This window comes from Spea bombifrons, chromosome 1 (assembly GCF_027358695.1).
Source record: "Spea bombifrons isolate aSpeBom1 chromosome 1, aSpeBom1.2.pri, whole genome shotgun sequence".
Lineage (NCBI taxonomy): Eukaryota > Metazoa > Chordata > Amphibia > Anura > Pelobatidae > Spea > Spea bombifrons.
This window is the reverse complement of record NC_071087.1, coordinates 88,785,457-88,907,352: the sequence shown is the minus strand read 5'-3', so window position 1 is coordinate 88,907,352 and position 121,896 is coordinate 88,785,457. Positions and strand designations below refer to the sequence as shown.

The following is a 121,896-nucleotide window of genomic DNA, read 5'->3' as shown; positions in this document are numbered from 1 at the left end:
CAAAAACTGACATACTAGTGTTTGCATTGTAAACCCACTTTGCGTGTTAGGAAATTGTAGGATCAGGTTGCACAGAAGAACAATCCAGCATCAGAGTTAAACCGCCCATTTACTGAAAGAGTTTCTCATCCATCCCTAAAACTTTTCAGAGATTTCACAATTGTTAAGTGCTTTTAGAATAAGTACAGTTCATGTACAAATGACCTCCATATCTAAGATTTAGAAGGTCATCCTTTCAAACTGTAGATATTACACATTCTTCACTCCATTTTACGGGGGACGTTCTAGCAGACAATTCTTTCTATAATCCATCTGCCTACTTTACATCACTTCCACTTCCCTCTGACTTCCTAACATAACCATCTGTATCCTCTCCAAAGCGGCACCATCATTTCTGCATTCTCTGTTGATCAAATGTATTATTTACAATTAATATATATATATATATATATATATATATATATATATAATTGTTTACAGGCAACCGCACTGTTCAATTTGTGTATAAAATACGTACTATTATAGCAAACAACAACCCAATTGCACACTTATATGGATGCTGGGTGAGCATATGAAATAAAATACAGATTTCATAGCATGTGGAACATTTACATGTATGTGTTTAGAACACTCCCTCTGATTTTGGTCATGTAAGGAATACAAGATGTGCAGTCAAAATTTGGAAAATTGAAAGAAAAAAAAATAAAATTAGAATCGTGTGTTTTTGTGCATAAATGTCTTATATAGGAATGTTTTGCAGTAGTTCTTTATTGAATTTTCATGAAAACCAGAAATTATAATTCTTAGTCTTGTTTGTAACCTGCATGCCTACTAGGTCAATGGTACCCTCCAACCTAGACATTTTTTGCCGCATTTTTCTTTTCCCGCAGGATTAAGTAAGTCACATGTGACGCAAGACAAAAAAAAATGTATGGGTCAGGATATCAAACTGTGGGCAAGGTAACACCGGGAGTTTGTCTTAACATTTAGCACAATGTTTGGTGACATACAATGTAAACGTGCCATGAATAACAAATATGATGGCCATTGGACTGCATGCACAATTATTAACATTGCGTTCTGTGACAACACTGTGAGCACACCAACACTCTAAGCCACACAAGAAGAAAACTTAGGTAAGTAGACCCTATATCTGTACCTTTACTAAACGTCTTTCTGGCATAGGATACAAATAAAAAAATTATACGTTGCCTAAAGTGGACCTTGTCATTGACATGTAGGTGGTGTGCATGATTTTATTCAGGATCTACCTATTTAAAAAGCGTGTCACAATGGGAATTGTTGGTTATGCTAGCTAGGGCACAAGGACCAGTCATAAGGAGCTTTATGCACTCTGATTGGACCTTGTCCTGCTCAGTATTACGGTTCCTAAATAATCAAAAACCCAGAGTCAGCAAAAGTGTGTAGAATGCCAGGGTACGGTATGATGGGAGCTGGGTCTTGCCGGCAACCGATAGGATGGGATGACAATCCAGGGATGGTTAGAGGTTTCTGCCGACATAGCGTGGTCATTTGTAATGACAGCAATTAACTGGGATTGGTCCATGATGATGGGAATATACACCGGTATAGACATATTTTAGTTTAGAGAACACAGGAAAGACAAGATCCTTACAAAAAGCCAAACCAAACAAGTAGTCCAAGAGTTGCTACACTACAACATCATAAAAGGTTATCCAGATGAAGCAAACGTTTATCTAGAAGGACAAAAAAATAACAAAAAAAGGACTGGGTTTGAAAATAGTTTTCTTTTCATCCATTTTCAAGAATGCCAATTTGAAAAGGTTTATCAAGGAACCTGTATTTCATTTGGCCATTAAATGTTATGATATTACTATATATTTTAACAAAACCTATGGTTACCTATTCTATTTTTTTTTTACACGAATAATAAAAAGTCACAAATTTATACAGACAATAAAATGATATTCCAATCTTTTAGTGCAAAATTGTTAAGAGAAGATGTATCGCACTACAATCTCATTTACAAGTGTTTTGCATTTTTGTGCTTCATAAAAACTACAGTAATTTTTTTTTTTTTTTTTATAAACTTCCCAAGAAGCTTAAAAATAACACTAAAAAGGCACCCTGATACACATCTAGCCATTCCTTCCATTCTTAACTTTAGAAAATCCCTTTCTTCCCGTATACCTCCGGAAACCAAAGCACTTCCATCTTTCCTCTGCATCAATAACATAAGTTAATCATTTGATTCCATTTGCTCCTTGGGAACATAAAACACCAGTTTAAAGACCGGCTGTAGAACAGAGTTACACCCTAAAACAAAAGCTCACTTGAGTGGTTATGAGTTGTAACAGACACTTCTAATTGGTGTTCTAGAGCGCCACAGGTGAAATGGTGCTTCAATGGTTCTAGAACACTGCATGTATTTTGTCCAATGAATGGCTTTGCAGAGGAAAACCACTAAGTAGAAAAACAGAATTTGATAGCAGAAGATCACTTGGCCCATCTAATGTACCCATTTTTAATGGGCATGACTTTTTTCTAGAAAAAGAAAAAAACCCTTAAATATTGCCCTAGAACAAAAAGACAAGTTCTAGTCGGTTAAAGTCTTATTTCATTGACCTATTGTATTCTAAAGTTTGAAATTCATAAAGAGTAACAGTTAAGGACCAAAGATGCATACTCTAGAATGCACCCATTACCAAATATTAATTAGGGTGGAATAACAGCTATCTCTAGTTAACGATCACAGATTAGGTGTAGGGTTTAAAGACGCTTCTGTCTTGGCACAAAGCGGTTATTTTAACCCCTTAAGGACAATGGGCGGTCCCAAAACCCATTGAAAACAATGCATTTTGAGCCCGTACATGTACGGGCTTTGTCATTAAGGGGTTAAGAGATAAAGCCCCTAATTAACATCGCACCAACACATAACACAAAGTTTAATCTTTGTTTTTTCTGAGACTGTTATCCTGTTTATTTAATTATTTGGAGGTTATTGTAAGCTTTATGTATGTCCTTCAAATCAAACACAATGCCTCTCACCTAAGTAAAAAAAAAATAATAAAAAAAATATATATATATATATACACATATATATATTTAAAACTTCATATAACGGAGAAAGACTACACACAAAACTAACACAATGCTTTTTGTTTATATTAGAAAAATATCTATTTCTTTCCTTTTTTTTTTTAAAGCAGTGCAGCTATACAAATTGTTTTACCAAGTCACTTCAAAACAATGTCCATCACAGGCATGCTGATGGGACTAAAATGCATTTTTTATTTTACTATTAAATGGGATATATCATTACAAATAAAAAAAAGACCTAGGTTTCTATATGAAATGGCAGTTTAAACTGTGAAAGGTCCACATAGTGTTCGTTTGCAGATGAACCCTTATTTTTAGCATAATACGTTAATGTGTGTTATTCTTCTTGCATTCTTCTGGTTTTGGCAGTGTCGTAGTAGCCCATTAGTGTTCAGAAAAACAAAACTGTTTTGTTAGCACGACTCCTATCCATATGCTAATGTGCTGCTCTTGGTTGCAATGCAGTGGCTCCAGCCTGGCTGAAAGATCTATGACTCTCGTCTTGCCGTGTCTTGTTTCAAACGACAGAATGGTCATTACTGTGAACACCAGCCAAGATGGTGTGATTGAGGGAGGACGCCGATCGATCTGAACCTTCGGTGGGCCCGTTAACATTCTCTGCTCGCTGGCAGCACAGAATCTGTTTGAATGTGGCACTCATTTCCTTGTCTCTGTAGGAATAAATAATGGGGTTCATGGCCGAGTTGAATTCTGCAAGGAGCAAGAAGAACTTCTCGTAGGCAAGGATGTTGCATTGTGGGCAACACACATCGAGTAACAAAAGCACAAGGCCGGGAGTCCAACACACAATGAAAGCTCCTGAGAAGAGAGAGAGAAAGAGAAAGACCATGAAATCAACAGATATTAGTGGTAATTATTTCCATCCATGACACTATTAGGTCTCCATATTGTAAATCAGAACGATTAAACAAAACACTCTTCATTCTACTGAAGTTTTAATTACACACAGTTGGACATCAATAAAACTATGATCTTAGGGCTTATAGATAATGTATAAAAAAAAGCAGAATGCAGAGACTTCATTATCCAAATAACCATATTGGAGAATTCTAGCGGGTCTACATTGTTCCTACTTCTTCATTTAACACCATATGGTGGTGTATCTTTCAGGAGTGTTGGGACAAGTCGTCTACAATACATATTTCAAGACCAGGATGGTGTGCCAACCAATTCCTGCACATCTGGCCTACAGCCAGTTCTGGTACTTGGTATCATAGTAATAAGAATCTTGTACTGTAGATTAAATTTTTATGAAATAGTTGTGTAATGAGCCACCATGCAATTAAATTATATGATATAGTTCTCTTTTTGGGAATTACACATTTTCTTTCCAAGAAATGAATGTTTTGTCCACTTCCCTAATAGTATTTTGTATATTGTTTTGCCAAAAAAACTAGTACATTATTATTTTTTTTATTTTTTTACAGCTTGCCCAGACATCCAGGAACCAAATAAGATGTTTGGTCACAAAAACTGAACACACAGCCAGCTATAAGTCAGAGAAAACCATGTCATTGTCGGGCTAATGAACTAGAAAAAAATAATCACTAGAAAACCGACCTTGTATGTTTTTCTTATATTTTAGTTAGACCTGTTTTATGTCACTTGCTCCATGGACAGTTTGATGAAAAAGATTTTTTTCTTTTTCTTTTTTTTTCTTCAATACAAGAAAGACCTGGCCCATACGATTACAGACCATTCATATTGGATTTATTCATATCTGGATTCAAAGCTACATAACATATTATTTGTGCGGACGTTAAGCAAAGCAGGTGTATAAATCTCTATTGTGTGTGTTTAAAGGCAATAATAGAAACAGAACACAGATGCAGAATATGGCATACGTCCGGAACCGGATCAGATTAACTATGAAAAACTGTGGGTTTGCCAGACATATGTTGGGAAGCTGAATACCTGCCCAAATGATGACAACTAACCCAAGTTCACACTCTTCGTCAATTTACAAATACTTTACAATGAAACTTTGGGCGCTTTTTTAGAACTTCTGGGAATCTGATTAACTTTAAGCTTCCTGTCCCAGTCTGTACTCTCTTTTCTGGATCAGTACCATTATGATTTGTAACAGGTCTACAGGAAAGGATGCTGAAGGATAACAAGTATATATCCTCTTTCTGTTGCCCTTACTAGCTTCAAAGACCAGAGGAAATGTTTGTGTCTTTATAGATCTTTTGGTTACAGGAAAGCATAACTAAACTGCATGCACAAAAAGAAACCGCCTGAAATATTTTGGTAACCAAAAATGTGTACAGTATCTTGTGATTTATTGGCCTATTAAAAACCTGCTGTAACAGTCATAAAGCAGAATTAAAAGTCAGGCCTGATCAAACTCTAGCCGCCAGGGGACTAGGATTTGCTTGCTGGGGCCTAAGGTCCCCCACCTGCTGAACACTAACTGGCTCTATATAGTCATTTCGCATTTCCTGTTGCTGGCCCGGCTTTCCCTTTTTATGCATCACACAAAGCCTGTAAGCTGGGTCATGTAATAAAAAGTCACACGGCTCACAGTAGTATCATGGCAACCCCATGGCAGTTTTTATTTTTAAGGAACTATTTTAAAAAAAAATGGATTTTCATACATTGCATCAGTTTTTTTCACCCAGGGGCCTGATCGTGACTGTCTCTTTAAAAAGTAAGTAGCTGGATATCTTGAAATGAAATTAGAGAAGAAGTGAAATGTCACTAAGAAACTTTAGATTTATAAGGTGACAGCATCTGGCAGAAGGATAAGCTGTCTGTTTTTATAGCCTAGGATCATATTTGCATGATGTAATAATCCACGCCTGATGGAATCTGGAAATATCGGAAACAGGAAGGGTTGCTTTCCTGTGCTGAACCAACACTTCCATAGCAGTAACGAAGTTATCATCGCCAGCATGTGCGTCTGAAAAGCTTTAGCAGGTGATCAACGCAGTGCAAGAGGTTAGTAACGTGAGGAACATGCGTTAACCCCCGAGATATGAAGTCCATGTAACTGCTTGAGTGAAGTTATATGGTAGAACACAGAAGTTGACACAGGTGGAGACCTGTCAGTAAACCAATTAGAATGTGGCTTGTTGAGATAGAAAATATTCGCCACCAAACAATGCTTGGCCATCCCTTGAGTTATAGCCCAAGACTAAAATAATGTCCCTGTGTAACAACATGACTGGGAAGAAGAGATACAGAAGCCACAGCGACAAAGTTGTCCAACTTTTAGAACTGTGTGCAGTCAAGGGTAGACGGAACCTTAGTTCAGCTTCCCTCTACACACAAGATCATGTTACATTTGGATTTCAGAGAGCAGATCAAAGAGGACGTGGCACAGAACTAATGTTGTGTAAAATTACAGTGTCGCTGGAAAAGGTAATTACACGAGGTGACAAGAAAATAGCAGTAAAGTCTAAGCATGCACTCTTTATTAATGGTTAATCACGACGGTGCATATGATGCTAAAGAAATGAAGTAAATTCTAAACCAGCGGAATACTTGACTTTTTTGTGTTCCAAGATGCCTTTTAAGGAAGGAGAGCTGAGTAGCATATAGACTCGACCTGGTGTCTAGAGCGAGATAACAGATGAATATCAAACCGTGTCAGTAACCAGAGGTAAGCATAGCCCCGGCCCAACAAGCTGCTTTGGCAAGTGTTTAACCCCTAAAAATACTAAGTAACCCTCTCACTGAAACCAATTATAGGAAGGTATAAGAGAGAAGAAAGGCAAAGTTTGTAAACCGTAACTGCGTTTAATCTTTTTCTGTTGGAACAACAAGATAGTCCTTCAAAACACAGACGCTGATGACAGAGAGGAGCCACATGGCCCACCTACTATGTCATCCGTGCACGGCTAATAGTTTTGGATGCAATTTGACTCCTGGCATGGTTAATACCTAAAACAGCATTGTTTTACTGCATATCTGCTAGTAGCTAACCTATACTGAAACTTGTACCTCCACACAGCTTTAGAAAATGATTTCTTGTTCCAACTATGATATAAAAGGAACACTTTAGCCCTACTCCCATGTTATATGCACAGAGCCTATTTTGCATTTGTGCCAATGCATTTTATGGCATGCAAATCAATGCATGCATCGTGGCAGGGAAAACCACTAGTGTAAAAAAAAAAACTCCTTAACCCCTTAACGACAATCCCCGTACATGTACGGGGTTGCCGTGCAACGGGTTAACGACAATGCCCGTACATGTACGGGCTTCCGTTAAACAGCTGCATCGCCGCGATCGCGGCGTTTTCGCCGCGATCGGCGGCTTTGCAGCATCCACGGAAGCCTCCCAAGTGAGGCTGACCGTGGATCCGGGGAGGGCAGCCCTCGGCAGCCCTCCCCGGAAGAAAAATGGCCGCCGCCGCACCGATCATGAAAGATCGCGGCGGCGCCCGGCTAAAACAGCGTAGGAAGCGATCTGAATCGCTTCCTAAGCATAAATGGTGTTACTGACATGCCTCGATATCGAGGCATGTCAGTAACACTACCCCCCTACCCCGATCACCTTGTGATTGCTCCGAAGAGCAACCACAAGTGCCATCCTGTGAATGACGTTGCCGTCATTCACAGGATGGCATCAACAATAGAAATGAGTTCATAGAGGGTCTATCCAGACCCTCTTGTGAACTCTCGAGCTCCTCCTGCAGGTTGAATGCAGGTACTGCATCCAACCATGCAAGGTCAATGGAGCCCAGCTCACTAATGAGTGATTAATAAAAAAAAAAATAAAAAATTTAAAAATAAAATTTAAAAAAATGTTTAAAAAAAATAAAAATAATATGGTAACATATAAAAATCCCCACTGTCACCAAAAAAAAAAAAAAAAAAATTAATAAGCAAGTCCTAAAATTCTTTATCTTTACAAAAATTCCAGCATGGAAAGAGTTAAAATATTGGCATTACAAATGCCCATAGGGTGTCTCGTATTAAAAAATGCATGAGTGGATGGGATAAATTGAATTGGCCGGGTTCAAAGGTGTCCCAAATATGGGACATGGGGGCAGTAGGATCAGATGTCTAAATGGCCAAAAAATACACACCTCACAAAGGCGGCCTTTTACCTCCCAAATAACCCAACAAATCCATGCATGTGGGGTATCACTGCGCTCAGGAGATGTTACTGAACACATATTGGGGTGTTGTGTGACACGGACATATACCAGGAGCGATAAATTTATACCTGAAGTACAACGTGTGTGAAAAAAATACAAAAAAATTTACTACCATAAAGTTTCACAAAGGCTGGTGGTAAAATTAGTGCATGGAAAGGGTTAAATTACCAGCATGTGAAATACCTTGGGGTGTCTAGTTTTTAAAAATATATGACTTGATGGGGTAAATTGCATTGGCCGGCTTCAAAGATACCCGAAATGGTACATGGGGGGAAGAATTACCAGATTTGGAAAAAAAGGTTTTGAAATAGCAAAACGCTACCTGTACTTATTGCCCCATAACGTGCAGAAAAAAGCAAAAAAACATAAAAACATTGGGTATTTCTAAACTCAGGACAAATAGTAGAATCTATTTAGCAGGTTTTTTCATTCGTTTTTGCAGATGAGTAAAAGTTTTTTGTTTAAAAAGTGAGAAAAAGTAATTTTTTAACAAAAAATCCCCATATTTTATCATTTTTTTTATAGTAAATTAGATGATATGATAAAATGAATGGTATCTAAAGAAAGCCCTGTTTGTCCTGAAAAAAACAATATATAATATGTGTGGGAGCACGAAATGAGAAAGAAGAAAATCACAGCTAAACAGGAACACCGAAAAATGTTAAAATAGCCATTGTCCCACAATATACTACGAGTAATAACCCCTATTGTCCTTAAGGGGTTAAGGATAAAAAGAAATGTTGTATACAGGGATAGACACCAACATTGCTCATGGTGGACATCACTGGGGTCTGTGGTGGACAATTTAATGATGCTCTATGGACCTTCACAAACCTCGCCATAGACATTGGTGTCCTTGTGTGTACCTCTTCGTCTATCCCTGACTGTATAAAGTAATATAAGTTTAGCAATGACAAAACAAAAACCTTTCCTCTTCCAACAAATTTCCTGTATCTGTTTCTGTAGGTTGCCATTGTTATCGGTCGGGTGATATTTTTCCTCACACAGCACACTGCGCTGATTCTTTATGGCAGTAATAATGCGGTCTTTCATTAGTAAGGGTCCAGCTGAGTGACTAACAATGATCCATTTCTATTGTTCACCACATTTCCAATGTATTTAGTAACCTATTCCATAAATGTCATGTTGTTTTCTAGATGTGTATAATAAGTCACATCTCGAAGTGAGATTTTACATGTATGAAAGGTCTCTCAAACCCAATATATTCTGGTTCTATTATATATTAGACAAACATATGTAATGACGTGTCCATATAAAACTAAGCAATAAATATGTATTTAAAAAAATATGTATTTACACCTAATCTTATAAATAGGGAAAAAGGTGTAACTTTCCTTTTGCCAGGATCTGCCCGAATCGTAAGGCGGCTGTAAACCTACAAAAGTTTAACTTTAAACTAAGATCTCTATACAATTACACTGATTGACAAACAAACAAAAAAAAATAGTACAAGGTAGTTATGCAGAAGGATGCAAAGTTAATAACGATGAGAAACAGTAGATTTAATACTTTGCTAACTCATCTGACCAAAGAACCACTTATTCCTGGCTTTAAAATACCCCTGGTAGTGGTGTGATACTGTTGTTTTAAATCAAATATTTAAAAAAACGACAAGAATATTAATCTCTGCCTCATTTTCAGGGAACTATAAGCTACCCACTTAACCTTCACCCACTGAGGATAAATGTGAGATTCAGTGGATTCCACGTGAACATTATTATAAACCATACATTAGAAGAGCCATAAAATACCTACTTTGTACTTAATCCTTTGTAAATGATTAAGAACATACCAAGGTCACAAGTTCTACTGGGATATTTCTTTCATTCGCATACTCGAGTCTTTACCCCAGACATATTTACATAAGCATTGCATTTACCCTGTAACTTTATACACTGCGATCTTTCCAAACGGATAGGGGGATCCCTAGAGTTTCCAACATCGTATAGACTCATGAAAGACTCTTTAGAGAAACAAGGCCACACAATTCAGAAAGAAAAACCTTCTCTTCAAATATATTGGCTCCCTGGATATTAAAGGTTGCCAGGCTGAAAACACTTTCCTTATGTTCTGGGAATTTTCCCTGCACTATTTTCCCCCCGTTTTCTGTACTTTCTTTTCCAATTGCATAAAGCATAGTTTTTGAAGTCACTGGTATTGTTGGATTAAATCATCAAAACACTTTTTAAAATCAAAACTACTTCTCCTTCTAAAATTATGGTAGAATAATAATAATAAATATAGAAAATGCCAAATTGTATACACACACACAAATGTAAAAATCACAGTATACTTCATAGGGCTAGACAACTATGTAGTTGTTACTCAGCTGGCTATGGATAATGCATATCAACAGTCTTGGTTCTCGTAAGACAGTTCTGATTTTTGAGCACTGCCCCAATCTTCTGGGTAGTTGCCCCATTGTCCTGCTTTGGCGGGGAGTGGGGGCATGGGCCAGTTGTGGAGAGCCTTTATTTTTCACTAACCGGCCCAGGGGGGTGAAAAAGCAATGATGCACTTCTTGCCGTGTCCAGTTTGCCCATTGTACATACCGTGTTTCCCCGAAAGTAAGACAGTGTCTTACTTTCTTTTTATCCCTAAAAGCCCCACTATGTCTTACTTTCGGGGTATGTCTTATATTGGGAAAAAATTGAGAGTGATGGGAGTTATGATGTACTTTTAGAGCATAATTAGATCATGAAAAAGACATTGGAAATGGTACAGCATAACACCCATCACTCTCACACACTTACCAATCAACACACCTACCAATCCACACGTATACCAATCCACACACATATACACCAATCCACACGTATACACAAATCCACACACATATACACTAATCCACACACATATACCAATCCACACACATATACCAATCCACACACATATACACCAATCCACACACACATACACCAATCCACACACACATACACCAATCCACACACACATACACCAATCCACACACACATATACACCAATCCACTCTCACTTAATGCTTTCCTACCTTTCCTTTCTTCTTTCAGCTTCTTTTCCTCCTCTTCGCTCCTCTTCTTCAGTTCTGTCTTCTTCCTGGTTCAGAGGGCACGGACAGCGGTGGGCGCGGCTTCAGTGCTGTGCGCCGGGATCTGACAAGAAACCCCGGCGCACAACAGCTGTTGCCGCGCAGATCACAAGGGAGCGGTATCGGAGGTCATTAACAGACCTCCGGCTCCCTTGAGTGATTTTAAGCCGGGTTGAACCCGGCTTAAAATCACTCAAGGGAGCCGGAGGTCTGTTAAAGACCTCCGATACCTGCTCCGTCTCTGGAGGGGTGCCGGGTGCCGCAGGTTGGCACCCCCTGGAGTGTGGCGCCCTGTGCGGTCGCACACCCCAAAGGTCGGCCCTGCTCTAAGGGGCCGGCCTTAGGGGTCTGCGGCCGCACAGGGTTTAAATAAAAACATCGGGGTTTTTTTTCAACTTTATTTAACATCCTCCATGTTAAATAAAGTTAAAAAAACTTTATTTAACATGGAGGATGTTAAATAAAGTTAAAAAAAAACCCTGATGTTTTAATTTAAATCCTGTGCGGCCGCAGACACGTAAGGCCGGCCTTGGTGGGGACTTCCCGGCCCCTTAGAGTGGCGGACCCGGCAAATCCCCCTTATATTAGCCGACCCCTCTGAAACCCCCGATACGTCTTACAATCGGGGGTGTCTTACTATCGGGGAAACACGGTATAATGGCGCTATATAAATAATTACAATAAAAGCGAGCCAAGAGGGATCAAAAATGTATTCAAGAGGGTCAGCATTTAGCCGATACACTCAGAGCAGATATTACTCCATACTATGCAATATACTCTAAGGCATTATGGGTTGTTTTTCTTTTTACTGTTTGAAATGGCAGCCTGGTAATGCTTTAATTTGTGATCTGCCTCCAGATGCCATGTGTAACATTTCCAAAATCCTATGACTACAGTGAGAAAAAAAATACCTAAAAACCCCCAAAAAACACAGGACTGTTCCTGGATGAGCAGGACACTTTGCTATAAAATGTTAATAGTATGCTACATGTCAAAGTGAATGCATGCTTTAGAACAGAAGGTCATTGATCAGTAATACCGTGTGTACAGGCTGTGCTCTGGATTTACAGACACGCTTTTCAACTATATAAATCTACAGACGTTTTTACTACACCACAGGAAAGATGCAGGCTTGGCCCAGCGTGAGAGGGAAGCCACTAATTTGGAGAGAGAGAGGAAAAAAACCAGCATAACGTGATCACACAACTGAACACTGCGTGTTTTCTCAGATACTTAAAATAGTTTCGTTTTAATATAACACCTAATACGTTCAGAGGCCTGACAATGGCAAAAAAAAAGTGAATAGGAACGGCCTGAAGGGAGAGTATTAGGTCAACCATATTGGTCTAGAAACACAAATGAAAGAGGTCTTTCGCACGTATACAAAGGATGTGCAAAAAAAAAGATCCAGCCGGAGCTGAAACCTCATGAACTTATTGCAGATGTGTAATTATACCTTGCCATTATACTTGCCTACCCTTTCTGGATGCCAAATATTGAAAAGGAAAGGAACCAAGTATATGGAAATGTTGATTATAAGAAACTGCCATTTGGAATTCTGACATCAAGACAGCTAAAGTCTCAAACTTTTACAGTTATCCACCACATAATGCACATAATGTGACCCTGTGGTAGAAGAGACACTGGTATAAAGGTGGCCCCTGCAGGACCCTATAGCACTTGTTCCCCAAACCCCTTACCAAAAGACACACTGCTAGGCCGGCACTTCCTAAGGTCCTAAATGCAGAGTCTGAGCGGCGGAACATGACGCCACTTCTAGGCACTCAGACATCGTGTATAAGGAGAGAGCAGGGCACCGGCCTTCCTCCTCCTGAGCCAAAAAAGGGGCTTGATTGTGTTTGTAAATATATTAGTTGTGTAAGTATGTTGCTGTTTGTGTATGTATGTATGTGTTTTTGTGAACATAAGGTTGTTAGTCTGTATGTTACTGTATGTATGTGTTTGTGTAAGCATGATATTGTGGCTGTGTAAGTATAATACTGTGTGTGTGGGTATCGTATTGTTTGTATGTTAGTATGTGTGTGTGTGACTATGCCAGTATGTTAAACTGTTTGTATAATCATGTTGGGGAGTGTGAAAATAATGTTACTATGTGTGTGTGAGGGTCCCAACCTTATGTGGGCAGCAGAATGTGTGTACATATAAAATAACACTAAACATACTGTATGCACACATTTATACACACTATAGATTATATATATATATATATATATATATATATATACACACTACTATATATATTACACACATATACACACACACACAGTATATATATACCGTATTGGCCCGATTATAGGCCGCACTCCCCCCCCCCCAGTTTAAGTCTATTATGCTAACGCCAAGGGATATTCTGGGAACACAACTAATGGAAACGTCTTTATGTAGATGCCAGTTACCTACATAAATACCCCAATACAATCATTCTTGCTTTTTTATTGCCTTCTCGGTATCAATCCCATCTCCCCCCCTTTCTCACTATCTCCCCTCTCCCCACTTTGTAGAAGTCCTGCGGTGGGAGCGCAAGACCTAGGTTTCGCTGCTCTGCCGCGGTGCTCGCTACTTCACTGCTGAGCACCGGAATATGATGTCATATTCCGGCGCTCAGCATGAAACGCTGGCACTGCAACCAATACAGAGACCTTGAGGAGGAGAGCGAGGGGTGCCAAACGGGTGCTGAAAACTTATTCCTTGGCGCCCCTCTCTCTTCTCCCAGTCATCACAGCTGCGCAAAAACAAAAAAAAGATGGCATTTCAGTTGGTGAGGCACATGGGGGGGGGCACGCCATGATGTAGTGTGTGCATTTTTATAAGTGTTGTATTAGTATGTCTGTGCGTATGGTTTAGTGTGTCACTGTATTGCATTTGCATGTTGTGCGTGTATATCCACATGTAGTGTTAGGGCGTGTGTATTGGTGTATGGAGTTAGCATGCGTTTGTGTTACTGTAAGGTGTTAATGTTTGTGAGCATATGATGTTAGTGTGTGTTACGGTATGGTGTTGGAATGTAAGGGGTCAGCCTAGTGTTAGTGGTGCCTGGGGAGCGGAGGAGCAGGAGAAAGAACGTGTGTGTGTTTGTGTGTATATGTAAGTGTATGCTGAAGTGTTCAGTGTTAGAGTGAGCGGATGTTAAAGTGAGTATTGAATACAAAAAGGATACATTCACTACTAAAATGTAAAATTAAACAAATGGCATTACACATCTTGCACAGAAGACAGTTATCTCAGCCTTGGAACAGAGTACATGACACAAGGTGCCTGATCCCAACTTCTCCGACAGCCTGTTAGCTCATCTTATTCACCAGTAAAACAATTAATCATGTGAATGTTGGAGCCAGGGTAAAAATGAGACATTTTACTGTGCATTCATCGCAGCCAGCGTGAAGTGGGCAGACAGTACAAGGCATTTATCTGAACTCCTAAAAACAGATAGTTCTTTGTTTCGTTCTTGATACAAAACATTACATATCTGACTGCAAGATATGATGGCACCAAGTGGCAGTCCATACATTTCTGCTAAGGCTTTATGATTTGTAAAGCAGACCTATATAGATTATTAAGGAATAGCACATCTACATACAGTAGTTTGCACGCATACAAAAAGAGAAAACCAAAGTTTATAGAACAATATACAATACCTTTCGATTTATTACCTATGTTTCTCCATCACGGATTTTTAACCAACGCGAATCTGGCCACTTATGACTGGTTGGTTTGTTAATCTTCTGTATTTATGACACTGTATAACTTGTTTCATAGTGTATGCTGGAAGGGATTTTTTCCCCCCGAGAGAGCATATGGTTAAATGTCTCCACACAAATAGACTGTTGCAATGGAGGTAGGTTGAAATATTAAAAATATTGAGGGCAGCTGAACAGTATCAAGTATAATCAAGAAATCTAAGGAAACAATTAACAATGTAACATAAAATTGGCATTGAAAATAACCCCCCCTTCCCTATAGAAACACTCACCAAGAACAATGACCACAGTTTTCAGTAGACTCATCATTGTGTCCCGATTCCTCCTAGGACCAGAACTGTGCCTAGACATTCGCATAGTCCTTTGCCGGACATATACAAAGATATGAGCATAAAGAACGACCATCACCACAAATGTAACCAAGTTGAAAACAGCCCAGAAAACCAAGTAGGAATCGCTGTAGAGTGGAGCCATGTTTGAGCAGTGTTCTAGGTCACAGATGCAGTTCCATCCAACGCTTGGTATTGCACCCATAACAATGGCCATAGTCCAGATGACCACTATGACTACCACCACTCTTCTGTTGCTCATCCTGGTGTGTAGCTGCATTCGAAATACTGTAATGTGCCTTTCTATTGCGATAGCCAGCAAATTGGCCACTGATGCTGTCAGGCTGGTATCAATTAATCCCTGGCGGAGCAACCATGTGCTCACAGTCAATCGCCTGGTATTGGGTCCGGTGTTGAACATCAAGTAAAAATATGCTAGTCCAGCAAAAAAGTCTGCAGCAGCCAAGTTGGCCATTAAATAATAAATAGGAAAGTGGAATCGACGATTGACGTAAATAGCAACCATAACCAAAAGGTTTGCTAACATAATGAATATGCATACGGTGATTCCAAGCCCCATTACCAACTTGCTGACTGTATTCCATTCTGTGGCCAGATATTTCCCACTCCGGTTGTAGAAAAATGCAATGGTCTCATTGTAGTAACACTGCTCCTCATCCACTGCAGTTGTCTACAAGAAAAGAAACACATCCGATTAGAATGTATATAAGAATACCAGTAACAAAATGTGAGCTTTGCACAGGACAGCATGTAAGATTCTAACTGCATACAATCAACATACTATGTTTGGAAACCGGTCAGGTGGTTGTAAAATTAGGTGAGAAAGGTAATTTACCAAAAGAGCTAGAATGCATGATAAGGGCTTGTGTGCGGGGGTGTCTTCCTGAAACCCTGCCCAAGGCAACATACCGTATTTCCTCGATTATAAGACAAGGTGGTAAATACTCCTTGCCTTATATGAGAGGTCATCTTCTAACGAGACCTCAAATAGAAGTCTGACTACAAGACTAAGATCCAGATCCCCGCAGTGCTGCAGGGGACCTGGATCTTCCTCTACAGCCTCTGCTGCCGCCGGCACTTCCTCTGGGGGCTTCTATGATGGAGGTCTGTGCGATGTAGACCTCCACTGCTGGTTGCCAGTGCTTCCACCGTGGGGCTTCTATGACAGAGTGCCAGAGTCACATGACCATCCGGTGCCGACAGCAGTGGCATATCCGCTGCTGCCGGAGTGGCATATAGGGGGTTAAAAGACATATCAGGGAGGCAGAGTGGCATATAGGGGGTATAAGGCATATCTAGAGGGGGGGAAGAGTGACAAATAGGGGATTAAAATGCATGTCAGGAAGGCAGAGTGGCATATATGGGTGTATAAGGCATATCTGGGAGGCAGAGCGGCAAATAGGGGGTTAGACGGCATATCTGGAGGCAGAGTGGCATATAAGGGGGTATAAGGCATTTCTGGGGGGGCAGAGTGGCATATAAGGCATATCTGGGTGGCAGATGTGCATAACTGGGGCAGAATGGCAAATAAATTTTTTTAAAAAAATTTAAATATAGAAAAAATAGTTTACATATGAATATTTACTAGTAAAACTTTTTTTCTCCTATATGGTAGTCTTATTTTCAGGCTTTTTATTTTTTCCTAAATATTCAAATTGGGGGGGTTCGTCTTATAAGCGAGCAAATACGGTATATATGACTTGATCATTACCATTAAGGCCAAAGAATGCCATAAAGCTAGAAACCATCCAGGTGGTTGCTCACTCTCGGGCCAGTTCCTTAATAGATGTCTTGGTTATTATCCCCTTTTTTTCTCAAAACGTGAAGTAATTGGGGGCAAAGGGGCAATTCAAGAGTTATGCTGAGAGACCACAGATAACTTCAGGTGATTATGCGTGAATTATAGAATTTGACAACTCTGATATCAAGATTCAGCTCTACGATTTATATTATATGTAATGAATACTACCAATCTAATAGAAATTTAAGGAATCCTATCATATGATGTTCTACATGTATCTTTAGCAGCCATACCCAACATCCTGACAGCAGAAGGCTACATTATTACGTGTAAAACTCCATGTGTGTGAAGGAAACCAATTGCTTGTGCGGAAATTAAACTTGCATTTAAAAAGATGATCAATAGCCAAGTTGTTCCCTTGACATTCTGCAAACACATGTAGTTATTGCACAGTCAGAATTAAATTATGTCTATTTTCCTTTAGATTTCATCTAAAAGCAGCCAGGAATGCAGTAAAAACTAAATCATATCATATTGCGCACTTTAAATAAAACATTTCAAAGCAAGTTATTAAAGTGATTTAAATGGGGCTTTTTATTAAAAAAAAAATGTTTTGAACTGTGTGCCATGTAGGGGATTTCACCAAAATCAAAGACGCCCGACATAAATTCAGCTAATTGAGGAGAAATCGCCTCAAAGACGCCCGACATAAATTCAGCTAATTGAGGAGAAATCGCCTTACAACCAAATTGTATGGTCTTACAACGGTTGCACAATAGCAGATCAAAGAGGGCTTGGCTTCCATATAAAACCAATAAAAGATGGGCAGAAAGGATCCAGCCTGGGATCAAATGCTGCTAAATGTCCTTGTGATACTGACACCTGGTGGCTAAAAGTGGAACTGCTCAATAGAATTTAAAAACAATCTGGTATTTGCCCAAGAGCCTCAAAATCACCCATGTACCCCCAAAAAAGAACAAAACAAAAGGCACCTGTAGCAATACTTCTGATCTACCACAATTATTATATTGTATTCATATTGCACAAACAATTTACACAATACATACATTCATACGGTATGACAAAACTTGAATTGACAGACTTAAACAAACTAATACACCGAGTAAAGAGGGGCCCACTCAAAAGCTTAAAGTAAATACAGGTTAATTGAATGCTTTGCTACCAAAGTGAAGGGACCAAGTGAAATGTGTACGTCAGACATAGTACAAGGCCCTGCATCACACATTTCCTTTTACAAAGCTGCAAATATTTACAGATAACATTTTTGAAAATCAGTATTGTGTAAACACACAATGACTCGCCATACAGTATAATAATCAGCTGTAAGAACCTTCACTAAAGTACTAAAATATATATATATTGTACCCTAAATTGTTGCGTTGTGCATCTTCTGTTTGCTAGAAATTCCGCTTCTTCTCTACGAGAAGGCCAAATATGTTACCACCATAAAAAGACCACAGTGTACCAGTAAAAAAAGAAACAGGTATTGTTCGGATACTTAAAGTGGATCTGCACCAGATATGAAGAGTGATATTTGCCAGGTGGACTAAGGAGAAATATATCATATACATATATATAATATATATTTATAGGCCACCTAAGAGTATAATTATTGCCTTTTTACCACTATCTAAACCAAAGGTCCTTAGTCACTACTTCATAGCAGGATGTATGCCTGGAGGTACAAGTGAACCTTCCACACGGACAGCTAAGTGTTATTTGGCATCTGTGATGCTACATTCATATTCTGAGAGGAAATAATGCACAGAGCAGAAGGTCATGGCATTTATTACAAAAGGGTCACTAATATACTTCTTTGCAAAAAATTTTGTGCAAAAACTATTTTTTTCAAAAGCAAATTTTGAATTTTCTTCTAAAGTAATATATGCTTCAACTGAAAAAAGAAAGCAGATTGTAAGCCCAGTCACCGACAACTTCCTAGACTGCCAGGACCTGCCCTTACTGCTCCTGAAATAGGATTATCATAAAGGCTTGCAATTGGGGATTTTTTTTAGGCTATTTCCCCCAGATCAACCTTGATTGAAAAGAACATGTTTATACTGTCAGCTCCTTTTTTTTAAAAAAAGAAAAAAAACCAAAAATATTTCTTATCGCATTACATATTCCAGCATATTCCAGTTCGTTCTGACCACAAGAACACGGCTGGCAAAATATATGGTATTTGTGCCATGTTATTTTCATTTTACAGGCAGTGTATATATTACATTGTTTGTCAGTCAGCAGAGATAAATGATCATTCTTTGAATCGCATGGGGGAAAAAAAATGTAAACACCCGTTTACAATCTGTAGAAGATTCTGCCCAGTATGAAGAGTTCAGGAGTTAATGTGGAGTATTGTAAGATAAATATTGGCTTAAGCACAACAAATCTAAACCGCATTAACATTGCATTAGTTATCAGATTATGGGCCAAATTCTCCATTCAACAAAATCGGAATTCCTTAAAAACACAACAACAAGATAAAGTAACCTGGTGATTGCTGTAGCTTGTACACCTACCAAATCACATGTTATCTATGAAATTTTGTTAACGTAGAAAAGCAGATGTTTCCATCAAGACCATTGTCATGATTCCCTACATCCCATCCTAATACCACCCAAGATCTGACAATCAATGTGTTTTCTAATCCCTAAATGCACCCAAGAGCCAAATTAATAGGTTTTGTTTAAGGTAAAGTGAGAATAGAAGATCTGAACCATCTTTCAACAAGGTACATCTCCTGATCCTCACCCCCTGCCGTGTTATAAACAGGCGGCATCTGGTATCATTGCATGCAACTGTGAATGTATTCTGCACTAAAAGACACGTTAATCCTGGGTGCCCTTTAGAAAGAGACAATTCTAAACATCTCAATTACCGTCTGGTTTTCTAAACAAGCAAGGACAGAAAAAAAACTTCAGAAATGTGAAGCAATCGCCATGAAAGCCAGTGTGATGTTCCAGTAACATTTGTGAACAGTTTAGCTCTTGCTGGACAAGAAGCTCTGGCGGGTTGAGACTTCACAACCTACAGCGAGGTCATTCTTTCTCCTGCAATTCACCTACAGACTCCAGGTTTAGTGAATATACAGAAAGATACAGCAAAACAACACTATTTACTAGTAATACAAGACGATAACACTGCATTAGACAAGCTGGTTCCATCAATATCAAAACACCATGGGAAACTGCCAATGTTTGATGACAATATAGCAGCGTTGCTATCTGTTCTCTGCACATAAAATGAGAAAGAATGGGGTTCTCGGTAAGAAGAACCTCGAAATGTTCTTCTAGATTCCTTACAAAATAAAGAATAAATATAGCTATCAATAGGTCAACATCCCATAAAAAGTCTTTGTAAAACTCATGTTATCACTGTCTGGAAAACTGAGGTTACCAAACTTCTCAATCATTATATCATTTCATAGCACAACATAACCCATAATTATTTCTTCATTGGGTAGTATAATAAAGAGCTAGAGGTCGGACTAGGACAGGCCTCTAGAAAAGCTACATGTTGTAATATAGATACGTTCTGAGAGTAGCTGGTCACATTGGAATGTACAGTGAAACAGCACTTTCCCCACCCCCCATGGGCTTTCCTTCTTTTTGTGACTTTGGTCTGAAAATAAAAACTGACATTTAGATAAAAAGGACAACTGTTCTGCAGCATAATTACTAGGAGAGTCTAAATAAAAGACTTGCCTAAAAAGACTAGAAAGGGCAAGATAAACAAATTGGAGATTTGGGTGCTACAAATATCCTCTGAAGGAAGGTGAAAACCACATGGAACAGAAATAGTATGCAAAGCAGCTATTAAGTTCCCCGCAAGTCATGACCATAAACCCACAAATGGTGTTGACATTTTTATATGTTAACAAAACAAAAAAAAAAGCAGACAGTATAGACAATACCATCTAGGATTCGATGTCATCCTGCTGAAAAGTGGTCTCTGATATGATGCTCCAAACGTTATCTAAATGTGACCCTACTTTCATGAGCCTGTCAGTTGTCGAAGGTGGAAAACGGACTCAAAGCAACAAAGGTGAGAGTTGCGAGTCTTAAATTTGAAGAATAGAGGTGTAAGGGCATAAGATCCTAGTAAAGTGGGGTGGAGGCTGCATGCGAAAATTAAAGACTGAAGAGAAAAAATGGATACCCAACTCATGGTAAATATTAAACGTCTTTGGCCCAGCAAAGTCACGTCTATAATTTAGTGAACAGTAAAAAGACCACCTGGAAAAGTCCTGGAAGCAATACAATATCTGGAAACCAATATTTTGGTATTAAACAAACAATATAAAAACCAAAACAATTCAACAGGCTTGTGTATCTTCCTATCTAACTCCATAACAATTGACAAATACTGGGCGCAGCCATCTTGGTTTCCAAATAAACCAATTTTTATCTCCAACATAGGATGCAGAGCAAACAAACAATTCTGTTCTCTATTCTCAAGGCTTTCCCAGTCGTGAGAATTACCTTCGCAGACAGCAGAGGGTAATAGGTAAGTGAGGTATAACATACATTTTATTTATAGGATTTTATTGGAATATAAGTTTCAGTAATGATCTCGGATAAGTTACTGGGGGAAAAAAAAGGAAAAACCAAAACTACTGAAATTAAATGTTAATTTTTTTTACATTTTTTTTGGTGTAAGATTTGAAAAAGAAGAAAAAAAAACAAAAAAAAACAGATTTAGGATTAATGTAATGTATAGTAGCCATTTTGCAACTGAATTGCTTGAGCAATTCCTTTAAAACGCACAATAAGTAAACACGCATACACATGGCATTCATCAACTGTTGACTTAGTAATATACTCTTTATAAACAAGAGAGAAGGGGATCTCAGAGGCCCAGAAATCTCGGTTACAACAACATCTGCTTGTCAGCCGGGTGCTTCAAGGAAATACCCTGCAGACTGTAGTTCATGTGACCTCCGAACGTTTTTGTTTCTTCATTCTTTGTTGTGAAGTCTTAAACTTACTGTTTTCTGTAATTATATAGAAAACCTGCATCCCGTTCCATAGATACCAATGCTTAAAGTATGACAACAAATACGTTCCAATTTGCAGCCTGGTCATTAAACACGCTGATGAATGAGACATCTTCCACGAATGATTGGATTTTATTTATAGCGTGCCGGCAGATTCTGTAGCGCTATAACAGTAGGACATTCTTCTCCGCTTACAAGTAGAGGATCTCCACATGTGGTATGCATTCAAGACAGGTTTAAGTTCGCAGGATAATTGTATTTCAGAATAAAGAGAACACTTACTAAAGGAAAGTTAGCACTTGAACGCAGAAATCAGACACAAGGAGGCTTTTAGGAACCCAAAGCAGTCCTATATGCTTAGAATCATTTGGGATTTTAGCTCACGGACCTAAGTTTGGGTCATCGCGAGCCCATCTACATAAGCTTCTGCTGCAAGAAAGGGCGAGCTGTGCTTTGTTCAGTAAGGAGACTTTCAAGAAATCTCACCATTTTAATTATGGATTATACAAGGCCAGCAAAGCTTTTCCACATAGAGGCTAAAATAAAAAAGGACCTGGCCACTGGAAGCCAACTTCTCGCATGGCTTTGTTTAAGGCTGAGGTTATGGTGATGAATTACGCAGTTGTAGGGTAATAAGAACCGCATGTGTACATGGACAGAAACTCAAAAAAACCAAAACAAAGAGCCTGTATCTGATGCAGGAAGTCAGACTTCGCACAGGGGAAGTAGACCATGAGGTTTTCAGTTTACCGGTTTAGGAAGCACGCAAAAGGTACGTGCTGCGGACTGTATGTGTGAGGTCCCATAACTAAACGCATGCAGTAACTCTGAGCTGTTCTCAGGGAATCTTAATTTCTATTACTGAGAGGGATGAATTAAGAGCCTTTGGGCTTCTTAAGTTTCATTCCAGCGACCAGTGCGGCAGAACTGTCTGATTTGTGACTGCAGTCAGACACAACTTTTGGGCATTAGCACATTCATACAGGGATTCACACATTCCCATACATTCCCCTAGTGACTGGGCTCGGGGCTGAATCCAGACACAACCCCTTCTGCGCCTCCGACATGCTAGCCAGATGGACCAATGTGGCAATATATGGCTTAACTACCCTGAAGAAATTTTCACACAAATACTCTGCAACACACAGGGATGATGTAGAGAAGGAAAAAGAAAGGTCAAAAAATTAAGCTAAAAAAAAATGTGTATAAATAACATGAGCCTAGCAATGCCTAAAAATATTATTATTATTATTATTATATTATTCTTGGACTAAAAGCCAACATCTATCAATGTAATTCTGCAACCTCTCCTAAACATGCATGCATGCATATATAATAAAAAAAAGGACCAATAATTAATACAATTAAGCAGTTGTTTTTATTCTTTTTTTGTTTTGTTGCTGTAACCTCAGCCTTTCTCAAAACTAGTATCCTTCCTTTTGGTCCCTTGGGTAGCTAGAAAAATGCTATAGTTCATCAAAATGATCTAACGTCTTTTTTATGTGACTTGTAGTTTTCAGCAACAAAATAAAAAAGTGAGCCAGGAATGTGTGTGGGAGAGTGGAGCAAATGGCAACACTGAAATCAATTAAAATGTTAGTAAATAAACAATTTTCTAGTGATGTCAAATCTACGCAAGAGTGTTTCCAGACACCGGCAAGATGCTATGAGCGTTTATCACCGCTGAAATAACCAGAGCCCTAATGATTCCCCCCTATGGAGAACAGAAGAATTAAGGTTTTTCACTTACACGAGGGTCTGGAACATTTCAAAAGATTTGAGACTTCAAAAGGCAGACTAAATGAGTTCCTTGAAATGTACTGTATTTTAAATGATGAGATCTGGACATAAAAATACATCAGGTTGGTGAATAAAAAAAGTTAAAAGTAAAAAAAAACAAAAAAACCATGAGAAGTTATATATTTTTTTTAATTCCATTTACACTATTTTACACTGAATCTGAAGTTTGTGCGACTTGTGCACTACTCCTTGAGGCGACTTGTGCACTACTCCTTAAAGACATATCCCTTGTGGGATCAGATTGTTCTGTTCTTATCTGCAGCACTGGAAGAGAAAACCTAAATAGATTGCAGATATCCCTCCAGGAGACGTAAACCTAAATTAAGACTCTTATGTTTAGAAGTGTACAGTTTAAAGAAAGCAGATGTTTTATTGATATAGGCATTTATTTCAATGTGCTTACAGTTTAACAGCATATTTTTAATGATACTGTAACTTTAATGCCACGTGCCATATGGGTAAAGACTGGACAATAAGGTGTGGGCACAGATGGCTCCTAGGCTATCGGAGACCTGCGAGAACAACTGAAAAGTCTGCAGGAGGACATTACCTTTGGCAGGTAAATGAATGAGACTTAATCTCTTAAGAGAATGACTATGAAGACTTTACTTTTAATTTAAGGTGGTTTCCTTTAGAGAAAAAAAAAACCTGCCACATTAAGATATATCAAAAATGGTTTTCCTTAGACTATGAATCGGCGAGTCTTTTGTATGACCTATATCCTGGCTTAATCTGATGTGTACATTAGTCACAATTGCCTTGTTCTCTCTGTCACCTGTGCATTGTTTCGGATGTTGCCTTCAAAATACCAAACACAATGAAGTAATTCTTGCTGCTGTGTTAATATCTGTAAGTAGTACCTCGGTCTGATGCATGAAAGGTTTCGCACATTCCTGTTAGAAGTTTTTGGCACAGAAAGGATAATTAGTAAGATAAGAATAGGCCCTTAGAAGTACTAAGACAAAGTGGAGAATAGTCTCCTTGGCAGAAATTGTTTAAATGTCATGTTCTTTTGTCAGTTCTAGGATGAATAGTACTAAAAAGGCAATGTATTAAAAAAAAAAAAATCAACAACTATCATAGACATTCATTTTGGTCTCATGGTCGTTGGCCAAGCTTTTAATCTAGGATACATTTTGAATGCGTGAAAAGGCTAGTTATTTTACCAATCGGTCCTTTTGACAGTTTTCCAAGGGGACATAAAAAGAATTGGTATAGGGGAATTATACATGCATGGGGTAGGCATATATCTTGAATACAAGACAAGACCATGGACCGAATGAGGTTTGAGTCTCTACAGCAGAAATAACGGGCAGACTAGATGAGCCAACATGGTTCTTATGTGTCATCAAATTCTATATTTCTATATTCTTTGCAATAGACTCATACTTGGTCTTCAGTATTGCCTAATGCTAAGGACATTATGCCAGCTGGCTTCTATCTCATACATGTTGAAACAGCACATTACAAATAGTGCATCATATAACAATTGGGACTAGAGTGTCCCTTTAAATATTAGCAAATATGCGGCAAGTGCTTGGTTTTATCTATGTAGGGTATCGTTTTAGGATCAGTAATACCTAAAGCATCTATTAGGCTTATTAAAAATATTAGCTACTTGCTCGTGATTAGCATTTTGATTGCAAAAGTAGGTCACAAAATACAAATAAAGAAAACAAGAGGAATGATTAAATTGCACGCCAAGGGGAAAAAAAAAAAATACTGAGACTATTTAATGCAACATCCAGTCACAAGGGTTTGTGAGTCAAGGGCTTTTGTTTAGTCTACAATAGCCATGGTCATCAGCAGAGGACCTGCACTGGGATAGCTACAAGAGCCAAACAAAACTGCCTTACACCCCTCAGCACGATCCAGCTACCCACACAGCATGTACACAGCAGCCAGCACTTGCAACCAGATGGGCTGTTATGTATAAGGGGCTAAACGGGCCAGATTCTGGAATTTCTACGCCACTGATCAGAGATCTGTCACAAGTCGCTGTAAATCCAAGTGAACAGCACAGCCTTGGGAGCCACAATGCAGCTGTCTTTTGGATACAGCAGTCCTTCCTCAGTGTGTTTACTTAGTCTATAAGAAGGAGGCATCTCCTCCCATCAGACTACCTAGGTGGCCAGTGTGCTAAAATATGAGAATAGACTGCACTAAAGCCAAGGGTCACACTTAAGAGGGCTGAGCGGCTTTCTGGAAAAAAAATAAAATTCAGAAAAATGCTAACAATGTTATTTCAATATGGGCAATTAATCTTATTTAAACCTGGCCTAAAAAGCAACTGGATAAGTGCCATGCCTGGGGCAAACATCAATGTTATTTACATGCATCTATGTTTTTATAATGTACATTAATATAATACTGTATGTTATTCCAATAATGACAACTACACATACAAGGCAATACAAAGTTTGGCCCTAGAGCATGCCATTAAAGGGACAATTTACTGTCCTTGACCGCCCTTACGAAGAAGAATGCGTATAAAAGAGTACATTCTTCAAAAAGGTTAGAAGATGCAGGTCTGCAGCTACCCACTTCCTCTATGGTCCAACAATTGTTGCCACTGATTGGTTGCTTGAAGCAGCCAATCAGTGGGAATAAGGCACACCTACTGAAATCACCGTACTTTCAGTGCATGTAGGATGCTGGCTACTGTAGGTGGCACAGTGCAGCTATTGCTATTATCCATCTATTATTGCAGATTATCCATAAGTACCCCGGGCCCCCGGGTTTGGGGGGCTCTAGGTGCGTGCCTAGTGCTTCTAATAGATAATCTGCTCAATTTAATATACTTTTAATCACAGACCCATTCAGCTCACCTCATATAAAAAACTAAATCAATGTTGGTCATACAGGGAAGTACAGCATATGTTAAAAAAGGTTAATATGATGCCGGCAACAGATTATTACAACAGTTTACAGATTATTATTATTACAGTTATTGGAATCTGATTGCATTCCAGATCAGTCAACTATGTCAGGATTTCCCAACATGTGGTTTGTGTACCCTTTGCTGTCCTTCCAAGGGTTCCTGGGGCACTTTGAAGCCTTTAAGGTATTTGAATACAAAAAGATGACTTTACAGGTTAATTACTAAACGTTCAGAAAAGGTCACCTGGTTACCAAAGGTACCAAACATTCAACCTACCACATGGTTAAACTCTCTACACAAGCATAACAAGTGGAAAGGTGCTCCGGACAGGATTGGTTATTTACCATTTAATAGAGTAAGGTAAACGAGCGCTGCTGTGCCATAAAACTATACAATTCGCCAGTTTGCTCATGTAATTCCTGTCTTGGCACCTGTCCGGCTGCCTACAGAACACTGTACGCAGTAAACACACCCAATTTGCTTTTTACAGAATGGGCGATGATATAACCTGGGAATTACTTCCTTTGTTAAAAGCCCTTTAGTGCATTACCTGGGACTGCGACATCATGCCAATGGGTTCAGTGACAAATTCATGGAGGGAAGCCATCGTCGTTCAGGAGGTCGCTTCTTATTAAAATGTTCCAAAAGGTACCAGCTTAAGTTAAATCTCAAACATACTGGCAGTATACTCTGAAATACAAGAAAAAGACAAAACACAAACAAAATTAAGAATACTGTTTGCACACAATAGGCATCATCATCATCATCATACACTTTATTCTATATAATGAAGAAAGTAAGCTACATGCATGATTATTCATTTCAAGGATCTATATAGCCTGCAATTTATAGCAATCACAGGACAGATGCATACAAAATAATTGTTGACATTAAACGTTAGTCATTGATGCAAAAGGTAAGGTGTGCCCTTAGAACTTGCACTCTATACACTGCTACATAATCTGGGTTAAAGTACCAGATGCAAGTTCTGGATAGTCAGCCACTGCCCCCCCCCCCCACAATGTTACTAAAATTTAACTAAAAACAAAACAACATACCTAAAGTAAATGCGCACTGTGCTCTTACATTACACACACACACACATATATATATATATATATATATATATATATATATATATATATATATATATATATTAATAATCACTTATAATTTCTTATATTCTTTTCTGCCTCGATGTGATCGCAGGTTAATTATCCTATAATTTGGCTTTTGGAATAATACAAACCCCCACCCTAAAAGCCCGGACCAGTTGAAAACTGTTAATTTTGTTATATTATTTACAGTCAAAAATGACAAAGCTAAGCAAGTACAATCACCATGAAGTTTTGCTTTTGTTTTGATGGTAAAGTAGTTAATACACCTCCATATACACACACACACACACACACACACACACACACATACCTTGCATTGTAGACAGTAATTGAGGTGTTTCCTTGATGCCCATTATTAGAAAGCTATGTAACTTCTGCACAACACACCCTGATACACCCAATGTAGGATGTTCAGCTGTTCTGCACACTGGCTCTCAAAGAGGAAACCAAAATCATTACGGTAAGCCTTCCAGGGCTGCTTCCCCAATTATTTCACATTATCCCAGGTCTCAGCTATTTTTGTAACATTCATAATAACACTAAGTATCATCTGACACAGAAATGTAACTAAAAGACTTTTTATTGGCAAATGTAGTTTATACTGAAGGCTCATGGTCAAACCCAAACACCAAAGTAAAGATCAGACTCACACACTGTAGAATATATATATATATATATATATATATATATATATATATATATATATATATACACACACACACACACACACACGTTTTTTTCACACCACATTTATATTCCCTGCACATTGAGCATTTAGTCAAGAGTGGATAAATCATGATGCATTTTTTACACCAAACTCCCTGGTTTAACCCTTTCCATAGAGAAGGGTTGAAAATTGTACTTGCACTCCTAGGGTTAAACATGATCATGCCCCAGAATCAGGAGCCAGAATCAGGAGCCAGAAGTGGATTCTCCATTAATTAGGAGCACTGGCTCGTTTAACAGAGCACAGCCTCCACTGCTTAAATAGTATAAAGCGAGAAGAGGTTTAAGCGTGCTCACCTTGATCTAAATCGCAGGCTCAAGATCAGACTTTATACAAGTTCAGTGCAGGGGATCCCCCCCAATATCCAGAGTGATGCACACAAAGTGTGATGAGGATCTCTTAAAGATCAGGAGTAGAAAGGTCCGATATAGTGCAAGCAGTACAGGTGTAAAAGTGCCATTGAGGGGAAAGAGCTGCCAGTGGCTTGTAGAGTTCAGGGCTGGGGTTCATGCCTTCTGTGGCAGAGCCGAAGTGTGCTGGTGCATGCCTCCAGGATCACCGCCAGCAAAGGGCGATCACACACAGACAGACAGCGTGCAGCCGATGGGGGGCGGAGCCAAGAAGCGAGCCCCCTGCAAGAACAGACTGAAACGCAGAAGAAGCTCAACCCAGACGAGGGCGTGACTCAGAAGCCTGATCCAGGTACAATAAGTGTCGGGGGCGGGGTTTGGGAATACTCCGTGGAAGGGGCGTGTGCAAAGGGCAGATTGACAGGGAAGAGATCTGCGCTTTGTTAAAAGTTTTTGCGGTGATCGCACCGGGGTGTAACTGGAAGGCACTGCAATAAAAGCAGACAAGCCTGAGTCTCCGATCCAGATTACTTGAAGCAGAAAATGGATGCAGCTTCACTCATCAAAGCAAAACTTTTTCGAGGGCTGCGACTGGCAGATCTCAGGGCTTGTGTTGGGTTTGTGTTTCGCAAAAAGCATCCTTGAATAGAAACCAGCTCTAGGTAACCGGATTCATGCAGATTTAATACTCTAGACATATTATAGGAAATTTACCTTTTCTGATCATTCGATAAAGTTGATCGATCATAAAGTATGTCAACTGCACTTGTCAATAAGTGTAAAGAAATAACACAAGACTTTTATTTAGTTGGAGCAGATGTGTGATTGCAGTCACTCCACCCTCAGTAAGCACATTCACCTTCTACTTGTAGATAAGGAGTATGCAAGCACTCCAGCTGTTACTACAGAAAGGGCTAGGTGAGGATAAGAGTTCATTTAGTGCCATGGGGACTGCAATCCAGACTCCCATCATGCTTGGTCTTTAAACTGCAGTCCACATCAGGGGTATTGTCAGCTGCCTGGCTTTCTATGCATATCTGAATCAATCAAAACTACCAATAGCTTGTGCAAAGCAGTGTCTTTTAATGGTATTTGGGTTAAAAGGCAATGTTTCCTTTGTGATGTGTGGCAGAACTAGCATCCCAATTCATTGTCATGGAATTTTCTCCCTATGCTACCAGTAATGAGAGGAATAGTAATCATGACAACATGAAGTTAAGATGACTGCTCCCCTGGTATATACAGGAAGTGTTATTAGGAATATATTCAGGACTGGACTGGCGATGGCACTTTAAGGGAGGTGGCCGCCTGATGACATCAGTGCAGTCGACAGCTGGATATACTTGGCTGCAAGCTACTTTTTGCTGCTCATGTACACAGCAGTCGGGCCACGAGCTGCAACACCCAGTCTGCTGTTGGAGTGCCATCATGTTCTGATGTCAGCCAGTGGCCCAGCTGCCATTTTCCCAGTGTGCCAACTGGCCAGTCAGGACCTGAGTATAACTAAGATGTCTGACCATAAAAGCATCTCTGATGGCCATACCTGGGAACTTTTGGGCTCTGGCTACCTGGAGCGCGCCCTTGCGGGACGTGGCCAGGGCTGCCCACTAATGTAAGTGTGCGGTCCCACTGACGTTTGTGTTAAAGGGGAAATGGGTAGGGAGCGTGGCGTGTCAAGACTCTGCTCCCATGACCCAGAGGATTTGGATGTTGACCCGGAAAAGCAGAGCTTCTCCTTGAGTTCTCCTGATCAAAAACCCAAGGAATTCCCAGGTATGCTGATGACTCCTGGAAGTGTCACCAAACCAGCCTGGAAAGTGAGGGATATCCATGCAAAAAATGCTTACCCTGATAACAAGAGATAAGAGGCCACTTATAGACAGCCGCTGTTTAATCTCAAACAGAAGGACATTGTTCACAGGAAGAACCAAAAAGAATACATTACCTATGGAGGTGTGCCGATTCTAATACAATAAAGTCAAAGGGACAGTGACAGCCTCACCAAAAAAAATAATATTAAAGTACTTCATATGCATACTTTTTATTTTTAAAAGGTACTTACCTCAGGGAGAAGCTGCACCGTCCTCTTCCTCCATTGTCTGACAATTCTCACCACTGATTTGCTGCTTTAAATCAATCGGAGCAGTTTCGTTAGACCCCCCTCTCCCATTTTGATGCCTTTTTTTTCAGCCTTACTATGTAACCATGCAGTCACAGTGTTCTGCTTTTCGATGGTTTTGGTTAGTTGCAATAACGTCACTTTTCATTTCTGCATCACTAGCAACCACCAGCAAGCGGATCTGAATGTGACTCATAAACAGGACTTATGATGCTGAAAGAAAAGTCAATTTAGGTTCCGACTTACATTACTGTAAAAGACACCGCTTCACTAAATCCTAATGTTTTCAGGAATCTATAATTCTAGATTTCCTGTACTACTCATTATCTTGTTGGATTTCCTTTACCCAAAGGGAAAATGTCATTACATTTTTTATGGCCTTTATCTTTACGCACTTTTTAAGTGTTGCATTCCATTCAGTAGCACTTTTCACCAAACCCTTTGATGCATTTGACTACTGTGTACCTTTTGTGTATTTTGCACTTATATCTTATCCTATTTTGTAGCAAGATAAACATTCGGAACCTTTGTCTTGCTGCGTTGTGGTAAACAATAGAGCGTCTGGATGTTAAGTGCCCTTAGGGGACAAATAAATTAATGAATGTATCTGGGGAGATACAGGATGAATTCTGGATTTAGCTCCATATATAAAAACAACAACACTAATATGTTGTTTCCCATGTACAGTGGGGGCTGCCGTTCTAGATTTGGTCTCAACTTCCATAAGAACTTTGAATTGGCAATAAAAAGGCAATCCTTGAGACATCAATTGGGATCCGCAGAATAAAGCTTTCAGCAAAGTAGTTAAGGCCGCTGCTCCCTGTGTTGTACAGATGCTGTGGGGTATATATACCGATCAGCCATAAAATTATGACCAAACATAGAAAGTGACGACAGATAAGAACCATTCGGTCTGCCTAATGTTGCGTAGGTCCCCCTTTTGCTTCCAAAACAGACCTGACCCATCAAGGCAAAGACCCCACTAGACCTCTGAAGGTGTGCTGTGGTATCTGGCACCAAGACGTTAGCAGCAGATCCTTTAATTCCTGTAAGTTCCTCCTCGGATGCATCCTGGTGCCATGTGTTCTCCAGGTAAGCGACGCACACGCACCCGGCCTTCCACGTGATGTAAAAGAAAACGTGATTCATCAGACGAGCCACCTTCTTCCATCGCTCTGTAGTCCAGTTCTCACGTGCCCATTGTAGGCGTTTTTGGCAGTGGACAGGAGTCACCATGGGCTGACTGGTCTGCTGCTCCACTGCCCCATACGCAACAAACTGTGATAGAATGGTGTCAGAACACACAGTGTATCACAACCAGCATTAACATTTTCAGCAATTTAATGCTCTGACCAAGTCATCTAGCCTTCACAATTTGGCCCTTGTCAAAGTCGCTCAGATCCTTAGGCTTGTCCATTTTTCCTGCTTGTGACGAATAAACTTTGAGGACGACATGTTCACTTGCTGCCTAATATATCCCACCCACTGACAGGCGCCACGATAACAAGAACCTCATCAGTGTTATTCACTTTGCCTGCTAGTGGTCATAATGTTATGGCTGATCAGTGTGTATATATAACTGAATCATGTCTAATGTAAATAATAGTTTTAGGTCAGCCTGCGTGTTGATACTATTAGTTTAGGGCTGTTTAAACATTATGACACCATTTGAAGAAGCAGATGGTACAGCGCAGCAGAACATGGTGGTGTTATATAAATCAATAAATAATAATACTATTTTGGATATCCATGTACCAAACTTGTTCTTGAGCAAGAAACAACCCAACAGCTACTAGAATCACATAACACTAATGTGTCATTAAAAAAATTATTGAATGTTACCACGAACAGTGTCTGTGGCCTCCAGGGACCTGAGCTAGACAGTCACGCAGTAGAAACTACCAAAAAATGGTATCCTTTATCCTGAGGTAATAATGCCCTTAGCTGATGAGAGAATGGGGATTTCCTAAATTAGAGGAAACAAAACTTTTGAGTTCCCCGTAAGGATTTTCTGAAAATGAAAATAATTTTATTTGAATTTCTAATATAACTTTAAAATATGAATCAATTGAAACAACAAATCACTAGTCTTTTTTTCATACACCTACCATTTATTTTTACACCTACCATTTATTCATACACCTACAATTTATTCATACACCTACTATTTCATCTCACTTTGGATATCCAGAGAAGTCGCCAGAGATTTTTGAAAAGATTGTGACTTTAAAGAAGCAGCGAAGGAAAATCCGATTTCGTCAACATTGTTATTTTTCTAGTTTCTCTCCCTCTCATCTTTAATTCATTCAAGATGTTCCATTTAAAAACATCAGCATTTGTCATCCTTATTTATTAGGGCGTATTACACAAATTGTTTTCCTGTGTATGTCATCTTTCAATGTTTGAAGATTTCTAGAAGACATGGAATCCATAGATCATGAAAGGCTATATCAAGCATTACTCATGATCAATGTGTACTTAACATTTGTGCCTCTGGAAGAGGTTTGTTCGTATCGAGATCTGATAGGTTTGGAAATCCCATCTAGAGATGAAGCTGCAGCAGCATGGAGAGCACCAGTGTTTTAGCATTTAAGTTCTGAGACATAAAGAGGAGTATTTAAACTTTGGGGCATATTCACTACTCTAAGTTGATGCAAGTTGAAACATTTCAATTCACTATGTAACAAAAAGGCCCAAACCTGCTAGGAAGACCAATTTAGTCCTGCAAAATCGCAGTAAAATCTTCACCATATTAAGGGATCTTAACCGTATTAACATCATGCTTCTCAGTGGGAGGAAGGATCCTGTATTAGCACAGAGTTTAATGAATAAACTCCTTTGTATCTGATTCAACCCCAATGTCTGTAGTTGTCATTAAGTGCCGCAATGCTTACAGGTGCACTGTACCCATTGTACAACATGCTTTAGAACAGCGGGTATCCAAACTTGTTATCTAACATTTGTCCCCACCCATAGTATAGTAGAGTTTACATATAAAGATGAACATCTGAGTCCTTACATGAAAAACGGGCAAACTAGATGGGCCGAATGGTCCTTATCTGCCGTCAAATTCTATGTTTCATATATACACCATTTTATTCCCTAAAGCCAGAGGTAACTTTTCTAGTTGATGAAGAAGGTGAACAAGTGCTGCAAAGTGGTAGGGTCATCAATATTCTTCTTCTGGGACTGCACTTGTCCAGGCGTGGATATGCAGACCCTTTCTTCCTCCCTGGCAAAACTGAGGGAGGTCCTTAAGGCACAGTCCACCGACCACCAAAAAGCCATGTCTTCAGGGACCCGGGTCCACTGGGGCTTTCTCCAGCGCAAGACAATATCACCGAATCCATATCACAAAACACACATGCACACAAAGTGAAATGTGAATAGTGGACCAAACCAACAGGCTCAAAAATATATCCCAGTCTTCATAAACCTGCTTGGCCTTAAGGACCAAGCTTTCCCTCTCACACAAGTACTTACTTGATCTTAGGCAACAGGCAGAGTAGCGTACCATTACTCCACAAGCACGGTTTTGGTGTCATTACACATGATCCCTACCAAAAGGTCTGTAGTAGCATTTTACACATGCTATTATCTCACATTGGACATACAGACATCTAGGCCCCCCTGAACTACATTATTACATAATTTTAGGTACTTCTTTTCATGTTTTCATCTGAAACAGAAGACCACCCACAGTTACATGTACGGCTGGCTGCATTCATTTGATCCTTGTTAAGGGAAATGAGCAGTTTATGGTAATGTCATAGACTGGCTTTGACACATTCGGGTAACATGACCTCCTGTTTCTTGTTCAGCTGGTGTAATCATTTCTATTATTACAGTTTTCTGCTGTGTCAGTTTTAAAATAAGGGTGGGTTGTTCTGCACAGATGTTATGACCATAACATTTCCACCCTTCCTTAATTATCTTGAATACATTTAGAAAGAAATGGCAAACTCTAAGAAATTACAAAAGGGTTTCAAATAAGTTTATTGGGCTATAACTATCATGATGAGATAACCTTAAAGGAACAGTGATGCCATTTTTTTTCAAACTTCAACTTAACCCCTTAATGACAAAGTCCTTAAGGGGTTAAAGGGATGCTCCAGCCATCATATGCACAATAATGAAATAAAGTCCTGAGCAAATACAAGGGGGTTCATCATAATCATCCTATGCATTTTCTCTATTACCCAATTCCCCAGATTTCTGCACTTTTGCATGACTACACCTCCCCCCAACTGCCCCCAGTGCTGGCTCATGTAAACGGGGGGGCCTCTAAAGAGACCCCCCTGGCGCATAAACAAAAATCCCTGGAGAGGCAACATTCTCAAAAAGTTGTACATTAAAGTTGCAAAATACTTTAATATGCATTCTTTGTTGGTGCGGCAGTATGGCATACAATACCGTACCTTTCAAGAAGGGTCATACGGTATCTTCATATATAAATGATTTGTTCCGTCCACTTACTGGGATGTTATGGCAAAATGGGATTAAGCGGACATAGCTATGCTTAGTATGTTGGATGAAAATAAGTTCTGAAACAAATGGGGCCCTATGCAAATATTAACTTTGTATTCCATATCGTTCTTGGCAAAGTATTACCGTATTCTGCTGCTGACGCTACGAAATTTAGATTCCTACAATTCAGAAACAAAAATGTAAAATAGATGCCAGCAGTTCTAGAGCTTTGCTGACATAAAATACAAAGCCAGGCAAACTTCTATACCCAGAAAATATAGACACTGCCGTTCGTTTTCACAGCCGCAGCAGCAGACCCGCCGCATCTCAGCCGGTAGCCGCCCGCAAGATTTATTCACTTGCCAAAAAGAACGGGTATATCTATAACAGCTACATGGCATGCTGAGTTTACATAATGCAATTTAAAATTAGGATTATTTATTATCAGAGCCGGCCTTAGGCGTTGTGGCGCCCTGTGCGGACTACTCCTCTGGCGCCCCCCTCATTACCCCCCCTCTCTGCCCCTTCAAACTACCCCCCTTTAAACTACCCCTCCCCTCTGCCCCTTCAAACTACCCCCCCTCTGCCCCTTCAAACTACACCCCCCCTGCCCCTTCAAACTACACCCCCCCTGCCCCTTCAAACTACACCCCCCCCCCCACTTACCTTGTTGCCGGAGTCCTGCGGTGAGAGCGGGAGGCATCCATCTTCTCGCTCTGCCGCGGTGCCAGCATTTCATGTTGATCGCCGGAATACTCCGGCGCTCAACATGAGATGCCGGCGCCGCGACGGAGTCACGGAGAGTAAGGGGCGCCGAGCGGTTGCTGAGAACTTCACGAGCAACCGCTCGGCGACCACGCCCGGGACTTACATTAAAGCATCGTTTTTTTTTGTTTTGTTTTTAAACTTTATTTAACATGAGTGATGTTAAATAAAGTTTAAAAAAAAAACGATGTTTTAAGTTAAGTCCCGGGCAGGCGCCCCTGCTACGCACAGGTCGCACACCCCTAAGGCTGGCCCTGTTTATTATAATCTTAATTGTAGATTACTGTTATTTTATGAATTTACTTATGTATGTTTAGTATTGTGCAGAGCTGTTTATACTATTGGATAGTCCTGCTTTGGGTGTCCAAATACCGCTACTCTATTCTTTTCTTCCCTAATATCACAGTATTCTGGAGCCCTACAAATTACCAAAAGATGTACAGAAACATCCAGAAATGGGTCCACACATTAAACTGCCCAAATATTATGCATTTGACTTAATTGTGTGCGTGGCAGAAAGAGCCATGTGTCGTAATTAAAGGCCATACATTAGCATTTTGTATTGAATTTGACTTTAGGAAAGTTTTGTGCTGATTTTATACTCCTCGGTGGCCAGAACATAGGTTGGGCACTACATCTTGAAGTGCAATTGCAATGGTATGTTAATACAGTTACCGACCCATATAGGTCACAGTCATTTTAATTTGTCTTGGTCATTAGCATCAACACTTTTAGAGGTCACGAAAGGGCAAGCCCTGGATTATAGCCTGATGTCTCAAGGCCACTTCCCCTCCTTCTCTTGGGTGTTTTTTTTTCTTGGTCTTCACAAACGTCCAACAGCTGTTAATAATCACCCATGGAAATAGCTATGTACAACCTCTAAGGAGTGCTTAGCATTTAGCTTATGCATTAAAGACATGAAAAAAGCAGGTGGTCTTTCTTCTTTAAATATATGTGAACCTCATGAAATAGGGAGTAGTCCAGGTTGCCGTACTGTTTAACCCGTTCTTTGCCAGAGTAGTTGTTCTGCCCCTTGGCACTGAAAGACTCAAAGGAACGTTTTTGGGTTTAAAAGTAGAATGAGATAATTGCCAACCCGTCAAGAATTTGAATTACAAATTCGGACTATGACATAAAATTCATCTAAAATGAGGATCTCCGATCCAAAATGTATTGGATATTAATTGATACAGATAAATTGTTCGTGATTTTCCCACAGTATTGGACGCATTCCTTTAGCAGGACAAAAGCCCAAGTGATTTTCACTTCTTACGGGATGAACTGTGTTTGTCGGAACCCTCCCTCAAAATTTTGGTCCATTGGAAAAACACAGACTCTGGACACAATGACACTATTGTATATTAACTTTCCTGTCTAAATCTGAGATGTATTGATAAAATGCAGACAGAAATCATTCACAATAAGGTTTAGGAAGTTCATTTTAAGGAACTTAGCAAGTCAAAGAGGGCATTTTCCCATCATGCTCTGCTCCATTGTATCACAGCTGCCTTTAGTTCATGCTCTGGATGTAGACTACAAAGTTTCCATCAGTTATGCTAACGCATGTTAAGCTTGTTAGCATCTGACACACAAAAGCGAGGGCTTTCAACTGTCTTTCCTAAAACCACTTCAAAGTTTTTCTCACTTCTTCTGAAAGAGAATCGAATAATAGTAGTTTGTCGAATGAAACTCACACATTGGCATGAAAGGGCTCCAACTCATAGCATTCTTTTCGAATCATTAAACTTTTTAATAGGGACTATCAAATGAAGAGGCCGGCATAGAGCAATGATTTCACACTAATCCATCTCTGAAAGTCACGCTTAAGTTTCATTTTGTCTTTGCTTGTCCTATAGGGAACCATAATCATGTTACTAATGTGTGCCCCGGTGTCCTAAATAAACTGCAATCACATAAAATGAAAGCTCTTTCTTAATATTTTCCCCTTGAGAGTTTGAATCTGAATTAGAATTGACAAACTTTCTTCCCCCTCCTCTAAGTCTTGCAGAGGCCTTCATCTTCTAAAGAAGAGGCTCATCAATGGGTCTCTTGTTGCCACTTACAGCTGTTTGTTAGTGGCCTTGTGGTTTAAACACAGACCTCTCATAGGGAAAGTGTCCTATTCATCTCATCCACAGCTTTCCATGATGACCTTGGGCAGGTCACTTTTTTCTGTTTAGCGAGCACTGCTTTGGTACTTATGAGCTGCCTTGAAACTAATGCATGTTAAAGAGTGCCTGTATTATATTGTTCTTAGCGCATCAGTTGTCCTACTTACTTATTCACCCTTTAAAACAGATATTAACAAAGGCTAAAAAGTAATCAACATGGCCAGAACATACGTTTTTTGTTTTTTTTTGTACAGAACTATTTCCATAGTATATTTACTGTTACCACTCACCCTGGTCATTGCATCCTGTTCATCTATGGCATGTTTAATTGTGCTTTTTTATATGTAACAGTATGCGTGCTGTAAATACCTATGCGCATGCATAGCGACCTGACAGCAGTCTCTTTGCATGCAAACATAGTGGCTAACCTTAGGTTTCAACTTTCTCTTCTAGTTCCAGTTATCTACCATGCTCTCAGCAAAGTAGAATTCCTTACATTACATCTACAATATATCCTCACCTGTTAGTCCTCAATGACCCTTGTGCGGTTCTGAGTCTGTTTGGTGTTCCTGCTGCTGATGCAGACTGTTTTTTGACCTTGCTCCTGTCTTCTGCATGACCAAGCTATGGTCTATGCTGTCTTTGTGCCATTGTTATGTTTTAGACTGGGAAATCTTCTTGTTTTACCATGAAGTGGATTTGGTGAAAACCCCCACTAAAAACGCACAGGTTCTCTTTGCGTTGGTATTCATGAACATTGGGGATGTGAAAAAAACTCTCAGTGGATTAGCCAGTAAGAGGCCACAACTCAGTCAAAGACAACAATGCATGAAAAGTAGTACTACAGTTGGGTATGTTTTTTCCCTATATGCTACCCTGAAAACTCTTGTGATATAGCCTTATTATTATTGACAAGTATCACCTACTTTAGTCCTCAAAAAAAAAATAAACAAATGGTTAAACTATCAATGTAAAAGAAAAAAAAACATGGGGGGACTAGATTAAGTTGTTGTTTTCCTATGGTTGGAATAATTTTTTGAACTGTATTAACCAGAGTCAGCTACGTATTTGCAGGACTAATGCTCCAAACTGCTAGATATCTCCAATCCAATTTTTTTTCCAGGTGCCTGGGAGACATCAAAGCCAAGGAATTAGCAGAAGAACACTATAACAACTTGTTCTTGAAACAGTTTGTTATGACGCTTATGTATTGAGCTAAATTTACAGTGAATATGCATATCTACGCTGGCAGGGACATGAGGTTCATTGTAGCTGTGTGAATAAAATCTTGGTAATAAGACTATGGGATTTGCTGTGATCCTAAAGACTTTCAAGACAAGGCAACATGGGCACCAGTACAAAAAATATGTCTTCCCCAAACAAAATATCTTTAAAATGTGTATGTGTCTATGGTATTGTGATGACTTGTTACCATGGCGGTTTGAAACAATGAGTTGTACTCCCACTGGAAAAGAAGTATTAATTAAAACCTTAAAATCCACCCTAAAGATTACATCAGTTACTGGCAGTTCCCGCACATTCAGGCAACATTGTCACCACCCTCCGCCTATCAGTACGGTGTGACATCATGCCCTTATTTTAATTGAGGACAAAGATGTGACACCAGCGGTTTCCTGCTTCATGTCAATGTCACAAAGAGCCGAACCCCAAAAATGATGTCACTGGGGAGTGAGAAATGTTTTAACCCCTTAATGACAAAGCCCGTACATGTACGGGCTCAAAATGCATTGTTTTCAATGGGTTTAGGGACCGCCCATTGTCCTTAAGGGGTTAAAATATGAGAAAGTTAAAGAAGTAGCAATAATATTGTTTCCAGTTATGATAGTTTGTAACAATTCAATAAAAACTAAAGGTAGTCCCATGGGCCTACTGCACATTAATCCAGCTTCTACTGGAAAAGACCAGTGTGTTTCCTGTATGCAGCTCAGCTCTCTGCTTTGAAATAATAAAAGCAGAATAAGGGTTTGTATATTTCACTCATTGAACCCTTTCTCTTTCCCAGAAAAATGTGATCCTTTTGGAGAACTTAGAATGGGATATGCACACTTTTTTCCATGAGTGGAAATTTGGAGATTGTTCCTGCTATTTTGACATAACTCAACTTCCAGAACAAGTGTAATAATTCTGGTATTATTATGAGATATTAGTATACTGGGTATATATTATTGTCATGGCAGATTTGGTTAATTCAGGCGTCGAACATAAAAAAGACGTATCTACTGTATGTAATCAGTTCAAATATTTTTACGTTGCTGACTACACTCAATGAAACAGAATATGAAGAAAGGAGAGGAAATTAGAAAGAGTTTGTCATGGCCGCCTGCATATCCCATTTTTTTTTTAACATTTCTTCATGATGTTTGCACTAGTCAATACTTTGTTACAATCTTAACAGGTTTACCTGTTCGCCTAGCAGATGTCAGTTAATATTTAGTGAAGAATAGAGGTTATATTAAAGGGGCACTCCAGCCATCTTTTAATTCATTCGCAACACTAATGTCCCCTTGGAGTACATTTGCCTCTTTCTCTGGCCCCAGTTACTTAGCTGAAGTCATCTCCTTAGTAAGTTCTTTTAGATACGTCATCTATTGTGAGGCTACATGGGGCCCTGTCCCATTAGTGATTTTTAAATAGCTTTTAATTTAGACTGAGATCCTGTTCATAAAACTGCTTCTAGTTAAGAGCCACAAAACAGATTACATGGGCATGAACGACCTCATTAACAAGAAAATTCTGCTATTTATATTAAAGCAAATTTCTACAAAGTGATACTCAGGCCTAGTTGGCGTCCTTCTTTTTAGAACAGAGGCTTCTCCTGTGGTTCCCATTCTTTCTCCTGGTTCATGGGAACTCCTGAACATGTCCCTCTCACACCCAAAGAATCATCTTTTCCCTACAAAGATCAGATAGATCTCCCATCTTTCCTTTTTTTATCCACTAAATGCTTGTACTTCCACTCCATTGATCTTAACTCCCTGACTCAAGAAGGATAATCCCTTTTCCTGTGCAAATTACCACAAAAAAATAATGATTATTAAGAAACACAAAAAGTTGCTGTAAGAATAGTATTTGTACTCCTTATTCCTGTGCTAATCTGGTAAATAGGAATATCTGTCCTTCAAACGAGGTGGCATTAGAGGATAACATAAAAATGCGGTTATTTTTTTCCGCTCCAGTTTACTATTTGCGTGCCCCGTACAAAGGACGTCAATGAATATTTTGCACGCACATAAATGGCAACAAGCTTGTTTCGTATGGAATGCAAACGGGAATGAATAATTGCTTCAAGATATAAACTATAAGCTTTTGAATAAAATATATTGTTTTCAGTTCTTTGGGCCACTTAGTGAAAGATAAAGCTCACTTCTACAAATGGCTCGGAACATGGGCGGAAAGACCAATTTATTGTAATGACAGAAGAAAGCGTTGTCTATCTGTATAGCATGTGGTTAATAGTCATAGGGCAAAGGTGTATTGCAACACACGGCAGATAAAAGATGTTCTGGTAAATCTGAGCTGTATTTTTCTGTCTCTATTGCATTTTTTTTCCAGATTGCAAAGTGAGGAGAGTGCATGCAAACAAACGTGTGTTAAAGTTGCTGTCTTAGATGAGTAATAAGATGAGTTATATGCCCTGTTAAGAGGCCGAGCTGGCTTTAAATTTGGATCTAAGTAGAAAGATTTCTTGGTGTTGCTATGGAAACTTAATGCTATCATTCTTTCCTTGCATGACATCACTAAAACAGAACTCCTAAAAAGCCAATCCCCTGTCGGCAAACTTGGAAATAAGGCTGATTCGATAATTGGAAATGAACCCCCCCAAATATCTCTTATGCTTTAATTGCAAATGTGTAAATAATTTACTGTGGATTATGTGAAACCTTTATAATAACTGCAAGTAATTGAGATGCTTTTAAGTGATTTCAGGAAGAGAAAACATTTCAGATAATGCTGGAGTTGTGTATTACTCGGGTGGCAAGAAGCGGAAGAAGCTAGAAAATGCTTATCCCACTAAGTTAAGATCCTATCTTCTCCATTTTATCCAAATACCATTTCTCTCATACACACCATTGAACGCATTGAGGGTTATGTATAAACACTGATTCTATTACAACGTTTGAAGACTTGTTGTAACACCATAGCAGCCAAAACAATGTTCTTGTTGACTGAAGCATTCCATCGGTTACCATGGTGATTAGTGTTTTCCCCAAACTTTGCACCAGAAATATGTTTTACACATAACCCACATAGTGCCTGAAGCTGTCATTCAGCATGTCAGGTGTCTCTAAAAGATATCAAAGACAAAAATCATAATCCTCTGTGTCTATTTTAGACACAAATATTTTATTAGTAAATCTACAGTATCCACTTTTCCTATAAACTATTCTACGGATATAATGAGGTGTTATATTTCACAACGGCTGATATACGCATCAACTACCAGATCGCAGGGCTTCCCCTGCATGTGAACTGTCATCTAAATGTCATTATGTGTTTCCTGACAGCTAACCTCTGAAGTGATATACACTGAGCAGAATGGTTACAGGGAGTTTGTGTAATTAAGCAGTCATACTTGACTATGGGTATGATTCCCAACATCCTCAGACAGTTGTGTTGTGGCTGAACATCATGAGAATTCGCATCTATTAACAAACAGCGTGGCAGGTTTGGTAAGTGGTAACCAACAGATGGTTAGCAACAGTTGTTGAACGACAATGGATGTGATATTCAACTGGTACCTTCTTAGTCAAAGGGTGACTAAGAATCATGGATGTTGTAGTTCAACAACAGCTTGGTAGATATCTGCTTGCCACCCTTGTTCTAGGCTTTTTAAGAATCACCTAGAGTTTATATAACTACCGAGATGGCAATGAGAATTAATATGTTACAGTCCATCAGTGCAGTGACTGGGTTAGAATGGAGAAAAATAATTGTCTGCTACCACCTTCTCCCACTCTTCAGGATGTCCCTTGGGCTGTGCCCACCCTGGGACATTCCTTACCATGTTCTGTCAGACCAAGCCCAAAACTATCCTTTTAAATATTCACGCCACCTGGTCAGCGAGGTTAAGAACCCCTTCTCTTAATCCTTTACAATACACGTTCCTGGTTCCAAGCTCATGACCCTCTACAGCTTCTAAAATCATTATGTTTTAGGGTTTGAAGATAACTGTTTATACTGAAATCCATTTTATAGAGATTACTCTGTGGACAGAGGTCCACAAAAAGTGCTGCTTTGGTTTCCTTTACGCTTAATGATTCATCAGTGTTCACCTTTAGTAATGTTTTATTAATGCATCAGCCTGGATGGCTTCCTGTTCACATTTGTCTAATGTCTTTGCCAGATTTCTTCAGTAAGTATTTCATTCTGCACCTCTTTGCCACTTATTGAAATAAGAATCCTGCATTTCTACAAATAAACTTAGGAACGTATATTCTTCAAGTCAACAGAAATACTGCTGCCATTGACTACTCAACTGCCTGTCTTAGAGAGGCAGCTCCTTTAGCTTTCAGAAGGGTTCATGATGCGACCAACAAAATGGGGCATCTTTGCATAGTTGATCACACAATAAAAAAGCTGGGCCACCTTAAACACAATATTAATCCCAAATTAAGAAATGCGAACAATGCACTAAATAACAATTTCAAAGAAGGCCTAATAATATCAAGCTGTGTCTAAAATACCTAAAATAGCTAAAATACAAACATTAAACATTATGGTAGAAATTAAAATTTGTATGATTCTTCATGTACAGTATGCACAGAAGTATATATTTTTCAGAGTGAAAATTAGGATACAAATTTTATAAACTTCCTTTAAATGATAATTTCTATGGATTGTTGGCAAAGTAAGATACTACAGCAGACCATCAGTATGTAGATGAATAACTGCTGTTTCAGAACTAAACTGCAGTTAAATTTCTAATTGATTTAAATGCTTCTTTTTTGAATAATTCCATAGCATTATCTGACCCACTTACAGAATAGCGAAACTTTGTACGATTGAGGAAAAGCAGATTGCTCTGTTTTTGACCTTGCTTTTCGTACGCAGTGTCCCAGGGAAATGATTAGCTGAAACAACTCTCTAAGCGTGACATGCACTAAAGTTTACAGAATCCCTGCACCGAGAATCAAGGGGATTATTTATGGGCAGATACTGGCACGAAACACTGCAGAGCTTGTGTTAGTCCCTTGCAGGGATTTTTAAGACAACATTGGATGCAGAACTTAGTTAAGAGAAATTACGCCATTCCAGATGTGGAAATTGCGAACATGATGGAATCTGGAAAAAATGACAAATCTAAAGTGGTAATGGTAGAAATTTGCACTTAGTCAAATAGTAGGTTCAGCAACTTAATCCTGAAATATAACTCATCCGTTTCTGTACCAGAGAGTCTGCAGCATATTGCGTGGCAGTAGCAGACAGTGTCTTCTGTGAAAATAACCAGAAAGCCCCGGTTACACTAGAAATAGAGGAAGCTGGCAATCGCAATACTGCAGTTTCGTACTGTTCTATGCCCTAAGGTAATTGCCACTTTAGAGACGAATTACAGTAGAGTCCTTTAAAAGTGTGAATCTGTCTCTTTTAGATTGTTACCATAAGGAATTTGGTTTGTGTCTTATACGTTTATTGCTAGACCTCCTAGGAAAAAAATGTTTACTTCAACTGGATTGAGCACCTTTGCACCTCGACAATAAATTCATTGGCATATAACAAATAGTAGCATGCATGGTTATATGACAAATGAACTCTTATGTGAAAAAATAATGTGACACACTTTACTTTCCGTATCCAAACCCACATTCCTCAAGATGTTCCTCAAGATGTACTACCATTGCCAGGGATCTATAGATGAACACATGGGTCCAGCTCCTTCCCAGCTTGTAGCCAGATCTTGTTTGGATCTACAAACAGACAGACAGCCTATGCTCCTGAGATTACCTGGTGGTCCTTAGACTACCCAATTGCTCCTGAGACCTATGTTCGCTCTTCACGTTGTGTCATTTCCCTTTGGATTTCTTGTTGGGTGCTTTGGGCTGCCTCTGACCTCAATTACTGCCTTATCCTTGCTTCTCGTTACTTCACCTTGCCACTGCGTATATTACCTTCACCCCAGTACCGAACTGTGTGGCTTCAGTTGGTTCCTAATGCTCCCTAGTATACAGCATTCCACCTAAAGCAAAGTTCTCTGTGGCCAGTTCTTTACACCTACAAATCTTTAGTACATTACTATTGTATACCTGATGCTTATCAAAACACAGCCTGCATTTTTTTCCTCTGTGATCTTATCTGCATAAAGCAATGCTGGGGTATAGTAGGCAAAGTCTTTGAAGACATACTTGCCTAATTCTTATGCTGAATTTGCATACTTAAACTGATGATGTCACATCTTGTCATTTAAGTGGAATAAAAATAGAGATTTTAATGAAGGCCAGGGATAGGAAAGTTAACATTCACAAGCAACATGATGCAGAGGCACATCACCTGAAATATGATATGTCTGGGGCTACAATAAGTAAGTCTCTGGCTACTGATGAGCAGCTCAGTCAGCACACTCCATGTATAGGGGTGGATGTATGTATGTGTTGTAGCACAACTAACCATCAGAAAGAAATGCAATTAAAAATTGTACATTTTTGTTGTCGCTCTCAAATTCATTAATAAATCACATGAAGCCCTTAATAAAGTAAGGATGCATATGTGCATTTTTATTAGAAATGTACACACTATCTTCTATGTTGACTGAACAATGTCATTGTTTCCTAAACACAAATATATAAAAAAAAGTATAATAAATGCCCATAAGGTCTAGTACACCTCCAAAAATCGTTTTGGCCTTACATGTGTGCCTTAGTTATGTCACAGGCCATATCAGTTCTAAGCAGAGTGTTATCCTTATTTAACAAAGAGAATCCTGAGTGATCATTACATTACTTTTACAATGGCACGGAGACCAGGAATGACACACACAGTCTGCACTGCTTAAATAGACTTTGATGATAACATCAGAGGGATAGTCTGATACTAAATTAACCTTCTTATAAAAGAGTGACTTCATTGAGGAAAGTGGGTTAAGAACAGGATTACTTTTAATGGTGACTTCTACACCATGTGGCTTTGTTTACAGGTTCTGTGCACTTCAAAGGGTTTTAATGATCCCAATCACCGTCGCTCTTCCGATGGACAGTTGGCCCATAATTATCTTGTCTGTGCACTACACAGTTGTGGAACTCACAAGTGTTGGCACTATATAAACAAAATATATTAATAATTATTAGAAATTAACTATTTTGATAAAATAATAACAAAACACATTTATTAATTTACTTTGCTTTCCTAGGATAGCAGATTATTCACCCTTTTTTTGCTGCTGTAAAAAAAAACCGTATATAAAAATAAAAAACATAGAATTTGTCGGCAGATAAGAAGCATTTGGACTATCTAGTCTGCCCATTTTTTTTTCTGTTGTAAAGACTCAGACCTTAATCAGTCCTTGGTTTCACCTTGGATTCAGAATAGCTTTATGCCTATCACATGAATGTTTAAATTCCCTCACTGTTTTAGCTCTTCGGTTTCCACTGGGAAACTGAGTCCTTGGTCTTATCTTATTATCAGAACAGCCTTATGCCTATCCAATACATGCATGTATGCAAAATCAATAAATAATAAGTATTATATTTATTTTTGTCCTTTTACTATATGAAAGTAAAGATAAATAATAAATGTAAATATTTTTCCAAAGAAATGAATAAAAATATTTAGAAAATAATAGTATATATTCTATTATATACATACTTGAAATAAAACAGGGAACCGTGTCTTTAGAGATTCCATATTACAAAGGTATTCTTTTAATTATTGTGTTTGAGTTGGTGGCTAAAGAGTATATTGTGTCATTTTTAGTGAGTGACACAACAGCAAACGTTGCATTCACAATGGGTTGTAAAGAATATCTCTTGGCTAACACAAACAGGAAAATTTTGGGTCTCTTACTTGCTGTCTGTTTTATATAAGTATTGGCAATTCAACAGAAAGTACAACTGACATTTTCCATCATAGTGTTGAATTTCATAATCATCATCAAGTCATTAACAACAATACAAAACACAGAGTGCATGGAAGTTGTGAACAATATACACAAACCTCATGTTTGAAAAAGGTTTTTACAGCTGCTACTGTAGCAGAAGCATGCACTATATGCTATATCTTATGAAAGATGATGATGATGATGATGATGGTGAAGAGCTAGTACATGCCCCACCAATGAAAAATGACAGCAGTCCGGTACACCATGACGTTGAGTATGATGATGCTCCTGCTGACACAGAGGATGTGAGCAATGATGCAGCAAACTTAGTGGACAGTTAGTGCGACCCCCATGTCTGGAAAACCATATCAGTGTTAACAAGAAAAATAATTAGTAACAGCCCTCTGGCGATATAATTACATCTAAACAGAAGTAGTCAAGAAAGAAGGGCTCCCTGTCTTCAAAGTTGCAACAACTCCTTGTCATCACACCCCCCCACACAGACACCATCGCCACCACAATCAGTGTCTGGTTCTTTTTTATGACCAACATGTTTATAGTTCAAAATGTATTACTGTACGGAGATGCATGGACAGTGAAGGAGTTTAAGCATTCGTGGCATAGGCATAATGCTATCTTAGATATAAGATATGGCCAGTATTAAGAAATTGGGAAGACTAGATAGGACGATGGTTCTTATCTGCTGACAAATGCTATGGTTTCTATGGCCCCTTATTAGCACTTAGTAGGCATCAGGCTGACCCCCCCCAATGTCGACTATTTCCAAATTGTATAAATGGTTAAAAAACTCATTGGTACGAAAGATATATTTGACAAAGTATATGTAGACAGTGGCCATAACATAAACTATAAGACTGGCCTGTGCCTGTTGGGTACACTTGCTCTGCTGGCATGCATTCAGAGTCATCCATGGTCTTGGGCAAAAAAATATATGCGGTAGTGAATACTGCTGTGAATCTCTTAAGCTGTCCGCCAGCAAAAGTCCATTCTTTTCTTCATTTTGTTATTTTTTTTAGAAACTTTATACAGTGTCTTATCTCATGACTCAAAATTTCAGAAAGTTTCTGAAATAATCCCTCCTTGTTTTATGGTCTCTCAGAGTCTGAGTGTTTCTCCAGTGTACTCTGTGTTGCTAATATTTAAATCGATGTTATGAAATGGCAAAGCTCATAAATCCCTAATGCAATACTACAGCCTCGCAACGGTAATACATGCATTTTCTACATGTGAAATGTGCCTCAATAAATTTGACTTAAACAGTGACCTATAAAAAAGAATACTGGTAGTTGTGAGTTAATGATTTGATTGATGTATCTTTCCTTTGGCCTTAATGGTGGCCACAAGATAATAAGGGTGCTTATTGCTGAATTTCACACCTTTAACTGACAAAGTTTTGTATTTTTATGCCCAGAGTCGCCTCTGAAACATAGCCAAGTATACAATCCATTTAAGTAATCAAGCATCATCTAACTGATGTTCACGTTCTTCCAGTTCTTGGAATTTCCATTTCACCAAGTTTGATCTTTACATTTGTTCTTTTTTCTGGGACACACATGGTAATAGAGGTCGTTTCATCTTGTATCCACTTTTTTCCGCAGCAACATGCCTTCTTTGACAAGAAGATTTGACTTTCGACCCATTAAATTGAGATTTGGTAATAACAGCCAGCTATTTTATAATTCATTGACCTGCGGTACATTTCTGCATATATGTTGTATCGCACTGCATTCTAGTACTTATGATTTATTAGTATTTGCGAAGACATTCAAAATCCATGTATGTTATCCACACATGATATCTTATCTCATTAGTTATATCATAGCTGGTTATACAGTTTATATCACAACCTGTTTCTTGCAGTACAAATTCCACTGATAAAACGATTGAAAACCGTCATTTATGATATGATACAATCTTCCATTATAGTAAGAAGAACTACAGTATATCGTGTGTTGTGAAATGGCTATACATTTTAGAAAAAAATATCTGTCACAAAATTCCCTAACACAGCCACCCTGCATTCAATCTATAAAAATAATACTATTAATTAATCTATTAATCTTTCTATTTATATCATTTTCACAGATGATTTATTGTTGTGGGAACAAGTTTTTAGGATTGTTAACAGCAGTGGATTAGTTCAAATTTTAGTCACTTGGAAAGATCCACTTGTGTTTATGACAAAAGTCTGCCATGAAGACTATAGAGTACTCCTGGCTTCTTTAGTTGTTTTGCCAAGTATTGTTACATGTAATAAACGGACTAGCATTTTATAAATTTCGTATATTTCATCCTTCTGGTTAATCTGACCGTGTGATACGCATGAATGTATGTGCCAATGACCTAAATCATACTCTGCAAGCTTGTCTCAGCAGGGCCTCCTTACCTCTTGTTTCTGTAATGCCAAACTGTTATCGTTGTGTCCTGTTTATCGTCAGTGGTACATGATGGCCCTATATAAAAAATAAAATAGTAATTATAGTAATAATAATAATTGATCTTAAGCAAGCAGAACAAACTTTGCCTAATTCTAACAATATCATTAAAATATTTTTCTTTCTTTATGAAATGTAAATCTTGGCTCACAATTGAAATATAGTCTAAGAATGCGTGGCCTCTAGAGTGTTTAGATTACCAAGCAATCAGTTCACTTCCCTTAGGAAATGTGTCTTAGATGTTATCTAAAATATATCTACTTCCTAACCATTACCAATAGGAAGCATCAGACCCCAAGAAACATTTCCTGCTGTCAACTAATTGGCCAGTGTGAACCTTATATTCCATTATCGAGGGAAGGGGATATTTCTTTTTGTTTGTGTGTAATAATAAAAGAAGACCGATAAGATACAATTGTCACATAATGTGCATCCAGCATGACTGAATCATTTCCACTTAAGAAAGTAAGCTTCAAGTTGAATTGTTTTAAACCTACTTTTAACCCTTGAGTGTGTGTGCATAACACAGGCCCCTGCCACCCTTAAAGTGCACAAGGGAGGGCTTTGAGATGACTTGGCAGACCCCTGGAGCCGAATAGTCACAATGGGGCATGGGTGGGCACAGGGCCGGCCCAAGACAAAATGCCGCCCGGGGCGAAGTTTAAAATGCTGCCCCCCATTATCTACCCTTCCTCTCCCTCCCTCCCCCCATTATCTACCCCCCCCTTGTACTTACCTTTCAGCAGTCCTGCGGCGAGCCTCCCTGCTCGGTCTCGGTGCCGGCTTGTAATGCTGAGCGCCGGAAATGACGTCATCTTCCGGCGCTCAGCATTACAAGCCAGCACCGAGACCGAGCTAGAGGGCTCGCAGAGGAGAGAGAGGGGCGCCGAGCGGGTATTGACAACTTGGTAAGCGAAAACCACTCGGCGCCCCTCTCTCTCTCTCTCTCTCTCTCTCTCTCTTCCGCTTTAAAAAAAAAAAGAAAAAAAAGGGGCTTGGGGCGGCAAAGTGCCGCCCCTTCAAAAGTGCCGCCTGGAGCAGTTGCCCCACTCGGCTCCATTGTCGGGCCGGCCCTGGGTGGGCAGGTATGCCTTCAGCAAAGCATGGCTTGGGTGGTATATGTGGGAGTGGAGAAGCCATATTGAAGACATTCTTCATACCAACAAAAAACAAATTCCCTTCCACCCTCCCTTGTGTTTTTTTGGGAGGGTTATTAATGGTTTGAGTAGAACACAGTTGTTGGAGGAGGAAGCATTTCAGAAGTAACGGCTCTCCTCAGAGCTATTAGGAATATTGGAGGATTGATCCGTCTGGCTGGTGAGCTTATACGCATGACAAGGTAGGCTGTCACACAACGTATTGGGTGACATTCCCGTTGGTGGTATTCAGTGGGGTACTGTCTCCAATATTGGGGGGGGATGTTTATCACAGGTTTTAAGAAATAGCTACCTTCATCCACTCATTTGTTTAAACAATTTTGGGAAAAAGATTTTTTCCATATTCAGAAGTACAAAAATTAAATATATTAATGGTTCAGAGCTTAAAACCACAAGGACTAAATTTGCCATTAAGAATCTGAGAGGAAGAAATACCTATGTATATAAAGCCAACTTGACTTTTACATCCATATATTATGTGTGCCTTTTTATCACACATAATGAACGTTCACTTGGAGATGAATAAACTATAAACAGATCGTTATCGGCGGAATCAATCCCATTGTATGTGTTTCCTGTACTTTACGTTTGGTACCTCACTAATGTATCCTGCAGCTATTGCCGAGTACATAGCTTTGTGCTCAGAAATACAATGCTATTTAACTCTGCGCTTATAGATCTGATCTAAATTGGTATAATTAACCATGACAGTGTTTAGCGTTCCTTTGAGATTTCCACCTTCCCAATTTCCACGCTCTATTCCTTTTCAGCAAATCCAATGTGAAATTGCAACATTAGTTACACAGTTCATCGATATCACATAGACAGATTGCACGTAACATATCTTGATGATCTAACCTATGCATTGTATAGTTTCTTTTTTTTTAATTGGTTTTGACTTTTTGTTTGATTTGTGGTTACTTCTTTTAATGATTTAGGTTTTTTATGCTTTTGTAAGTACATAACTTTATGGTAAGTAAAATTTCTGCCACGTAGCATATAGTCATCACAGGTACGTCATGTCTTGCCAGATGTCTTGCATTAAAGATGGCCCTGGCGGGCGTGCGGCTGCATCAGCCACTTTAGTTGGCTGCTTCAAGCTTCATGTGGAGCTACAGCTTCTACTTTAGTGTTTTTTTTTCATTCATTTTTCATATATGGTTAAATTTGGAGAATAGATGTTTAGGGATTTGGGAAAAGGTGTTGAGAATCTAACACTTCATTCAAGTAGAAATAGAATAGAATAAAGCTAGACAGCTAATGCCAAACAACATGGTTGAAACTTGCTTATTTGGATAAAGTCCAGATAATTGCAAGTTGTTTTATAGCGAGATTTTAGATCTAAATGCATTCCTTTTCCAACAATAGCCTGGTTTCATATTTGTACACTGTGTTAATTATTTTTTTATAACATCTTTACATTAGTTATTACTCAAACGGGTGAAGGAAGTAATTTGGTTCATAGGGTTAGGCACTGACTAAGAGTAAATTAGATGCAGAGAAAATGTAATTAGAGGAAATGTTGTGCTAGATCACTTGCGAGCCATAGGAATAATATCGGTATGTATATATAGGATATGTAGTTAAATAGTATAGCATTTAGCAAAATTGATATAAGAAGAAACTTAAGGAAGGGATATCATTAAAACTCACAGTGCTTAGTCTTGGAAACAAGATAAAGATGGCTGTCTATGACTATACCTTCTTTTACTTGAGCTTACATAAGCGTGATAGGCTGGACTGGGAATAAAGCGCAGCCCTGGAAATATTTGGGCACCAGCCCCATATATTTTATTGCGTGGTCGAGGTCACACCTGGAGTATAACTAGACATCAAAGGGCCCCAGGGCACCTGAACTTCACAAGCAACAAGTCCCACAGTGCCACCTTTGACCCCAAACAGTTTGTCTGTGCTACCTTTGCACCCAAACAGCTTGTCTGTGCTATCTGTTCCCCTCAAACATGTCTGTGTCATCTTTGCCCCAAGCAGCTTGTCTGTGCCACCTCTGCCTCTGAAACCGCATGCATGTGTTACCTCTGCCCCTGATACAGCCTACACGTGCCATCTATGCACTGGAAACAACATGCATGTGCCAACTCTGCCCCTGAAGCAGCCTGCCTGTGCCACCTCTGCCCCAAGAAACCCTGCCAGTGCCACATCTGCCCCAAAAAACCCTGCCAGTGCCACCTCTGCCCTGAAGCAACCTGCCTCTGCCACCTCCGCCCCAAAAACCATGCCTATGCCACCTCTGCACCTTAAACAGCCTGACTAAGCCATATCTGCCCCTTAAACTGTGTGTCTGTGCCATCTCTGCCCCTTAAACTGTGTGTCTGTGCCTCCTCTGCCCCTGAAAGAGCCTGCCTGTGCCACCTCTCCCCCTTACACAGCCTCCCTATGCCACCTCTTTCCCTTAAACAGCCTGCCAATGCCATCTCTACCCATTAAACTGTCTGTCTGTGCCACCTCCCCCCCTATACAACCTGCCTGTGCCACCTCTGGCCCTTACACAGCCTTCCTGTGCAATTTCTGTCCCTTAACTGCCTCCTTGTGCCACCTCTGCCCCTTAAGCAGCCTGTTTGTTTCACTTCTGCCCCTTAACCAGCCTGCTTGTGCCACTTCTGCCCCTTAAACTGCGTGTCTGTGCCACCTCTCCCCCTTACACAGCCTGCCTGTGCCATCTCTGCACTGGACAGAAAGAGAGAGAGAGAGAGAGAGAGAGATGAAGCTACAACTCTCATGCAATACCACTGTAGTCGTAGAGCGACTGTTCCACAACAAAAAAACAGGGCTGTTGAGAGGTATGTAATTATAATATAAGATTCATTGCTATCATTATACTTTCAGTTTTTTTTGGGCACACTCTCATTTTTCATTATAAATTCAGAATTGGGTTTATCTCTATTTTAAATGTAGATCCCTTTAATTATATGTCAGGGCCGTCCAACCTGCGGCCCTCCAGCTGCTGCAGGACTACATCTCCCATAATGCTCTTTCAGCTAAGGGGCTGGCTGAGGAGGATGGGAGATGTACAGCGCCTACAATGCTGGATGTTCACCAACCGAAAAAAAAAGTTTTAGGATAATGTCAGTTTACATAAACATAACTTTTTAAAAAATGCAATTACTATGACTTTAAGAAGATTAAACTATCCCGGGGCATGCTCTGGCTGCACAGGAATGGCAGGAGGTGTGGATCAGAGCTAAATATGCCAAGTGGAAATATGATGCCTGTTTCAGGAGGCAAAAATGTATTTCAAATTCCAAGCTAGACCTCCTTATGAAGCCTAAGAGCTGCACATTAAAATGAGGCCTGATGCTGTTGTGAATCAGTTCACTATGATATATTAATGGTCTACAATATATGCCAAACACATGCTTTAAATTCTACATGTAATTCAATGGCCCTGGGATAGTGTTTTTTCTATACACTCAGGTGTTTTTTTGGTATTTGCTGGGTACGTGCTGAATTCTTGCTGTGTTTTATGTATTTATCCTCCGGGTTTTTTCCTTTAAATGGGGGTGTTTCCCACCCACCGTCGTCAGCGGGACCGCCCACCGTTAGCGGGATCGCCCACCGACATCAGCGGGACCACCCGCTGACGTCAGTGTGCAGTCCTGGCTGCGTCCCGCAAGGGAAGGCTCCGGGTAGCCGGAGCCGAGAAGTTCCCAGGCATGCTTATAAACGATGTCCAGAGAAGGCTTTAAATTACTTGGGAGGTTAAAATGTCTCATTGATTCAACCCCTTGGTAAGCATTATAGCCATGCAAAATTGGATAGGACTCGCCAAACTTTTGACATAGTGGTTGGGTAAGAAATATATGGCCGTATAGTGTGATGGAATCTCAAATGTTTATACCTTAGTGTTTTTTTTAATGATATTCACTACACTGGACATCCGTTTAATTGTTGCTTTGTTTTATAAACTTTTCTAGGCTGAATTTTAGTGATTGTTGTCTGAAATTCACTGCAAACAATGAAAAGGAAAAGTATTATGATCACTTAAGTTTAACAGAGGATCTGTTACAATCTGGCCTCTTTAGTGCAAACTTTCCAAATAACCCAACCCCTGTAAGAATTAAGCATAATAGCACTATGACCATAACTTTGACACATCGAGAACTACTGACACGGAAAATGAAGAGCATCTTCGAATTGTGAGTTTACAATCTAATACACTCTACACTTGATAAAAAAAAGTACAGTCAGAAATATCAAAATACATGGGTGTGAAACGAACGAGTTTTGGGATTCTCAGGAGGTTGGCAGGTATTGACCTGCTGCGTTGATAGTTTTCATTCATTACAGATTAAGTCTTAACAACGAGATATTTAAAAACAAGGTTAGGTGTATTATACTCCGTTTTTTTGAGAATACGATTTAAAGAAGGCGAGGACAACTTGGATAATTATCTACGGTAACCTGCAAAAATATTGGATTTGAAATAAAGGAAATCATTTATTGCAGGTAGCAAAAATCATGCTTGGGAACACCCCAGGTTTAGCCCAGAGTGACTGCTTCTCCGGGATTCTGGGTCATCACGGAGAAACAGGAGCAGCATTGCGGCCTCCCCACTCCCCTCCCACTTCCTCTCTAACATGGCCAGTTTTCCTGTGCCCACTGACGGAACGCTTTTTTTTGCTGGTAACTGGCTTCTTTTAACAGCCAGAACTGTTACACGAATGAGGCAGTAAGGTGAAGTTTTAAAGCTGCTATTTCTACTAAAGGTAATTGTTGTTTTTCACAAGTATGTGAAGGATAGTAAATGTCCCTAACATTTGTTTCTGATTTCTCGGCATAATGCATATTTGGTTTGCTAAGAGGTTTGATTTCTGGGCCTTCAATAAAGTGCTTCTTCAAGTAGTAGGTTGTGGTAAGCAGAGCTGGCCCTGGGGTACGCACGTTATCATGCGCTTTGCAATCATTCGTTTGCTGATATAGTTGAGAGCCTCTGATCCAGTTTAGGACCCTACGCAGATGTCCCAAATGGACTATGAGATAAGGTCAGCCATGGTGGTGAAATGTTCACTGTTTTCTTGTTACAGCCACCTTGTTTCTCTCTAGCTTTATAGAATTCAAATCTAATTTAATTATCAAAGGCAACAAAATCTTACTTCGGGAAGCTAATTAGACATTATTCGGCATGCAAAGCGCTGCCAGTGGTGCCACCTCCCGATTTGTCGGGATATATATATATATATATATATATATATATATATTGTGGCACTGTACAGCCCCAGGGAGATGTTCTGTGGGTATTTTGTGTACAGGTGACGTGCAAATTTTGTGTATGGTCTCTGGGGTGGAGCATTTGGAGAGCAGGGTACGCCAATGCTCCAACTACAGTATTGCAGCAAATTGGATGCCCAAGCTGGATTTGCAGGATCCAGTCCAAGACTTTGATAAAGTCTACATCAGACACAGGTACTGGGCATTAAATAGCCCACGAGCCAGACAATCGGAGAAACGGTGGTGGAGGGGGGGGCTCTCTGCAGAGAGAGGATGTTCCCCTGTGCTGCCAAGGCAAGGAGAGGCCCTGAAGAGGACCCCATGCCAAGTGTGGCAAACTTGCCTGACCCTATGTGAACTGCAAGGCCAGCAAAGTATAGCCAGAAAGGGCTCCAATCTTTTTTGATTTTGTTTTGGGGTGTTTGATTTGTGAACTTTCAAATAAATCACAGTTTACTGCAAAGCCTTATTGCCCTAGAAGACCATGCTTCAGATCCCCCAAAACATCAGCGCAGCATATATAATGCACATATCCACCATAAGGTAGGGATGTGAAACGCCAGATGCTTTTCATGCTTAGCAGCGATTAATCATTGGCCTGCTGCCTCTGATCGAAGGATGTAACAATAAATAATCTATTTCTGCAGACCTGATGTTCTCCGTATGTTTCCTTGGGTAATTCGTTTAGCCCACCTCCTAAGTGGTTTTGATTATTGATGGCCATTTGGTGACCCAGGATTTTCTGCAAATTTTCCAATGTATTTCCTATGCAGCCACTTGTCTACGTATGTATGTGTTACAGCCATGGATCAAAAAGCCACATGGCATTAACCCCACATGCTCACTGGCCAGTCTTGTTTAAGGTTATTCAAATACCTCTAATAGTACTTACATAAGGAATATCCCGACTCCCGCTGGATAGGCTGATTAATATATTAATATTTGTCTGCTTCTTAAGTAGATCAAAGGGTGCAATCATAGCAGAAAAAGCTATTAATCCTCTGAACATCATGTTAGTACAGCACTTAAATCGTTGCATAATTAATTGTAGGAATTGTCTGTTTCTGGCAGGCAATGGGCTGTGGGTTGCAATGTAAGTAATGTTAAACCAGCATGTGACTGGCATAGCGTGAGCACCACAATATGGTAATGATTACCCTCTATAATGTTATTAAACTTGAATGAAGCATCATCTATGCACTATGTTTGCTTTTCATGCTGTATACAGATCCTAGATAAGCATACGCTGGGCTGTAAACTATGTGGCATGATTGTCCATGTTAAAGGCTGTAGGGATTCTGTATGGTAAGTAGATGGCACCAGTAATAATTTGCTGCTGCGGTGTCTGCCTTGAGATCAGAGTCTCCACATCTGGAGAGAAGGAGGTGAAATAACAGTGGAATGTGGGCAACCACTACAAAGCAAAGACACTGAATGCCTGGCGCTGGGCGGCCCAGGTCCCGGCAACTGCATGGCTCTTACAGGCTTTAGGATGCTGAATGCCTGACATCAAAGACAACATTGCCTGAGAGTAAACAAAACAACAAAGACTGAACACGTCAGCTGCTTATTGGAGCTGAACTGGTCACTAAAGAAGCCTGAGGATGCACCTTTTTTCCATCATATATATATTCAAAGATTGTAAGCTTGCGAGCAGGGCTCTCTCCACCTAATGTATCGCTTTGTCTTGGTCTGTCAATTCTCGTCTTGTCATACCCCTTAAATATATGTATTGTATAAATAACATAAGTGTAACAGAATTCCAAAAGGGTTTTATATTAATCTCTTTTTTAACTTAAACTTGGGTTAGCTAACACAATGTACCATTGGAAACAAGAGTGATGGGGGTGATAAAGTGCTCTACCTCTGTGAAGATATTCCATGTCCAGCTCCAATAGTTATTAACCATTAATAGCAAAGTTTTTAAACTTTGCTGCCACTTATAATAGCAATGCAAGGGAGGCAAGTGGGCTCCTAAAGGGATCAATGTTACTTGCAATACATGTATAGGGAATGCATGGCAGCTTCATTTAGAGACTTGGTGAAGTGCTGCTCAAGTAAAAAGACATTTACACTGCAAAGACAGAATCTACAGCTAAACATCATTGTATATAGATAGATAGATAGATAGATAGATAGATAGATAGATAGATAGATAGATAGAGAGAGAGAGAGAGAGAGAGAGGGAACAATGTACTTTTTATATCTAATCTAAGATACCAAAGTGGGATCTTTGATCAATACGGATATTTTGCCACATCGTACATTGCTAATAAACATTACTCTCAAATGAAACTTCACATCATAATCATATATTCTATATCAAATGGAGCAACCAGCAGGTCCCTTTCATCAGTTGCTATGGTGATTGCACCACTTTAACCATTTTGTAGCAGAGTTGTGCTGTTAACAATAAATAATTAATAATCATGAATAATTTGGGTACGAACATACAAATCGTTGATTTTTACCAGTGGCTGTTAATTTCAAAGTGGCCATAATGTAACATATGTAAAAGAATGTACACTTAATATATGTTTACAGTTTATATGGAACGTGCTGTAGCTGCTAGCGTTCCAGCAAAATGTTAAGAACTTTACCTGCTGTAACTTCTCTGCCTCTACTGCTCCACGTTGCAGAAAACCAACCACTGCAGACAAAGCCAAAATAATGTAAAAAAAAATAGAAACCTCAGTAGTTTTTTCTCCCCCTTTCTTCAAATCCTTCAAGACAACACTTCTCCTCTTTACCAAGTCCCCCTTTTTTTTATTTCCAAAATTATCACAAAGAAAACCATCCACAGAATTCTTTGAGGATCCTCACAGATACATGCCCCAGAAGCTGAGTGGGATCAAGGAACGTTGAGATGCCCCCAGATCTTCCCAGAGTCAAAGAAATGGATTGAAGAATAAAATGAGGTGTGAAATAAGCAATCCTTGGCAATATTGTTGCACGTTTGTTCTTCTTTGTTTATTGGATCATATTGTTAGTTTGTAATCCAAGTTCACCATCATCCTCAAGAACTGAGCTGTGGACTCCTAGAGTGTGGTCCTGTAGCACAGAGACTGTCTGTGCTGTAATGTCTGGGGTGTGTGGAAGCAGGAGAAGTTGAATACTTCTCCCTCAGTCACTCCCACTAGCTGCTAGTTTTCATGTGTGTTCCAGTCACTACCTCCACCTCCTTCAGCTCTTATGAATGAACAGTCTCTGAGCCTTCCTAACCATTCACTAAAGTAGTATTTAAACAGGCATGCAAGAAAGCCACAACAACAAAGTGGAGCTATCTAGAGTGAGCATGTCTAGTTTACTGTAAGATGGAAAACATGAATTTGTTTCATTAATGTCTAACAACATGAGATGAAGTTGGCCTTAAACCAAGCAATTGTGCATTTTTGATCCTTATTTGTGGTTATAAAGATAATATTCATTTGATTACAACATTGGTCTCCAAGAGATAGCTCTCTGACCACCACTGAGTAGCTCTGGAGTATCTGGGGCGCTTTGCATTTGCATCTATCTAGTGTTTTAGTGCTACTAACTCTGAAAGTAATATACATATATATATATATATAAGGCATATGTAGTCATTTTTAAAAACAGGTTCCTAATTGAAAAGATGCAGCACTCAGATAAAAACTGCAGTAATCTCCTCTCAGCCTCTTGAATAATCAGAATACATTATTATTATCTGAACAAGCTGCATGGGGGCAGATGCAAGCTCATTCTGTGAAGTTATACACGTGTGTGCACATACTTCCCAATAACCTGGTTTCATGGCATAGTCCAGATTTTTGGGCTCTGTCGTACTTTTTCAGGAAGTGGGGATCATGGGCCGATTGGGAAGATCCTCTGATTTCCCCTGGAGCTGTAAAACCAATGTATTGTAACGCACAGGCCTCCATTACAGCTCCTCCATGGCCACCTTGCTATGATCCTGAATCTGAGCAAGGTTGCTCTTCCTCTAAGGCAGGTGGGTACCATGCCCCTCACCCTACCCACTTGTGGTACTGGTCCCCCATCTTATACCACACATCTGCAACACAGCATGCGCCAATATGGACACCTGAAATGTTAGAGGTTGTGTATGCACACACCCATTTACTTTACAGATAAGGGTCTGTTTTTGACTGAGTGTATAATTCCATTGTGGAGTTTTGATACCCTTTTGTATGCCCATCCTTTGGCAACATATCTGTAAGTGTGCCTTTTTAATTCTTATGTTGAATTTTGTATCTAAAGGGATACTCCAGCCATCATATGCACTTTAATGCACATGATAGCTGCATGGTTCCTTTCTGTTTTCTTGGTGTCCCTATTGCAAGTGCAGAATCTTCCCATATACATTTGCCCCTTTCTCTACTCCCCCAGCAATTTTCCATGCGGGATATGTGTTTACTGGACACACATCAATGTGCACGATGTACTTACCTCCAATCAGCATCAGTGCTGGCTCAGCGAATGCTGTGGTGTGGATCTGTTCGAACCCCAGTGTACATGCGCAGAAAGTGCTCCTATTGATTTCAGTGGTAGTTCTTTCCTCCCACTGATTGGCTGTAGGAGCATGGAGAAGGAGGACAGCTGCAGGGATGTTCTTTTTTGTTTACATTGTATTTAAATATGCATTATTCTTGGTGGGGCTGTCAGGTACAGTAAACTGTCCATTTAATGATACTTGCACTCATAAAACTATTTAATTGACAAGGAAGTCACTTCTGAAATTGCACAAACCAGGTTCCTGGCTCAGTTCATGGCCAGCACACAGTCTAACCTGGACTTGGCTACATCCATTAGAAGTAACAGTGTTGCAAGGAAGATATGGCTAGGGCACACCATACATGTCGGTTCTGGCTCCAAACCATGCATTAAAAAGTATATTCGAAAAATACATTAGTCACATATGAAAACACATAGTTCCTATTCCAAATATCACTGCAGCCCATGACATCATGTAATGGGTTGGGATCAACTGAGAGAACACTGGTATAGTTGGAATAATGTGGGAAAAAAAGCCATCTTAACTATGAAAATATCAATTTTCAAGTTTATTTAAATAAATTACTAAAAACAAAGTTACTTAGAACAGAAAATTACTTTGACAGTAGTTAATAAATTGTGTGAGGTGAGGAAGGGGGACGTGTGTGAGCTGCATGGATTATCAGAGAGTGAATGTGCTTATGTGTGTATATATATATATATATATATATATATATATAATGTAAATTGTTAAGTGGGGTTGTGTGTGTATACCTGCATGCATGTATGTCTATATGTGTGATGGTGTTAGTGTGACTATGTGTATGTACTGTACGAATACGTAAGTGTATGGTGTTGGAGGGGCTGTGTGTATGCATGCGAAAGTGTATGGTGCTAGAGTGGCTGTGTGTGTATGCACAGTATGTGTAATTGTATGTGTATGTTGTAAGAGTGTATACATTGTGACAGTGTAAACCCCAGGGAGATGCTTAGTGTGGCATTTGGGTACAGGTGCTATCCAGATCGTAAATATGGGTCCCTGGGGTGGAGCAATTGGAGAGCAGGGTGGGCCAATGCTCCGTTCCCCCATTCTGTGGAAATTCCATGCCGGGTTTTCCAGGAGGCAAGAAGTCCACAGGATCCGGTCCTGGATTCCTATGGGGCCGCCATCAGGCACAGGTGCTGGACATTAAAAACCCCTGGAGCCTTATAATCAGAGAGACTGTTGGGGGAAGAGGAAGTTCCCTGTGCTCCCAGGGCAAGGAGAGGCCCTGAACAAGAAGACAATCCCTGAGCCAAGTGAGACAATACCTGCCTAGACATTTTGTGTGCTGTCTGGGGGAGGTTTTCCAGAGCCTGGCGTAGCTGGGTCTGGCTGGGAGGTTGAGTTAGTGGGTGATTAGGCTGGTCAGTCTGGACCAGCATAGTTCAGTTAGAGAGGGCTCCAATTGGGAGCTAGGTTTTCTTTTTATGATTTGTTTTTTTTTGGGTTTAAGCAGCTAAAATAAATTGCTGTTTTGTTCAAAGCTGGTGTTCCCGACTCTGATTGCCCTAGAGGACTGTGCTTAGGACCCCTAAATGTGACATGTATGGCCCTCATGCAACAGGGTTTGTCACAACATGTACAGTATGCGTATGGTGGTAGAGTAGCAATGTGTTTATGTACAGTATGTATGTTAATGGTGTTAGAGTGGCTGTATATATGCATGTGTTAGTGTAGAGCTCCCCCTGACCATCCTCAAACTCCCCAATTTCCTAATTAATTCCAATCTCTCCCCACTATGGTTTCCATCCCCTACTGTTATTACCTCATATTACACCACAATCATCCCCCTTCATCTTCATGGCTCCTAACATAACTTCTTACCATCTCTATATTCACCCATTATTTCTTCATAATCTTAATACCCTTGCCTAAGCATATTTATACAATATTCAACTATTATTTTGATTAATTTTTGCTTTGCGTGTCTTCCAGTCAGCGCTGCACCGGATATGAAATCATGCGATGAGGCACTAACTAGCAGACACGCAGTGGAAATTTCATACGCAGGAGCCATCTAAAACAACTTTCCATGTTTGTGTCCCCATGGGACGACGCACACAAGGACCTTCCATATCTGTCTGGCAAGTGTACCTAGGCTCATCGATACCATGTTAACTGTGCCCGAGTGTCTGTCTTGGGCTCAGCTCTTTCCCTAATTTTCACATGGTAAATAATTAGGTTGAAACCATCAATGGTTGTGATAGGGCTTGAAAAATGTATTCAGCCAAATTTCTGGGGTAGGCATGTGTGATGCTTTTGTCATAGGTAGTTGCCACATTAAGAGTACCCTGTGGACAACCTGTAAAAGATACAAGCAGTACCTACCGTTTTCAGAAAAGAGGTGTACAGTAGATGCCACCATCTTTAGCTTCTCTAGAAAAGTAAAAGGAGATGTATAAAGTAGGAGTAATGTCTATTTTTCTTGTATACCAATATTTCTTTAAAATCATCATGGCCTACCTCAATGATGTTCTTTTTATCGATTTCCTCCATGTGCTAATACGACATCTGTTTCTCAGAATGGCATTCTAGCTTGATGAGGCCACCAAAGCTAGAGGCATTTTATGTTTCCTTTATGTGAGTTTAACGTGTTATGGGCAAAGGAACACAAAGTATACACTGTATTTTCCAGAATAACCTAACCATAAATGGTTTTGCTCAATTTTGCACCATGTTAAATAATATAAAAATAACAGAAATTAATTTAAGAACCAGAAAATACCCTCCTTAGAGTCTAGATTTAAAGAAAACATTAGAATGTACATTTATTTAAGTTGTTTCTGATGTCTTCCATTTTATTGTTAATGTTTTCCTAAGGAAAAACAAATTGAAAAATGATCTTAAAAATGAGTACATAAAATAGTTTGGTTCAAAAGCATTTGCAAACCAATTAACCTGACCGCCTTGTGAACCCTTTTGCCTTTGAGAGACACCTTTTGAAACTGGTTTCCTGTTATGGCTGACCCTAAGCTTGCAGATATTTCTCTTTTTATTTTTTTTTTTTCATTGGTGTTACTGACATTAACTCTTATCTTCACACCAAGGAAAGTAACATTTACTATTCCATCTGCTCTGCACCCTCCACAATACATACCCGAATTCATTGAAAATATGTCAATTGTGCAAATTTTATTTAAAGTGTAACCGTGACCATTATTAACCCATTCAGGCCCACAGGTTTTCATAACTTAAGGACCACATTTTTTATCATTTTTACCACTATGATTCACCTCTTCCATAATTAATAAACCCATCATACATCATTTTGCTCAGGATAACTAGGGCCTTCTTTGAACCCACAGAAGTACATACAACATTACATATATGAGTAATAATAGATAGAAAAAACATACTAAAATAGAAGAAAATGAAGACAGTAGGTGCCACAACTAAACACTGTCCCCATATAGTCGTACCCCACATATTTTTATGTTCAAGAGGGCTACATCCATGCATTATATATTACCTTGTTTTGCATATTTTTGAATACTAGTGGCTTAAGGGGTTTGGGGAAGTGTTTTTTTCAATTATTTTTCTTATAATGGTAGGGCTAAGGGAAAAGTTGTTTTTTTTTTTTTTTTAAATCTTTTTTATTTATTTTGTTACTCGCCTCTTTTGTGTACTGTTCCCAGTGCACTCAGGCACCTCCCATAGATCTTTTGATGTATCATGGTGACATCACTGTATGTGCTAATGGTAATACGTACAATCAGCCAGCAAGGTCTATAAAGAGGCCCTGCTGTCCTTGAGTGAAATTCTGGTGAGTGTCAGGACTTGAAAATTGATTTTAAGATTGTCTAATCACAGGTCAAATTAAGTGATGAATAGGCATACTGTGTATTCAGATTTGAAAAAAGTAAAGAGTGAAAATCTGGAATTTCAGTACAGCTGCCTGCTTTTTATTTCTATTTCATTCTTAACAAAGGGCCAATATAGACATAATTTTTAGTCATTCATTTCTCGTGCATTACTACTGTGGAAGACTGGCTACATAATACTTCAAGTTCACTTTTTTTAGTGCTTAGCCCCTAATACATGTGTAGTATGCATTGGTGAGTTACAAGTGGTCTTTAATGCTGCACAAAAAAGGAACAAGTATCTGTGAGATATTTAACATACATGCAATTGTCTAATCTACCCATTGTTTATAAGCCAAAACTGACAGATATGAGCAGTGTATTTTGTTAACAACTCACCTTCTAGTTTCCGGAGAAGTATTTAGCCACAGCTATGTTACTGGGCTGTCTCTTCGCACGCACACTGGTGGCCAAATGTTTCTTCAGCAATGCAAATAGCCAGGGCGAGCAGAGTGAACAAGTGCATAGAGTGGATTTTAATGTGTCCCCCTATGTATTTGCATGCAATAAATGTCAGTCTGAACACAACTCTCACCTATCATATGGATTAAAGTGTATATGATTGCTGGGGTGAACTTTTAATGTGCATTTTTTAGACTGTGCATAAAAAAAGAATATAGAGCTTACCTCATTCAAGCGCCCCCTCTATCCTTTGTAATTACTGCCAGTTTGGGCTGCCAATTGAAATCAATGAGTGTACCAAATATGCTTGGTATTAGACCTGGAAACTGCATTCAAGTTATTGCTAGAGCTGGTAGGAGGTGAGTACCTGCACTTGTGCAGATAGAGAAGACTTCACGTGAAAGAACAGAGTGGCACCATCTTGGGCCAAGGTCTGCATGACATGGAGTACCAGGACATTCCCTGTGGTAAATTAGCACTGAGTTACTAGAGGGTGGACCTAATTAGAGGTGACATCAGAGAGGATCTGAAGGTAGGACTATTTTTCCTCCCTCATTTCCAGGTTCTCTCTCTTTTAAATGTGGTCACTAAGTCTTTGGAGGACATGTCCAATTTGGATCTTTTCATTTGGTTGGTGCAGGTGTGGGTCGTTTTTAGGGGTACTAGTGAGCATATGATCTATGTGTGAACACCAGGTGCCGAGTTTGTTTTCCAGGCTTTTTGGAAATCTCCTCAACATTATACCAATTCTTTCTTTTCACTGAAGGTGAGGTTCACATGTCCCCTTGATCTGATCTCTGCTCATATTACCCAGTCTCTCTCCTCTCTTCTTGTCCCTACACCAGCTCATATCTTCAACCTCTCCTTCTCAATTTTTATCTTGAAAAAGCCCTCCCTGGACCCAATCGATCTGTCCAACTACCATTCCATCAGTATAATTCCTCTCATCTCCAAGCTTCTTGAAAGAATTGCTTACATTCAACTAAGTAAGTTTCAATCCACTTCAATCTGGATTCCTCACTGGACATTCTACTTATACCACACTTACTAAAGTTACTAATGACCCACTCACTACTAAATCCAAGGGTCACTACTCCATGCTAATCCTACTAGAACTTTTTTTTTCTTCTGCTTTTGACACTGGATCACACTCTTCTTCTACAAATGCTTTATGATCTTGGTCTCCGCGACACTGCTCTCTCCTGGTTCACATTCTACCTTTCTGATCATACCGTCAGCATCAGCCTCTCCAGTAACATTTACTCTTCCCCTCTCAATCAGGATACCCCAAGGCTCAGTTCTAGGACCCCTTCTGTTCTCCCTTTACACTACCTCACTTGGCAACCTAATCTCAACCTTTGGCTTTCAATACCATCTGTATGCTGATGACACATAGATTTACATATCCTCTCCTGATCACTCTCCATCTGTCTTATATCCTATAACCAACTGCCTTGCCTCTGGATAGCTGCTCATTTCCTTAAACTCAATCTTCCTCCAAAGCTAACATTCAATCATCAGTCTACCTTAATGTCAATTGTGCAATCATCTCCCCGTCACCCCCAAGCACTCGCTGCCACTCTTGACTTTGACCTCTCTTTCACCCCGCCCCATTTTGTCTGTCTCAAAAAACTGCCGTCTCCATCTTAAAAACATTGCCAACTTTTGTATTCTTCCTAAAACAAGATGCAACTAAAGCTCTTGCCTATGTCCTCATCATCTCCTGCCTTGACTATTGTAACTCTGTCTTAGCAGGTCTCCCTCATACCCGTCTCATCCGCCATGAACGCTGCTGCCAGACTTATGCTTCTCTCTTTACTAACATCTCTCCCCTGTCAGTTTCTTTACTGGCTGCCTGTGTGCTTCAAAATTTATTTCAAAATACAGACTCTTACCTTCAAGTCTCTTCATAGCGGTTCTCCTCTTCGTACTCATCGCTAAATACACCCCTGCCCAGTCTCTTCACTTAACCAATGATCTCCATCTGTTCTCTCCTCTGATTTCTAGTTCTCATGCACGCTTGCAAGACTTCTTAAGCCAAGCCCTCCTCTGGCCTATCCATCTAGCATCGCTACTGCCTTATTCCCAGCACATTTTTGGACTGGCTAAAGGACTTTATAATATTGGTGTCGGCTTTTGGGGAAATTACCCAGTGCAGGCTCTGTTTTTTATGTAGATTCTATTCACAAAGTATACAGGGTATTTGGTTAGCTCGCCAGGATTAGGTACTACAAGCACTTTTGGAAGCACATGGCTTTCTGGCCTGCCGTGCAATGGGACCATAAGGACATATCTTTTTTTGTAGTTGCATTAAATAGCAAGAGGGTGATGCTAATGGTCTTTCAGATGCTTCCATGGGGGTGACGGGGAGATGGCAATATAAGGAAAAAAAGTGGCTGGCCTGTTATTAAGGGGTTTTACATAAGGATTCCATATTCCCTTTAAGCAGAGTTAGGCCAAAGGTTTGTGTTTAGTGTTACAGATTCTGTTGCTTACTTTAAATTAAGGTAAAGAGATTTTGTTAGGGAGGAGAGTGTACCCCTTTGAGATGTTCCTTTTTTATCTAAGGGTTTTTACTCCTGCGGGTAGTTCCTAAAAAAGGAGCAGGGCAAATTCCACCACCTTTTTACCCCAAGAAGTAGTTCTGTAAACAATAGCATTGACCCCAATTCCTGCCAGGTCTCATACATCTCATTTGACAAAGCAGTTAAATAGATGCATGGGTCCACTGAGGCACTACCGAAAAAACAATTTAAACAACTTTTCAATTCCTTTCTGAAAATCCAGACACTTTCTATATGTTGAGATGTAAGAGAAAATACTATGTTGACCACAGTCTACACACGAGCTTCTCCGTTTTTGTGCTTTTACTTTTTTTTTTTTTTTTTTGAGTGGGTAGTCAAGGAACAAGATGGTTTCACGTCTGTTATTCATTACCTCGACAACTTCCTTTGTATAGGGGAATCTGGTTTCTCAGATTGCTCTGTACGGGGATGTGGCTACGTCATGGATATATATATATATATAGATGCTACATGGGCATTGAAAATATAAATTTATGTCGCCTCAATGTACAGTGTTACAGTGAGAAAATGAATAGTTTAAAGGAGCAGTCATTTGCAATAAGTGCAGTTTTGTTTCCTTTAGAATTAAGCTATAGAGATAGAGCAGTACTCTTTTAGGAGTACAAGTGCATTATTAAGAACAGTTCTACTAAAAAATGGCTACAGAGGTCAATCACCATAAGATCCAAATGAATGTACTTGCTGATTCCAGAATTCCTATCTCTTCTTACAAGAACTGCTATGTACATGTAATCCCTACTGTATGCGGAATTATTGCCATATAGATATTCATTTTTAATTTTAATAATTAAAGCATTTTGAATTTTTAAAAACAAATGCTATGTGAACACTTTTCTACAGGACCTCAACTTCCAGTCTTTTTTGTGGCAGAATCTGAACCCACCACAACCACAGACTTTCATTTGATACTTTGATGTATAGGTTACCATAACAGCAGACAGGATCCCACTACAGATGCTCCACAGACTACAGTTTAGAGTGCATGTTCCACCCCCTCTTCCCACATGTAATAGAGAACGAGCAACATGAGCTCTAAAGGGTCCTTAGATGCAGTGTTACAGATCAAAACTGGAACCCAGTCCATGCAGAGAGAACTTTTCAAAACTGTAGGTTAACGTGAAACTCTTTAAAATTACTACACAGCGTCTTTTTCCAGTACTTTGTTAAAATGAAATCCCATAAGTCCGATTTTGGAGGTAGACCCCATATAGTGCATAAGTTATATGTATGCATATATTTCTTTTTTAGTGACTTATACTCTGTAGTTCACTAATCCTTGTTTTGTTCATTTCTGCATTTCCAGTAGTGGCTGAATTTAAAGTTGAACCCAGCAACGATTTGTGACTGCCATCGGCACATAGCCTGTTGGACAAATTAGAGTGCCCACGTTTTGATGGAGCAGGAAGTCATGCGCTCTAGCTCAAGTTCCACGTAGAAATATTATTCCATGACTTCCCTGTTAAAAACTGAGGTTTTAATGAAATAACCCCACATCACAGCCTATAACCACTACAAGAGGAGCAAGAACATAGGATACACATTTCATTTTGTTGATGCGCTAATCAAATTCTTTACCCAGAAACATATTATTTAAGGCTCAATTGGTATTTATTACACTTAAACAATTGTCCCATGGCTAGTTTCCCAACTTTACTGTCCTTTTAAAGAGGATATCTTTCTTATCCTCGCATGGAATTGCATGGGTTCTTTTAAGCGTCATCATCCCTCCGTGTGGAAAAAAAAAACTCCTAATTAAACAAATACTTCTTTTTGCTCTTCATGGTAAAAAAAAAATCCATGATGATATTATTTAAACTGTTTATTTTAAGTTGCATTGCACACACAATCACATGGGTTCATTTGTTAATTGTGTTACGGCTTCAAAGGTAACAAGCATCTGGAACAGATTATCAAAAAACACGGTGTTACGCCCACCTTAAGAGAGGAGATTCAAGCAAAAGACAGAAAAATAAGTAAAGATTTGCAGATGTTCACATGCTTCAGGATTCCATCAAAGTGCGTTGAAGCAACAGGGAAATAAAGCAGCTCATTCCCATTGTATCTTTGATGTGGAGACATAACTATATATCATATATAGTCATATATATGATTGAATGACTTTTCAACGGTTACTGGTTTCCTATTCAACTATTATTATTATTATCTTTTATTTTATAGCTCCAACAATTTATGCAGTGCTTTGCAGAGTATATACATTCGAAGGGTATGACGAAACTAGAATTCATAGACTAAGAAAGAATTATACATTAGGTAAAGAGGGTACTGCTTGCAATATAATCTCAAGGAGATGGGGTGTAGAAAGAAACACACAAGGTATTGGGGGGGGGGAATGAGAGATAGTGTCATGAATCACTGTGGGAGTTGTTTAAGTGGCAGATAAGATATGAAGTTTCCAGCTGAAAAGATTGAATGCTTCTCTGAAGACGTGGGTTTCAAGGTTTTTCTTGAATATTAAGAGGGAGGGCAAAAGCTGGAGGTTAGGTATGGAGTGAAGTCTTATAAGCGTGCAAAGGAAGAAGTGATGAGGGAGGAGAACCCTAGTCCATGGGAAGAACGTAGAGATCGAGCAGGGGAGTATTTTGAGGGCAAAAATGTATGAGGGAGAGTAGGTGATATGCAAAATGTTAATACTTTTTCAATACACTGGAAAAGGTCATGTGTAATTTAGTGCATTCATACACAGTGCTGTACAGTGCAGCTTCATGTTGGGCTATGAAAGCCTGTACCTTATCTACTAAATTGAGTGATACCGTGCCATTGCTACTGAATTTTTATATTTCCTAGTTATGAAGAATTAAAGAATATTTCATGATGAGCCCATTTATGTCCTTGGAAATGTAAGTGCATTACTTATTTGTACTACTGCTAAGCCTCTATTCTATACGGTGCTACACTATTTTCTGTCCAAATGTTCTTTTCCTCCTATGTGGATGTGCGTCCCATTTGGAAGAGTTGTACAGATTATTAAGTGTTGGAGGAAAGCTTATTTGGGTGCTGCTGCCTAATTAGGGAAAGTATTATTTACTTATTTACACCAGTGGTGTTTGCTTTTCTTGTGTTTTTAGTCGAAACAGGGAACAGATGCTAAAAGAAACTGCGTAATTTGACAGCTCCCATGGGCTTAAAAAAAAAATCATTACTCCTGCAATAAGCAACCATTTACCTAGGACATTTGTTCAGTTTAATATCTATTACTAACTGTTCAGTTATGGGTAGTGTGGGTTCTTTTTTTTAGAAGAGAAACGTCACAAATTGGTTCATGCACTCACTTACCGATACAGTGTGGGATTTCCAAAGCTGGCTTTTTTGCACATTTTAAAGATAATATTTTGTGCAACATAACAGAATTCCACTTGTTGACAGTTTTGCAAACACTAGATTCATAACAAGATCCTGACTTGCCCTGGACTAGTAATGACGAGGTGGCCCTGGCCACCTAAGTGCAGTCAACGGTTGGATATATGCGGCCATTCCCTATCTCCCTATAACTTTGTATAATGTACCATAAGGCTAGAAGGCAAGCTCACGGGCAGGGACCTCAATGCCTGTTGATTGTGTTTGTGTTAATGTGTTTTTTTAAGCTCTCAAGTGGGGCCTTCAAAAGCCCACCATTCCTGTCAGGAACTTTGTGTTAAAGTACCATAAGACTAGATGGCAAGCTCACGGGCAGGGTTCTCAACACCCATATGTATTAATGTATATTTGTTACATATGTGTTAACTGCCCTATTTGTATTGTACAGCGTAATAAATAAAAGATAACAATAATAATACATGTTATAATGGGTTCTATTAGGTATAATGACCAGCAAAAGTCTAGGTCTAGGCCTCAAAAAGTCTTCACTAATGCAAACATATCTGACTCTAGCCTAGGACCTTAAGACCTGTGTAATAAAAGAAGAGTTTTTAGCAAATTCCATGAATGTTTCTCCCTATATACCGGTAATAAATTATTTGTGTAATCGTTCTATCTTTACAAATATGGTTCACTTATGAAATTTACACTACTGTAACATTTTCCCATGAAAAGGTTTGCCCCAACTATTCATATACGTTTTTTTTATCTGTATTTTGTTTCTCAGGCAGCAGCTAAAAGTGTAAGATTGTGTATGTATTACCTTTCCAGAACTTGCCTCCAATAGACAGGAAGCATCAATTAAGCATTAAACTAGTTGGCAAGGATCAAGCGTCCAGCAGAATGAATAGGTCCATTCAGCGCACTGTTTTTGCATAGGCAGCAAGGGAATGTATGCAAGCTTTACTCGGCATGTGGTATTGATGTATTTACAAGTTATAGGAAACATTAAAATAACTATTTATAAAACATTTGGTGCATGAAGAAAAATATGCATCTAGTAGAACATATAAATGTCCCATATCATCAGAGGAAGGAAAAGAAAAGAAAGAAACATAAAATGCCAACATGAGCAAGTCCAAGGCAATTCTACTTTGAATCCAAAACACTTGAAGCTTCCAAAGCATGTTAATTATTTTAGATTAAACATCTAAAGAATGAAACTGTGAGGTCATTGAATGCTTACATCTTACTACATTTTGGTTCATGAAAAGGTATCACAAATCACCAGAGGCATAACTAGAAACATGAAAATCGCCCCAGGTCTATTTGTGCCATCATTGCCCTCAAACAACTTTTCTGTGCCCTCTTTGCACCTTGCCCCCTTCCAACATTCAGTCTGGCACACATATGTAAACACACTTGCACAAATTGCACACACTTACTCATACTAACACATGTACACATTCATTCTAACACATACTCCATCTCACCCCGCTTACACATACATGCTCACACACAGCATAACAGTGCCACAAAATTAGGACAGCATAACAGTGCCAAAAACTAGGAGTGTTGGGATGTCAGAAACAGTACTTACCCTGCAATGTTCCCGGGTCCTCGGCCCTCCTGCAGGCTCTGCTTCTCATTGAGCAAGAAGAATCGGACATCCTGGACCTGTCCCACATGCCCTCAGCCATCCGCTACCATTGGTATCCGATGGGTCTCTGTGACACGCGCCTACCTACCCTGACTCTTAAAGGTACCTGCACCCAATTTTGGTGGGAGGACCCCTAAGTATCCTCTGACACCCTAAGCTGGGTGCTCAGTTGTCTTAGAGCCTTCTTCGCAGCTAGGCATGCTATTCTCGATACTCCTTCCATACCCTGAGTCCTGCACCAGTCTTCTTTACCTGGACCGTTTAACCCATTGCTGACCCTAGGCTTGTTCTACGACTACATCTCTATTACCTAGACCTGTTTACCTATTGCTGATCCTGTCTTATTCTATGGCTATGCCTCCGTTACCTGGACCTGTTAACCCTTGCTCACCCCGGCTTATTCTATGACTACATCACCGTTATCTGGATCTGGAGCTTGTTCTGCGACCATGTATTTGGTTCCTGACCCTGCGTGTTCTACAGCTTCCTGGGTTTCCTGCTGGCTTGGACCCTATCTATAGGTTCCAACTCTTCTGCCTCAGTTAGGCTCCAGTGTGCCTGTGGGTTGGCCGACATGGGAGGGATGAAATAACATTGTACATCATTTTGCACATTTTGAACTGTTAAAGGCGGATTCCATCTCCTAAACAAACACACTGACTCCTTATCATACATGTGGAAGGGAATAGAATAGGAGAATAGGTCCTTGGTAATCCCTCACTCATACACTCCTATAGATGAGCAAACTTCATTAGCATTGCCATCAAAAATCAGCTCACTGGGAAAATGACACGAAATACCACAACTGACAATAATGGCAGCCAAAGGATGTTTATTGAAGCAAAATGAGATAAAACCAGGTTTTCGAGTACTAACTTACATTGTAATTTATATGTTTACATTTAAAAAATGCAGATAAGGACACAATGTATAACTTTGTTATACCTAACTCACTTTTCCATGGGCTCCATTATAAATGGTATAGTATTTTTATATAGTGCAGATGGATATTTGTATAGTTTGACCATAAATGGCGAAGGTGAGTTATAAAGCCAATCTCCTGATCTTGCCAGAGAATTTGGATTCTCTCACCTTTGTAGTCACGGTGATATGTATTGTACTAATGTCATAATTAATGTCATAATAAAGTAGCTATGTCCCGACACTAAAGTGACTACCTTTTTTAAATTAAAGCCAGACACAATTTGTCAATGTTTTCAAATGAAATATCTCTTTATTATTAAGATAATACAGTAAATACTAAAAGTAAATACTGTGTCTACTTTTTAACCCCTTAATGACAATTGCCGGTCCTGGCACGGCACGGAAAAGCATGTGCTTTACGACAATTGACGTGCCAGGACCGGCACGTCTTTAAACGGGTGCAGAAAGCGATCTACTATCGCTTTCTGCACCCAAAAAGCGTTGCTGAATGCCTCAACCTCGAGGCATTCAGCAACGCCGCGATCGGCACGAAGGGGCCATCTCTGGCCCCTCCACGGGGCGTCAACATCCGCCATACTTTGTATGGCGGCGGACGCCCGTTTTAAAAGCGTTTAGGAGGCGATCGACGATCGCCTCCTAAACTTAAATGGTGTCGCTGGAATGCCTCGATCAGGAGGCATCCAGCGACACCAAACACTAACCTTTTGATGGGCTGTGACCGCTCCGGAGAGCGGTCACAGCCGCAGCTGCCGGCAATCTTCGCCATCAAGGAAGATGGCCGCCGTCCTGTAACAGGAACCACAAATTTTAAAAGTTCGCTAGATGGTCCAGACCATCTAGAGAACTTTGGCTCCACTTGCAGGTTGAATACAGGTACTACATTCACCATGCAAGTCAATGGAGCCCAGCTTTCTAATCACAGTGTGATTAGTAAAAATAAATTAAAAAATAAAATAAAATTAATAATAATTAGAAAAAAATAGTAAAAAAACAGTAAAATGTAAAAATCATTTCCCACTGATGTCACTATCAGGGGAACCTCCAAGTTGAAAAAAAATGTTAAAATTTTTTTAAAAAAAAATAATAAAAAAATAAATATATATATATAAAAAATATATTTTTGTGAGCAAGTCCTAAAATTAGCATATTAGCTTAAAACAATTCTCGCATGGAAAGAGTTAAAATACTGGCATATTAAATGCCCGTGGGGTGTCTACTTTTAAAAAATGTATGATTTGATGGGGTAAATTGAATGGGCCAGGTTCAACAACGTCCCAATTAACACGGGGGGGAAGTATGGCCACACATCTAATTTCCAATTAGAAAAATGCACACGTACCAAATGTGGCCTTTTAGTTCCCCCAAAAAATGACACACCCATGCATGTGGGGTATCACTGCACTCAGGAGATGTTGCTGAACACATTATGGGGTGTCGTGTGACAGCGGCATATACCAGGAGCTGTAAATTCATACATAAAAGTAGGTGTGTGTGGGAAAAATACACACACAAAAATATTACTGCAAACTTTGAAAAAATGCTGGTGGTAAAATGTGTGCATGCAAAGAGTTAAAATACCAGCATTTAAAATACCCTGTGGTGTCTAGTTTTGAAAAATATATGGTTTTGTTGGGCACACTGAAATGGCCCGGCTCAAAGATGTACCAAATAGGGCATGGGCAGTGGATCCCAAATGCCAAAGTTCAACATTGAAAAAAGCGCATGCCCCAAATGTGGCGCTTTTGCCCCAAAACAGCCAGGCAGACCCATTCATGTGAGGTATCGCTGTACTCAGGAGATGTTGCTGAACACATATTGGGGTGTTTTGTGATAGTGACATAAACGAGAACATTTTAATTCATACCTGAAGTAAAATGTGTATGACAAAACAAATGCAAAAAAATGACTACCATAAAGTTTGACAAAGACTGGTGGTAGATATGGTGCATGGAAAGAGTTAAAATACTAGCATTTGGAATACCCTGGGCTGTCTAGTTTTCAAAAATATATGACTTGATGGGGTAAATTGCATTGGCCGGGTTCAAAGATATCCGAAATGGCACAAGGGGGGAAGAATTACCAGATTTGGAAAAAATGGCTTTGAAATAGCAAAACGCTACCTGTACTTATTGCCCCATAATGGGTAGAAAAAAGCAAAAAAACATAAAAACATTGGGTATTTCTAAACTCAGGACAAATAGTAGAATCTATTTAGCAGGTTTTTTCATTACCTTTTATAGATGAGTAAAAGATTTTTCAACTAAAAGTTAGAAACAGTCATTTTTTTCTAAATTTTTCACCATATTTTATAATTTTTTTAATAGTAAATAATATGATACAATCAAAACAATGTCATCTAAAGAAAGCCCTTCTTGTCCTGAAAAAAACAATATCTAATGTGTGTGGGTTCAGTAAACGGGAAAGAAGAAAATTACAGCTAAACACAAGCAGCGCAGAAATGTTAAAAAGGCCATTGTCACAAAGGGTACGAAAAGTAAAATCAGCCTTTGTCTCGAAGGGGTTAAAGCAAAAAAACCCCAAAAACTGAAATACTTCACCTTCAGGCCCTGCTTACAAAGAAACTGTAACTGCACCAACAGCCCGCCATTGTGGTCTAGTGGGTTCAATGAATCCATACGTTTTCTATGTGACCCATGCAGTATATACATACTGCCAGGGTCTTTTATGAGCGAGCTGATAAAGAATGAAGGTGTTTTCAAGACTGTTAATAAGAAGGTATATAATTGGTGCTGTCACATATTTTTTATTATTATTATTTATTATTCATTTGTTATTATTATCGTTTATTTATATAGCACCGACAATTTACGCAGCGCTTCATTCTATACATATATTCAAGTTGTTATTATTTGCACCTTTTAAATCTTGCTTTTCTATATTTGCCACCCTGGACTAAGCCCCTTTCCATGTTCTTACCCAAATGGAAAAATGACGCAAAATTCTCATGATGGAAAGAGAAATATCGACAAATGATTGTGTTTACCGCATGAGGGTGATTACTGGTTAAACGCCATCACTCTGAAATCTACTTTCCATTTACCGGTAATGAAATAGACATTCTTCAGATGGCAAGAGGTGTTAGTGGATACATGTAAAACTAAACTGGAAAGAGGTGGGGGTACAAATGGCAAGTTATGGCTGAGAGAAGCCAAAGTGGGGTGGGAATATAGTTTTTTTTTTTACAGAAGCTAAGCAAAGCTACAATAACTCCAGATGTTTCTGTTTAAATCATCAGACAGTGCGAATATTCTGACTCCAGTGTGCCGAGACAGAAATTGCAGGAACACTGAATAAAAAGATTACACAGCAGCAGATGAGGCTAGAAATAACACATTGCAGTTTCCATGAGAAACAACTTACATGTCATGAAACTGACAAAATATACGAAAAATATTGTTCAATGTTTACATTTATCATATGATTCTCAGATGTGATTGCTGGTAAAAAAAAAAAAAACACAAGCAGAGCTGCATGATTTAATACATGTTTGTGGTACATATTTTACTTCCAGGGCCGGCTTCATCATACAAGAGACTTAGACAGATGCCAAATTACAGGGGGTACAGCAGCAATCATCCCAGAGTTCAACACTGTATTCATCTGACGTGTGGTGCTGGGATTTGACATTATCAAAAGTTCATATATCCTATGGAATAGTACTCCCCTAAAATAGCATATATGAAACTTTTTAAAAACATTTTTAAGCAATCACATTCATGGAGGTGCATTCTGTTGGCTGCTGCTGATCCTCCAGGCAGTCCTGCTGCTGATCGTGGGTGCAATTACCATTAAAGCTAGTTTTCTGGGGACGTAATATTATGTCATCTGCCCTTAAGGGGGTTAAAGAACATAACACACGGGCTGTAATCATACACTTAGTGATGCCCTGTAAAATGCATTTTAAAAAAGTCACTATTTCCCTTTCTTGAACTGCTTCCATGCTGGACTTTTCCTCTATATAAACTGAATCTTGGAGGCTAGTGCTCAGTTGTTTGTAGACTCCACTAGCAACTTGACAGTCTGTGTTTCTGGCCTTTGTTATCAGAATCATGTTCCTAGTGCCTTCTACGCTAGACCCTTTCTTTGTTAAGAAGACGAATGGTGAAAGGTTCTTAAATCAGATAAAGGTAAACAAAATAAGTGACACATATTTATGCCGCTCATACTATGTACAGCACAAACTAAAACATGTCAAATTAAAGTGTGAATTAAATTGGTCAATATGATTAACCAAGAAATAGCGTACAGTATTTATAAGGGTATCATAGCTATACAGTGTGTACTTGAAATAGAACCAAAACACACAAAATAAATAACACACAATAAAATTGTATGTGCACCACTTACTCCTGTGATAAAAATGTAAGTTTGCTCCAACTTTAAAGTAGAAGCATTAAAACGCCTTGGAGACCATAATCTCAGAAGGGGAGTGTTCCTGTCTCAGCGCCAACAATTGCAGACCACTGCACTTCCAACAGAACCCTGAGCCCAGATATCAGGAATCGGATCAGCAGGATTACACTTCTGTGTGGGCATAACAATGATGCCGCTCCAATTCAAATTGATCTACCACATATGACCTTGGCTTGGCTGATATACTTTGTTCCTATCTGACCACACCTTCACAGTCTGTTTTGGCATTTATTCTGGATTGCTCCTAACTTCGCTTTCTGGACCTACTACAGATTCATCTACTGTATGATCTTTAGCCTATTAATTTGAGTCTGCTTTTGCCTGATCCTTATCTGGTGTCCCCTGGACCTGGTTTGTTCCTGGTCTGTTTTATGCTGTCAGATTTTTCAGGATCCCTCACCTGGTATTCCATGTCACTGTTTATGACCCTGAATGGCTTATCTGGGTTCCTGTGACTGTCCTCCTTACCTCTTCCTCCAGCTAGCTGATTCTGCCTTTGTCTGCACTTTGTTGGTAAATGCAAGGCAGTGGTTATTCCTGCATTTTAGTTCATGTCATCTTGAGGCTTAGACTGGGTAAGTTTTGTACTTATGGTACATTGATAAAAGAAAAAACACTAGTCAGCACTTGTTAGAGTAAGGAATCACCTGTCCCAGGTCCAGAGGTACCCATATAAATACTTTACAGAAGCTACAATATGGCCATTCCCAAATCACCGAAACCCTATCCACCTAACCAAAGCTTGGTGACTTGCCCCTAACAAAAGACAATTACAATAGCGTTATATAAGGTAGCGTTATATAAGGTAGCGTTATATAAGGTAGATTTCTGCCAATAACAGCCTTTTGGCCATTTCTAGTTAAAACTCACTGTGAAGCATGCACTATTGTCCTACATGCTGGGTATGCTGATTTACTCCTGCTTTTTCAGACTTGTAGTTTACTTCTCCCTGTACAACTAAACAGATCTGGAAATAATCATGCCCTTTGGATCAGAGCCTGGTCCACTGCACATCTCTATTAGTAATCTCTGATTTTAAGTGACTTGGATCTTAAACAGCAGGACTAACAAGATTAGCGCATAGTGCATTATCTTTGTCCAAACTGACCACAATGAGGATATTTGCCAGGATAAATACTTTACTTTTCCTCCAAATTGCACTAGGCAATTGTGCTATGGCTCAGAAGGATTTCTATTGAATTGTAAATATTAGGGGTTAATATGTTTGGCTTGGATTCAGCTGGAATGTCTTTAGAAGTGAATCTCCTGCTAATATGGCCCAATGACTTACATTTGCTTTTGAAACTAGAGTGAACAAAGAACTACAACATTTCTTGGTTTTACAGGCTATTAATGTAATAAAGTACTGTAAGTTTATTTATTATATATTTTGTTTATGAATTATTTTGTGATTAGTGGAGTGCCCACAATATGGGTTATGTATAAAATAGATTTCTGAAGCAATGTTTAAACATTTCAGATAAGACCACTTTAAAATGATGGCCTGCCTTTATGCTACTTAAATGCACTAGGCTGCCCACAGCTGTGATCCACATTCAAAACTTGCAGGTGTCCTAGGTTTTGTGGGGCAGTCCCAATAATCTAGCATTGTCCCATGTAGTTGCTCTTCTGATTCTCTGATCTCTTAAGACCGGTCCAGGGAGCTTTAAAATCCGTTGCAGCTCCTACGTATCAACCTTGCAGTGCTCTGCAGCTGTGTGCCATGATTTTAAAGGTGCCGCCTTCTGCCCACTCCTGGCTCCAACCCACCAACTTTTTTTTGTAGAAGGGGTTAATACGGGGTTAACGCGGTACGCACTACGCAGCAGCTTTGGCGCCAGGATCAATTGGTTGATGCCAGAGGAGGCCCCTACAGGCGACCAATAGAGTCGCCCGCGCGGCCCTTTAACTCCTTTAACACCTATGAATTTCTGCTCCCGCTGCGTAGATAAGGTATGCTAGATGGGGAAGGGACCAGGGAGATTAGTAAACGAAGACAAAGATGAACACGAAGATTCTTTGTGTTGTGTGTCTTCGTATACGTTTTGACGCCGCCATGTTTGTATGTTCGGTATTTGGGGTGAACAACAAAAATACACCCTTTGTGTTCGTTATCATGTTCGCCCGAATATATTGCCCTTAGCATGGGGTATACTCAGTGATTGTAATTACCGGTATATGAAGGGCTGCCATACGTATTTGTGAGGCACGGGGCAGGAAGAATTGGATTTGGCCCTATATACTAGGAAGGGGGAATGCAGGACTCTTGTTCTCCCTCACGCTTGTGGTCTTTGCAACTCTGAGAGAAGTAGAGCTCTGGTATATGACCTTATATCTCAGTCTCAGCTTTCTGCTTCACTCTGGAGAGACCACAAGTGTGATAGAGAGTGGTAGGAAGAATCCTAGAATCCAGGGCAGGAGACCCACTTGCCCCTGATAAACAGGGCCGGCCTTTGGGGTGTGCGACCTGTGCGACCGCACAGGGCGCCACACTCCAGGGGGCGCCGCCGCGCAGTCTGACGCTGCCGCGGGGTATGCTGCCGCCAGTAGCGTACCTAGCGGGGGGGGGCGGTCCGCACCGGGTGCCGCTCATCAGGGGGGCACCCGGCACCCCTCCAGAGATGGACAGTAATGTCCGCCGCTGGAGGAGCAGGCTCGCAAGGGATCTTGCCTTGAACCCGGCTTAAAATCACTCAAGGGAGCCGGAGGTCTGTTAAAGACCTCCGATACCGCTCCCATGTGATCCGCGCGGCAACAGCTGCTGTGCGCCGGGGTTTGTTGTCAGATCCCGGCGCACAACACTGAAGCCGCGCCCACCGCTGTCCGTGCCCTCTGACCCCGAAGAAGACAGAAGAACTGAAGAAGAGGAGCGAAGAGAAGGAAGAGGAGCTGTAAGGAGAAAAGAGGAAAGGTAGGAAAACATTCAGTGAGAGTGGATTGGTATATATGTGTGTGGATTAGTATATATGTGTGGATTGGTATATATGTGTGGATTGGTATATATGTGTGGATTGGTATATATGTGTGAATTGGTATATGTGTGGATTGGTATATATGTGTGGATTAGTATATATGTGTGGATTGGTATATATGTGTGAATTGGTATATGTGTGGATTGGTATGTGTGTGGATTGGTATGTGTGTGGATTGGTATGTGTGTGGATTGGTAAGTGTGGATTAGTGTATATGTGTGGATTAGTATATATATGTGTGGATTAGTATATATATGTGTGGATTAGTATATATATATATGTGTGGATTGGTATATATATGTGTGGATTGGTATATATATGTGTGGATTGGTATATATATGTGTGGATTAGTATATATATGTGTGGATTGGTATATATGTGTGGATTGGTATATGTGTGGATTGGTATGTGTGTGGATTGGTGTATATGTGTGGATTGGTGTATACGTGTGGATTGGTGTATACGTGTGGATTGGTGTATACGTGTGGATTGGTAAGTGTGTGAGAGTGATGGGTGTTATGCTGTACCATTTCCAATGTCTTTTTCATGCTCTAAAAGTACATCATAACTCCCATCACTCTATACTGTTCCATACAGTGGCAGAGCTGGGAGGCAGAGGCCTTCCACCCCCACCGCAGGACTCCTGAAAGGTAAGTGAACTTCAAAGAGGGAAAGGGTAGATAGTTAGGAGGGGGTAGATAGGGAGAAGGGAGTGAACAGGGGAAAGGGGGTAGATAGGGAGTGAGAAGGGGTAGATAGGGCAATCATACTCCTATCATGCCAAGTCTGCGAGTACATCCTGGAATCTGGGTATGCCTGGGCATGATAGGAATGTGATTGCTGTTAATTATATATATATATATATATATATATATATATATATATATAATATTGTTATTTAATTGTTTTGTCCTATTTTGGTGTGTTACTTACTTTAAATAAAAGTGTTAGATTTTTTTATGGTGTGGGGGGGTCATATTCGGTTTTGGCCAGGTAAATGCTGCACTTTCGGTTACAGTCCAGAATTCGTTTCGGTGCATCCCTACTACTAAGCCAGACAATGAAGTGGTAGGCCTACACCACATCAATGTTTGGCGTAGTATATAGTGATTGGGGTTTTGTTACAAGTTTTTATTCCTTTCTTTTTTTGGGATGAGGGGCGCCAGAGGAGTAGTCCGCACAGGGCGCCAGAACACCTAAGGCCGGCTCTGCATGAGTATCCTGTTTCAATCACTCTGGGTAGGTTTTAAGGTTCAAATGATCAATTTCAAAATCATTTAAAACAAGGGTGTCCAACCTAGTTCACAATGACTACAAAACCAACAACTTTCAAAAGTTGTTATTTTATCGGAAGATGAATCCAAATCACCTTATGGATAACTAAAACATATAGAAGCAATGACAACAGGACAGCCCATATTTGTATTGCCAAAAAATGTTGAACCTCATACATAGTACAAGTTCTATGTCAAGTCATATATACAAGTCAAGTTCTATGTGGACACCAGGGCTGTCTTTAAGGTGTGCAACCTGTGATCTATGCCTGTAATTTAGTGGGTTTCATGTATACCTGGGTTTGTATATCCTATTTAGTTGATGCAATGCTGTTTCCATGTGTTGTTTATTTGATCTACACCTTCAGTGCTAAGTTTACATGTGATCCCCAGTTGATCTATACCTGCAAAACTGGGTTTATGTGTTATTCTGTTGGACTATACCTGCAATGCTATACACACAAATGCTGTTTACATGTGTTGTTTATTTGATCTATAGTTCACAGGGAGGAAGGAAAAGAGAGGTATGGCTTAGTGAATGAGGGGACAAAGGGACTCTGGGGATGATTACGGGGGAGAGTCAGAAGGAGGGAAGACTGCACTGACTCTCACAGTCTTCTCCTAATCTGCAGTCAGTGTGGCAAATATTTTTTTGTTTGGTGTGGGAGCGGAGGGAGTGATTGCATGCTAGGGAGCATGGAGGGGGTGCAAAGGAAATAATTGCCTAGGATCTAATTTTTTCAATATTTAAAGAAACATTTTTTTGTTACAAAGATTGCACTGTTAGCTGTTTTCTTCTCTATATTTAATGTATTTAAGGTACAAATATTGTTACCAGTGTTTCCAGTTATATATTATTGTACAAGATTTTTTCCCTTTCTTTTTTGTCGAGGGGAGCGCCAGAGAAGTACCGTATTTCCCCATGTATAAGATGCACCTTTTTTAGAAAAATGCAGGGTCTAAAAGCTAGGAGCGTATAAAAAATGTATAAAGAGCAACTCTGGTGCAAAGTAGTAAAACTGGGGTAAAAACTGGGCCAAAAACCTATTGGTCACTATGATGACTGCACTATTTTGCAACAGTGTTTTTTGTAAAAATATAACCCTTAATTTCCTATAACCCAAACTTAACCCAAAGTTAATTAAAGATAAATGATGATAGGGAAATGGAAGAGATAAGAAAGAGAGGATAAAAATAAAGGCATGTGGCCATGCCAAGATGCTAAACTGCCAAATACACGAAGATGGGGTTCCAAATACTTTGGGGCTAACCTCTGCTTGACTTCACCGTTCTGTATTAGGTAAGGGTGTCCAGTATTAAAGACGACTACCAATGGGGAATCTTTGTTAAATGACATATAGTGGTTTAATAAAATGTGCATGTGAAGACTGTCTTCCCTGTGTAAGCTTTCCAAATGTAAATCAATCCGATGAAACAGGAAAACGCTATGAGTCAAGAGATTTTGTTTCATGGAAACTAATGATATTTTGTGTCAGTAAAATAGTTTTCGGCTTGTATAATTTACTCACTCCAGATGCTGGTCAGTTTCATTGGATGTCTGGAAGTAGACCAACGACAGTCTAAGACAATGTTATATCAAAGTTGTATATGTACTGCATTGCTACATGTCAATTATATTTTATATTTTATGCTGTGATCTGTAATCAATAGTTTCAACATAATTGGTTTTTTTTTAGTAAAGAGTAATAATGATTGTTGCTGTTTTTAGTCTATTAAACTATGCATCTATCTTTCATGTTATATTGTAGCCCAGGGCAACCGCGGCCGCACCTCGAGCCCTGCTACTTACCTGTGGGAGGGTCTTCTGTACGGCATAGAGCAGGGGCGTCCAACATGCGGTGCGGCCTCGAGGTGCGGCCCGCGTAAGATCTGCAGCCAGGGCAACAGATCTTACGCGGGCCGCAATTTGAGCCCTGCTACTTACCTGTGGGAGGGTCTTCTGTACTGCATAGAGGAAGCGGAAGCTAGCAGAGTTCACGTGACATCACATGACTCTGCTCCAGTCCTGCTTCCTCTGTGCAGTACCAGAGAACGCAGAAGGAGGCTGCGCCCTCTGCTGAAGTCTGTGAGCTGCATCGAGGAGCTGCAGTGCAGGTAAGGGGGTGGGGAGGGTGTTTGAATGAGTATGCGTGATTGAGGGAATTAATCTGTGAATGAATGAGTATATGAATGAATGAGTGTGTGTTTGATAGCATGTATGTGTAAGTGCTGGAACCTAGGCATGACTTGGCATGATAGGAGTGTGACTGCTAACAGCAATCACAGTACCATCATGCCTAGGTTCCAGCAGTTACTGGTTGAATGTGTAAGTGCTAGAACCTAGGAATGATGGGACTTTGATTGCTGTTAGCAATCACAATCCTATCATGCCAAGTCAGCCAGTACATGCTGAAACCTAGCTAGCTGCCCCCCTTGTGTATTGATGCTGCCAGCAGTATGGGGTCTACACATCACTTACAGCCACCCTGTACCAGCATGTACTGGCTGACTTGGCATGATAGGAGTGTGATTACTGTCCCATCATGCCTAGGTACCAGCATTTACTGGTTGCCTGGGTATTATAGGAGTGTGATTGCTGTTAGCAATCACACTCCTATCATGCCAAGTCATATTGCTAATTTTTTTGTCCAATTGTGATGTGTTTCCTACTTTTATTAAAAATGTTTTTTATTATTATTTATAAAGGTGGGGGGTCATTTTTGGTTTTGGCTAAGTGAACTGTGAATGTTTTTGTCCAGAATTTTAATTTTGGTGCATCCCTAGAATAAATAGAACTATTTCATTTTTAATTATCCTAAATTTGTAGTCACAAACCTTTCTAGGCCCAGAAATCAGTGAGAGGAAAAGTAAAGGTTTTGTGTCATTTACTTTATTTTAATCTGCATATTTTTTAAAGGCCATATTTTCTCACAGTGAAAAATGAGTGTGGCCCTCGCACGTATACAATTCTGATGAAGTGGCCCACTGCAGAAAAAACTTGGACACCCCTGTTGTAGACCATGTAGTGTTCCTAGTAATGTCCACAGGTCCATGTGTTATCTATTAATATTATTTATTATTTTATATAATGCCATCATATTATGTAGCGCTGTACAATGGGTAAACAGGACATAACAAGTAGTATATAACATAACAATTCGACTTACAGAAACAACAGGTGATTAGGGTCCTGCTTAAACAGGGTGTATTACACAAGAGGTATCTCTATAATAAGGCACACTAAGTGAAAGGGACCAGGAACCAGACGGATACAAAATGTAAAGTGCAAAACACCCTTTATTGTAATAACCAAACGAATAAAGCCAAATTGTGATCCAGGAGCGGATACCAAGAGACAAGTCAGGGTTAGGAACCAAGACAGGTACTGGCCTGGATCAGGAATATGATCAGCAAAGTCAGGAACAAGCCAGGAGGGATGTTAGGGAAAGCCAGGTCATGCAATTGAATCATAAAACTACACAAGGGCATGGAGGAAGTAAGCCTTTGCTGCTTAAATAGCCTGAAGGGGCTGACTGTGGACTGGATAATGGGCTGGTCCAAAGGAAAGAGGCTGTTAATTAGCCTTCAGTTGAGTAACTCTGGTAGTAAGCAGAAAAACATTCAGAACATAACACTTGAGTAGCTAACTGAGTAATATAGTATGTCATCACAGAGGAGTTCAGCCTCTGGTGAAGGCAGCATGTGGGAGTTGCTTGGTTGTAGGTAGACAATCCCCATATCTCTATGCTTTACCACAGGGAGAGTGAGAGAAAGGTGGAATAAATGATCATCCTGTCCACTGTCGGCTTTATTCTCTAGTAATAAATATTGAGTAAAGAAAGTACTCAACAACTATAGTTCCAAAGGTTAGCTTAATTATTATAATGGATTGGTGTACGGATTGGCAGCTGCTGTGGAATGGACATTGAGTGCCAAATGTTAGCCATAACTGCTGCAAAATTGTCCTATTTGGGTTCCAAACCTTTATGTCCCTTTTTACTACTCTCTAACTATGATCAGAATACCTGATACTGTGCATCACAGAGCCACTCTACACTACACAAGGATATTTTGCCCCCCCCTCCAGAACAAACTCTGCTGACGCCCATGCCTATCCCATGCTTAAATTCCTTCACTGTTTTAAAAAGTAAATATAGCCGGAGACTGAAACAGTAGGGTCTGTCTCAGTAGAAATGAGTGCCTTCACAATGATGGGCCTAAATATCCTAATAAATTGGGTGAGTTATAGAGGGGCAATGTTACGAATTCTTAATGGACATAGCTTCCTAGAGAACCATGCATTTATTCTAAGGATTAAAGCCCATTAGTATCTTTGCAAGGTCATAAATTCCAAGCCTAACTGGAAAATATACAAAACTGTTTATCGGAACACCACTGCTGATTATTATAACCTTTTAACTGCTTAGCAACTGCCTTAGGCATGGAAACAAGTTTTGCATTTGATCTTGTAACCTGACATGGTGTGCATTATATAATGTATATAACCAAGGAATGTAGTTAAGTAAACAGGAATCCCATCCCACTCAATTACCATACAATAAATACACCATTGATAATTTAAATAACTTTAAGGTTTTTAATTCCATACAGGACTACTTTCTAGCTTTCCCATCTGTGTAAATGGGAAACAAAATAACTATTTTTAATACGGAATCAGATATCTTACAGTATAGAAAATCTAACAAGTACAAGGTACTTTTAAAGGGAATTTTATATTTTAAATAATTCCTCTTTAACTAAACATTATGGGAAATTATAGTTGCAGGCAACTACTGGACTTGCTGCTGGTGCATTAGCAAAGCACACGAGAGCCCACTTGTTCTAGATATGGGCTTGGGAAACGACTGACCTCCTATTACAAACAAATAACTGCAGGATCAACTTCTACTACAATCATGCTATTACAAATTGTTGCCTGCCTTTTGTGGACAGAGGGTGAGCGGGATGGAGCAGAGTATCTGTGTTTGCACCAGCACATATCTCTGCTGGGCATTATCGCACAATATGGCAGACTGAAACTGAGAGTTGCATATGACATCATATCCCACTGGAAACTGTTCTGCATCAATGCAAGCACAGAACTTTGTCCTCTTCCTCTCACCACCAGCAAGAGATGCACCCTTCTCTATCCAGAAAGATCACAGTAGGGATGTTTTGGTTGTGGCATACTTGCAAGGGGGATGTGTGGGTAGGAACAAGGTTGTTACCCACTTTTTTCTTACATCCATAAGCCCAGTGTCTCTTTATCTTCTGCCATTTCTGTTCTTTGTGCGGAGTGGTGGGTATCAAACCACTTTAGTCACCAAATACCAAGTACAATATGCAAATAAACCACAAATACGCTTGAACACCTGGACCCATGGTTCTGATTTTTTTTTCTCATGTGTTTATCACACTTCTAAGCGGTATATTATTTTTGTCAAAAAGGGCAGCTTCTGAGTTCACTCAATGTATTGCTTATTTTAAACCAATTTGATAAAAGGGTGCTGTTCTACATACACTTTTGTGTGTGAATAACATGTGATATCCAATATAAAGATTTTTTAGAGCCTCTCAATTACCTACAGATAACATTTATATTCATATAATAACTTAGTATCACATTTTTTCCTTAAGATGTTTAGTTATCTGTTACATTTCTACTAAGGCGTTGCCAGGCCTTCTTTTGATATTTCCAGATAACTGTAATGTTGCTGACCTTCGGACCAAAACATGAATTTCCAATTTAGATACACATAGTCATTGTATCATAATTGCCCATTATGGTTATTATCGTCATTAGTAGATTAACAGATCTAAAACATTGCACTTGACCACAGTTCAACATGAGTTGTAATAAAATAACATTTGTTTTTCTTTTAAAGGTGTATGTTTCATAACAGTGAGAAATAGATAAAATTTCTGGATTGTGGGGAAATAACATTTTGTGTATGAAAACAGTAGTGTGCAGAAACGCATAGTAGGGCCCGGTTGGGAATAACCAGGCACATTAAGGCTGGTGGCCAACTAGTGACATAAGCGCGACCACCACCTGGATATGATAGGCAGCACGTAAATTTTGAATGCTTATGTAGCATACTACAGGTATATCCAGTAGTCTAACTCTACAGCTCCAGATCTGCCCTTGGGAGCACCAGATTAGATGTGTATGGAGCAATCGGGCAGTGACTCGCTGGGTATTTGCCCAGCATACCATATGGCCAGCAAATAACCAGTAATAATGCAATAATATCCTTTTGATGACAGATTTTACTGTTTACTATTGTTTACTTATAGTTCTTTGTTTGTCCTACAGTACACGTTGGAAGATGCTCTGGTTCCCACAGACTCTTGCGCTGTCCTCCAGATGATTCTGAGTAAGCATCTGGATAGCTGCAGAAGAGGAAATAAAGATATTAAAACAGCAGGGCTGCGTGGCACATCCAAGACTGGTTAACACATTTTTATATTATGCCTTTGCTCCAAAAATAGGTTTTCCAGAAGATCAAAGCTAAACGTATTTTTTTTTATATGTAAGAAAAAAAACCTTAATAACCATTTGCCGTCTTCCTTAACTTACTCCAATGTGGTGCAGTTATCCGAACAGCACGAATTTATAATATTTCTGTTCAGACCCAGCTGCTATATTATCATACTTCATGGTGGAGCTCTTCCTGGCTTCTGTGGATGAAGAACAAGATGTGTTTCTATTTAGTAACACTTCATCAAACAAAAGACCGTTTGGCAATTTAGCCACATGTTTTTATTATCTTTCCAAAGGTGCGGTTTGGATCTGTACTAGATTAAACGTGCATTTCCTAAATAACGTTTTTTGTCTTTCGTTTCTAAGGTGTAATTTTTATGTACATTCCAACATGTTCTTGTTTGCATTTAAATAAAAAAGACATTGTCTACGATTCTGTTGATTTGTCAGTGAAGCATTGTGAAATGCGTTATGCAAAAGCAATCTATCTGGATAGATGGATTTCTAGGGAAAGTCTTGAAAAAATAATTGCTAATCCATGAAATTATGAAAATATACTATTATATGAATTATTTAAAAAGTAAAAGGAAAACTGTCACATATGGGCATTTTAAACAAATTTATTCTTTGTTATTGGAGTTGGAAATGAGACATCTTTGAGTTATTACACTTCCTGTACATGCGCTGAAGCGTTCCCACTGAAGTCAATAGGAGAAGCAGCAGCTAAACTGATGTATGCTAAAATCTGATACTAACAAAACAGTTTGCATGCGGAATATTGCATTGGGGTCCAATATGCATTAACAGTTTTGAGGACTAGATTTAAAATATTTTGAATAGAGTTCTTGTCTATTTTGTATATCAACAACACATTTTCAAATGGTTCAAATGGTTCAAATAGGTCAATCAGGAAGAAGAGAGCAAACACCTAATTGAACATTGTAAATATATGACTGTTATAATATTAACATTATCAAGTTGATGACACTTAGGTATGATCGCACCTGAGATAAAATCATAATTTAATTGAATTTCATTTTTCACTTCTTCCTTCACAAATCCAACCTTGATTATGTGGCTAAGGCAGAGGGTAGGAAAACACAGAGAAAAACGTTAGGTTAATCCCCCATATAAATTGGGTACAGGCTTTTGCTACATAACTGACGTTATTGTAGAGAAAACCATTGATAACTGCTTGGCGCTGTTCTGCTAAATGGACAGCATCTAAAGTATATGGCATAATGGCTGTATGGAGGTTTAGTCTGCCTTAGGTATAACAAGGAATTTCATCAGAGAAAGGCAATTCCTCCCGATATCACATTGGGCCCCAAGGACATCATCTTGTGGCTCAAGGTAATGGCTCCTACCAGAGTTTTTGCACAAGCTGTTCACGGAGGTTCTGGTGGTTCCTCTTCCTCTTGGTTGTTGGTTGGTACCATGAATGGGATGTGTTTGCAGCATGATGTCAATAGTGAGTCATGGTAGCACCCTAGCTTAATATACCACTGGTGCTTATAGGGCTCTGCAATTTGGCCCCCTGGCCCTCACAGGTGTGAAGCCAATATGAATATGGTGTATCCCAGGCAGTGGGTGCTGCAGTCCCACCCACTCCACTGCCAACTACAGCAGGGCCAATTAAAGGCTCTGGTGGGCCCCCTCCCACCAATACCCAACGGCATTTCCAAATAGGCCACATAAAATAATAAAGTGTAATAATTTGAAAATATTAATGATTATTAAAAATATTTTAATGTTCGCATACCTACAAATGCAAATAAACCCAAATTTGCTAAAAATACAAATACCTAAATGTACTAAACATACACTTGTGCTTCAGTGGAAGCGAAATGCGAGTGCGAGGCACAGCAGTTCCAGTTTGTACCCTCAAGTCCAGCAGGATCTAGTGGGTCTTCTGTGAACTTTTTATGTCAGTATAGTGTTTCTGCATCATAGCATGCCTTATACACTGCAGTTTAAATACATTACTTTTTCGAATACATTTTGAGTTTACTTCACTATTTTGGCATTTTCTGATTCCTATTTCTGTCCAGCATAAGACCCATGGAATGTTATGAATATATTTATATGAAGGTTCCATATTATTTAAAGCAACATTAGTACCCAAGCAGGCCTTCAACAACTGGTGCTGCTATGAAGAGATATGTCATGCACAAGAGGTTGCACATATAGGCTGTGCCAGTGATTGTGTAGCATCTAGCTTGGATTCACCAATAAAGAATCATGGTGGTGGCCTTTCCCTATGGGTAATATCCCTGGGGGTGGCTGGTCAGGTACTACGGTGCGGGGTAGAACACCAATATCACTTGGTTCAAGCACAACCTGGTATTTGGCTAGGACGATCTATGGTTAAGATGTATACATATTAATATTTTTGTGTCAGTTTGTCATTTGGTTTAGTTAAAACACTTAGGCCTATTCACTCCTTTTATGCCGTCCTCTTTATTGTTTTGGGCTTTATTGGGCAGGGAATGGTGACTCTCTGTGTTTCCCATAATTATTGTATGTGGGGTAAACACTTTTTAGTGATTAAAAACAATTTTTTTAAAAAAATACAATGAAGAAATTAAAAATGCTACTTATGATTTCTTAATTTTTGAAAAGAAAACAAAAGTTAACTGCATTTTTTATAAAACAGATGCTCTTACAGCCAACGTGATATATTATTGTGTATATACATTTTTCTCACATTATGCTTTAAGCTTAAATATGTACTCCATTTCCCATAACAGTAACTAGATGAACACATTTCCTCCCATCCTCCCCAAAAATGCAATGAAGCTGATTAATGACAATTTTTACTTAAAAGGGGTATATATCCATCATTTGTATTCATCCATCTCCTATAGATGCAAACACATGTACCCTGCCAGATACTGTTTTTAGATTTTCGTTTTGCTGGAATCCCTGAAGGAATTTCTGTTCTGTGTTATCGTGGAGTGATATTTATTTGGACTGAAACTTTCCTACCCGGAGGCGTCACCTTTTGACCTTCGCTCTGTGTTTCACACTTTTACTATATAAAAACAACCTTCATGTACGTCAGACAAGTTTTTGCTGCTTACAAAAATCTACTTTTGCTCTCTGTCACTGACCAGTTCGTTATAGTTAAACATAATACGCAACCAATGCAAAAGAGATTGTGCCAATGCATTGGTCTGTCTGGTTATAATCAACATTTACTCCTGAGGAAGAAGGCGGTTTTATGTTTTTTTCCACTTAAGGGTGCTATTTCACATAGACTTTTTTCCAACTTTCTCGGATTTTTCTATTATTATATAAATACTACTATGGTGTACATCGTAAATAAGCTTATTCCTTTTTGAAAATAACATACTATTTTGTTGTATTTTCTTGTTCAATGGGAGCTCCCTCACACCCATCAAACAAAACACCTCACACCTATCACACATCACTCCCATCACACAAATCACAGACCATTTGTGATAAGGAAAAAAAACTTATCTAGGGATATATTATGAGGCCCTCTAGGTGGAACAACACTTTTATGAACCAAATAATTATATATATATATATATATATATATATATATATATATATATACTTTGTTGGGATCCACTTAAAAAAGTGGATCTACATATAAGCAACTACTTATAGCCCCATTACGTTAACAATCAACATCAAAGTATGCAAGAGCTCTCTGGGATCCACTCAGAATCACCTTGACCATTCCCCGTCCACTTTATTTTGCTATTTAAAACTGAGCTAGTCCTGGCTCAAGAAGCAACCACACCCTCTCCCCATCGAGGAGGGAGAGCATCAGGGAGTCTACTTTACGTGGACCTTAGCAGTCAAACAAATTTGGGAGCCAGCTTATTTTCTAAATATCTGAAACATACACTATATGACTAAAAGTATTTGGACACCTGACCATTATACTAACAGGGACTTTTACGACATCAGATTCAAAATACAAGGACATTGATATGTAATCTCCGGAGGACATAGGACTGGAACGGAAATTGTAAGCCAAGCCTTCTTGTCCAACATCAGGGCTTTATCTCACAAATGCTCTACTGGATGAATGAGCAAAAATTCTCACAGAAACACTCCAAAATCATGTGGAAAGCCTTCCCAGAAGAGCAGAAGCTGTTATAGCTTCATATTGATCTCTATGTATTTAGAATGCATTGTCATCAAAGTCCCTGTTGGTGTAATGTTCAGGTGTCCCAATACTTTTGTCCATTTAGCGTTTAAACAAATAGTTCATGATATAAAAATCTTTGATCAGCTGCCATGATTATCTGGCATCTGGGATGTATTCCATGCTGAAAAAGTAAATTACTAATCTGTTTACATTTTAATGAAAATGAATCCTCTCTTTTTGATCTGGTCTCCTAAATCTCAGCAGTAAGGACTCCTATAATTAAAATTATAGGGCTATATCATGCCATAATGCCAGAAAAAGCCATACAGGTGAGGAGTCCAGTTAAATAAAACTAGCAACACCACATAGCTGTATCCTATGATCTGGATTCTGGTAATCATATGTATAGAACACAGCAAAATCACTAGGTTACTTTAACATTCCCATAAAGTCTGGGAGGTCCTGTTCTGAAATTACAATTATTTTGTTGGTTGTTACATATTTGGAAGTCACTAATGATATGGTAGTTTTCTAAATGTAGAATGAGGGAACATTCAAGGTTTTGTTTTGAGAAACCTCTGCCTGGGACCTGAATTGAATCTTTGCCCTGGACTGGAACTCAGCTCACAGACAGGACTTTGTAAAATAAAAAGGCATATACTCTGTTCAGGATCACATCACAGAGTGAAACTGTCGGTAGGCAAGATGCTCAGCTCATCCACTTCCAGCCTTGCACTAGAAGGCTGTGTCTAAAACAGAAGATATATGCAAATGTGGGGAGCCATGTTACCATGGATAAGGAACCTTGTATATTGTGTTTTCGTGTGCTTCGAAGTATGCTAGTTAACAGATCAGGAGACAAAATACAAAGCATGGTGGTGGTTTGTATATGAAGACATAATAACACATTGTAACTACTAGACTTGTGCACACCAAGCAAAATCAGACGCACTTTTTTTTGCATATTTGCAGCGTTCGTTTACAGGAAATGAATTTCATTTTCTGACCGTTCAGTTGGGATGACTATTCGGAGGCCTTTTTTGATTCTGATAAGACATTCGGGGGACTTTCCCAAAGGGGAGGTCCCAGACACTTTTTGAATTCACCTTTCACCTAAAGTAGTGTCATCAAGGTATTAGAAAGATCTATAGACTTGATTATTGCACTGCAGGACCACCACCAGCAACAGCAGAACCACGTCAATGGATATGTACATCCAGCAGCAGGACTACATTTCTCCAAAAACTTAACCATTTTGATTAATTAATAGACGTGTGCATTCATTTCCGTAGAACACTCACATGAGTGGCGCCAATGTGACTGGCTCTAATCGAAATCGCTATGACTCCACTCATGTGAGTGTCCTATCCCATTACTTTTATTGCATTAATTTGTGTTGCACACAGGTTGCACTATTATTTGTTTCTTTTATCTTTTATGTACATCCCGGATTCTGATCGTCTTTAACCCCAAAGGGGTAAGCTATATCTCCTTATTTGCTTATTCGCTCCACTCACTGTGGTGGGTTACACCACCTCTATTCTCTTTTGCATTATTGTTTTTATGTGGGACAGCGGGATTCCTACAGAGTGTTGTAGCGATTTGTAGACATCTTAGACCCTGCCTTTTTACCCTTCACTATAGAATAGTTTATAAGCTCTAAATGAGGAAGTGAAACTTTAGAAACAAGGGGGTTCCTGAATCAGTGGCATCTCTAAAGCCTTGTTAACAATGAAGGCAGCCAAGTTCTGGGCACATCATCGAATCTATCTTTTACACACACAGGGTAATACGTGCAAAAAAAATAGGTGACTAATATATGCAAATATTGTCTGCTGCTAGAATTGGAGTTTCCACTGAAATAAGGGTGCCCACAAGCAGACAAAAAAGTATCCATGGTGGCACCAAGCATAGATTATCGGTGTCACATTTTTAAGCACGACTTTACAACTTTTGGTATTATGTAACTTACAATGTCTACTCTTCAACTCTTGGTCTGAACCAACTGGACATACCCTGTGAGTGTAGATCTCCTGCCCTCTGTTTCTGAGCTTTTAGCCCCACTTCTAGCGAGAAATCAGCCCAGACTATTATCACCGCTCTCATTTTGGCCATCTGGCAACCCAAGGAAGCAGAATGCCACGATAAGACATCATATCCCCGCATTGTATCCCAACATATCTCCGGGTAGCTGCAAATATACGATTTACGATATACCATTTATCCAACTCAATTTCTAACCATTCTCAAAACATGTATACATATACATACATACCTATACCATCAGCAATGTATTACAAACATGTTTTTTATTGTGGCTTAAAAATAAAATTATTTGGTTTTCATTAAAAATTGATTTTAATAATAAAATTGAAATAATTGCCTAATTATTTGTGTCTTGTAGTCTGAGAATTAGGTCATTTGGTATCATAGAGCAAGTAAGCATTTTTTTGTTATATAGACTAGATTGCTGCTTTGCCATATTTTATTTAATTTCTTATTTTTTAAATACAATAGTAATTTGGCATTTCAACTAGTTTAACACATATTCTCTATGGTGATAAATGTGGATATTGCATAATGATTGCATTAATATTCAATGTTACAATATTACAATGTATGTTAGGTTACATTTAGGTTAGGTTTTCTAATTTAATTTAATATTATACAAATAAGATACCAAAGCTATCAAATTGCCAGAGCATTCTAAACAATATTTGTGACATAGGCATATTTACTTCCAATAGTGATTTTCCAATAAAACAGTAAGAAGATGCTAGATGTAGATATATTCAACCAATACTTGCGACATGACACTGACGTGTCATGTGCAAAGAGGTCAGGTATGATTTACTGGTACACTTGATCATACTCAAGAAAGTGACTGTCCTTTCACTGTTAGTGTGACACACTAACACAGGTAACACAATACACTGATACTGGACATTAACAGATATGATATAAAGTAATCTAGAGATGTTATGTGGGGGAACAAAAGAAAATGCCAGCCCTGCTTAAGTGAATTAACAGTATAAAGACAAACACATAGACTAAGCTTTCTATATGTGAAATGAGAACACCAATACTTAAAAATATATTCTAAAACATTTCAAACAAACCTTTACACCAAGTCAAACCGCAATTGCTGAGATCATTTTTTTTATATATATATTTAGAACTTCTTTGAGTATTCTGCTTAGTCATCTTGTGCCATTATGCTAGAAACAGCCTACTACAAGAAAATGCCATACATTATTTTTATTAACATCTGACTGCCATCAGACAAGTTCCTCCTAACTCTGTGGCGCCCATGAAATGAGTCTGCATTACCAAATGGAAAATTGTTGCCTAATGGGAAATGTCTATAAGAACCTTAGACAATAATAAATTCTCTGACATCCTCTGCTTCATCTTGTAACCTTTTTCCTATGACATCTTAAAAGAATCCCCTTTACATACGCGTGATGCTTCTTGACAGTTATGTCCTAAGAAAATAGACTTTGTTGTACATCGGATAATATTAGGTTTGTCAATGCATCTATTAATCTGCACTTTTTATGAAATGAAATGCATTATACACAGTCACTCTACTTAGGAAAACATTTTATTAGACCAGCAAAGGTAGAAGTATATTAATCGTGCAGTAATTTATGTAGCAATGGTCCAGATTAATGAAATCCATATGATGCTACTTCTTGCAGCTTTTTATGTAGATATACCCCAAGCTCTAGTTTTTTTTTTTATTCAGCGTAACATATTCTAAATACCGTATTTACTCGATAATAAGACGACCCCCCAAAATTTGAATATTAATTTAGAAAAAAAGAGAAAAGGCCTGAATATAAGACTACTCTAAAAGAAAAAAGTTTTATTAGTAAATATTAATTTACATGTAAACAATTTTTTCATAGTTAAGTCCAGACCTTAACTCACTGATGCTGTGGAATGACCTCACGCGAGCCGTTCACAGTTTACAGACAAAAGTATTGGGACTCCTGACATCGGAATCTAAATACACACACATTAATATGAAGTTGGTCATCTCTTTGCAGCTATAACAGCTTCCACTCCTGGGCTTTCCTCTGTTTCTGTGGGACGTTTTGCCCATGCATTCAGTATTTCTGAGGTCAGGCACTGATGTTGGATGAGAAGTCCTGGCTTGAAACATCCATTCCAGTTCATCCCAAAGGTGTTCAATGTGGTTGAGGTCAGGACGCTGTGTGGGCCAGTCAAGTTCTTCCACAACAAACTCATCCAACCATGTCTTTATAGACCTTGCTTTGTACACTGGAGCACAGCTGGAACAGAAAAGAGCCTTCCCCAAACGGTTCACACAAAGTTGGAAGCATAGCATTGTCCAAAGTGTCTTAGTATGCTAAGCATTAAGATTTCCCTTCACTGGGCCTGGCCTAAACCCCGATTTCAATTATTAAAATTAGGTGTGCCCCAATACCTTGTATGTCCAGGTGTGTGTTCAATGACTATTGTTTAAAAATCCTCCAGTGAGAGTGAAAACATTTCTTATCTATATATATATATATACATTTTGCAGGACAGTCCCATTTGCAGGCATTGTTTCATAGTTCTTTGCAGCTGCTCCCCTTTGCCACTTTTGTTGACAATGGGGATAATGGTCTGGTAAAGGAAAACCTCTGACCTCCCTTTGCTGGTCCAGGGAGCTATAAAATCAATGGCCAAGCAGACTCTGTCCCAGTTTTCACACCTGAAATGTTGGGGGGAGGGTATATGTGTACATTATAAACATTCTAAACTATTTGAATATGCATCCCCAATTTCTCTTCATGAGGCAAGGCCTAGTAACACAAAACCTTTCAAACCTATGCACATTATTTTGAAAACTCTCCCAAATACAAGCCCATGTTTTTAAAGTTTGGGAGACCCCTGCAGAATGCATTTCTCATGAAGTACAGTTTCATGAAGACTAACTCCACAGGTATATGCTACTAATGAGACCAACAATTAACAACTTCAGTAAAATAATGCCCGGGGATGTGGTACTTGTGCCATTGTAAACCAAGGAAGTACAATATTGTTAACTAATGACCTGCAGATGTTATTCTGCATGTTAATGGGATTTTACCTCAGAGCATGGGTAGCAAGAGTTGGGTCATTTGAGACCCTTATAACAAAAAGCACATCTGGACAAAAAGCTATACCTCGGCAACCTTTTTATTTTCTATACAGCTTTCATCACCTGCAATATTAACGAGAGTTGTAGTCCAGTAAAATGTTATAGGTAAAAGGTTGCATTACGTGTTGACTATACAGACCAGGGCATATGCTACGGTAGCACTAATTATCAGAGGACTTTACCTCTACGTATGTACTGATTTGCTACATTTCTGTAACCAGAAAAACTCATGGTTTGGTTTATAATGTAATTAAGTACCGTATTTGGATCCCCCCTCCAAAAAAGTTGCCATTATAGACAAAGTTTACACATGCTAATATGCTAAGCAAATAAACCTTAGTACGGTAGATTTGTCATTTATTCTTTTTTTAATGGAGCTTATTTTTTCCATTTCTATAATGACAATCAGTGTATGCTTTTGTGTCCCATGACAAGTGCCCCCCCCCCCCTAAAAAATATGAACAATGCAGACGTTCACATTATTAAATAGTTGTTTCTGAAAAAGGTTTGGACACTCAGCAATATTAGGAATGATGTATCTAATGCTGCATTAAGTTATTAAGGTGTTAAATCAATCAGATTATGTGGAACATCAACTTGATCCACTTTTCCATATTTGATGAACCCGCACAAAGTATATATAATTGTGTTCAAGAGAATAATATTTTTTTTATTTCTTCTCATTACATTACAATGTATCAAAGTACAATAGATCTCTCTTTCCCTTGGTGTTGCACCCTCAATTTTTGGATGCTGGTGTTGTTACACAACTATATCTTCTAACATGTTGCTCTACTACACACAGCCAGAGACTGCCACACTACTACTGCAAGTTACAATCAAGAGACATTCAACAATAAGTTCTTCCAGATAGTTTCCAAAAGGACTTTAAAGTAAGTAAACCAAGCATAGAAATCCATGCATGCTTCCTTGTGTACTGAACTTTCCTTTAAACCTTTTCCTTTTAGTTTTGGATCATGTGTGGATCAGGGGTATGTCAGAAGGGACTCTGTACCACCACGTCTACAAAGATAAATCGAAAAATGCCAGCTCAAGCTCTGAAATGAGGAGATGTCCATGTAAAAGTAAATGGTCTTTATTCACTTATTTCTTGGACACTATTTACTGTATATAAACAAAAAGGAAAAATGAGCAGGACCATGCCTTGCGCTGTCTAAACTGCTCCTCATGGCGCAGCCATTTACCTTCTTAGACACCCTGTTCAGATGAAAATGTTCCAAGAGGAGCAGAGAAAATATTTCCACATACTTCCCTTTCCAAATCTTTTCTTTTATCTCTTGCTTAAGGTGGGCACCAAATGGACCTTCAAAACAAATATAAATCTCACCGTGCCCCTCACTGCCCCTTGAGAAGCAGCTGACAGACAGATGCCCCAATCTGCAACTGGGGCTGTACCTGTTCGCAAATAATGCCTCACATTTCTGGACATTCTCCCTTAAACTAGTAAAGCACAATGGTAACTGTGTGTGACTGTCACCACTAACACTTTGTGTACCCTGTTGTGTGAAAATACTTTCTTGGACTGTCCTTGTGGGGTCAGTATCCCCAGCGCACTAACCTAGCTGCCCATGCCCCCTGTGGGGCAGCCATAGCCCATCTCTCCTGACTTCTGGGGCTCCTGACTACAGAGCTGGCCCTGGAGAAAAGTTTGGGTATTTCCTATATCCTGACTTCACTTCTGCTGGCATTAGGCTCCAACTTCGGCCTGCCGTGTATGGATGAGCGGCCATGTGACCTGCAACGCAGGTTGGATCCCCAACTTGCTGCCAACCGCTGTATTGCTGGGTACCTGCTTTTCCGGGTGCAGGAGCTCCTCTGTGACTCCAGTGACGATTCAGATCTTCAGGGTGGCTCCGATGCCAGCCTCAGCACCCTCCTCTTTGCTAGGTCACATGAACGGCCTGCCTACCAATGATGCGCCTCGGGTTCTTCCACATGCAGGAGAATGATGTTCCCTGTTTTCCTCTTCTTCTGAACCAGATCCTACAGCAGCCACTGATTTGATTGGGACACCTGACTCTTCACGATCCCTGTAGGTACGATCATTCTCAACTGGCCTCTTCCATGACGTCCACCTTCTCTGATCTGTTTCACCATCTCAGGGCTGAAGCAGGCTGTCGGCCCGGTCCTTCTAGTAGGGGGTAATCCACGGCCTCTGGGTTGTTTTCAGCCACGGCAGAAAAACTCTGTTAAAAATGTAACAATGCTACCCTAAAGCTGCTACTCATCTGCTATCTTCTTGCAAAAGAGGGTGTCCAGAGGGCCATCCTGTAATTTTCAATAGCCCTGGTAGGCAACCTCTTCCTGTACCTCTTTCCCTGACACTGCTACCCGCCCATGAAAAGGCAGGCTGACTATGTCAACCCAGCTCAGTCATGCTGCCCCTATGCTTATTCAGGGTTTTTTGGGCTCTCTAGAATATGTGAAATTAGTTTTGTTTGTTACCATGTACCATACAATAAGTAGAACAAACACACTAAGACTGTACATAAATATATTTAGCACTCTCTAAAATATATCTCAATATATGAATGGGTAAAAAATGCACCCACATACACTTACAAATAAAATAGCTGGTTTTCATTTGGGTCAGTTGGGGATATAAATATCAATAAGAGAATAATCAGGTCAACATGATTGACAGAGGTGGCTTCCAATTTTTGGGAGATCTTCCAGAAATTCATTAAGTGTTTGTCAAAGTTTTTTTTCCATGACTCACAAGAAGAACTGCGTCATTCTTTCAGCACATGATGATACCAAAGTTCCCTTCCAGTTCCTTACCATAAAAGTGTAAAAGTAGAGTTAAAATTATACCATCTATTATTCTCTTCAAATTACAAACCATATTTCATTTGTAAATCCGCAAATGGAAGTAGCTGAGATTCTGTGCACATTTCTGACAATCTATTAAACTATTATTTTCTGGTTTATAATCACAATACCCTCAATATGAAACTTCAAAACATCAATTAAAGTGGATATAGAGTCATTTTCCTTAGTTCATGTAAGGACTGGATTTACAATATCCATGTTTCTGATTGGTCAAGCCAATATAGGCAAAACGGTTCTTTATTTTTAAGTGTCAGTTTCTCCTTGGTATACCATCCCATATGAAAATCTTTTTTTACAATCCCATGCTAGAAAATGTACAAATGTGCTGGCCTCATGAATTCTATAAATATCTGGATATCCCCCAACATTAAGATCTCCATTTAAATCATTCATATACTGGAATTTTGTCTTTCCAAACAAATGAGGATAGTAATCTACTTATTTGATTTAAAATAAAACATGGGACCCATAGCCAGACTGCTATAAACAAAGTAGATACATCTTAAATTTATTGAATCCTCTAGTGATCTCCAATTGTAAAAGTACTCATTTAAATTTGTTGATATTGCAATGTAGCTAGCACTCAATTAAAAGGTCATTCTAATCCCCAAGCAGTCTAATATTTTATTGAACCTATTAAACTCTAAAATTTGTGACATAGAAATTTTAGGAAAAGTCAAGGTCAACATAACATTGTCCACAATGATTGATGGATCATTATCACCAGAGGCTCGATGATTAAAGCAAATAATAATGGAACCAGTGTCATTTTGACACTTTTTAGGCAGACATTCCCATTTTTATTTTTTAGGCAACTGGAGAACAAATTGGGGTCTCTATGGACCCCACAAGTCCGTGCCCCATGAAGGGGATTCCCCGGCAACATCAGTGTTCCCAATAATCCCTGTAGATTGTAACAGTGCTCAATTAGAGCGCTGTCACATTTAATCTAACAGCTCTTGGCCACACATTTTGGTCTCAGCTGTCAGAGGAAATACCAGGCTGTCATTTGAATGCTTGGGTTTGTGTCTTTACATCAGACTACATGGGCCAAATAGTTCTTATCTGCAGTCAAAGTCTATGATCACTGACATTTTTATATACATTTATAAATTTGATTAGGCTTGATACAATCATTTGATCTACTATGTTGAGTCGTGTTAGATGCTAGCTTCAGCGATCTTGGAGAACATGTGGTTGAGTCCTTGCTCCCTCGTTACCAAACAGATTAAACATCAAGTAAATGGTGTGTTTTTTTTATTCTACAGTTATTCATACTTTTCTGTACACTATGGTAGTACATTATATGTACATTAAACATAATATGCTTTCATTATTGGTTATTTGATTTGTTAGTTGTTGACCATGGTGATTGCTTGTGCATAGCCATTCCTTGAACATATTTGTATAGGAGGTTATTTAGGTCCTCTGCAGTATACTCATTTAACATTGGTGGCACCATATTGGTAACTAAATAAATACATGCATCAAGCTGTGTTATAAACAGCAGTGCTATTCATATGTTTCTCTATAATTTGTTTTATTTCTCTTGTGTTTAGCACTTTTTAATCAAACATTAATCTGATGATTTTTATTCAATGTGTTAGAGCGTATATAATTGGACCATACTCATGCTATGCCTTTTTTATTTGCTTCGTAATCTTTCCTTGTAAAAGTCTTGATAAAATGAATTTTTAAAAGAAAAGAAAATTGATTTCTTATCACAGGACTGTTAGCCCAATCAAAATTACATTTTTATGATCAATTAACACTAAAGTTCCCATTTTTCAATAAATTAAATCTATAAACAATAACGTACATGAACTAAAAATAAAAGCATACAATATTTTTTTCTTAAAAAAATGGTTTTATTAGGAAACATATATAAGAGACTCAAAATAGATGAATCCAAGATCTCATAACTTGGTGAACAGGTTTAGGTTCTATAATAATATTGCTGCAAATTGGCTTAACAACGGTTAGCAAAATATCCCCAAGGAAAAATCAAAAGCCAGAGATTTTCAGATGCAAAATCTGCAAAGTGAATTACAGTAAATTGCTTTCTAAATCACCAGCAGATACGATTATCAATTTAATGGTGCTTACTAGCTCGATTCCACTGATGTAATTGTCCCTTCTAAATGATTGGGAAAGAGATAAGCTATGTTTACCAGAAATTACCTTCACCATTATCATCATATAGCCAACATTATTGTCAGCTTTAGTTTGCAAATGGAAACTATTATTAAATGAAATATTTTATATATAAAGCTAGATTCCATTAACGCTCAGATAAAATTCAGAGACAGGGTCACCAGGAAACTCCTGGTGAGAAAGAACATCGGTTTTATAATTGAAAATATAATCTAGTATACTGTGGACAAATTAACTTTTGCCAGCCAGTTTGGCAACTTTAAATACTGTACATTTGAGGTGCAGTGGAAAAAAATAACATTGTGGAGAAGGGACCCTGATTTTACCTGGCCAGCTCACTTCACCTAAAACATTTTAGACTATAGGTTCCTATGCAAGCATTCATGTTGGATTATATATATATATATATATATAGTGGCTACAGTCTCGGATTTATCTGCATCATTCTATGTAATGGAGAGGAAGTCTGAGAGTTTCAAAGGCGAAGATACAATCTGCTAAAACAATTGCGGTAAAGGCCAGGAAGTGTTGAACAATTGTCTTGGGAAATTATGAAAATGTGCATGAAATGACTTACCTGTGCCTTTGGTAGATCTCAGAGCAGGAAAATCTAGATCAGAATCACTATAGACTTTATCTAAAATGATAATGATGTAAAAGGTGGTTTTCAGTGCTTGATAACATTATGTTTTGTTCAAGATGGAAACCCTTCTGTCAGAACTGTGCTTTAGCCCTCAACATTTCTGGTGTCCAAATCAAGACACCTGTGTTAAAAGTTGCAGCTAGACACAGAGAGAGATGTGGCTGCACCTGGGAGGGTCCAGACCAGTGAAGGGAGATCAGAAGAGTTCCTCAACTAGCCCAATTGTGACTGTCCTGCAAATACCTGAGGTATCCTGTGCTTAACCAGCCTCTCTTATGGGCAAAGAATGGGCTTTCTGGAATCAAGCTTCCTTGGGGTGATTCCCAAAAACATGTTTTCACGTCAAAGGCCCTCCTAACCTAATATTAACCTAGTGGTCTGTCGTTCCTAGTGTTGTTATACCTGTTGAATATATGTATTGTAAGGAGAGCTATGTAAATTGTTTCCACTATATAAAAAAAAAAAAATAATAAATTATAATTATATGGTGGAGTTTGTTTAGATGATGTTTATATTAATTCTGATGGGCTCCTCAGGAATGATCTTTGTTTACTTACTTGTTTGTTGTTTTGGAGATTATTGCTTTCAGGTTAACCACAGCACCAAAATACTACTTTAAAACTACTACTTTAGATGCTTGGTCCTCTAAGACCACCCAGAGATTAAAAACAGCAAAATAAATTAATATCAATGTTCCCTTCAGGATAAATGGACCATCGATTTCAAGCTCTCCTTTGTTACTGAAAACACGGTTAAACTAGCTTCTTGTGTGGGAGCACTGAGTGAAAAAAAAATCCTACGGGATGTAAAAATGCCAAAGGTATTTGCAGATATGTAAGTTGGCATGGGAACTGTGAATAATGAACCCAGAGGAGAACTCTGAGGACTTTAAGCAAATGCCTTATTGTGAAGTCATTTTGGCAAGACAGAAAGGCACGTCTGTCATTTCCATGCACAGAACATTCAGAATGAATGGAACCTTCTAATAGACCAATGACATTTGCATTCCACTCTGTATTACAGTGTTGTAGAGTCTAGTCATCTTCATTGTGCGTGGAATTGAAATGTTAAAGGTTACTGTGCCAACACAATGATGTATTTCAGACACATATTCAAGCACTGAGGCCTTCAAGATGGGGAAAAGGACAGGTGTCAAACTTTTTTTATATGATTATGGCTTTCATATCATCTCAAGGATAAGATATTGATTATTTTTTTTAGAATAAATATACTTATTCTTTTTTACCCCTTTTTTTGTTATTGGTCAATATATTCTAGCAGTAACCCAAGAATCGAAATTTTTAGGCCTTTTATGCGTTTTAGGTTTGTGCTCTTCTATATTTTTGTATGTTTTTTACCCTCAAAGACAGCCTCAGATTTTGGCAAGTTCACAGACAACAAACCTGTAAGCAATTTATATGGCAAATCGGGTGAGTGGCACCGTAGGCCTGCGGCCCACCTGCATTTTCCCAGTGTGCAAGATGGCTTTCCAGGCCTTGTCATGTTATAGTGTGTATGACAAATATTTGCAGATGTGTGCATACAAGTTAGGTGTGCCAGAGCTCACTGAGTGGTTGGTGGCTGTGGTTGAATGGTTGAAATTGGTGAGTTACCCATTTTGTCTTTTTGTTCAGCTGTAATTCTTGCTAAATATGCTGTGTAATTCAATGTCAAGGCGTATTGGTGTATGTTGCCTGTTTGTTTGATTGCTTTGAGGCTAATTGTTGGGTTCGAGACCTCGTTAGCTATAGCAAGGCTCAACAAAGGGGTGTTCAAGCAGCAGATGTAGAACAGGATGATTGTTGCATCTAGCTTATTATTCACTGGTCCAAGGCTGGTGATGAATGCAGGAGCAAGCGGGTATTTCTGTAATCACTGGTGAGTTGTGCAGGATGCCAAGTGTGCTGCTTGGATTATTTCTGAGCTGTCTGGCCATTTTGGGTGAGTGTTAGGGGAGTTGTTTTGTTTCTTGCAATTAAGGAGGTTTGGCACTGTCAATATACATTACATTTATTTCTAAAGCACCAGCAAATTCCGCAGCGCTGTTACAGTCAGTAGAACAATTTAGAATCACGCACAATAACAAACTGGCACAAAGGAGAAGAGGGCCCTGCTCTTGTGAGCTTACAATCTAGTCAGTGGTTGAGGGGGACAATAGGAGAGGACTATGTATACTAGTATACCAATGCTTAGCATCTGTTTTGGGTATGTTGTGGGTATTTCATTTTGCATTTGAATGCCCACAAAAGCATAAGTAAACTTGTTATTTGCCCATAGGCTGGTGGGGGTGTGGGACTCCTAACAGATTACTGGGCGATATAGAGTGTGATATGATACATTCTGAACATAATTGGGTGGCTGCAGTACCTCTTATGTTATTGCTGTAAGGTCTTGTTTCACTATTTTGGAGGGGTGATCAATCTCCATCCAGGGTGTGGACTGAGCTCATCCAAGTACCCTTGATTAACATTATGTTCCCTTCAATTTGGTGTGTTTGTTTTTACATATTGTTGTTCGATATACAAACAGGCCTAAAACAGTAATTGCAGGTGTGAAGGGACCTATGATGCATATGTGCCTCACTCATACTGTACAAGCTATGGAGGCCTGGCACCATTGCTAGTGAGGGGCCTGGTTGTCTTAGGACAGCCAGCTCAGGTTGCACCAACGTAAGAACTTAATGATGGACTTCCCTTGTGGGTGGCATTCCTGTGGGTCATTGGTCGAACATCAGTATGCTAAGGATGTCCGTACATTGTAATCAATAATAAGAAGACAAGTATGTCCAAAGCAGACCCCCAGATTCTTTGGAAAAGAGTTCATTTGTGTTCAATGGTAACTACCTGATCAGGCAGTTTTTGTAACCATTTCATGGCATTAGTAAATGATTTGGTATTTTAACAGTGAATTGCTTGTGTTTATTGGAGAAGGGAATGTCAAACTTGGCCTTACTGTTTTATAAAGAAGTTAATTGACTTTACGATGGGTAGACTAGGCATATGCCTGGATGTATATGTTTTTTTAAATGTTTTTTTTACCTGCAGTGTTCTACTATTAAAATTTATGTTGGTAGTTTACATTCCACTTTGGAAAAAAAGTCAACAACGAAATATTCAATTAATACAGCTTTTATACAAAAAACTTACCTCTGCCAGTTCTCATGCTTCTGGTTTGGTCACTTGATTAGTGATATTTTTAGAAGAACATTGTTATTGTGAAATCTAAATAGAAGGAGCATTAAAATGTACTTGTTTTTAACTTAGCAAGACCATTTCAGATATTTGGCAATACTGCGATCATTTTAAAGACAAAAAATTGTTCTGCTCAACTTTGAAGTTACTGCCAAATGATCAAAAGAAGGAATTACTTTAAACATGGTACAGAAGGAAATAGGTTGTACTAGGTTACATGGGGCAACGGTTCATTGATTTAACAGAAATATTTTTGTAATCTTTTCTATTTCAATGTTGTTATTCTTCTGAAACCTAGCTGTTGAACTCTCATGATTTACCATTAACCCGAGTTTTAATACCACCATAAGCAACGTATTCTGCCTAGGCTGATTAGCGTGGGCGTAGGAACCCCTAAAAATATGGGTGATAGCATTTTTCCCCCATCAGATACATCAAAACTTAATATACCGTATTTGCTCTGAAAAATAATCATTGTCTTATATTCGAGGTCGTCTTCTAATCAGACCTCAAATAGAAGTCTGACTACAAGACTATGATCCAGATCTCCCGCAGTGCTGCACGGGACCCGGATCCCCCTCTCTGGCACCCGGTGGAGGTCTGTGCGCAAACAACCTCCACTGCTGCCGGCACTCGGGCTTCTATGATGGAGTGCCGGCATCACATGACCTTCCGGTGCTCATTTATAGAAACCCTGGGGTGCCAGCAGCAGCAGCTGAGGTTGTCTGTGTGCATCGCACAGACCTCCACCGGCTGCCCCACTAGACACCAAGGAATCTGAAGCATGGAGGACAAGTTTAGGGAAGCACTGGTAAGTCAGGGGGAGGGTAAGAGTGGCATATGGGGGTATAAGGGCTTTCTGGAGGCATAGTGGCATATAGGGGGTTAAAAGGAATATCAGGGAGGCAGAGTGGCATATGTGGGTGTATAAGGAGTATCTGGGGGCAGAGTAGCATATAGGGTTTTTTTTTATAAAATATGAAAAAAAAATTTACATGTGAATTAATATTTACTGGTAAAACTTTTTTCCTTATAGGGTAGTCTTATATTCAGGCTTTTTCTATTTTTCCTAAATTACTATTCAAATTTGATTTATAATCAGGGGCGTCTTATAATCGAGCAAATATGGAAAATAGATGTCATAAATGAACATATTAGGGATCAATCAATATTTAGGTTCAAAATAGTGAACATAATCCCCATAAAGTGAACATAAATGGAACAGCCTTCCATCAGAGGTAGAGGTTAACACAATTGTGGAATCTAAACATGCATGGGATAGACATATGGCTATCCTGAATCTAATATGAGACCAATGACTTATTATGGTCCTTACTGCAGAAAAACTGGCATATTAGATGGGCTGAATTGTTCTCATCTGCCATCAGATTCTATGTTTCTACTATGCAACATTCCACTACTGTCGTTCCTCTCTATAAATGTAAGGCTTACTCAATCAGCGCTGACATTTTTGGTGTATGCTACAAATGAATTATTAAGCTGCACTGGAATACATGCTTAGATAAACCAGCAGTAACTCAGAAATGTATATGTACTGACGTCATTTTTCAGGGTAAAAGCTCTTATACGTGCATGTGTGTGACAGTGCCCTTGAAATAGGAATTCCTGGGATTAGTTTATGATTTCACTGGTTAAGGGCCCGGATGCAGGTTGAGAATTTTTTTTTTTTTTAAAGTAAAATAAATGAGACACTAAATAATTGGGTTTTTTATTTCCAGCAGGAAAAAAATGGATGAACGAGATGGATAAATCCGATGGCATACAATATTAGAATTTTGTTGTGGGAAACATATACACATAAGCATACTATGGAACACTAGATGCATTAACTCTTTGCCTGGGAACTGGAAGCATATTGCATTGGCCACAGCTCTGTCATTCAAATGATTAATGATTTGAGGCTTAATTAGTGGTTCAAGGCTATAGATAGCACTAGGTGCACACAATGAAAATGGGAGCTTTTGCTAAGATTGTAAGCATGCAAACGGGGCTCTCTTTACCTAATGTATCAGTTTGTCTTAGTCTGTCAATTCTGGTTTTGTTATACCCTTTGAATGGATGTACTATAAGAAGTGCTGCGTAAATTGTTGATGCTATATAAGTAAAAGATAATAATAATAACTTGTATAAATAATCACAAGGCTGTGCAACATAACTTACACTAACGGCACCACATTGAAATAAAACAATATAGAACACTAGGAGCTTTAACCACGGAGAAGCAGAGATATCACCAATTAGAACTGATAAAGCTAAAAATCCACAAAAAAGGTTGTTTTTGGTACGCATATATAAGATTACATATGATAAATTATAGCTATTAATTAATGTATAGTAATAGACTGTTTTGAGATGTTGGAATGCTCAATGAATGCCCACCACAAGCTCTTTCCCTACTATGCGAAATGAGAAATAATCCAACAGAATTCTGACCTTTTTGTACTTTTAGGAGTGTTTCAGCAAGACAGCTATACTAATGTCACACAACTATCTTAGACAGAATACCTATTGTTCAAGTTATCAAATGTTATCAGCTCCAAGGCTGCAATGTAGTGAGATATGAGTGGAACACAAAAAGTGAAAAAGACAGTATGCATCATGTTTCATTGTTTATTATATTAACTGTGTAGTAATTTCATATACAATCAAGTTATTTTTATGAAATCCCCAGAAATCCCCTCTTCGAGTGTGCATCTGCTAACACTATATGCTCACAAACATCAATACACACTTACACAAGCTCACACTAACACACACTTACACACTCATGCAAACTCACACCCTCTCTCACACTTATACATGCACACTCATGCTAACACACATACACACCAACAATAACATACTTACTCTAATATACATACAAACATATTGAACCCTGGGTGTATGTAACCCACCATAAGTGAGCGGGTCTAATTAAGTTTTGGACTGCCCTGGCAGGTAATTGCCCCCTGCCACCTAGTCCAGCCTGCCTCTAGCTACAGTAAACAAGCATATTACGGCTCCTTCTGCTGTCTGCTGCCATGGAGAAGCATAGAGGACAGCAAAATTTGTTTTGGGAGAGGGTGCTGCTTTAATCAGATTTAGGACTTAACCCCTACCAATACATTATTATCATACCTGGGGAATGAGTTGAGGGAAAATGGACGGGAGTGGGGAGTCTCTAAACTATGCCTGAAGATTTTGTGTCATGACCAGGAGAAGTGGTGCTTCACCTGGAGTATCCGGGCAAAAGCTAGAGAGTTCTCATGTATGATTGCCGTTATAATGCTTCAGAGCCTGAATTTGCATGGTGCTGGATAAAAGTCCTCAGCATCTTAGTCTTCTCAGTAACAGCAGGAATGTATTTTTTTCACATTCGGACAGGTGGTGATCAGTTTTACCGTATTTAAAAGAAAAAATAGGCCTCATTTTTGTCTAGGTTTTTTGATGGTCATTCATACTAGTCTAGATAGAACTAAGGTGCAATCAGCAGTATTCCAAATAGCTGTATGTATCCTCGGATTGCGTCTCATTAAATAAGTGAAAGCTGATACAGGAAACCAGCAGCAACAAATTTTGATGAAGGTCAGCAATATTTTTCTTGTTTTTCAAACAGGAACAGAACATTTTTATCACATAATTTTAATAGGTAAACACGTTATATTTGGATATTTTAGTGTGATAAGAGTTCTAAACTTAAATAAATGCCCTTAAGTCAAAGGTTTGGGTACTTGCATTCACTGTGTAATATATCGCAAACGGTATGTCATATAGCACATTAAATTCATATATTATTGCCAAGTTATTAATTAAAATCCAGTTTGTAGTTTGTAAAATGCCAACATATTCTGTGCTGTTACAAGACTAACCAACAAGTTGACATATTGCGACATTATAAGGAATACAATCTAATGGGAGTCTTGATCTCAAGAACTATACATTTTTATTATGGCGTTCATCAGTTACAATTACATAAATGATGCACTGATGTACAAAAGTAATTTGTTTTCATGTCCTGTAACAGAAATTGAATAAACAAAGTGATTTTCTTTCACCCTATATTTCGGAGGTCTTAACTATCTGACATATAAGCATGAGCGTGTGTTCCAGCTGCTGCTCTGGGAATACCCAGCCACATATGACACATGCTAGTCGAAAGCTATGCAGAACGGGGTCAATCACAGAAACATTCCAAAAGAAATTCCAAGAATTGTCATAGTTCACAGCATAGCAGGAAGTGCAAGGAACAGATGGGAGGCCATAAAAATGGTGCACATGGCCTCCACAACCTACATCACTTGTATATTTCAAAGGAACATTAAACCTCATGTGAATGTCTGTTTGTGTAGATCATCAACTGGAATAAGGCTATCATTTCAGTCTTTGATCATTGAACTCAACATATTTTGTTCGGGTTTAACAAGGCGGTGGTTCTGCAACTGTTCATCCAATTTTACACACTGTGTAACCAGTTGTTTTGTCAATACTTTACTCACAGCCTTCTGTTTCCTTTGTATGTAGCGGAAAATAACAAAAGTATTTTATGTTTAAACATTTTATGCACATTTTGTTTTAGAAAATCCCTCTTTATTCTTTATGTCTTTCATTCAGGTAGGTGAGGCCTCAGATAGTTTAAGTATTACAATTTCCAGTGAAACTTGAGTGCTAATGTCATACGGTTTGGCTTTTCGTTTGGCTAAGTATGTAAGGATAGCAAAATTGGTAGCCAATTTTGAAGCCAGTGAAACAGATTGACCAAAAACAACACTAAACTCAATCACTTCTTTGCATTTGGCTAAGATTAAGTGACTACCATGAAAGAGGGAAACCTTGATCATCTAGCCCTAAGGCCAAATGGGCATCATGAAGCTTGAGAGTTGCATCCCACTTGGTTTGGTTTGCCAGGGCACTCAGCAGATGTGTGGTTGCGTGGGGGCATTTCCTCAAATCAATTGCCAGGCCAGATAAGAGCACCATGGCCAGTCAAGACCCCTGGAAATTAGCACAGCTTAATGAACATGGCGCATGTATTAGTGTGGGTGGGTGCTATGTTTGTGTTTTGGGGGTGGGCTGTTCTCAAAGGATAATTGGTGCCCTCTTGATGACCCTAGCCAGGGCTATTTTAAAAAGCAAGCTAGAATCAACTTACATACCTCCCTCCTTCCTTCCCTGTGTTTAGGTTGCTAACTTGTGTGTTTCTTTGTCACAGCAGGTGGGTGGTATGTATTTGCCAGTCAGGGATTGTAAATTATGGAGTTGGAAGTTATGGAGTTGGAAGTTGGTGTTGCAGTTGGCAAGTTAGGTCTCAGTCCTCCCCTAAGCTCTTATGTGGCAATGTTTATTACTGTAGCGGTACCCACCAAGCTTAAGGCCGGCTGGTGGTTAGCACTGGTTGGTGGACGGTTCATGGAATGGATGAGGGGGGATGTGGTTACCATTGGTGGTAAAAGCCTGGGTGGAACGAGGGACTGGCAAGGATGGTTTAGGTTCAAGTACTGTATTAGTTCAAGTACTGTATTGTGTTAAGTTATTAATGCATAAATGGTTTGTGTTGATGTTATATAAAGTTTGTGTTTAGTAATAGGCTAATACAGTGTGTGAGTTAATAAAGCTGTGGCCTGTTATCATCAATACGACAGGGTCTTTGGTTTGGGGTTGGGTTTCTGGTAGGATGGTGAGTACTCATAGCATGGTCCCCACTGCCTTCATATATGGAGGAGTCATTTTTTAAAACACCAGCCAAAGGCTGATGCTGGAATACAGTGCACAATCGCACTGTTCACAAGCACTATTTTTGGTTGTTTTGTGCATGTGTGTATTTTTTCTATTTACGTAACTCAAAACACCAGAGTGGAGATGGGACATTGAAGGCTCCCCGCTTTTGGCCACCACCCCTCAAAGATATTAGTGTGTTCGCTCTCTTTAATTGTGGTCTTAAAACATCTGACCCTCTGAGAGGGGGCTGCATATCCTCCCATGAGGAGTGCAGTGCTAAAATAACATTGGGGACCTGGTTTCACTGCGCAGCACCTTTTCCCTTCTTCACATCAAAGACTGAAAAACACAATTTGCCTTGAACTAAAAAACAAAACATGGAAGTAAACAAAACAAAACATGTAAGTAAACTCAAATGGCATGACAGACTTATTGACTCGAGTGGTATACGATGGCTTTATAGGGTGTGGGTTTACCAGACATGTATCAGTTAACCCATGCCAAATGGCTTCTATACATACCTATACTCTCCTTCATATATGAACAGAATACTGACTGTAATGCACATTTTATGTATTATTATTATCTTTTATTGATATAGCGCCAACAATTTACGCAGCGCTTAATATATGTATGACCAAATTCCAGCCCAAGAATCCTCTTACACAAGTAGCAGCCACCATGTCAAACTTGTATCATTAGGAAGAATATGCCACTGCCTAGCACATCCATGATTCAGACGCCTCTCACATACATACAGTATTTGTATGTCCGGGCAGCTGATGAATTTCAGAAAAGCAAGGAAGATAGATGGCTAAAGGTCCTCCACCCACTAAGGAACAAATTACAGAATGCTAGTTCTCCTTTGAGCACATCCCATTGTGAAATCTACACTGGGAGGTTTTACCATCGCAAGTCTCGTATCTCCCAACATTTCAAAAAGCCATAGCTTTAGTTTTAAAAAGATAGCAACCTACCATTATCTGGCTTCTGACCTTGGCATACCTAACCAACAGCTTATTCTGATTACCTGGCTGCTGACATCAGCTATCTTACTTTTCTAGCTATTTACCTCTGTTCTTTGTTTTTGTCCACTGTGAGAGGTTCTTGTCAGTCACACCACTTATAGTGAGCATCACAGGGCAGCGACCTCCACTGGGTCTCCAGCCTTATCCTGCCTTATACCATCCTACATTACACATTATACACATATGATTATCACTTAAGATCTATTTTTTCCTCTAAACATAATCATATCATCATATACGTCTGTATATCAAATATAACATAATTGCCATCTTTGGCCCCAAACAGCATGACTGTCCCATCTATGGCACCAAACAGCCTGTCTATGCCATTTTTGCCTGTGCTATCTTTGGCCCAAACAGCCTGTCTGTGTGAACTTTTTCCCCCAAACAGCTTGTCAGCTCCCCTAAAACAGCATGTCTGTGTCATCTTTGCCTGATCTATTACATTATTAGCACCACACTTAATGTATGGATCAGGCTTCATAAAACAAATATTTTATTAAATAGGTTGATATTTTCATGAGTACATTTGTTAAACTGTGCATATTTTCATATGTAAATTCAGTGCCTGATTCAGGATATTCAGTCAAAATACTGAATATTTTAGAGCGCAAAATAAGTCTTATTGGCGTTTCTTTCAAGGTTATTATTATAACCTTTGAATCTAGCGATTAAGAAAACAGTGTTTCTAAAATCAACAAAAAAGCATTTAAAATATTCATTGACCAATAGAAAACTATCAAGTTCCTAAGCAGAATTCAAAACTTACAAAGTTTATGAATTCTCAACTATGTCCTCAATTACCCCTATAGGTTAATTTAATCAGCCTATAATTGCTGATGCAGCATGTCTGTTTTATGGAGCCCTCCAAATAATGCATATAAAAGTATTTTGTGAGAAATGTCCCATGTATTGTTTAAATAAAGAAGCACCCACTGAAATAAACGAGAGCACTTTCTGTACATGCAGTAGACCTCTGTCCCTCTCAAACCCCGCTCATTTTAGCAGGGCCGTCCTCAGCTGTTGTTTCGGTAAATCAAATACTATTTGTTATGATGGCACTACATAAAACAATAAATAATAATAATAATAATCCCTCCATGCATTTTCAAAAGGAAACCATGTAAATTTAAAGAGACTTAGATTTAAAGAGCTATATGTGCATATGTATATAATTGCTGGCTGCCCTACACAATTAACTTGGAAGTCAATTGATTGTATCCACATTTCTTAGACATTTTGGAACTATCAGTTTTAAATCTTATAGACACATTCCTTATATTGCATAGGTCATGTTGTTCATCTTTTTTTAATGGGGAAACCATTACAAAGGATACTGCATTTAATGGGGAGCATTTGTCCTTTTCTTTGTGTGTGTGTATATATATATATATATATATACATATATACACTCACTGGCCACTTTATTAGGTAAACTGTTTAATTGCTTGTTAACACAAATAGCTAATCAGCCAATCACATGGCAGCAACTCAATGCATTTAGACATGTAGACGTGGTCAAGACAACTTGCTGAAGTTCAAACCGAGCATCAGAATGGCATGGTTGTTGGTGCCAGAAAGGGGCTGGTCTGAGTAATTTAGAAACTGCTGATCTACTGGGATCTTCACTGGTATTTATATATATATATATATATATATATGTATCAAAATAGGCAAAGAAGTACTTTTACATGGGGAAAAAATCTCTCACCTAAGAAGTCATATCAACCACACCCCCTCAGCTAGTATTGCACTAAAAAGATTAATTGTGAAAAATAAAAGTAGAGGACAACAAATTAAACCAACCCCAAAGCTACCTGATTTTTTCAGCCTAGATGAATAAATCCTGATGAAATGAGCACAACAGGTAGCTAATGCAAAACATTTACAGTATATAAGTATAACATTTTCAGCGTGGTGGGACTGTACAGGTGGCATAGAGATGATGGAAGGGCTAGGTATCAATAATCTTCTCCAAGCTATGCATACTGATGTGCTCATTCGACAGTCTAAATTGAGATTGCTCTGTAGCATTCCCTAATGTTGTTTCATGATCTTCCTAACCTCCATATTAAAAGAGATAATTGATTATAAGCTCATTTTTAATAGTGTCTCAAAGGATACAACTTGAAAGGACCATCCAATATTGTTAATATATATTTTCCAACCCTCACATTATTCAACCTCAAGTGTGTTCATGTATAAAGTAGCATTGGTGAGAGCTACCTTGACGCCCATTGCAGTCACCTTCATTTTGACGTAGAACTAATCTCGAAAAAGATTTCAATAGTTCACTGATGTATTCTTAGCTTCTATTAGATCTTCATATATCTTTTGCTTTTGTTGTGAAATATGGATATGGTCCAAGTGTTACACCACTGCGCTCAGAACAGAACCCCTCAGCAGAGTTGGCTGGCAACCAGGGACCAGACGGCAGTTTAGATCACCACACCAAGATATTGGGCCACGTGGACAAGACAAACTGGATCAGGACAAGCTGGGTCAGGATACCAGAGAGCAGCATTGTCAGGACAAGCTGGGTCAGGATAGCAGAGAGCAAACAAGGTCAAGGCAATGCACGTAAAAACCCAGAGAACAAAACTTAACACTTAACACTTAACACTTAACACTGGAGTGAATCTTAGGAGTAAACTACAAAAGGGCATCACCCAGGGAGTGCATAGACTGATGATGCTACAATTATTATTTAGAGGAGGAAGCAGCAGGTGCAGTCTTCTTAGCAATCAGAGTGGGGTCAGAGTATGCAGCCACAAGGTTTCTGGATCTCAGGTATGTTCTTATACCAACGTCGCTAGAAAGTAAGAACTTAAGAACACTATTGATATGCACTCTAAGAGATACAAACATAGGTTGAATCCTTGATGTATGTTATAATTATTATTATTTATTGTTTTATATTGCACCATCAAATTCCATGTCGCTGATTGTATCTGTTCAGAACCTTGTCCAAAATAATTGCTACAGACTGGATGATATAATCAATACCAACTATTATTGGGCATCATGGAGGTTGTGTTAAATGCTTGTGAATTGTAAGTATATAGAAAAAATTGAGTGATTTTATACTGTCATGTTAATTAATCTTGGTCTACAACTGAAAAATAGGGTTGTCAGAGATAGGGATTGGCATATTGTATGTTGGACCTATATTTGGCTCAAAATTCCAGAAATATAGTAATTCTGATCCAAGAAGATTAGTGCTCCACCCTTGTCTAAAAACAATATTCAGCTCTAACAAAAAGTTTTTAATAATGGAATGTTTTTTTGTAGGTTACTTTAATAGACAGTTCTCCTTTTACTCATAACTAGCCAAGCCTGAAGAAGTTGCATAGGTAACAATATAATAGTAATAATAAAACACACAGAATATCTAAAATGAACAATACCCATATCTCTGTTTCTTAAGTAGTGTATTTTTTTCATCGATTGCATTCCAACAGCTGTGATTATTACATAAGAAGCTTTTCTTATGTAATAATTTCCACACCCTTTATTAATCTCTCTGGCCTTGAAATTATTTATAATTTACTTTTTTCTTTCAACTATTGTTTCAATAGGATTTATTCATTTTTCACAGTGATTTAAGCATAATGTGTGTTTATATACCCAAAGGGCATCCAATATCCCATATCAATATTGCGAGGGTTATTTACCATGGCAGTTTTTAAAAAAGGAATAATCTGCATTGGATCTCTTTACTATTGCATTATATGTTTTTGTTTTCTAAGAAATACCCAGGGTATGATAAATGTGGTATTTTGAAACAAAATGTTATTTAAGGTTTTGATGTCTACAGAGTTAAGATCAGAATGGGAAAAATGGCACTGGTAAATGACGTTCGCATATCCAGCTGGTGGCCATGCACTTAAGTGCCCGATCTGCCCCTAGAATGGAAGCAAAGGTAGTAGTGGGTGCCCTTAGCTACCAGCCCATGGGATGTCTACCAGATGGGCAATCCAGGCCTGCATAGAATTCTATATAAAATACTCAGAGAATAGGTATTAGCATTATTGAAGCCATTGTTATGATGTCCAGATGGTTTGTGAAGCTATAGCAACTTACATACAGTATCTCACAAAAGTGAGTACACCCCTCACAGTTTTGTAAATATTTTATTATTCATATTATTTTTTCATGTGACAACATTGAATAAATGACACTCTGCTACAATGTAAAATAGTGAGTGAACAGCCTGTATAACAGTGTAAATTTGGTTTTCCCATCAAAATAACGCAACACACAGGCATTAATGTCTAAACCTTTCGACAAAAGTGAGTACACCCCTAAGTGGAATGCACGGCCACAAACTGTCTTTTGTAGTGCACAGGGTACTCTGCTTCATTCCTGCTTCCTCTGTGCGGTACAAGAGAAGTTGCTCGCACAGAATGAGAGCAATGCAGAGGGAAGCAGAGGAAGTCGGTAAGGGGGTGGGCAGGGTGTATGAATGAGTATGCGTGGTTGAGGGAATAAATCTCTGAATGAATAAGTATATGATGAGTGTGTGATAGCATGGATGTGTAAGTGATGTGCAGACCCCATACTGCTGGCAGCATCAATACACAAGGGGGCAGGTAGCCAGGTTTCAGCATGTACTGGCTGACTTGGCATTATAGGACTGCGATTGCCAACAGTCCTATCATGCCCAGGTTCCAGCATTTACTGGTTGCCTGGGCATGATAGGAGTGTGATTGCTGTTAGCAATCACCCTTCTATCATGCCAAGTCAGCCAGTACATGCTGGAACCTGGGTATGCCTGGGCATGATAGGAGTGTGATTGCTGTTAACAATCATATATAATATTGTTTAATATTGTTTTTTTGTGTCCAATTTTGGTGTGTTAACCACACTTTTATTAAAAGTAAGTAACACACCAAAATTGGACAAAAAAATACAATAACAATATTTATTTATTTATGATTGTTAACAACAATTATACTCCTATCATGCCAAGGCAACCAATACATGCTGGAATCTGGGTATGCCTAAGATTGCTGTTAACATTGCTGGTTTGTCTTTTTTAAAAAGGTGGGGAGTGATTTTCGGTTTCGGCTTCGGCTAAGTGAATCCTGAATTTTCGGTTTCGGTCCACAATTTGAATTTCGGTGCATCCCTTGAATAAATATAACTATTTAATTGTTACTTATCCAGAATCCTGAATTTGTAGTCACTTTAGAGAACAAAACTTTCTAGGCCCAGAAATCAGTGAGAGGAAAAGTAAAGGTTTTGTGTCGTTTACATTATTTCAAGCTGCATATTTTATTAAAGGCCATATTTTCTGTCACTGAAAAATGAGTGCAGCCCTCGAACGTATACAATTCTGATGAAGTGGCCCACTTCAGAAAAAACTTGGACACCACTTAGTAGAAATAAATATTCTATGAGTTAATTTGATGAATTTAATTTTACATATGGATGTATTGCATGTAGTGGCGGAGGTGAGCTGATGAGGGCATGGAGCATAGCTGATAGAAGAGACTGTGAAGACAAGCTGAAGAATGAGTAGAAAGTGCCAGCACTCCCATGCATCTGTGCCTCTGTCAGCACAGACTATATATTCTATAGTGCTGTAAAATGCAAAGGGGTCAGCTTGTAGGTAAACAGTATACAAAATCTAAGAGTAAAGCATTTGAATGAATGAATTACAGACTTTGTTGATATCAGTTACTTATAATGGCTAAAATTGCCAATAAGCCCTTACTTATTTCAACAGACGGACACACAGGGGTTAGCCATTGAACATGTTATACACGTGACAAAAATAAATAATAAGGGAATGTGCTCCGGCTACAAGAAAAGGACACTGTGTATGAAACATGTAATGTTCTTGCTTATCTCAGTTTCCTCTGTGGTTTTAGTTTTTTCAAAACATGGGGTGAAATAACATAGAGATAACAGCTATTTTGCAAATAACTGGTCATTGGACATACTGGAAAATGTTTTATTTTTAGAAATGTCCTGAGAATTTAGATCAAGTATAGTTTCTAGTGAGTGGGTTTGTGTTTGCAGTTATTCAATTATCATTCAATTAAGGGAAATATAATTTAAATGGCTTAGACCCCTATGTAAACAGAAAGGAAAAATAAAGGGGAAAATGAATGTGCCTTCCTTTTTTATACTAAAAAAGAGTCGTTCAACAGTCCAGGTAAAGCTATAACTTTCACACTTGACAGTCTATTCTAAGCTTTTGAATGCAAAACACCTTTCACTTTAAGGTATAGTTGAGAAATCCAAAACAGAAAAAAACCACAGTCTTAACACAGCATGTTAATAACACTGTCACAATACAGGTTAACTGCACACACAAACATGGACGTTTTTAACTCCCCCAGAATTCTTGATGGGAGCAGGAGTCAACAAATGTTCCTCAGCCCATGTTTTGTATTAAAACATATAAAAAAAATACCTTAATAAAAGAATGTGGTCTTGTGTTTTTATTTTATGTGTTTTCAATGTTTTTAATTGGGTGAAACGACATTACAATCCCTGATGCAGGCATGCTTTTTTACCTGCATACCAGTTAGCTGATTCCACCACTCCTATTGCCATGGGTGCAAGCTGCCATATTAGCCTGCCTGCTCCATGAGCCATTCTGTGTCTAAAAGCAATGTTTGAACTTTAACTTGAGGGATTTTGTTCTCAGAGGAATGCACATGGCTTTCCAATTTAATAGATGTCTAGCATATACTGTTAAATGAGCAAAACTTCCAACTGGCGCTGTTAAGATGGCTGCCAGCCAACACCACAGAGACACTACAAGCAAACAACAGAGCAACAGTATGCCAGCACATACATGGTACTTAATTGGCGCTGAAAAGATTAAACGCACACCCACACAAAAAAGCAGACTGAAAAGGCAGAGGTTACTTATTGCCTGCACAATGGTCTAGTTACAATGTTTCCATTACACTGCATCTTTCTGCTGCCAGAAAGGAAGTTGTATGCTCACTGCATTCCCTTCAAATGTAACAGCGATTAAGCCAAAATAGTAAAAATAGTAAATCCAGTGAAATACTGGCAACTCGGCAACAAATTATATCACCTTGGTACAGAGTATGAGAAGTTACAGACAAAATTAGACAAACATATTCAGACTAAAACATGAAGTAGAGGGCCCTGCTCGGAAGCTTACAATCTAGAGGGAATAAGAAACATGAGACACATAAGGTGAGTGAAGATATACACAAATTATGGAATTGGGGACCTGTGATAGATGAGTCACATCAGAGTAGTAAGTGCTCTGAAAGTCAAGGAAAAGAAATGTAATGAAGTGCAGATAAATGGCGAGAGTAACTATGACTTTTATAAGGTAGCCAAATGCCTCATCATCTAAGTGACACGTGAATGGAAAAACAAAGTTCCCACTGTTCCTATTTACTATTTAGCGAAACTACAGCCAACTAGAAGATATTATTGACCTTGAATCTAGTCAATGATGTGTAGAGTAACTAGGAGGTCCCTGCTCATGGGGTCCTACTGGTGAAATACCAATACACCTGTGTTTACACTTACCTGGTGAGGTGGGGGGGTATGAGTTTGAGCTTTGATCTCATTGGCAATGCAGTGGTTTGTTTTGATCTCATGAGACAATCCCTCCAGATTGTAAGCTCGTTTGAGCAGGGCCCTCCTCACCTGTTCTCTCTGTTAGTCAATTTGTTATAATACATGCTACTTGTTATGTCCTGTCTACCCATTGTACAGCGCTACGGAATTTGATTGAATTTGAGTGCTATATAAAACAATAAATAATAATAATGAGACATACATTGGATTAGATGCGGAATTAGAAGATGCATTACATGCAATAAATGTTTATGTACATCTGGTCTGATAGCAACCCTTTTGTGGATTGTGCACTGGGAGATTAATTACTTGCTAGTTAATATGAATTAACTATGCAGTCTGCATTTTCATAAAATGTCTATTTTAGGACCAGACATTAGTTTGAGCCCTAGTTTTAGTTTTTTTTGTCTTTTACTATCAATTTTAATACTGTGGTGCATTTATGGGACAATCATGGTATATTATTGAAAGTGTGGATCCACACACAAATGCCGAGGACCATGTTAACATTAAAGACTGATTATTTCCAGACTAAATTAAAAACACAGAAATAAGGATTAAAATATAAGATTTGCGTGATGATGGAAATATTTTATATAGAACTTAACCTTTCTACCCCTGAACTAACTATAGGGCAGGCATCCACAATTAAATA

General features: G+C 39.0%; 1 protein-coding gene across 2 annotated transcripts; it reads right to left on the bottom strand.

Moving 5' to 3' along the window:
• Window positions 1-3,251: 3,251 nt before the first annotated feature.
• On the bottom strand, window positions 3,252-59,480 carry LPAR1 (lysophosphatidic acid receptor 1). 2 transcript variants are annotated; one of them, XM_053465847.1, is made up of 5 exons: window positions 58,952-59,480; window positions 49,920-49,986; window positions 27,357-27,496; window positions 15,290-16,037; window positions 3,252-3,900 (listed from the first exon to the last, which is right to left on the bottom strand). In XM_053465847.1, the coding sequence occupies exons 3-5, from the start codon at window positions 27,411-27,413 to the stop codon at window positions 3,599-3,601; spliced, it is 1,107 nt and encodes a 368-aa protein (XP_053321822.1). In that variant the 5' UTR covers window positions 27,414-27,496; window positions 49,920-49,986; window positions 58,952-59,480; the 3' UTR covers window positions 3,252-3,598. The 2 variants fall into 2 exon arrangements, with proteins under 2 accessions (XP_053321822.1, XP_053321823.1); XM_053465848.1 differs by having other exon boundaries at window positions 59,042-59,480.
• Between the last annotated feature and the right edge of the window lie 62,416 nt (window positions 59,481-121,896).

Bases quoted from the DNA above. Each gene is read 5' to 3' on its own strand.
- LPAR1 (XM_053465847.1), bottom strand. From the start codon at position 27,413: ATGGCTTCCCTCCATGAATTTGTCACTGAACCCATTGGCATGATGTCG. The intron at 16,038-27,356 runs GTAATGCACTAA...CTTTTCTTGTAG, and splicing joins GCATGATGTCGCAGTCCCAG to ACAACTGCAGTGGATGAGGA. The intron at 3,901-15,289 runs GTGAGTGTTTCT...CTCTCTTCTCAG, and splicing joins AACTGTGGTCATTGTTCTTG to GAGCTTTCATTGTGTGTTGG.